General features: G+C 48.8%; 4 protein-coding genes across 12 annotated transcripts in view; 2 read left to right on the forward strand and 2 right to left on the reverse strand.

Moving 5' to 3' along the window:
• Nucleotides 1-15,467, reverse strand: part of MED15 (mediator complex subunit 15) — a 64,869-nt gene extending 49,402 nt beyond the window's left edge. For 2 of the 4 annotated variants that reach the window (XM_053206674.1, XM_053206675.1), the window contains exon 1: nucleotides 15,307-15,467. In XM_053206674.1, coding sequence (XP_053062649.1) covers nucleotides 15,307-15,374 — 68 coding nt within the window. In that variant the 5' untranslated portion in view covers nucleotides 15,375-15,467. Of the gene's footprint in view, nucleotides 1-15,145; nucleotides 15,283-15,306 lie in introns of those variants that run through there. The other 2 variants (XM_053206678.1, XM_053206676.1) reach the window with 2 other exon arrangements.
• Nucleotides 15,468-26,418: 10,951 nt separating this feature from the next.
• On the forward strand, nucleotides 26,419-66,545 carry KLHL22 (kelch like family member 22). Of its 2 annotated transcripts, none has more exons than XM_027049604.2 (7): nucleotides 26,419-26,573; nucleotides 33,025-33,290; nucleotides 42,248-42,413; nucleotides 47,443-48,161; nucleotides 55,248-55,440; nucleotides 62,250-62,483; nucleotides 65,588-66,545. In XM_027049604.2, exons 2-7 carry the CDS (start codon nucleotides 33,064-33,066, stop codon nucleotides 65,951-65,953), a joined length of 1,905 nt encoding a protein of 634 aa, XP_026905405.1. In that variant the 5' UTR covers nucleotides 26,419-26,573; nucleotides 33,025-33,063; the 3' UTR covers nucleotides 65,954-66,545. The 2 variants fall into 2 exon arrangements, with proteins under 2 accessions (XP_026905405.1, XP_026905406.1); XM_027049605.2 differs by having other exon boundaries at nucleotides 26,511-26,652.
• Nucleotides 66,546-70,282: 3,737 nt separating this feature from the next.
• On the forward strand, nucleotides 70,283-82,205 carry SCARF2 (scavenger receptor class F member 2). Of its 4 annotated transcripts, none has more exons than XM_027049614.2 (11): nucleotides 70,283-70,572; nucleotides 75,483-75,541; nucleotides 75,649-75,750; nucleotides 75,943-76,462; nucleotides 76,569-76,787; nucleotides 76,931-77,059; nucleotides 77,676-77,779; nucleotides 77,863-77,980; nucleotides 78,186-78,316; nucleotides 79,439-79,660; nucleotides 80,478-82,205. In XM_027049614.2, exons 1-11 carry the CDS (start codon nucleotides 70,403-70,405, stop codon nucleotides 81,377-81,379), a joined length of 2,676 nt encoding a protein of 891 aa, XP_026905415.1. In that variant the 5' UTR covers nucleotides 70,283-70,402; the 3' UTR covers nucleotides 81,380-82,205. The 4 variants fall into 4 exon arrangements, with proteins under 4 accessions (XP_026905415.1, XP_026905416.1, XP_026905417.1 ...); XM_027049615.2 differs by having other exon boundaries at nucleotides 70,285-70,572; nucleotides 78,201-78,316; XM_027049616.2 differs by having other exon boundaries at nucleotides 70,286-70,572; nucleotides 79,508-79,660.
• A 19,676-nt stretch (nucleotides 82,206-101,881) lies between these two features.
• On the reverse strand, nucleotides 101,882-120,720 carry ZNF74 (zinc finger protein 74). 2 transcript variants are annotated; one of them, XM_015081822.3, is made up of 5 exons: nucleotides 120,212-120,720; nucleotides 119,735-119,820; nucleotides 108,936-109,062; nucleotides 108,393-108,488; nucleotides 101,882-107,664 (listed from the first exon to the last, which is right to left on the reverse strand). In XM_015081822.3, the coding sequence occupies exons 1-5, from the start codon at nucleotides 120,243-120,245 to the stop codon at nucleotides 106,001-106,003; spliced, it is 2,007 nt and encodes a 668-aa protein (XP_014937308.1). In that variant the 5' UTR covers nucleotides 120,246-120,720; the 3' UTR covers nucleotides 101,882-106,000. The 2 variants fall into 2 exon arrangements, with proteins under 2 accessions (XP_014937308.1, XP_053061859.1); XM_053205884.1 differs by lacking the exon at nucleotides 119,735-119,820.
• Between the last annotated feature and the right edge of the window lie 1,176 nt (nucleotides 120,721-121,896).

The following is a 121,896-nucleotide window of genomic DNA, read 5'->3' on the forward strand; positions in this document are numbered from 1 at the left end:
GTTACAAAAAGCAAAGCAAAGAGTTCTTAGAATTAAAAGCATGTTAGCAATGAAAAGTCAGAGATAAAACTGAAATCTCCCACAGAACACAGCAAAAGGACAAAGAGATGGATATAGAAGATAAAAGATAAATTACAAGAGGACCAAAGGGCCAACATTCAGACACAGGGGGGCAGAGGGAACACAGGGAGCAGAAGGAACGTGACACGACATGATTTGGAGGAACTTTCCCTGAAGCACCGGACATGAGTTGTGGCAATGAGACAAGTCGCCTCGAAGCTCACTGGGAGAAGTGCTGGGCCCGCACAAGCAGCAGCACGAGAAACAAGAAAACAGCGGGATGCACTTCTCAATCCTTGAGTTAGTATTTCCAAACCAGGAGCCCATGTGCACCCAAATGGACATGGCCTCCAGAAATTGAGTTCTTTCTCTAGAAGCTAGTGGGATGAGGGAGTGAACCAAAAAGAACACACCACAGGATACAGGAAACAAGAAACCCAACAATGGAGCTGTGCAGCTCAAGAGACTAGCACTGCCTCTGGCCTGTGCCCATGAGAGCTCCAGAGGGAAGTCCAGGGAAAAAGCCAGAGCTGACAGACAGCCTGGCAGCACTGAGCGTGGGGATGACCGTACTGAGCGGTGACTGGAAGATACAGGAAAAGTCAGCCACAGGTACACAGAAAACTGGGCACATTTTTAAGAAGGCAATTTAATTCTGGAGAAAAAAAATAATGGTCATCTGTAGGATATCATTTGTATAGGCATAAAACGTAAGTATTCCTTACGGATTTACCCAGAAGGTAAAATACTGGCAGAACGAGGGAGAAGCACAGTTAATGGCTGTGTAAAGGGAGCTACAGAGAAAGTCAATAGATAATTTATGAAACTCATAAACGTGATGACCTGAGATAGAGGCACATGCACGTTACACGGAATCACAGGCACATGCCAGAAGGAAGAGCAGAGAGTCACAGGGGAGTACTCAGTGAGTGGGGACACGCCACAGTTTCTTGTCTTTTACCACTCCTTGACTTTTAAAACTGAATGTGCATATATTACTTTGATAAAATAAGAATTGAAAGTTCAATGACAAAATCCACATAAAGAGTGTGCCACAGACTCTGCCACAAAGAAATACTTAGTGAACACCAGCTGTTAATAAGGGTCTCCTCGGGCCACCTGCTTGGCTCAGTGGGTACAGCATGTGACTCGAGTTCAAGCTCCATGTGGGGCATAGAGATTACTTAAAAAAAAAAGGGGGGTCTCCACCTTTCTTTTTTTTATTATCATTTATTTATTTTGAGAGAGAGCATGAGCGTTCAGGAGGGGCAGAGAGACAGAATCCCTAGCAAACTGTGTGCTGACATTATAGCAACACAGGGCTCGAACACACGAACTGTGAGATCATGACCTGAGCTGAAAATCAAGAGTTGGACACTTAACCAACTGAGCCACCCAGGCGTCCCTCCTTCACCTTTCTAATCCTTCCAGACTCAGACAACATGGAGACATGATGCTCACACTTCATTGCCAATTTTGACCCCAGGAGCATCCCGAAAAGCCTACCACACATTCCACAGCCCCTCAGTCAGAGAAGTCCTGAGCAAAGCAGTCCCCTGCATCCTCCCATCCAGCTGAAAAAGCCCCTTCCTGTCCATCCCACCCCGCAAAGCGCAGGACTGTTCAGTTGGGTCTTCGACCTTCACCAAGTCCTTAGGAAGCTCCAGAGCAGCCTCCTGTGCCTCTCTTGGTCTCCTCTCCTCTCAGTTCCGTGGCAGTGGTTTACTGCCCCAGGTGGTTTCGTCTAGGAGGCAGGCAATGACTAGACACCAATTGTTCAATCACCAATAGTAACCAATGCAAACACCTGGCCTCAACAGGGAGTGGGCCTTCTTGACCTCACAGGTAGCCGTTAGCAGAATACAACTGCTTCCTTTTCTTTGTTGCCATCCTTCTGCATTCCAGTTCTCTGACTTTTTGAAGAAATATAAAGTGTTTTCTAACTAGATAAAAATCCGTATTTCAGAATTTAGCCAGCCACCTACATGTAAGGAAAGAATATTTTAGTCTTGCAGAAAGAAATTTCTTAATCATACAAACACAAGAGACTGAAAGCACTTTCTTCTCACATTCTTCTTGGTTTGTTTGATCAAGCTCTCCAAATTCTGCCCTCAAGATTTCTCAATCCCCAACGAACTGGATCAACAGAAGAACTACTCCTAGAGAGAATATCATTGCCCTGAAAAGAGCATGTTGTTATTTGAGCTAGTTCAGAAGACTTACAAACTTTGTCATTTACTCCAATCTGCTGGTTTGGCCTCAACAGGTCCAGGAGAGTCCTCGAGATCCCTGTTCAGGCACTGGCCTCTGGGCTCCAGGCCTGCAACCACGTGCTGAGGATTCTCTCTGCCAAGCCAATAATTTATTAAAATGCTTATCTCACATGATTTTGTGGTATTTGGAGAGTAAAGCCCTATCGTCTACAGATCTGCACTCAAGGACTAGCAGTTGACATCATATGGTGTCTGGAATGTGATTGAAAATAGTCCAGGAGTGGGTGGAGAGGGATGGGTGAAACTGGCCATATGTTGCTAACTCTCCAAGTACCTGAGAGAACATTCTTCTATCTCTACTTCTGCAAATATTTGGAAAAGGCCATAATGGAACTTTTAACAAGATAGTAAATAAAAAGCTCGTGTCAAGCATGCAGGATGACTGTGCAGAGGAGCTTGGAGAAGGCTTACTCCCAAGACTGCCTCACTGTGAGGCCATCTTGGCTGTCACACAGGGAGTGACCATGCACTCTGAGTCACCCTGGCTGCACAGTCCCCCTCAGCCTAGGGAAGCATGGCCCTCTGGAAGGCAGCAACCAATAAATGTCTTAAGAAATCTGCTCCCACACCACAGGTCAGTCCAGTTCCTCACAACCCAACCACGGGAAGAGTCCCATTGGCCAGAAGCTTTGCTGTGTCCATGCCTCATATAAACCGGGGCCATAGGCACACAGGTCCCAGCCAGAGTCACCCCCAGGAGAGGAACACAATCTGAGCTGTGAAAAAGCCAAAACTCAAACTGAACTCAAGAGTTCAAGTATAAATTTTAAAAAATTAAAGTTAAAAAAAAAAAAGAGTTCAAGTATAAAAATATACAGGTATAAATAAACAAACAGGTGTGTGTGTGTGTGTGTGTGTGTGTATACACACATATATATTCACATATTTAAAATACATACATATCTTGGCACAAAAACAGACCCTCAGATCAATGGAACAGAATAGAGAACCAGATAGAAATGGACCCACAAATGTATGGCCAACTAATCTTTGACAAAGCATGAAAGAATATCCGATGGAATAAAGACAGTCTCTTCAGCAAGCGGTGCCGGGAAAACTGGACAGCGACATGCAGAAAAATGAACCTGGACCACTTTCTCACACCATACACAAAAATAAACTCAAAATGGATGAAAGACCTAAGACAGAAAGCCATCAAAATCCTCAAGGAGAAAGCAGGCAAAAACCTCTTTGACCTCGGCTGCAGCAACTTCTTATTCAACATATATCCAGAGGCAAGGGAAACAAAAGCAAAAAGGAACTATTCGGACCTCGTCAAAATACAAAGCTTCTGCACAGCAAAGGAAACAATCAGCAAAACTAAAAGGCAACCGAAGGAATGGGAGAAGACATCTGCAAACGACGTATCAGGTAGAGTCAGTATCCAAAGTCTATAAAGAACTTACCAAATTCCACACCCAAAAAACAAATAATCCAGTGAAGAAATGGGCAAAAGACATGCATAGACACTTCTCCAAAGAAGACATCCAGATGGCCAACCGACACATGAAAAAAGGCTCAACATCACTCATCATCAGGGAAATACAAATCAAAACCACAATGAGATACAACCTCACACCTGTCAGAATGGCTCACATTAACAACTCAGGCAACAACAGATGTTGGCGAGAATGCAGAGAAAGATGATCTCTTTTGCATTGTTGGTGGGAATGCAAGCTGGTGCAACCATTCTGGAAAACAGTATGGAGGTTTCTCAAAAAACTAAAATAGAACTACCCTACGACCCAGCAATTGCACTACTAGGTATTTACCCAAAGGATACAAGTATGCTGTTTCAAAGAGACACATGCTCCCCAGTGTTTATAGTAGCACTATCTGTTAACAATAGCCCAAGTATGGAAAGAGCCCAAATGTCCATCGATGGATGAATGGATAAAGAAGATGTGGTATCTATATACAATGGAGTATTACTTGGCAATCACAAAGAATGAAATCTTGCCATTTGCAACTACGTGGATGGAACTGGAGGGTATTATGTTAAGTGAAATGAGTCAGTCAAAGAATGACAAATATCATATGACTTCACTCATAGGAGGGCTTTAAAATACAAAAAAGATGAACATAAAGGAAGGGAAACATAAATAATATAAAAACAGGGAGGGGGACAAAACATAAGAGACCCTTAAATATGGAGAACAAACAGGGTTACTGGAGGTGTTGTGGGAGGGGGAATGGGCTAAATGGGTAAGGGGCATTAAGGGATCTACTCCTGAAACCACTGTTGCACTATATGCTAACTTGGATGTAAATTTAAAAAAATTAAAAAATAAATACATTTTAAAAATAAATAAAATATATACATATCAAAGCATACAGCCACAGAAGCAGGACTGAAGAGAAAAAATTAAACTGTCAGCAATAGCCATCTCTGGGTAGAGAGAGTATGGAAAACATCTTCCTGTTTTGAAATCCTCTACAATGTTATCTGAAAGGGAATTAAGTACTGCACCCATCAGTCCTGAACACAATGACCAAAACAGGAGACAGAGGCAGGCCCAAGCTGCTGGGACTGGCTTCCCATGCCCACACCGCCCCACCCCAGTCTCTCCGCACATCTCCTCTGCCCACCACACCCACCGCCACAGCCTTCTGCCTGGCCTCCTCTGCCACCCCCACCCACTTCACAACTGCAGCTAACTGCTCTTCCAGGTTTGTTCCTTGCATCACCCACTGGCCACTGGACTCTCTGCTTGGAAGGGTTGACACCCCACACACTCCACACACCATCACCTTAAATTTTTTCATTTATTTAATGTTTATTTATTTTTGAGAGAGAGACAGACAGAGCACGAGCAGGGAAGAGGCAGAGAGAGAGGGAGACACAGAATCCCAAGCAGGCTCCAGGCTCTAAGCTGTCAGCACAGAGCCTGACACAGGGCTCGAACCCATGAACAGAGAGATTATGACCTGAGCCGAAGTTGGACACTTAACTGACTGAGCTACCCAGGCATCCCTATACACCATCACCTTGTACCCCACCTGTCAGAAGCAGCACAGAATCAGGGCCCATCTCCCTCAGGGGTGCATATCTGTGTCTTTCTCCTCCCCTTCCTCCTGCACGTACACACAGTTGCCGAATTTCAAAGCTTCCTTACATATAGGATCTCTCCCTCCTAAATCATCCTCCCCTTTCCCACTGTCGTGGCACCTAGTGGGTCTCAAATTTGAGTATGCATTCAAAATCAACAAGGATGCTTATTATAAAGGCAGGTTCCTTGACAATGTCAGATGTTGGTAAGGATGTCTGACAAGGGGAACACCCCACGTGGCTGGTGGGAAAAGTAAATGGATACACACCACCTGGGAAAACTGTCTGGCAGACTGCACCCCAACGTCCATCGAGTGTAGAACAGAACAGAAAAGTGATCTGGGGTAGAGTTGCACAATGGATGACACATGGCATAAGTAAGAATGGCTACCTAAAAGGTTGATCACCCATCACAGACATGCTAATTGAAAGAAGCTGCTGAGTGAAAGAAGCCAGACATGGTGTGACTCCAATGACAGGGAAGTTTAGGAACAAACGTCTCCCTGGCCTGGGAAGCCAGAAGAGTGGGGGCACATTGGCTGAAGCACAGTGGGGAGCCTGCTGGGTGCTGGGCCTGTTCCAGATGCAGGCCTGGGCTGTGGCTAAGGGGGTGTTTTCATGTGTGAACATTCATCTGGTAGTGTCATGCTGAAGATGTGTCCTTTTGTCATTCACTGAAGTAGGTTTGTTATACTTCAATATAGAGAGGCACCATGTGAGACAACCAGAGCCCTGACCCCATCCTCAGGTTGGACTGGATTGGCCTTGAGCCTGAGTTCCTAGTACACAGCACCTGGTGAGGATTTGCTCTGCATTTTCACAGGCCTGAATCCCTCCAGCATGAATCAGAGCAGACCCATGGCTTTTGGAGGGCACAGAGTGTTCCATCAGGGTTTCTCAGAGCAAATCTGGCATTCTTTGTTACAGGTGCTCCATGCCACACACAGTGGCCAGATCACTCAATAAAACATCACCTCTGATGAGGATTGAAAGGGAGTCAGAAAGGGGAGAGGGGGTAGAAAAGAAGGATGAGCCTCTGGAGGTGTGGAGAGGGGGGAGTTCTGGTCCAGGCCCCTTAGTCTGGATGTGCCCACCTGCCTGTCCCTCTCCTGGACTGGATGCGAGTGGGTCAGCTCAAAGGCAGCTGGGTCTCCTATTCCCTACCCACCCCTAGCCCCCCCCCCCCCAGCAGATTCCCAGGTGGGGAACTTAGAGAAGACTGTGGGGCCAAGGGCAAAGAGAAAACAGGGTCCAGAAGGAGGAGGGAGCAAGACGGAACTTGGCTGTCATTCACCAAGCATGAGCTCCAAGATGTGTATAAATGAGAAAATGGGTAAACCTGAGGGAAGGGTGTACCCAAGCACTCTATACTATCCTTACAATTCTGCATGTTTGAAACACTCAAAATAAAAAGCTCAAAGTAAGGAGAACAGGGACTTCAAGAGGTCAAATGTCTTCTCCAAAGGCTCACTGCTCTAAGTAACAGCTATGCCACCTCAAGATACTTACCTCATTCAATCAGTGATCTTTATTAACCCTCACCATGTTAGCAAGTGATTTGTTATTAAAATGGAAGGGAGCATCTCCATCACAGTATAGGTTTCAAGATTATTATGCCTGGGCTTCTAATGTATCTTCTTTGTTCTCCAGGATTGGATACTCATTTGTTTATCTGTTAAACAGAACCACCTACTAACTGCCTGGACTCTCCATCTTTAATTTTTTTTTTTTTTTTTAACGTTTATTATTGAGAGACAGAGACAGACAGAGCATGAGCATAGGAAGGGCAGAGAAAGGGGGAGACACAGAATCTGAAGCAGGCTCCAGGCTCTGAGCTGTCAGCACAGAGCCCGACGCAGGGCCTGAACCCACAAACCAGGAGATCATGACCTGAGCCGAAGTCAGATGCTTAACCAACTGAGCCACCCAGGCGCCCCTGAACTCTCCGTCTTTAAATAAATGTCTTGATTTAAAAAAAAAGGCTCAGAATGCGAAGTGGTTCAATGTTTAGGTAGCACTGACGGAGAGAAAGCCCTGGAAGGCCATCAGAAGAGAAGCCAGCACTGCTTTCCACCATCCTACCTGTGATTATTATGCACCTCTTATCTAAGCCAAGGCATCATGCCAGGAGCTCAATGAGATGCAGAGGTATAAGACCAGATCCTACACTCTAGGAATTCATAATACTGTTGGCAAGGCAAAAAAATAATGAGTGTAAAAATAGCAAAAAAGAGTTAATCTGTTTAGTACATGCCAGGGTGCACCCAGTGCGGGCCCTACAAACTCAAGAGGAAGTAAGAATTGCCACGGTCTGAGCCATCAGGGCTCATGAGAAGGGGATGATGCCAAAGCCAAACCTCCAACAGGGAAGAGAAAGAACAGAGAAGTATGAAACCAGAGGGCCTGGCATGGAGGAGGGAGCATCTGGCTGGGCCTCTCATACCAGCATGGTGGGAAAGCCATCTGGAAGGACAGTTTCAGACTGAAAGGAGAATGCTTCTTAAAAGGGGTGGAAAGAATCATCTTAGGAAGGCTGTGGTGCCACTCAGGGCCCAGATGAGGGAGGACATCCACACTGAAGGCAGAACACATGTGACTTTCCACCTTATGGTAGCTATCTGTGACCATGGCTCCATCTTCCTCATGTGCACACAGGGCACTTCATCTGGACCACATGTTCTGCTTGCTAACCTGTTCTCAGTATCATTGGGTTATGAACATCTCTTGTGTCATTTTTTTAAAAGATTTTTAAGTAATCTCTACACCCCAAAGTGGGACTCAAACTTACAACCCCAAGATCAAGAGTCACGTGTTCTACCGACTGAGCCAGCCAGGTGCCCCTCCCATATCTTTTTTTTTTTTTTAATAAAGTTTATTCATTGGTGGGGAGAGGGAGGGAGTGACCGGAAGAGGGAGAGAAATAAGAGAAAATGAATGAGCAGGAGAGGGACAGAAAGAGAGCGGACAGAGGATCCAAAGTGGCCTCTGCACTTACAGCAGAGAGCTCGAGGCAGAGCTCAAATTCAAACTGTGAGATCATGACCTAAGCTGAAGTCGGATACTCAACCAACTGAGCCACCCAGGCGCCCCGTCTCATATCATTTTTTTTAAGCAATTTTAATGTTTATTTATTTTTGAGAGAGAGCACAAGCGCACAAGTGGAGGAAAGGTGAAGAGAGGGGGACAGAGGATCCGAAGTAGGCCCTGTGCTGACAGCAGAGGCTCGAACCCATAAACCATGAGATCATGACCTGAGCCAAAGTTGACACTTAACTGAGCCACCCAGACACCCTCTCCCATGTCATTTTCTTAAAATTGTTTTCATGTTTATTTATTTTTGAGAGAGAGAGAGAGAGAAACAGAGCATGAGTGGTGAAGGAGCAGAGAGCATGAGACAGAATCTGAAGCAGGCTCCAGGCTCTGAGACGTCATCACAGAGCCCTACACGGGCCTCAAACCCACATGCAGTGAGATCGTGACCTAAGCCCAAGTCGGAGCTTAACTGCCTGAGCCACTCAGGTGCCCTTCCCATGTCATTTTTAACAGCAGCACTGAACCTGCCATCTCCAGCTCCCACAACAAATCTAATCCAGCTCCACTGCTGGCTAATCTCCCCTGTCCCACTCCTGACTTGATGTGGACATGAGCATCCTCACTGCCAACAGATTTTGAATACTCTCCTGCCTATAGCCTTGGAGGAAACGCCTAAGGAAGTAGACATTTTAAGCTTACGGGAATAAACGGTATTGCCAAATGGCCTTCCAGAAAAATGGCCTCATTTATGTGCCTCCAGCAGCAGCTTGTGAGGAATGTCGGTTTGTCTGCGTCTTCCTGTTCATGGTTCACTTTCTCCAACTTGGGGCACCTGGCTGGCTCAATGGGCAGAGCATGTGACTCTTGATCTCAGGGTTTGGTTTTGTTTTTTAATTTATTTTTGAGAGAGAGAGAGAGCACACAAGCTGGGGAGGGGGTAGAGGAGGAGACAGAGAATCTTAAGCAGGCTCCATGCTCAGCGCAGAGCCCGATGTGGGGCTCTATCCCATCACCCTGGGATCATGACCTGAGCCAAATTCAAGAGTCAACATTCAACCGACTGAGCCTGAAGCTGAATGTGGGTACATGGGCATGGGGTCTTTATACTACTTGGTTTCTGGATTTAAACATTCCATTTTGAATTCTTAAAAATTCATTAGAATTCCTTTAAAAATGTGCCCTCTAGTATGGAACCAACATTATTGCCCTGAGGAATGCTTTAAAGGGTACTCCCCGGCCCTGCATGACAGTGGTATGATGATCATGTGACCACTGGGAATGCCAAACATGGAGCCTGGGCTAACCACCCACCTTGTCACAAATGGTAGTAAGAGTCGGAAGACTTCTGGTCAGGAATGGATGTTAAGGGCTGCAGGTGTGGCAGGTGGGTGGGATCTCTTACAAAAGGGAGCTGGTGAGGCTGGGAGGCTGGCTACAGCCTGTGTGGAGGCCAAAGATCATCAGAGGCTTGCTGGCTGGCCCTTCCGCCACTGTTTGGGTCGCACTGACTCACAGGGAGTTGCTAAAACGGATGCCCACTGGCACTTGGCTTGGGTTAATTTCCAGAGCTGCCATCTCCCCTCTACCCCTAAAAAAGGCATGACCTCTTTCAGATTATAAGGCAGTTTGCCTCTCCTGTCCTGCCATGGTTCAGCAAACATTCATTTGTAATATGCAGAGCATAACTATAAGCAGCAGTGACTTCTCCTCTACACCTCAGTTTCTTCCCCTTAAAAACAGGAGTAACAAGTGCATCGAATGACCCTGCAGGCATGAAGTCAATGGGCTAACATAGGTCACCTCCTGCAGCGGGGATTCATGTCAGCTGCTGTGTTGCTGCTGTTGAGGAAGCCCTGGACCCCTGAGCAGATGAGGGCTCACATCCCTTCAGGTTACTGTCACTCCTGGTCTAGAGGCAGTAGGGCCAAGGGTCAAGACTCTTGAAGTCAATGGCTCCACGATCACTTCCTGATTGCTGTCAGGGGCAGCAAGGCTTAAGGTGGTCAGACAGATGGGCCCCTGGCCTCAGGGAATGAACATTTTAGTGGTGGCTTATACACAGAAGCCTGCAAGCCAGCCCAGTTGTTGAGATATGGACCAGGCTATCAAGAAAGCAGAGGAGCTCAGGAACTTCCCCACTGGAAAACAAGGGCCAGAATCGCACCAGGAGGGTACCAGGCTGTTGGGATGCCTGAACATGATAAGCCACAGAAAAAGCTCACCCAAGACTCGCTCACTTCTGCTTGGAGGATAAAACATAACCCACAGGCAGAATCTAGACATGCAAGTTTCAGGGCACTCCCCATCCTTCTTCCCTAAGGCCTCTCCAGGACCTTGGAAGTTGCTATTCAGTTGTTTGTTCTTTGTTCCTTATGTTTTGTTTTGCTTTGTTTTATTACGTTTCTGGCTAAGTAGCACTCAACTTTCTCCTTATGGTGCAGGCAGAAAGCTCTCCATCTCCTAGGTCCCAACTTGGAGCTCAAATCTTTCAGAGGCTGACTTGTCTGCCCTGAGTCTGCTTCATGCTCCCTAATCTCCTGGCACTTGAGTAGAGAGCCCTGATACACGCTGCCCTTCCCCCACCACCCGTATCTCCTCCCCTCTGCAATCTGTTCAACCCAACAGACATTTATTTATTTCATGTCTATATGTGCAACATGCTGTACTAAGAAGTGGGAGGCATAAAAAGTCTCAAGAATAAGATGGAAGAAAAATTTAGAAGAACCGGAAGAAGTGATTGACGAAGTCCTTTCATTCATTCACTGCTTACCTACTCCATTCCAGGCACAGTGCTGGCAACTGCAAATACATGCTTGTTCTCTGGGATCCCACAGACCAGACCCATGGTCAACACTAATCCAACAATTCCCCCAGGAAGGCCCAAGGCCCACAAAGGCCAGCTTGAGAACTCTAAGGGGGGCTTCTCCTGGAGTGCTGCGGGGACGGTAGATGTTCAATGAAGAAATGATCTGAACTCACCAACAACATCACAACTACCCTCCCCACGAGCTCCTTTAAGTGTCATCAACTCCCATAACCAGCCTTGGGGGTTTCACCTTCACCTTCCAGGGCTCCTACTCCTGCAAGAGCCTAAGGAGGAGGCATCTGCTAGGGCTCAGGTGGAGGTCTTTTTATTTTCCCTCCACCTTCCCTGTTAAGACAGACTGGACTCCAGCCATTTCATAGATAAAGATGATGATCCAGAAAGGTTAAGTATCCTGCACATGGTCACTTGGGCTAACAAGTAGAGAAAATGGGGTTTCCAGAGCTTCACAATGCACGCTGGCACAGGTAAAGAAGACCACTGTAGAGAGAGCGGTGCACGCAGCCTCTAGGAAAACACTTACTCTTGCACATCTCAACAAGTGTTTTATTTGCCAGGTGCCATGTTCCATAGGACTGGGGTCCCACCAGAAACTACAAGGGGCTGAGATCCAACACATCGAAGGAGGTGACCCACTTTGGCCAGGTAGGCAGGGAAGGATCTGGAGTATTTGTTATTTAAGCAGACATTTAAAGGAAAGGAAGAGAAACTGGTCATAAGTGGGAGGGGGGGGAGGAGTCTACCCATTGTCAAATACCCTAAATACTTGGTAATAACTTATTTAAAAAGAGAGAAAAAAAAACTTAAGAGTGTTCAAGAAGCTGAAAAACCAGAGAGAATGGAGCAAGCTGGGGGGTTTGAGAAGAGGTGACTAGGCCAGGCCACCTGGAGTCTTATTAATGCTAAGAGAAGTCACAGAAGGTTTTCAGCAGGGCAGCAGAGAGCAAGGGGAGGTGCAGTCCAGAATGGGCCCAAATGAGGTAGAGGCGGTGGAGGGCTAAGAAGAGGCTATACTAGAGAGTCCCTGCAAGGGCTCTCCTAACCAGCCCCAACTCAAAACTGCTTTTTCTCATGATGGACAAGAGACTAGATTATTGGGCCTGTGATCTGAAGCACTGTTCTCTTGGTAGATACTCAAGAGCAGATGGAGAGAGTGAACGAGCTATCAGATGCTTCTCCTTCTGTTGAAACTCCCCAGCTCTTCACTATGCTTTCTTTACTCCCTCACTCATCTATAAACTACTCAGGTTCAAAACATTTCCCAAGATATCCACCTTCAACCAACAGCATGAACACCAGAGGAAGTCAGAATTAAACCCATGAACACAACAAATCAAGGTACCAAGAATCATGATTTTCAAAGTGAACCATAGAGATAAAACAGACAAATCTGCAAACTCAGAACACCACATCATGTTAGGCAGACAACCTCTGAAAACTGCTCATCCCAGCAGTGGTAGCAGAAGGGCTCCCAAAGGTGTCCATGGGAATCCATGAACACGCTACGTTATATTTACAGAGATAATTAAAGTTATGCACTTTAAAATAGGAACATCACCCTGGATTATCTGAGCGGCTCCAATCTAATCTGAGTCTTTACTAGAGAATTTTCTTGGCTGACGTCAGAAAGATGCAGTAGAAGAACCCACACCTAATGGAGGGGGCCAAAATACAAAGTGTGAGACTGAATACAGGCCGCTTCCAGGAACAAAGACTGACCACTGGCTAACAAATAGTAAGGCACAAGAACACCTCAGTCCTACAACTGCATAGACTGAATATGACCAACAACATGAATGAGCCTGAAAAGCAAATTCTACTGCAGAGCCTCTGGGGGAAAAAATGCACACCTAACCAATGTCTTGATTTCAGCTCTGTAAGACCCTAAGCAGAAGACTCAGCTGAGTCCACCTAGATCTCGGATCTACAGAAACTGCCAGGTAATAAATTTGTGTTGTTTTAAGCCACTGTATTTGTGGTATTTTGTTACGGCAACTAGGGAAAAACTAACACACAAGCAGCTATCTGGCAGAAAGGAAAGGAAAGGGAGGGGAGGGGAGGGGAGGGGAGGGGAGGGGAAGGGAGGGGAGCAAAGCGGAGGGAAGCGAAGGGAAGAGAAGGGAAGCGAGGGAAGCGAAGGGAAGGGAGGAAAGGAAAAGAAAAGAAAGAATCCAACTACCCTAGAAGCAGAAGGAAGTTGAATTATGAAGTATACAGTTAGTCCTTGACACCCAGAGACTCTTCAATCGCCCTCCTTAACCTCTGACTCTCCCTCCACCCTCCCCAATTTCCTTTGATGACAACTCATCCTTCAGGTTCTTTGGTCTCCCCAAAGAGAAATCACTGCCCTGGGGGCTTTTCTTGCAGGAGCTCTGAAGTGAACCATCCATCAAGATTTCAGCTATAGACAACTCCAGGGCATCCAAAAAACCCCAAAAGCCAAAAAACAAAAAACCCCAATATTATCAGATTCTGCAATATCTGCAGAATTGTCCCCAGACTATTCCATGGCAGTGCCCAGAGCCACTAACTCTACAGTCCCTATGCCTTCCACTGTACTAAGAGGCTTCCCAGCATTCCATCCCACTTCCTTCCTTCCACACTGCTGCATTCCACCCCCTCCAGTTAGTCATCAAGAACTGTCTATGCTTGCTCTCCCCTATCTCTGGAATGGTCTTCCTCTTTCAGTTTCCACCACTGTCTATAATCTCCTGCCGACTAGGTCATTCCACAACCATTTTATGGAGCAACGTGACAGGCAGTGATCTAGCAGTAAAAACATAGGGATGAAAAATGAAAGGTCCCCAAACCCCAAGAGTTCAAAACTCATAATGGCCTAATTGGCCTCTCTCTCTCGTCTGTTCTTGATCCATCTCCAGGGACTCAGGGAATCTTCCCAACTTTGGCATTTCACTACCTCAAAGCAGGCCACATGCCAAATACAGGCTCAACTCCTTAGCACAGCACTCCCACCACTAACATGTCAGCACCTGCTCACCCTCATTCCATTACCATCTCCTGAACCTCCTTACTCCTCAAACTCCAGAAACCAGCCTACAGCAATGTCCTCCATGCAGTGAGCATTCACACTTCTCCACTCTTCAGCCTGGAACGATGGCCTTTCACACTACTTGTTTTTTTAGGGCTCAGTTTATTCGTTACCTACTCCACAGACTGCTCTTGGTCTGCTCAAGCAAACTGACAATTCCTCCCAGAAGAAAGAAGGCACTGTAACTACTCCTTTGTGGTAGTGCGTTCCCCGAGGGCAGAAGCTGTCTCAGGTAAATTTGTGGCTATCACTACACCAGTAAGCTCAGTAAAAGACTGCTAAATGAAACAAGTAGTCGGTGGTGAAGCCTACGGCGCACTGGCAGCATGGAAGGGTTCAGCAGCTGAAACTGGGGACAAGGCACTAACTAACCCCAGCTCTTCATTCCGTCCTCCCAACCAAAGGTCGCTTCCTGACAACCTCTTCCTGCCACCCCTCGAGAAATCCACACTGGGGCCGGACTGGGGGGGCGGCGGAGGCAGGTTACTTCTAGATTCTCCATCCCCTACCGCCCTCAGCCCCAAGCACCTAGCCTCCGAACCTCATCCTCCAGCCACCCTCTTCCAATTTCTTTCTCTCATTCTGATGCGCTTTTCTTAAAGAGGAATCACAAAACACCCAGATCTGCTAAAGCCGCCACGGGCTGCCCCTTTCCTTTTTCGAATTCAGTGTGATTCAAAGCAGGGGAAAGTCTGCAACCAAAGCACACAAATGACGAATGAGAAAGCTCAGGACGATGACTCATAACCCAGGGCTCGCTGGTTTGCAGAGTTCGGCCCCAGGAAAGCTAACGAACAGTCCGTATCAGCGAAGAACGGAAGGGACAGCCGAAGGCTCGGCCGCGCCCTGTAACTCACGCGAGTCCCTGGCGCCTTCGGCCTCCCGGCACCCCCAAGCCCCCGCGGGTCGGGCCGCCCTAGGTCTCCCACGGGTCCGGCCCGGCCTCGCCCTCCGCGCGCAGGGGGGCTGAGGGGGGAAAGGTCCGGGGATCTCGGCCTCTAGACCGGCCCCTACTCACATTTGACTGACCAACTTCTGCCGGAAGGCGGCGCTCCGCCAGTCGGTCTCCTGCCCCGAAACGTCCATGCCGGTCCCTCCGCTCCCACCGCCCGCGTCCCGCTCTGCCGCCGCTGCCGCCGTCTCTACCGCAGCGCCAGGCCTAAACCCGGAAGCCGTTGGAGGCGCCTCCGCCGCGCCGGAAGCCGAGCGGGGATTGTGGGAAATGGAGTCGCGCGCGAGGGCCTATGGGAAATGGAGTTTCAAGGCCCAGCGGGGTGACTTCTCGGCGCCCGCCCCCTCCCGCGTACCCCAAATCGCCGGCCTCTCTCCCAGCGCTGCTGTCGCGCGGGACGTTGAGCCCACATGCTCTGGCTGACGAGAGCCGGTGGGCGGGAAACATGGCTGCATAGTAGTCCTGATACTGCCCTTGGCAGGCTCACGCTGGCCACCTGCATTTCTTGCGACCCTACTGCGTGCTAGTCTCACCAAATCAATGAGATCCGCACGTTTGGGCAGAGCTGCTAGCAGTCTACAGATGAAATGGAAAGATTGTTTATCTGTCAAATATTTATCAGCGCCTACTGTGAGCCGAGTACTGTGCCAACATGGTCCAGGTTCTGCTTTCCTGCCACTACCTTGCAGCGCCACATGCAAAGCGTGACCAGATAGACTTTTGTTACTGCTTCTGTTAGACTTGCAGAATCTCATATCCCACTGTATTTTGTAAGGGGTGGGGATGTAAGGAACCTAAAGTAAATCACGTTTATTAAGTTTTAGACATGGGAAATCTTGCTTGGCCCAAGAGCCATGTCCTGTTCATGGAGAACACAGCCCAGATCCTCGCTGGTGGCCAGATACCACACAGACTTGTTGGGTGGAGGCAAGTGAGCTGGAGGTAGGATGCAAGGGAGTAAGAGGGCCTGAGGATGCTTTTAGAAGGATAAAAGTTCTGCTGGGTAGGATATATGTGGCCCTTGTCAGTGCCAAAGGGAAGGGAGGATAAGTGGCAAAAATTCTGAGCCAAAATGGTCCACAAGTGCCAAGTGGACAAGCACCAACATGAGCCTCAGAGAGTATGAGCTGGCACCTACTGTTGCCTGTTGAGTGCCTGGCCCAGGCTAGGCTGGGTACACCCCCTGTCTGGGTGTCCCAGGCAGGAGCTTAGGGTGGGGTGGAAATTGAGAGAGGAAATCGTGACAGTTTTCCCAGAAAGGCCCCTCTTGCCTACAGGGTTTCAGGTCTTGAGTCTATAAGAAAGCTTTTCACATCTTCAAGCTTTTTTTGCTCATTCTCCTGAAAATAAGTTTTAAAACTCTGTATTTAGGATGATCAATTTGTTCTGGTTTCTCTAGGACTCTGTGGACTTTAGTTCTGAGATTCCTGCATCTCTGCAACTCCCTGAATCTAGGCCAACTGGCATAGTTGATGACCCTATCTATATCCCTCTTGCACATTTGTTTTCCTCTTGCACATTTTTAAAAAACATATAATTTGGAGCACCTGGGTGGCTCAGTTGGTTAAGCATCCGACTTTGGCACAGGTCATGATCTCACAGTTTGTGGGTTTAGGCCCTGCATGAGGCTCCGTGCTGACAGCTCAGAGCCTGGAGCCTGCTTAGGATTCTGTCTCCCTCTCGCTCTCTGCCCCTCCCCCACTTGTGTGCACGCATGTGCTCTCTCTCTCTCTCTCTTAAAAATAAATAAGCACTTTTTAAAAATTGAGACATAATTCACATACCATATAATTCACCATTTTAAAGTGTATAATTCAGTGTTTTTTAGTATTATTCACACATTCATGAGGTTGGACAACCATCGCCACTCTCTTACACATATTAATTTTTTTAAGTAGGCTTCACACTCAGCATAGGGCTTAAACTTATGACCCTGAAATCAAGAGTCACATGCTCTACCGTTTGAGCCAGCCAGTTACCCCACTCTTGCATATTTTTAAGTTGACATTTAAATACTTTTCTGTGCATCACTGGAAAGGTATGACTGCAGTGTATCCTATATTGTATATGGGCTCCAAATGCATTTTTTTCTTTTTTTTTTTAAGTATGTTTCATGCCCAGTGCAGAACCCAACATAGGGCTTGAACTCATGACCCCAAGATCAAGACCTAAGCTTAGAACAAGAGTTGGACTTGGGGCACCTGGGTGGCTCAATCAGTTAAGCATCCACCTTCAGCTCAGGTCATGATCTCACAGTTCACAAGTTCAAGCCCCGCATGCTGACAGTTCACAGCCTGCAGCCTGCTTTGAATTCTGTGTGTGTGTGTCTCTCTCTGCCCCTCCCCTGCTCACACTCTGTCTGTCTCTCTCTCAAAAATAAACATTAAAAATTAAAAAAAAAAAGAGGTGGACACTTAACTAACTGAACCACCCAAGCACCTCTGTATTTTATTTATTTATTTTGAGAGAGAGAGCAGGGGAGGGGCAGAGAGAGAGAGAGAGAGAGAGAGAGAGAGAGAGAGGAAGAGAATCCCAAGTAGGCTCCACACTGTCAGTGCAGAGCCCAATGTAGGGCTCAATCCCACAAACTGTGAGATCATGACCTGAGCCAAAATCAAGAGTGGGACGTTCAACCGACTGAGCCACCCAGGTGCCTCAACCACCCCTGCATTTGTTCTTCATGTCCTTGGGCCTGCACATTCCATTCATCAATTTATGGAAAACATTGGCCTTATAACCTCATTGGTAAAGCCAGTCCTCACTGGCAAATCCTTGGGCAAATGAGACTGAGACTTCCTAGGGTTCTGAAAGTAGAGAGTGAACTTCCTATCATGTTTAACCAAAATGAGCATTGACATTTCTCCCCCTTCTGCACTCTGTTTTGGGAAGGCTGATAGACACAGAGATTCACAGACAGACAGAGACTGGGAGCTTGTCAAGAGTTTGTCACTGGGATAAAATTAAGTGCTACCCCCTTTGCTGTTTGCTCCAGAGCTCTATTTCTACTTGTCCCTTTGCGGCCCAGAGGTGGTAACTCCTAGGGCAGTGGTCTTTGGTTAGAATCTGGATGGGTGGCCAGGGAAGGAGAGGAGGTAGAGACAACCATAGACTTCCTAGCCTCAGGGAGACAGGAAGTCCATGGGAAGGTGGATCCTGAAATGGACCTGTACTCTCTCAGCACCTGCAGACCCCCCTGGGGACCTCAGTGTGAAAGTGGGTAGTTTAGACCCTGAAAAGGAAATGATGGAGGAAGCTGAAGCCATTCCCAGGCTTGACCAATATCCCACACCACTTGAAGGTAAAGTCTCTGCCCTCCTGGTTCCTGCAGGCTACCTTGCCATTGCTGGATCCTGTCACTGGCCACACATTTTATGAATATGATCCTGGGCCCTGCAGGAACTGGAAGCTGGAAGCTTCTGGGGCAGATGAAACTTCCCTGTAGGGAGCCTTGCACATGATCTTTGAGCATTTGTCTCTGTCTCCCTTCAGCCTCATGTGAGGACCCCTCTGATTCCCCACCTTGTTTTGGTGCTCAATCCATGGAAGGTACTCAGCTGCCCCTCTTTCCACCCTAGCACCCTCTACTGTGTTAACCTGGAGCCTCCAATCACCTCTTTGTGTGTGGATGGGGGTGGGGGGCGGTGGCGGTGATTATTGCTTCTACAAACAATACATGAAAACTTTAGAAAGGACCAAACATAAATCCCATCTATCAAAGGCAGCCATTATTTATATTTTGATAAATTTTCCTTTTCTCTCTTTCTCTCTCCCTCTATTAGTTTAAAAAATACAACAAATCATGGTGTAGCTGCCATTTGATCCTGTGCTGTAAACCTACCATTGTAGAATCAGCATCTCCCAAGGATTAACAAATATTTAGCAATTGGAATTTTAATTATTATTTATTTATTGTTTTTTTCTTTAAAAAAATTTTTTTTAAGTTTATTTACTTTTGGGAGAGAGAGAGAGATACAAAGACAGAGACAGAGTGCAAGTGGGGGAAGGGCAGAGAAAGAGGGAGATACAGAATCTGAAGCAGGCTCCAGGTTCTGTTCTGCCAGCACAGAGCCCGACGTGCGGCTCAAACCCATGAACCATGAGATCATGACCTGAGCCAAAGCTGGACCCAACCAACTGACCCACCCAGGGTCAACCAACTGACCCACCCAGGCGTCCCTAATTATAATTTAGATTATAAAACTACATCATGGGAAAACCTATAAACAATCAACTGTAACCGGTGTAAAATACAATTTTAGTAATAGTATCATATACTGACTATGAAATCTGTCATCTTAGTCATTCCCCTGTTCTTGGACCTTTAGATTGTGGATGTTTCATTTCCTATTACAGATAATGTGTGACAAACATCTTTGTGCACAGATCTCTGTTAGTGTTTCAGAAAATTTCCACAGCCCAGACCTGAGTCCTGGGTCCTGGGGACATACATTTGTAAGTTCTAAATTCATGCATTAAACATATTATAGAATAATTTTTTTAAATAGGTAAAATCATAACTTTCAAGCAGATATTAACTTACTGAAGAGAAAGCTGTTGGGGCACCTGGCTGGCTCAGTTGGTAGAGCATGCAAGTCTTTTTTTTTTTTTTTTTTAATGTTTATTTATTTTTGAGAGAGAGGGAGAGAGGGAGACAGAGGATCTGAAGCAGACTCTTGGATGAATGCAGAGAGCCCGATGCAGGGCTCAAACCCACAAGCCATGAGGTCATGACCTGAGCCGGAGTCGGACTCTCAACAGACTGAGCCACCTAAGCTGCCCAAGCGTACAACTTTTGATCAGGGTCCTGAGTTCAAGCCCCATGTTGGGTGTGGTGGCTACACGAAAGAAAGAAAGAAAGAAAGAAAGAGAGAAAGAAAGAAAGAAAGAAAGAAAGAAAGAAAGAAAGAAGGAAGGAAGGAAGGAAGGAAGGAAGGAAAGAAAGAGGAAGCTGGTAATATATTACCAGCTTTTTAGTATTTGAGAATATTGCACTGAATATGTAAATGAGATAAAACTGGCCTCTTCTGCAGTGGGCGAGAGAAACCATTTGAATCTCCACCTGATATGATTTGCATGTCTACGGACAAGAATTATTTTGCATTGCTATTATCTACATTGGACAGAGTAGTAAATCAGCTAGGGTAAGGAAAGACTAGAATCTGATAGATGAGAAGGGTGTATTCTACACAATGCACAGTACCCCTTGAAGCATGAATTTTCCTTAAGTGCCTATCACATAATTTTTACAATTTTCTACTTTTTTCCAAGAAGAAAGCACTTTGCATGCCCACCAGCGGTTGTCACATTGTAGACTACAAAATTCAGTCTGGGTGAAACTACAGATCAAAGGACCTGGTTTCTTCAACAAGAAGAAAAATACAACATGAAAGGGAACTCAAAGATTAAAGGAGACTTTCGAGGTATCCCAACTATATGAACTATGAGTATGAGATCCTCGTTTGGATCTTGATTCAAATAAACTTCAAAAAGCAACAAAGAAGAACGTGTATAGGATAATAGGGAAATGTGATCCCTTGACTACTTGGTGATATTAAGAAATTATTGTTAATTGTGTGTGTGAGAGAATGGAATTGTGTGGGTGGAAGAGGTCAAAGGCAGGATGTTTACACAGCGGACCCTTGAGCTACTCAGCGGTTAGTGTTGCCAACTCCTGCGAGGCTGAAAATCTGCAAATCGTTTCTAAGTCCTCCAAACTTAACTACTAATAGCCTATTGACTGGGACTCTTACTGATAACATGGCCAGTTAACACCTATTTTATATACTTATTATATGCTGTATTCTTACAACAAAGTAGACTAGAGAAAAGAAACTATTATTAAGAAAATTGTAAGAGGGGGCACCTGGCTGCCTCAGTTAGTAGAGCATGTGTCGTGAGTTCAAGCCCCACGTTGGACATGGAGTCTACTTAAATAAATAAATTATTTATTTATTTATTTATTTATTAAAAAGAAAATCATAAAGGAAAGTACATTTACAGTACTCTACTGTAAAAAGTCCATGTGTAAGTGGACCTGTGCAGTTCCAATCCAAGTTGTTTCAAGGTCAACTGAATTTACAAGGCTTGGTGGGGGCAGGTCTTTTAGTGTTGGAGCCAGAGTAGAATTGGGCAGAACTCTTGATATATAATAGTTTGGGGGTGATGGGCACAGCTAGAGGAGTGTTTGGAAACAGCCCTGAGGAGTAAAAAGTCTTGAAGGCACCCTGTCTTGAGCTATCTGCTACACATTGAGCTATCTGCTGTACTGACATGGGACTATTCCTTCTGATGGTGGCTAGGGCTAGTTGAATAGCCTATTGTTCAGATAGATTCTCAGGAAGTTCCTGAAAGAAACAATACAGTTATTTGCAACCTCATCCTTCTGGATAAAGTCCTGTTCACCCAGTGTGGCATAATAAGAAGTCATCTTGATGGAGACAAGGAGCTAAAGTTTAGGATGGCTTTAATCCTCAAAGCTCTTGTTGTTTTCTGCACAAATGTTAGGATATGAATCTTTTCACAATTTGTCCTTGTCACTTACTGAAAGTTATTGCTACATCACAACCTCTAGATCGCCTGCTATAGGTCATTCCACAGTGCCAATGCACCATAGTTTATTGATGGACATTCACTTTGATTCTGCTTTTTCACAATTGAAAACATCCTCTGCCGTGCTGTCTTACATCCTTCTGGGGATATTTCTCCAATACAGACACCCAGAAGTGGAATCATTGGTTGCAGAGAGCCACTTTACATTTTATTTAAATGGTAATAGCTGCTGCCAATTGTTTTAGGGTATTAGTTATCTAATGCTACTGCATAAAAAATTACTCCACAGCCAAGCAGCTTATGACAGCAGTGATAAACACTTACTATCTTTCACAGGTTTTTAAAAAAAAATTTTAACATTTATTTATTTTTGAGAGACAGAGACAGAGCATGAGCAGGGGAGGGGCAGAGAAAGAGGGAGACACAGAATCCGAAGCAGGCTCCAGGCTCTGAGCTGTCAGCACAGAGCCCCATGTGGGGCTCGAACTCACAAACCACGAGTTCATGACCTGAGCTGAAGTTGGACACTCAACTAATTGAGCCACCCAGGCGCCCTTCACAGTTTTTTTTTTTTTTAATTTTTTTTTTTTTGACGTTTATTTATTTTTGGGACAGAGAGAGACAGAGCATGAACGGGGGAGGGGCAGAGAGAGAGGGAGACACAGAATCGGAAACAGGCTCCAGGCTCTGAGCCATCAGCCCAGAGCTTGACGCAGGGCTCGAACTCCCGGACCGCGAGATCGTGACCTGGCTGAAGTCGGACGCTTAACCGACTGCGCCACCCAGGCGCCCCCACAGTTTTTTTTTTTTTTAACATTTATTTATTTTTGAGAGAGAGAGATGGAGCGCAAGTGAGTGGGGGAGGGGCAGAGAGAGAGGGAGATTCAGAATCCAAAGCAGGATCCAGGCTCTAAGCTCTCAGTATAGAGCCCAACACAGGGCTCGAACTCACAAACCGTGAGATCATGACCTGAGCCGAAGTCAGACGCTTAACTGACTGAGCCACCCAGGTCCCCCTCCTATTTTTCACAGTTTTTAAGGGTCAGGAATTCTGGGGAAGGTTAGCCAGGTCCTGGCTCAGTCTCCCTTGAAGTTCCAGGTAGATGTGGGACTTCAGAAGACTATAGTCTGGCAGAGAGACTGGAGGATTGACCTCCAATACAGTTCACTCATGGCCAGCAAGCTAGTGGCTGGCTTTGACAGAGGTGTTCGTTCTGTGGAGGCCTCTTCTTAGGGCTGCTTGAGTGACTTCAGGACATGGTGGCTCACTTGCTGCAGACTCAACAAGACAGAAGCTGCAAAACCTTATATGACCTGGCCTTGAAAACCACAGGCTTTTTCTTCTGCCTCATTCCATTCTTTGGAAGGCAGTCACTAAGTACCGCCCATATTCAAGGAGAAGAAGATTAGGCTTTACTTTTTGAAGGGAGGAGAGTCAAAGAATTTGCAGATATATTTTAAAAACACCGTTTGCTCCAAACTTGTCATTCTGATTTACATTCTTATCATCAATGTATGTATTCTTACCCACACCAACCAACACTGGATCTCATCCTATTTTATATTTGCCTTGCTGATGTTGACAAAGAGACTCTCCTTGACCGAACTTTAGTCAGGATTCTCTGAGCCCTCTTCTCAACCAGGCCTCAGCCTTGGCCCCCTTGGCCTACCTAGCTCAGCCTTAGCAAAGAATTCTACTAAGTCAGTTTAGGGAGCATCCCCCACCTTTGATATCTAGTCAAGTTCTTCATCCCCAGCTCTGATAACCCTGGTGGGCCAGTTTAGCAAGAATCTCCCTATCTTGATGTCTGATTTTAGTACTCTTACATCTACTGATCCTCTCAGTCTGCTCTTTGGCTATAAATCCCCAGCTCTCTTTGCTGTATTCAGGGTGGAGCCTGATCTCTTTCCCTATTGACATACCCCTATTACAATAGCCTTCCTGAATAGTCTTCCTTACTGTTTTAACAACTGTCAGATTAATTTTTTCATTAACAATGTGTGAAAACGTGGTGTAGTGTTTGCACTTCCTGATTATTAATGAAATTGAACTTGACTTCCTTTGTTTATAGCCACTGGGACTTCTTTTTCTGTGAGTTTCTAGTAAATATCTTTTACTATTTTTCTGGCTGGTTGACTTTCTCATTCTCAATTTTTAGAAGTTCCTTATTTATTCTGGATAATAATCTTTTGTCTGTTATATATGTTGCAAAAAACATTCACTGATATATTTATTGTATCATTTGTGTTTTTGTTTTTTCTTTCACTGATGTGGATGATTCTCTCAGGCATTAAATGATTTGTTTATCCTCTTTTGAGTATTCTCCATTCATGTCCATTTCCACTTAACCGGAAATTCCTAATATCTTTTTGTTTTTAACTTTTAAGTTTTATTTATTTATTTTGACAGAGAGAGAGAGAGAGAGAGAGAGAGAGAGAGGGAGTGTGGAAGGGGCAGAGAGAGGGAGAGAGAAAGAATCCCAAGCAGGCTCCATACTGTCAGTGGAGTACCCGATGTAGGGCTCAAACTCATGAACCACAAGATCATGACCTGAGCCAAAATTAAGAGTTGGACACTTAAGCAACTGAGCCATCCAGGAGTCCCTGATCTGAGTACATTTTGAGATGATGGTCGCTCTAGCTCTGAGAAGACTTGGGAATGTCCTCTCTTCTCAGTCCTGGCCAGCATCCCACTTTGCTCTTGGCCTGCTCCCCTTCACTCATTCTCATTCTCTCTACCCTCCAGCTCCTCCCTCCATCCTGAAGGTGCTGTCTTCAGTCTCTTCTCAAGCTGTGGTCCCATCTGTCCTCATGTCGGAGGCCAGACCCATCCCTGCCATCTTCCGGTCTTCCCCGTCCCCTGTCCTCTCCTCCTTTCACACCTCAGTCACTGAAGGCTGGCTTCTGCCACTCCAAGGGAAGGGCTCCTGTAAACACACCAAAGGCCTCCCCGTAGCAGATCCAGGGGCTTTGCCTCCTGTCCCCTCTGGGGCCACCCTCACACGTGGACCTTTGAGATTACTCTTCCCCTGTCTCCTCTATGGGTTCCTGCTTTCTGGGTGTCCCCTGGAACATCAATGTGCCTCATGCTCTGTCTTCAACTCACTCTCCTTTCATCACACATGTACTAGTTCGGTGTATCACCTCTGGCTAAAGTGCATGATGTCCATGACTTTACCTCTAGGCTGAAAGGTCCTTAGCTGGACATGTGTAGTTTCCTTACTCTGCCTGGGGCCAAAGTGATCCTAGTCTTCCCCCAAACCTGCTCTTGTTCCAATGTCCTTGTGATGTGGGTAGCCTCATTGTTCTGCACCATCTCTTGGGCTCACTCTTCCTCCCACATCATTCATATGCAGTGGAGAACTTGTGTCCTTCCCGGGTTTCCAGCCAGCGCCAACCTGTCTGCACTCCCTGCCCATCTGAGGCTATAGCTTCACTGCTGCCCTTATACTTGGCCTCCTCCCATCCTGTAGTCCAGAGTCTGCAACCCACCTTGGCATCTGCCATCCCTAGCTGAAGGCTGCCCTCCCGGCCACATCCACCTGCACCTCCAGAGGTAGTGTCTGCTTTCGTCTTACCTTCAGGGTCAGAAACTCCTGGTGGCCTCTGGACCATTCATTCCTCTGGATCTCATCTTCGTGCCTCTGCTGACATTCCTCATTCTGGAATGCTTTTCCCACTCCCCCCAAATTCTAATTTGTTGTGTAGCTAGGGGGTCACCTCCTCCAGAAAGCCTTCCCAGAAGTCCACTCCTATTGGGAACCTCTGGTTCTGGAGTCTGGTCCTACTCTCCTGACCCTTGTCTAGACTCTTGGGCAGCTGTGTGAGCTCAGCCAGGACAGTGCCTCTCTTCCTCTTCTACATTCCCCTACACCTTTCTTTTTAACCAGGAGCCATCCCTAGCCACATCCTTCCACCACAGCTCCACCACCCTCCATAACACCTCTCATCAGAAACGGTGTGGAACACCCCAACTTTATCTATCAGGAGGCTCTGCTGGCTGGAACCTCTGGACAGGGCAATTACAAACGAGCCTCGGAGGACAAGATCCTCTTGCAGGTGAGGTGTGGAAAAATGAACGCCAAGAGCCTTCTGGCAGACTGCTGGGGTCTTTGGAATGGGAATTGGACTTACTCCAGAATCTTAGTAAACAGGAAAATACCTGTTCACTCTGACCGTGTTCATCTTTTCTCTCCAAGATCCAGCAGAGGGCAGGCGATCAACAGGGGGCCTAAAGGGACCAGGAGGGAAGGAAGCAATGAGTGAGAGATGGAATGAATGAGAATGAGTGAGAGATAATGAGGAGAAAAGGAATAAAGGAGGGAAGGGATCGAAGGAATGAGTGAGTGAGGGATGAATAAGTGAGAGCGAAGGAGAGATGAAGCGAGAGAAGAAAGGAGGAAATAGATTTACGGGCGCGACCCTCCCCAAAAGGCATTGCTCTATTTATTCACTTATTCATTTATTCAGCCCCACTAGGTGTCAAGAGTTAAATTAAGCCAGATGCAGAGACGCACGTTCACCCGGGCGGCTGTAGCCCTTCTCCACTGAGCCAAGACCGGAGCCGCAACCGCACAAGAGCTGCTTGGGGCGGCGCCCCTCCTCCTGCCCCGGCCGGGCGCCCTTCCCCCAGCCCCCTAGTGAGGCGCCCCCTGGTCTCCGTGCGCACCCTGTCGGCGCCTGCGCAGCGCGGCCATGTGACTCGCTGAGGCCCCGCCCTGCGGCCGCCCGCCCGCCCCGCCCCCGCCTCCCGCGAGTGCGGCCTCGGCTTGCGGCGGCACCAGGTGAGCTGCGAAGCGCGGGTAGGGCGGGCCAGGCGGCAGAGAGCGCGGGTGGTAGGCGGCGGGCGGCCGCTGGGCCTGGGTGAGCAGCTCGGGGGGCGCGGGGACACAGGGGCAGGCGCGGGCCGGAGGCGCGGGAGTGGCGGCCTGAGGCTAGCCCTCGGCCTGACGTGGCGGGGGCGCGGCGGGCGGGACCCCCGGGCGCCGCCTGGGGTGGGGAGCTGGCGCTCGCAGAAGTACCAGGCCTCCGCTTGTAGGCGGGACCCGCCGGCCTTCTAGCTCTCGGGAAGGCCTGTCACCTGCGGCGGGCCTTCCTAGCCGCGACCCTCCGCGCTGCGCGCGGGCGGGTTCTGCAACAGGCTGGCGGGGCGGGGCTGGGCTGCTGCCACCTGGTGTGACCTTGGACCTCGGCCTGCCTGCCTCAGTTTCCTCAGCGGCACACCCAGGCCCAGGGTCGGGGGCCCGCGGGTTGCAGCTGAGGGAGTCCAACCTCGCTGGGTGGCGAGGTTTCCCAAGAAAAGCCGGAGATCGCGCTGTCATTGCAAAATCTCGGGCCCCGAAGCGTTGGCTGCGGGTTCTAATTATTTCCAAGCCTGGGTGGGCTGGAGTCTCGGAGTTGCCATCGCCTGATGCCCAGGGTCCCTTTCGCGCTAGGCGTCCGTGGGGCCGGGCCTGGGCCGTAGGTTTGGCGCGCCAAGATGCCCCAACTCAGCTTTCTGGAAGACTCGTGCCAGAGAGCACCTCAGTTGGCACCTCTGTGATAGCTCCACACTCTGGAAATTGGTACCCACTCCCTCGTCTCCTCTTCCCGACTGTCGTTTTCCCTGTATTGCAGACCTTGTTTCATGCTGCTAAGGATTGGGGTTCATTGAGTGCAGACGCTGTTTTGGGGCTCTACAGAGACCTGAGGGGTGCCTGCGCAGTGAATGGTGTTGAGTTGGGGCACCTGGGTGGCCCAGTCGGTTGAGTATCTGACTTGGGCTTAGGTCATGATCTCACAGTTCTGTGAGTTCGAGCCCAGCGTCGGGCTCTGTGCTGACAACTTGGAGCCTGGACCCTGTTTCCTTCCAATTCTGTCTCCTACTCTCCCTGCCCCTTTCCTGCTCATGTGTGCGGGCGCATGCTGGTGGGCCCGCGCACGCTCTCTCTCTCTCAAAAATAAATAAGCGTTAAAAAAAATTTTTTTTTGAATGGTATTGAGTTGAAAATTCTTTGAAAATGCTTTTGACTCTCATCCATGAGTTCATAAAAAAGCATTTTACATCTTTCAATTTGGGACATAAAGCTTCCTTCCTACTCACCTCAAAAACTTTGAACAACACAAAATGGAGGGGCCTTGCTTGTGATGAGTAGAATCAGAAATGCTATGGAGCCAGAGGGAACTTAATCTAGGGAAGAGCTTCATGATAGAATAACTTCTGTAAAATGAATCAAGAAAGAAGGTGACACCAAGTGAGCGCCCAAGAACATTTCAAATAAAGAATGACATGGGAAAGGAATCCCAAAAGAAGTGTTGCATTTGACCTAATTTTTTATTTTTTGAAGCTTTGTCAATTACTGAAGTGTAATTACATTGTGGAATGCTGTTTTTCTTTGTCTTTTTTTTAATGTTTTTTTTTGAGAGAGTGAGAGCGCCTGTGGGCTTACACAAGTGGGGGAGGGGCAGAGGGGGAAGAGAGGACAGCAGAGAGCCTGACGGGGGGCTCAAACACACAAACTGCTAGATCATCTGAGCCAAAGTTGGGTGCTTAACCTACAGAGCCACCCCAGGCACCCCTGATATGCTGTTTTCATCTAAGTCAACGAAGAGTGAGAAGAAATGCTATTGGTGGGCAAGACAGTGGTTGGAATCAGGTTCTCATACTTTGCTGGTGGGAGAATAAGTTAGTACAACCTCTACAGAGGGCAATTTGGCCATATGCCTTACAATGACAAATATACATTAAAATTAATATGATCCAACAGTTCTGTATCTAGAACATTTTCCTCAGATCACTGCTACATGTGTGGCACATACATCTAAAGGATTTTCAGTATGTAACTGCAAAAGCAGACAATTGGAGGAAACCCAGATGTCTCCCTGAAAAGAACTGGTTAAATATGCTTTATCCATACAATAGACTGTGGGAGGGATATTAAGTTTTCATATGCAAAAGTTAATAAAGGGTGAAATGGTGTAGATTTACAGATTTGCCTTCGAATCTAGATGCCCCCTGAAGGGAAGGTAGAATAGTAGTTTTCTTCCGGGAGAGGATCTGGTTGGGGCATAAGTTGGAGGGAGACTTAAGTTTCACAATATGCCTTTCTGTGCCTTTTGAATTTGAATCATGTGAACATATTAAAAATAAGTTTGAGAATGTAATTTTTATTTTTATTATTATTTTTTTTACCATTTGTTTATTATTGAGAGACAGAGACAGACCGTGAGCAGGGGAGGGGCAGAGAGAGGGAGACACAGAATCCAAAGCAGGCTCCAGGCTCAGAGCTGTCAGCACAGAGCCCGATGCGGGGCTCGAACTCACAAACCGTGAGATCATGACCTGAGCCGAAGTCGGACGCCCAACGGACTGAGCCACCCAGGCGCCCCAGAGAATGTAATTTTTAAATATTTCATACTGACAGAAAAGTTACTCACCGCCTCTCCCTATCAGATCCTGATGTTTTGTCTTATTTGTTTTTTGTTTGTTTTAAAGAAAGAAAACATTCCCTTTTTCCGTGCTGGAGATAATCCTGATCCTGAATTCCTTTAATGTGTCTATACTATCTTATACCATAACACCTATCTATAAGTAAAATTGAACAGCATTTTGTTGGGTGTTTTCAAACTTTCTGTACTATATTCTGTGGTGTGCTTGTTCCTCTGTGCAGCTTTGAGATTTCTCCATGGTCATGACTATAGCATGAGTTCTAGTTTGCTCATTTTAACTGATATCTAGTGTTCTGTCAGCTCACTGTGTGCAGCATCCGTTCCTCTGAGGATCGACATTTTGGTCGTGGCCAATGCTTGCTTTATGAACAAGGCTGTGAATGTGTTGTGCTCCAAGCTTTGCTCCTTCGGAGCAGGAAGTCGGTTCATTTTTCTTCACACTGCACTCAGCACCTAGCTTAGTTCCTTAATTGTGCTTGGTGAATGTGCTTGGCTTACCCAAGGAGGCAGTCTTCTCATTGTACTGTATTCTGGACTTGTAGTAAGTGTAGCTACCATTGATCCCTTCCCAAAGGGGCAGAAGTACTGATGTGCTCACAGAGTGTGGGGACTCACTGGGGACTGATGTCTGTTGGAGTAGTCAGTCGCCATTGCCACCACTAGAGACGGAGGCCCTCTTGACTCCCTAATGGTCATGGTAGTGAGGAAGAAGCTGAGGCTTGGAGATGAGCTAAGTGCCCAGAGTCCTGTGATTAGCAGGACTGTGATTAGACAGCCATGGGGTTCTGCGATGTGGGGGAGGTAAAGCCTTAGCTGGTGAGTAGCTAGAACAGCTGCATTGATGGAGCATGCCTGTCATGTTCTTGATACGGTGACAGAGGGAGAAGTGATTGAGCTAGACCTTGACCAATATGGGGTTATAAAGAAACGGGCCTAGGTGGGAGTCTGAAGGTGTTCAGAGGATGACTCATGTCCCTTTTGGTCTTAGGGCTAGTGACGGTATAGGGGAAGGAACATTTTGAGCCAGATAGCGGGGAGATCTAAGCAGAAGGCAGTAGGGAGCTAGTGCTTGAAAAGCCAGGTGGTATACTCATTGGGCATTTGGGGACTCCCTGCAGCCTGAGCAGGGGAACTCAGGAGGATGGGACAGGAGGAAGCAAACCAGTTGGAGTGTCACTACTGTGGTCTCTGACCCAGAGTGGTGGCCATGGAGGACTAAGTGGATGGGCGTCTGAGATGGGAGAGAATGAATCAGAACTAGAGGGTCTGATAGGACACAAGGTATAAAAAGGAAAAGAGATCAGAGAACATTGAAACCATGAGGTTTCTGACATGGAAATGGTGGCTGTGTGAATAAGAAAACTAGACCAATGGAGAGGGCTGCTGGCTGGATTAGGCATTGAGCTGGAGGTGCATTTGCTAAAAGGCAAAAGATTTATATGATCTGAAGAGAAACTGGAGTATTGCATTTGGGAATATAGGGGAGATTCTTGGGAAAGAGGGGGAGGGCTGGGACAGAGTGTGTTGGCTGAAGGGAAGAGATCAGAAAAGAGGGCATTGCCATGCAGCAGCATATCAGGTCAGAAGTGGTTAGTGGGGGATATCCTTTGGCCTCAGCTGTCTGTGTATGAGCCAGTCTGGGGTGGGAAGGAAGAAGTGGATGGGTGAAGGTCCCAAATCCAGGAGGTACATTGAGGGGGCCAGCACAGAGGGAAATTGAATATGTTGGATGGGAAACAACAATGAGTCCAAAGCAATCAGGTGGAGTGAGGAAGAGGGGGAGGGAAAGGGGGAGGCAGTAGCAAGGGGTGCTCTTGAGCTCTAGTAGTGAGGAGGGAGGCCTCTTCCTTTTGGCAAGTTTTATAGTAGAATCTATTTTTCTTTTTTATTCTCTCTGTCTCTCTCTTTTTAACTTTAAGTAGACTCCATGCCCAATGTGGAGCTTGAACTGAAAACCGTGAGATTAAAAGTTGCATGCTCTGCCCACTGAGTCAGCCAAGCACCCCTATAATTTTTTCTCCTAAAGATACAGTCCAAGGGAATTGGAGAAGAAACTAATTTGGGGGAGGGGATAGTGGAATGGTGGTAGGTGGGGGAGGCAGATGTTCACAGGCAGTGAGGCAGGTGCCCCTTGGGCTATTGCCTGCTGGCTGGGTGTGACAGTGTTGTGGCCTGGAGAGTGCGTAGCTCAGTCCCACAGTGCAGTGCAGGACTGGGTAATCCCCTAACTCAGAGTGAGTGACCCAAGTGTGTTTGAGGTAGGTTTGTTTTACTGACTGGGTTTCTGAGGCTCCAACTCATATTGTGTGCATGTTTTGAACATGCTGACTCAATTATTACAAAGTAACCTTGAATTAAAAACATGATGCAGATATCTTGAATGCAGCAGGTCTAGTTGAAGTTACTGTGCTTGACTCAGAATCTTGGTAAAAGAAGACAAGTCCTGGACCCTTCTCTGGGTCTCCTGGTCACCACTGAGGTCTCTTGTCATTTTTATGCATCCATTCTACATGATGGAACCCAATTTTGTTCTTTCTCTTTCTCTCTCTTTTTTAAGTAAACTCTGTACCCAATGTGGGGCTTGAACTCACAACCCCGAGATTAAAGAGTTGCATGCTCTACTGACTGAGCCAGCCAGGCGCCCCAGTTTTGTTCTTTTATTTACCTATTCAATTGTTTAATTTTATTTTAAATGTTTATTTATTTTTGAGAGAGAGAGAGGGTGCACACCTGCGGGAGGGGCAGAGAGACCAGGAGATGGAGGATCTTAAACGGGCTCTGCAGCAGAGAGCCTGAAGCAAGGCCCAAACTCACGAACCTTGAGATCATGATCTGAACTGAAGTCAGATGCTTAGCTGACTGTGATACTCAGGCTCTTTTTTTTTTTTTTTTTAATGTTTATTATTTTTGAAAGAGAGAGAGCATACCCACAGGAGGGGCAGACAGAGAGGGAGACAGAGGATCCAGGCAGGCTCCTCACTGTGAGTACAGAGCCTGATGTGGAGCTCAAACTTACGAACTTTGAAATCAAGACCTGAGCTAAAGTTGAACGCTTAACCAACTGAGCCACCAGGCACCCAGGGTTTGTTCTTTCTTAATGGCAGAGAGGGAGAGCTCTTGAGAACCTGTTCTGTGCTGATGCTTTATATTGATTGTTTACCAGTTTTAGACTTCTGAACAGGAGGGGTGATTTTATTTCCCTTTTTTCATTTGAGGATCCTGAACTCAGGTTGGTCATGCAGTGAATCTGTGGTAGGGCCAGGGCCTCAACCAAGGTCAGTCTGTTTCCAGAACCTTTTGTTTCCCAGAGATGCTAAAGGAGATAAAATTTAATGAAGAATCTTAGAGATGAAGGGACACACAGGTCATCAGGAAGGAGGCTCCAGGTTCAGATGAGCAGTGGGAGGGAAGAGGAAATTCAGGGGTTTAAGACCACAGGGGCAGGGCACCTGTGTGGCTCATTCAGTTAAATGGCCGACTTGGGCTCAGGTCACAATCTCAACTGTCGGTGAGTTCTAGCCCAGCTTGAGTCGGGCTCTGTGCTGACAGCTCAGAGCCTGGAGCCTGCTCCAGATTCTGTGTCTCCCTCTGTATCTGCCCCTCCCCCACTTGCACTCTCTCTATCTCTCAAAACTGAATAAATGTTTAAAAAGAAAAAAAAAAAACCACAGGGGAAGCACAGGTGTGCTGGTGGGAGGAACAAAAGTGCCAGGAGCAGCAGGTGCCACTTGGGAGGAGAGCTGGCCAGTCTGCGTATTGTGTGGTGTTACCTCCCTGGCTTATTCTGTGTCCCCTCTGTCTTGCCAGCTGACAGCCGCAGTGGTGAGGTCTGGTGTGGTGGTCAGGATGGCAGAGGAGCAGGAGTTCACTCAGCTGTGCAAGTTGCCTGTGCAGCCCTCACACCCTCATTGTGTCAACAACACTTACCGGAGTGCACAGCACTCCCAGGCTCTGCTCCGGGGGCTGCTGGCTCTCCGGGACAGTGGCATCCTCTTTGATGTGGTCCTGGTGGTGGAGGGGAGACACATCGAGGCCCATCGAATCCTGCTGGCTGCGTCCTGCGATTACTTCAGGTGAGTTACGTCACGTGTTCTGTTCTTACGAGTAAGGTAACAGGTAGTCCTGGCTCCACTAGGTATTGTGTTGGCACCCACAGTGATCTGGTGGGAGGGACCAGCCAGAAGCTGCCAAGTCCCTTGCTTCTCCCCGAGCTTCTCCCACTGCTTGTTGTGATGACTTCCCAACAGTGAGTGGGACAGAGGGGTTTTTGAATCTGTTTTTCTTCCAGCTGTCTTGTTTTTGGGGCACCTTCTCTTTTTTCCTATTTCTCTTTTATTTATTTATTTTTAAGTAATCTCTATACCCAACAAGGGGCTCGAACTCACAACCCCAAGGTCAAGAGTCGCATGCTTTTCTGACTGAACCAGCCAAGCGCCCCCCTTTCTTCCTGTTTTTTTTAAAAAGCCAATGCTAGACTTTGTTGTGTTTTATAAAATGAATTTTCTATATCTTGGTATAAAACACATTTTTGTTTTATACTGGTTTTTACTCTGGTTTCCCCAATATTTCATTTTGAAAAATTTCAGATCTGTGGAAAAGTTGAAAGAATATTACGAACATCTTAATACCAGTTGTTGACATTTTGTCATGTTTCCTTTCTCTTCACACACACAGACACACACACATACATGCCTCCCCCTTTTGTTTGGGAGAGTACACTCATGTGCATGCCAGTAGGGAGGGATGGGTGAGGGGGGAGAGAGGGAGAGAGGGAGAAAGAGAGAGGGAGAGGGAGAGAATCTTAAGCAGGCTCCACACACAGTGCAGAGCCTGACAACAGGGCCCCATCTAATGACCCTGGGATCATGACCTAAGCCGAAATCAAGAGTCAGGTGCTTAACTGACTGAGCCACCCAGGCGCCCCCATACACGCCTTTTTTAAGACATTGTGGCACTTTATACCTTAGTCTTTTAGTGCCCCCCTCCCCCAGTGGTGTTCTTGTAAGGCTGGTTAGAAGCCCACCCGAGCAGGTGCCAAGACCAAGGCTGAGTGGTCAGTCCTGTATATGTAGTGTCCACATAGCCATGTGATGTGAGGAATTGTGCCTTTTGTGCCCCTTCCCTGGCTGTCGACCTTCTGGCCCACACCTTCTCATCTTGAGGGCCTAAGTCTCTGACCTTCTTCCTTCCTCCCTGGATTCTTTGTCCCTTGGGGTTTCTCATGGCTTCCTGCATGACCCCATCCCAGCCATTGGCACATTGGGAAGAATTGGTGCCACTGCCCTCATTGCATGCTTGTGAGAGGAGGCTCAGGAGTGAGCCCCAGCCATGGCTACCTGATTCCCATTCCAGTTCTGATTCTGATTGTTTCGTCTTCAAGTATTGGTTATAGTTCTTGGGTTTTTTTGTTTGTTTTTTAAGTAATCTCTATTCCAATGTGAGGCTTGAACTCATGACCCTGAGATCAAGAGTCACATGCTCCTCCAACTGATCTAGCCGGGCGCCCCAGATTGAGTGAAATATTTTTTCATGGTATAAGTATTGGCCTCCTGTTTTCCCGAAAGTTTATACAGAACATGACCAGTGGTGGCCTAGGGCAGACATGGGCAGGCTCTCTTGCCCCTGTTTTTGCTGTTACTCAGCAGTGCTGCCCTTCTCTGCCTTTCCTGCCCTGCAGTGATATCTTCCAGGCCCAGCTGAGGTGCATCTTCCTCTGGGGAGCTTGCTCTTGTCTTGCACCTTTTCCCAGCCCCTGCCTCTCAGGGCTAGCTCCTCCCTGCAGGCGGCTGCTGACCTCTTGGGGCTAAAGAGCTGGATGGCACTTTTCTTAAGAGGCGCCCCCTACAGGAAACCTCCTTTGGTATGCACTCTGTGCAGGGTTTAGGGATTGACTAAACCGTGATCTAGGGTCTTGGTTTTTTGGCTTGTGGTAAGAACTGTCCACTGTACTAATCTTTTGGCTCCTGTAACCCTCTCCTGCTTTGCCCTGTCTACTCCTGGGCTGTGTGTCAGATGGCTCAAGTGTTCTGTATTGTATGTGGCCTCTCTGGGTCATGTATCCCTCCCTGTTTTCATACTGTGAATTGTAAGACAGTCAACTTAACTCAATGTCTGTGATTTTGAAAATTTGAATAAAACTGATGATTTTCTACAAAGTGTGTATTGATAAAACTTCATACCTGAAACAGAAAGTTCTATTTTCCACGAAAGCATGAAGCCCAGACACATCCTGGGGAGTTATCCCTTTTATGAACAAACTCTAATGCCATTTAAGCTTTTTCATAGCAGATAAAGAGAAAGGAAGTTTCCAAATTATTATTATTTTTTAAAAATTTTTTAACGTTTATTTATTTTTGAGAGAAAGAGAGTGTGAGCAGGGGAGGGGCAGAGAGTGAGGGAGACACAGAACCCAAAGCAGACTCTAGGTTCTGAGCTGTCGGCACAGAGCCTGACACGGGGCTCGAACTCAGAAACTGCGAGATCATGACCTGAGCCGAAGTTGGATGCTCAACCATCTGAGCCACCCAGGCGCCCCAGAAGTTTCCAAATTTTTAAAAAAGAGAGTTATATAACACAGGTATCAAAATTGGAGAGATTAGCCAACACACAAGAAAACTTCAGCTTGTTTGTGAATGACAGCATGACGTGTTCAGTGAGACCTCAGTACAGAGCTCCAGAACACCACTGTCCCTAATGTTACTTGCAAAGCAACAGACCATAGCCCAGGGAGGCTTTGTTTCCATGTCAGAGAATCTTTTTTATAATGCAAGTCGTCCTTAATCGCTCAAAGAGGACCTTGTCTGTAGCCCTCCACAGACATCAGCATCCATTCCCACAGCTAAAATACTTTTTGAATATGTGGGAAAAAAGTTGAAAGCACCACTTTACCCCTGCCCTTCCTTCCATATCATCTCCCCACCTCCCCCTCACCCCCCATGGTAACTATTTTCAAAAATTCCTATTCATCCGTACACTGTTTATTTTTGCAAATACTGGTCCTGAAATTGACAAATTGTTTTGTTTTTTTGTTGTTGTACCACATTGCCAAAATGTCATAAATGTGTTCAGGGGGTCTCTTTAGAGCTATTTTTGTTAGTTGGTAGCTGTGTAGTGGTTGATTTTGTGGGGGATAGGGAAAGGTGGGTTCTCCCACATTGCCATTTTTTCTATGAGGTTTTTGTTTTTGTTTTTTTTTTTAATTTTGGTACAAATTTACTGAACCACAAAACCTACCCTAAACTCATAGGAGGCTTATTTTTATTTTATTTTATTTTATTTTATGAAATTTATTGTCAAATTGGTTTCCATACAACACCCAGTGCTCATCCCAACAGGTGCTCTCCTCAATGACCATCACCTCCTTTCCCTTCCCTCCCACCCCCCATCAACCCTCAGTTTATTCTCAGTTTTTAAGAGTCTCTTATGGTTTGGCTCCCTCCCTAATTTTATTTTATTTTTATCCCACTCAGTATACTTGGAAATATTAAGGAGTTTGGATATGAGATACTGACCTAGGCCCTTCAGGGGTGTGACATCATACATGGCATGGGTGCAGTGTTTTTCCAGTTGAAGCCTTTTGAACTCTGAAACACACTTGGGCCTCTAGGGTTTGGACCAGGGATTGGGGGCCTGAACAAGCTCATGTAGGGAATGTTCCTCACTGGACATCAGAGGGAGCTTACTGGACATCTGGTTATGGTATCCTAGCAGTAGAGGCAGCCCTCATTATGATTCTGCAGTGTTCTGTGGTGGTCATGCCCTGCATTTATTTTGTTGGTCCCCTGCTGTGATTTTAAGCATATACGATAAGATTTACCATCTTAACCATTTTTTTCATGTTTATTTTTGAGAGAGAGAGAGAGTATGCACGTGTGTGTGCAAGCAGGGGAGGGGCAGAGAGAGGGAGACTGTCTGAAGCAGGTTCTGAGCTGACAGCAGAGAGCCCAACGCGGGGCTTGAACCCATGAACTGAGAGATCATGACCTGAGCTGAAGTCAGACGCTTAACCAACTGAGCCACCCAGTTTTTAAGAGTACAGCTGAATAGTGTTAAGTGTATTCACACTGTTGTGGAAGGGGTCTCTAGAACTTTATCATCTCGCAAAACTGAAATTCTGCACCCACTAAACAACAGCTTTCCATACCCTCCTCCCAGCCCTACCATTTCACTTTCTGTTTCTAGGAACTTTTTTTTTTTTAACATTTATTTTGAGAGCTCATGTGTGCATGTGCATACACATGCAAGCAAGGAGAGGGGCAGAGAGCAAGGGAGAGAGAGAAACCCAAGCAGGCTCCGCACTGAGCGTGGAGCCCCATGAACCTTGAGACCATGACCTGAGCCAAAATCAAGAGTTGATGCTTAACTTACTGAACCACCCAGGCACCCCTCTAGAACTTTTTATAAGTGGAATCATGTGTATTTGTCCTTTTGTGACTGGTTTCTTTCACTTAGCATAATCTCAAGTTTCATTCACGTTGTAGCATGTGTCAGAATTTCCTTCCTCTTTAAGGCTGAACAATGTCTCATTGTATGAATATACCATTTTGTTAATCCATTCATTTCTCAATGGATACTTGGGTTGTTTTGCCTCTTGGCTATTGTGAATGATGCTGTTATGAATGTGGATGTACAAATACCTTCTTAACACCTTCCTTTCAGTTCTTTTGGGTATGTACCCAAAAGTGGAATTGCTGGGTCATATGTTAATTCTATGTTTAATTTTTTGAGGAATTGCCATGCTGTTTTCCACAGCAGCTGCCATCAGTTTAACATTCCCTCCAACAATGCAGAAGGGTTCCATTTTCTCTGTATTCTCACCAACACTTGTTACTTTGTTTTTGGTTCTTTTGTTTTTGTTTTTGGGTTTTTTTTTTTGGTAGTGGGCCATCCTAATAGGTATGAGGTATGGACATCATTTTAAAAGTTTTTCCCCTTTTAAAGTTTTTATTTTGACATAATTTCAGTGTTACAGAAAAGGGGTAAGACTATGATAAAGAATTAAGCACCCATTTTTGGTTAAAAACAACAAAACCAGAAGGAGTGCCTGCATATTTTATTTTTCTTTTGGCCTTTTTTTTCCCTCCCTAACTCTTGTTTTGAAAGATATCAATCCTATAGAAAAGCTGCAAGATCAGTGGAGTGAACACACCTGTGACCTTTGCTTAGCTTCATTGGTTAACATTTTGCATATTCACTTCAGAGTAAGTTGCAGCTATGACAGTTTTACTGGAAATACTTTATTGCACTTCTAAGAATAAGGGCCTTCTCTGGTATATCTTTAGTACCATTATAAATCTAAGAACATTTACAGTCATTCCATAATTTTATCTGATGTTCATATTTAGATTTCCCTAGTTTTCCTCAAAATGTTTTCCGTCTCCTCCCACCCCTCTCCATTCAGGATCTAGTCAAGGTCCATGCAATGCTTGGATACCCCAAAGAGTGAGTCAGGGTACCACAGAGTGGGAAAGCACCCCCTGAGAGTGTATGCATGGAGTAAAATATCTAGGAATTAGACATAACGTGCAAGTGTCAGGTCTGTGAGCAGGTGACCTATAAGACCTGCAAAGAGACCCAGAGGCTGGCTTGTGAGATAGAGTCCATTGTGTCCATCACAAAGATGCTAGCTCTCTCTGTATGAGTCTGGATGTGTAATGCATTCCCTATAAAAACATCAAGAGACTTGAGGCACCTGGTGGCTCAGTTGGTTGGGCATCTGACTTCAGCTCAGGTTATGATCTCAGTTTGTGAGTTCATGCCCGGCCTCAGGTTCTCTGCTATCAGCACAGAGCCTGTTTCAGATCCCCTGTTCCTCTCTCTATCTGCCCCTCCCTCCCCCCCAAAGTAAATAAACATTAAAAATTTTTTATTTTATTTTTTTTAATGTTTATTTTTGAGAAAGAGCACGAGTAGGGGAGGGGCAGAGAGGGAGACACAGAATCTGAAGCAGGCTCCAGGCTCTGAGCTATCAGCACAGAGCCCAACGCCGGACTCCAACTCACAAACCATAAGATCTTGACCTGAGCTGAAGACAGACATTCAGCCGACTGAACCAACCAGGCGCCCCAACATAAAAAAATTTTTTTTTTAAATCAAGAGACTTTATGGGGGCGGGAATTGCACATACTGATTCTAAAGTCCAATTTTTCAAAAGCAAGCAAGGCCAGGAAATTGTTGAGAAGGTAATGAAAGGAGACTGGCCCTACCCTACGTTAGTTAATGCATGTAACAGAGCTGCAGTAATCCAGGCTCCTGGTGCCTGAAGAAATGTTGGAATGTTACTGGGAAAGATGAGAGGTTTGAACACAGACACAAGCCTACCACGAACTTTGTGTGTGGTAGAGATGGCATCCCAAGTGGGGGAAGGTGATGATGGGGTAGTCCTCTTGAAAAACATAAAGTTGGACTGTTTTTAAAATTTTTTTTATGTTTATTTATTTTTGAGAGGGAGACACAGAGTGTGAGCAGGGGAGGGGCAGAGAGAGAGGGAGACACAGAATCGGAAGCAGGCTCCAGGCTCCGAGCTGTTAGCACAGAGCCTGATGTGGGGCTCAAAGTTAGGAGCCCTAAGATCATGACCTGAGCAGAAGTTGGACGCTTAACCGATTGAGCCACCCAGGTGCCCCTGGTTTTTTTTGTTTTTTGTTTTTAAATGTTTGTTTGTTTGTTTGTTTGTTTCAGAAAGAGAGGGAGCACAAATGGGAGAGGGGCAGTGAGGGAGACACAGAATCGGAAGCAGGCTCCAGGCTCCCAGCTGTCAGCTCAGAGCACAACGCGGGGCCCAAACCCACAAACTGTAGATCATAACTTGAGCCAAAGTCAGATGTTTAATTGACTGAGCTACCCAGGTGCCCCCTGGATAAATGTTTTTGATGTTTTTCCCTCATAGGGAAGAGCTGTTTTAAGTTTGGCATAAAACTCACAGGCAAAAAAAAGAAAATGAGAAATTTGTATTCAAAACAGACAGACTTCTCCATGACAAAAGGCATCATAAAATCAAAAGATCTGAGGTAGAAGAAAAAATTTCAACTCATCCAAAAAAGGGCAGATTTTTCAAATTAACAAGACAGAGTCTAATAGAAAATGGACAAAGAATCTGGACTGTTCAGAAAGAATATAGAAATGACACTTTAAGGAGCACCTGGCTGTCTCAGTCAGAAGAGCACGTGACTCTTGATCTCGAGGTCGTGAGTTCAAGCCCTATATTGGGTGTAGAGCTTATTAAAGAAGAAGAAGAAGAAGGAGGAGGAGGAGGAGGAGGAGGAGGAGGAGGAGGAGGAGAAGGAGAAGAAGAAGAAGAAGAAGAAGAAGAAGAAGAAGAAGAAGAAGAAGAAGAAGAAGAAATAATAATAATGGCACTTAAACACTTGACAAGATTATCTGTCTGGTTCATTATAAGATTTCTCCCTTAGAAGATTGTTAGTATGTAAGCAGTACTATCAAAGTATAAATATATATAAACCCTGTGTCCCAGCAATTGCTTTCATAAGAATCCTGGCAAGCACTTAAGCAAAATGTAAGACCATCCGTCTGGTGAAATAATGGGAGATTAGAAGTAACCCAGGTGTATCCCAGCAGCAGGGGGTTAAATCAACCATGATAGCCTTTACAGGAAGAGGGGCAGCCCTATGTATACCAGTAAGGAGCCATTTCCAAGATGCATTGCTAAATCAAAACGTGATGTAGAATACAAGGTGCATACATGGAGTGCCTCTGGGTATAGTGCTGCCCTGGGAAGAGGAACTGATGGCCTGGAGCAGAGGAGGAAGGGCTGCTAGAGGGAGACTTTCACCCTGTTGTATATTTTAAGTCATGTACTGCACATATAATTTACCTAGTCGAAAAATAAACAAAAGGTAAAAAATAGCTACTCTGTCCTCTGTATGTTGCTGACTGTCATATTTCAGCCCTGCTGCCTCCCCTTTCTCCCCCAACCTTCTTCCCTCTGAACAACTAATTAAGTGGCTCCCCACTGGGATGCCTCAGAGGCATCTCACTGATGGTAACTGTGCTCTCTGGCCCCATTCCTCCCAAGTCCCCATCAGCCCAGCTAACCCAGCCAAGGGCCCTGATTCCTCCAGTGCTCTCCTAGATTCGGTTCTTCAGCATATTCTCCCTGCCACTGGGCCCTCCCCAGGCCTGCAGGAACCCTCCCTCCTGCAAAGTCTACTCATACCACTCTCCTGTGTAAAGTTCCCTGACAGTGCCTGGATTTTAATCCTGGCTCAGTCTTGACCTGGGGGAAGCAGGACCTGGCCCTGTCTTACCTGTTCACTTCTTCCTTGCCCTTACCTGGCTGCCTTGTTTACTGAACTCATCCTTGCCCCAGGACTTTGGCACCCGTCTCCTCTACCTGGAATGCTGTCTGCTGGCTGGTGAGGTGCCACCCAGCCCCATCTTGGTTCCTGAGAGCTAGCCTGTCTCTGCTCCTCATCACTCTCCACCGCTCCCCTCTCCCAGCTGGGTACTCCTAGATCAGATGCCCAGTTGTGTTTCTTCCTAGCATTTCCTCACTCAGAAATGCCTTGTTCTTTACTTGCTGTTCTCTCTAGCATCAAACTCCATGTAAGTAGGAATCTTACACTTTACTTGACTGTTACACCTTTGACTCTGATTGGTATAGTTAGGCGCTCAGTTAATATATTTTGAATGGAATGAGTTTTATTGTTTCCCATTCATCCATTCTTTCATGACATGCCCCGGGCTGCTGCTGTGATCCAGGAAGTATATCATGGATACAGCAGAAAGCAAGCTGGACATTGTCCCTGTCCCTAAGAGGCTCATTCATGACACCTTGCAGCCCATGATGGTGATTTCTAGGATGGCTGTCCAAATTTGGTCAGGAGTTTGTGGGCACCTTCTGTGACAAGCATCAGCGCCCAGAGCACAGAGTGAGCTGATACTCTATTGCACGTCACTGCTGGGTCAGCCTGCCTCCTGTTCTGGATGCTCTCACTCTTTGCGGCCTGGGCTGGCATTCTGATTGATAATACATTGATACGACAACACTGTTTCATGTTTTTCTTTGCAGAGGGATGTTTGCTGGAGGATTGAAGGAGATGGAGCAGGAAGAGGTCCTGATCCACGGCGTGTCCTACAATGCCATGTGCCAAATCCTGCATTTCATTTATACCTCTGAGTTGGAGCTCAGCCTGAGCAATGTTCAGGAGACGCTGGTTGCTGCCTGCCAGCTGCAGGTGAGGCTGCCCTCGCTCCAGCAAGGCAGTCCCAAACCCAGGGGTGTTCTGCAGGTGTCTGCAGGGCAGTGGTATGAGGAGGATCAGCAGGCGAAGATGCCAGGCAGCAAAAGAGACTACAGGTCGGGCAGAGGCTCTTGGGTGGTACATGGCTCAGCCAGTTCTGGGCGCTGAAGCATAGCTGCTCCAAATGCCTCCAGGTCCAGGCTCCTTCTCTGCCTTTGCCCTCTGCTCTTCTGCTGGTTCCTTTCCTTCTACCTGGCCTCTCTGTCACTCAGAAGATCCTGCATGTAAACACGGGGGCCGACCCTGAGGTGGGTATGTGATGTCCTTCGTGCCCCAGCGTCCGACAAAGCTGAGCTCCCAGACCCTTTCTGCTCGTCCCCCCACTTGGCTTTGTCAGTCTGTTTGAAACCACTTTCCTTTTTGTCATTGAACTTTGAATAGTTGTTTTCCTACAGAACGCCAAAAGTTTTCTGAGGCTTTGACAGTGTGACTTACATTTTAGAAGGCTGTATTAGCTCGGCAGTGTGGGTACAGTCACTCAGGGCTGGGCCTGCCTGTGCCTTTGCTCTCAGGAGCCATCATCAGATGGTTTCCTCTGGCTGGAGAGACTTCTCGCCTTCCATTTGTTGAAAGTGAAAATGAAATGCTATGGTGAGTTTATTATCCTGACCTTTTCTCAGGTCAGAGCATGTTTGGGGCCATCAGAAAGAATGCAGGTCCGGAAAACCAACCTGTTTAGGGGTGTCAGGAGGCCCCACCCTGCGTGGCAGGGCCCCGGCAGTTCCCTGCACATTCACTCACACATGGGCGGGTGGGGGGCACTTGGCCCGTACTTGTTGGGTTGGTTTGACCACAGCTCTTCCTATGCCACAAGTGGGTAGAGCCAGTGCTCCTGAGCACTTTAGTGTCTCTGAGGTCATTGTGAGGGGTAGCATGGGATGGGCATCCCTGCTTTACCTTGAGCAGCCTGGCTTTTGGGGATTTGATTTTTAACATATTGGGATTCTATGCAATGTTCCTTTTTTTTTTTTTTTTTAATGCTTATTTATTTTGAGAGAGAACAAGCACGTGGGAGGGGAAGAGAGAGAGGAAAGAGAATCCCAAACAGGCACTGTAAATGTGGAGCCCAATGAGGGGCTTGATCCCACAACCCTGGGATCATGACCTGAGCCGAAATCAAGAGTCAGATGCTCAACCAACTGAGCACCCCTGGTGCCCCTGCAGTTTTGTTTTTTGTTTTTTATTTGTGTGTTTTTGGGTTTTTTTGTTTTTTGTTTTGTTTTTAATTTTATTCAAATCCCAGCCAGTTAACATACAGCGTGGTAATGGTTTCAGGAGTAGAATTTAGTGATTCATCACTTACATATAACACCCAGTGCTCATCCCAACAAGTGCCTTGCAATGTGGTTTTTAAAGCAAGTTTGACTTGGCATAAGAGTTCCAAGTCCATAGGCCCACCAGGGTCCTGTTTGTTCATGTAGCCAGTGACCACATTCTCCCCTTGCTCTGTGCCTTGCACTAATTCAGGATCACACTGTTCGTGGTGTCCCCAGAGACTTGGATCTGAATCCCAGTGAGACTGTCACCACTGGGTAACCTCTAGCAATGATTCCTTTCTCCGAGCCTCTTGTGGGCTCCTGCACTGGGCAGGCCTGGGGTGATTCCTCTGTGAGCTTCCCCAGCAGAGGGTCCACTGCTGTGACCATGAGGATGGAAAGGAGACAATGACATGGCCCCTGGATTCTTCAGGAGCTGCTTCTCCGACCCACTGAGAGCTGTTTGCTCTCACTTTCTATCCAGAAACTGGTCCTCAGTGTCCTGGCCCGTGACAGATCAGAAGTAGTATTTTAGGAAGACAAGGCAAAGCAGAAGTGCCTGCCAAGGGAGAAAACAGGTGGTCAAGTGAACTTTTAGGGCTTAACAAAACACAGTGGGAATGGTCCATGTGGGGCAGACGCATTCCTGGCACTTGGCAGGTTTTCCTTCAGCTCTCATCTTGTGACCTGGCAAGCACTGAGTAGCTTGTGAAATGTGAAAAAAATAAAGGTAAAAAGATTTTAAACGTTTATTAATAAGCTTCACATACCAGCAGAATTATTGTATGTGCAATGGTTAATTTGTTGATGATAAGTGAGATATTCACATTAAAAATTTTTTTAATGTTTATTTTTGAAAGAGAGAAAGAGAGAGAAACAGTGTGAGTGGGGGTGGGGGAGGGGCAGAGAGAGAGGGAGACACAAAACTCAAAGCGGGCTCTAGGCTCCACACTGTCAGCACAGAGCCCCATGTGGGGCTCGTACTCAGGAACTGTGAGATCATGACCTGAGCCAAAGTCGGATGCTTACCGACTAAGCAACCCAGCACCTCAAGGCATTTCCGCTTTTAGGGCTATTCTAAAATCCTGTTTTCCTAAAGAACATAGCAATGCTTGGGCAGCTTTCCCCAGAGCCCTCCCCTCTGTCTCCGCCCTGCCGTGCTCTGGTTGTTTAATCACCAGGTGGCCTCTAAGCCTGTGGCTCACTTCTCAGCTCCCACCTCAGCAGTGTTGTCTCTCGCTTTCCTTCCATCTCATTCGTTTCTGCATGATTGGACACGGGCAAGTGGCAGCCACCTGTGACCCCTGTGCTAGCTGGAGTCATGCGGGCCTCTGCCCAGGCAGGGTGGCTCCCAGCCTTTTAAGAACCTAGTGGGATTCCCAGGATGGGTGCTAGGCAAGCGTCTGGAACGCTCTGCTGGCAGTTCTTAGCGCGTGGGTGCTTCAGGGCCATCTCCTGGGGAAGGGGGTGGGTTCCCTGGGCCTGCATCTTTGGCTGAGCCTGCAGTTGTGGGGGTTGTGGCAGGACAAGAGAGCTGGATGTTTCTAGAGAGCCTGGGTGGGGGGGGGGCATGAGTCCTAGGTGCCTTCCAAACCAGGGGTAATTGATACAGTGGCCACTGTGCTGCTTCCTGATTCTCTGGAGATTCAATACTTCTGATCTGAAAGGTTTTACTCTGTGCCAGGTAGTTCCTGGGTACCATCTCATCTTCAACTTACTGTTCTCCACTTTATTTTATTTTTTTTCATTTTTATTTTTTTGAGTTAATTATTTTTTTTGGTTTTCTTATTTTTTTAATATAATTTATTGTCAAATTGGCTTAAATACAACACCCAGTGCTGATCCCAGCAAGTGCCCTCCTCAATGCCCATCACCCATTTTCCCCTCTCCCCCACCCCCCCATCCACCCTCAGTTTGTTCTCAGTATTTAAGAGTCTTTTGCAGTTTGCCTCCCTCCCTCTCTGTTTGTAACTATTTTTTTCCCCTTCCCTTCCCCCATGGTCTTCTGTTAAGTTTCTTAAGATCCACATATGAGTGAAAACATATGATATCTGTCCTTTTCTGACTGACTTTTTCACTCAGCATAATACCTTCCTGTTCCATCCATGTTGCTGCAAATAACATGATTTCATTCTTTCTCATTGCCAAGTAGTATTCCATTATATATATAAACCACATCTTTATCCATTCATCAGTTGATGAACATTTAGGCTCTTTCCATAATTTGGCCAATGTTGAAAGCACTGCTATAAACATTGGGGTACATGTGCCCCTATAAATCAGCACCCCTGTATCCCTTGGGTAAATTCCTAGTAGTGCCATTTCTGGGTCATAGGGTAGTTCTATTTTTAATTTTTTCAGGAACCTCCACACTTTTCCAGAGCAGCTGCACCAGTTTGCATTCCCACCAACCGTGCAAGAGGGTTCCTGTTTCTCCATTTCCTCGCTAGCATCTATTGTTTCCTGAGTTGTTAATTTTAGCCACTCTGGTGTGAGGTGGTATCTCAGTGTGCCTTTGATTTGTGTTTCCCTGATGATGAGTGACATTGAGCATCTTTTCATGTGTCTGTTGGCCATCTGGATGTCTTCTTTGGAAAAGTGTCTATTCATGTCTTCTGCTCATTTCTTTACTGGATTATTTGTTTTTTGGGTGTTGAGGTTGGTAAGTTCTTTATAGATTTTGGATACTAGTCCTTTATCCGATATGTTATTTGCAAAATATCTTTTCCCATTCTGTTGGTTGCCTTTTAGTTTTGTTGATTGTTTCCTTTGCAGTGCAGAAGCTTTTTATCTTGATGAGGTCCCAATAGTTCATTTTTGCTTTTAATTCCCTTGCCTTTGGAGATGTGTCAAGTAAGAAATTGCTGCAGCTGAGGTCAAAGAGGTTGTTGCCTGCTTTCTCCTCTAGGGTTTTGAAGGTTTCCTGTCTCACATTTAGGTCTTTCATCCGTTTTGAGTTTATTTTTGTATATGGTGTAAGAAAGTGATCTAGTTTCATTCTTCTACATGTCCAGTTCTCCCAGCACCATTTGCTAAAGAGACTTTTTTCCATTGGATGCTATTTCCTGCTTTGTCAAAGATTAGTTGGCCATACATTTGTGAGTCTAATTCTGGGTTCTCTATTCTATTCCATTGGTGTATGTGTCTGTTTTTGTACCAATACCATACTGTCTTGATGTTTACAGCTTTGTAGTAGAGGGTAAAGTCTGGGCTTGTGATGCCTCCTGCTTTGGTTTTCTTTTTCAGTATCACTTTGGCTATTCGGGATCTTCTTGTGGTTCCATACAAACTTTAGGATTGTTCTAGCTTTGAGAAGAATGCCAGCGCGTTTTGATTGGGATCGATTGAATGTGTAGATTGCTTTGGGTAGTATTGATGTTTTAACAATATTTATTCTTCTAATCCAGGACTGCTCTCTACTTTAATCGCTGCTCTTATAAATGAGGAAACTGAGGCTCAGAGAGGTTAAGAATGTGCTACAGATCTCTTTGAAGCCCAGGTTTAAACCCAGTCAGTCTGCAGTGAGCCCCAATCATCTCTACTATTGGGGGAGAGCAGCTGCGCCAGGCCTCCATTTCAGGAAAGGTCAGGGGCGGTGGAAGGGGGCCAGCTGTAAACAATAGCTTCGCGTCCCCTGTTATCCTCTGTCTCCCTCACTCAGACACTGTTCCCAGCCCAGGCTTGAATGGGGCTTGTTCTTTTCACAGATCCCAGAAATCATCCATTTCTGCTGTGATTTCCTCATGTCCTGGGTGGATGAAGAGAACATCCTTGATGTCTACCGGCTGGCGGAGCTGTTTGACTTGAGCCGTCTGACTGAGCAGCTGGACACCTACATCCTCAAAAACTTTGTGGCCTTCTCTCGGACTGACAAGTACCGCCAGCTTCCCCTGGAGAAGGTCTACTCCCTGCTTAGCAGCAACCGCCTGGAGGTCTCCTGTGAGACCGAAGTGTATGAGGGTGCCCTGCTCTACCATTACACCCTGGAGCAGGTGCAGGCCGACCAGATCTCACTGCACGAGCCCCCCAAGCTCCTTGAGACCGTGCGTTTCCCCCTGATGGAAGCTGAGGTCCTCCAGCGGCTGCACGATAAGCTGGACCCCAGCCCACTGAGGGACACGGTGGCCAATGCCCTCATGTACCACCGCAATGAGAGCCTGCAGCCCAGCTTGCAGGGCCCTCAGACAGAGCTGCGGTCGGACTTCCAGTGTGTTGTGGGCTTTGGGGGCATTCATTCCACGCCATCCACTGTCCTGAGTGACCAGGCCAAGTACCTGAACCCCCTGCTGGGAGAGTGGAAGCACTTTACCGCCTCCCTGGCTCCCCGCATGTCCAACCAGGGCATTGCGGTGCTCAACAACTTTGTGTACCTGATCGGAGGGGACAACAATGTCCAGGGCTTTCGTGCCGAGTCCCGGTGCTGGAGGTAGGCATGGGTGCTTGGCTGAGACTTGGTCTGTGGGTGACGCTGTGGTGCAGGAGTTGTGGGCCTAGGAGGCTGCTTATGGAGTGGGGTCTGCGAGGGCCGAGGCTGTAGCCTTTTAAATTAATCTTGTGGCTCATCGGGTAGGTCTGTTTTGTGGAGTAAAGTCCAGGTTAATTTGAAGAGTGAGGGCTGTGGTGAGGCAAGGAAGAGGGGACCCAGCATGCTTCCTTTCGCTGTTCTTTTCCTCTCAAACCCACTCCCACTGTCTTGTTGGTGAGGGTCTAGGTTGTGATTGTGCACTTGGACTGGCCAAACACAGGGAGGGGCCTAGTTGCCAGGAACACTGGGCAGGGCAGCTTCTCCTTCCATCTCACCCTCTCCGGCTTTGACATGTATTGTCCAGGGCTCCCTCTGCTAGGCAGCTCTGCCCTCTGAAGCACAGGCGTTGGTGGAGGATGGCTTCCGGTCCTCCCTCCCTCTTCTGCAGTGTACAGTTCTCAGCCTACGGGACCCAAAAGACAGGCATCGCTGAACCTCGTGCTAGGTTTCACCACCCTTGCCTGCCCTGTCGTCAGTGGTGTTGCTGGACATGGGGTCCCCCGAGGTCCTCTGAGGAGGCAGTTTTTCAAGAAGGAGTGGGATATTGTGATGTACTATATATGTTTTTGCTATATGTTAGGTCTATATCCACAGTTTCTGGTTCACAGCTCCCAGAACTCAGAATTTCCCAAGGGAGGAGAGTGCTAATTTTGTCTTGTGTTATGTTAATGAGGTGACTTTGGAAGACCCCAAGTGTAAGGGGGTGCTGGTTACTGGGAGAACCAGCCCTGTGGTTAGAGGGTTGGAATTTCAGGCCTACCCGCTGACCTTGGGGAGGGCAGAAGGGCTGGTGGCTGAGTCAGTCGCCAGTGGCCAGTGATTTAATCAATCATGCCTATATCGTGAAGCCTCCATAAAAACCCAAAAGAGGGGGTTGGGAGAGCTTCGGGATTGGTGAACACCGAGTTGGAGGTGCTGGGAGATTGGCACACCTGGAGGGGGCAAGGAAGCTCCCTACTCTTTCCCCAGACCTTGCTCTATCTATCTCTTCCTGTCTGGCTATGGCTGTTCCTGATTTATATCCTTTTATAACAAACAGGTAATCTAGTAAATATGTTTTTCTGAGTTCTGTGAGCCGCTCCAGCAGGTTAATTGAAACCCAAGTAGGGGGGTTCATGGGAACCTCTGATTTATAGCCAGTTGGTCACAGGTACAACCTGGTGCTTCAGAGTGATATTCTGAGCCAGAGGGGGTTATTGGAACCTCCAGTTGGTAGCTGGTAGGTCAGAAGCATAGTAAACAGCCTGAGCTTGTGAGTAGTGTCTGAAATGGGGACAGGTGGGGTGGGGAGGCATCTTATAGACTGAGCCCTTAACCTGTGGGATCTGATGCTTTCTCCAGATAGATAGTGTTAGAATTGAGTTGAATTGTAGGACTCAGTTGGTGTTCTAAGAATTGCTTATTAATGTGCAGAAAGTGTTGTGGTCCCCCCACCCCACCCCCCGCCACTGCCCTGCCCCAACACACATTGGAACTGAGTACAGAAACCCAAAAGAGGGGGTTTTGTGGACTGTCATGGTCTGTAGGATGCTTCCAGCTCTGTCAGTCTATGGAGCTATGATCTCACAAATCCATTTTTGAGGGCAGAGCAAAGAAACCAACGCAGATCCCCATAGCCTCAGCTACCATTAGGTGTCTAGGGCCCCTCCACTGTGCTTTGGCTTGATATCGTGGGATTTGGTGCATGTGGGAAGTCTCCATCTTCTGTAGGCTGAAGGAAAGCTGGCATTGCAGAGAGAGAGATTGCCAGCTGCTTCCATGGCTGTGAGGTACTGACCAAGTTCATGTTCATGTTTCCATCTTTGGGGGTGGAGGTGGGATCTGGCCTGGCCATGCCCCATGAGGGCCCCAGCACTTCTGGGAAGAAATCACCTTTGTTAAACTGATGAGACGCAAAGCTTGGCAGCTCAGTTAAGGTTAAACAGGAGGACATGCTGAGTACAGAAAGGAGGAAACAATACTTTGATTTTCTCTCTAACAGAATACCCTCCAGAGTGGGTGTGGCAGCACCAGGTTCAGCCTTCCCTTGAAAAGCCTCAAAGCTTCCTTTTTAAAGGGGCCTGTTTCTTTCACAGTGGGAGGGCCAAAGCCACATCTCCCTGCTGAGGCAACCCACAGACCTACAAAACAGACCTCTCCAGGGTGTTACGGTCACCAGCCATTAGCATACAACGGGGTGGTTGTGTGCCCACTGGGAGGCCATCCCTGGGGCTTTCCCAGAGGGCCATGCCCCAGGGCAACAGTTGGGTCCACTGCCTGCCCTTAGTCTGCCCTTTTACTGCTTTGATGTCCGTTGCACTCAAGACTAGTCTAAATTTCCCATTGGTGAACATGTGCTCTGAGTCCCAAGCCAAACTCTGGAAAATGCTAGTATCAGCACCAGTGTTTGATAACCATGGCCTCAAACTCCAGTGAGAAGGTTAGGTCACTGTGGCAGGTAGGGTTGGTGAGGCCTACCTGGCAAGGGGAGGTACCTCAGAAGGGTTGGGGTGCAGTATCTGCCTGGGGTGATGGGGTGGTGGTGAGGGCCCTGGTGTCTGTTCTCTCTATAGGGTGAGAGTTCCTTTAATCTCTTCATAGACTTTTAAAACTGCCAGATGGGTCTTAATTTGAATGGTCTAAGAGTTAGGTTCTCTTCCCTCTCCCCTTCCTTAATTTACCAGTCTTAGGGTCTACAGACTCTCAGAATATGAAAAGACAAAATTTGCAGTTAGTTAGAGTTTGCATTTTGAGGCTTGAGGACTTAACAGATTATATCAGAACACTGGTATAGGAGCTTCATATAGGAAGTTAACTCTCTTGGAGCAAATTTTATTTGTACTCCTCCCCCACCCCACTTTCAAAAGTCCACATTATTCCACTTTGCTTTCATGAAAGACCTACGTTAGTGCCTATTTTCACTAACCAGTAGAATTCCAAAGAGGATTTTCACTTTTACAAAAACAAGACGAAAAGAGAAGATCATGTTCAGCATTGGTTTAGCAGTGAGCCTTTGTAGAGGAGCTTGCACCCTTAGCGAGATGGCCCTTCCAAGTGCCTTCCCCAGGAATGACACCCAGCATCTCAGCATCAAGTGACCATAGCTTTGAACTCTATTTGTAAGCATCTGTGCTTTATCTCCATTTATTTTGTGCATTCATTAGCAAGGTGTGACTTCAGTTATCAGAAAAGCCCTGAGAACGGTTATTTTTTGGGCCTGGGAATGCTCAAATTTTTTTCCATGTAAACTAATTGCAATTGCTCTGTTTTATGCCATTTCAACTTCTGAAAGGTTTCCAAGAACACCCTACTTTCGGATGGGAGAGGGCAGAGCCTGTACTGATATGCCTTACCTGGGAGTGGCCTTTTGCCCTCTGACCTTACTTAGAATAGCCAGTTGTTTTTAACGTGGGGCATTCCCATGTCTGTTTGGAATTTAAAATATATTTTAAACATTTCTTTGATTGTAATGGACTTCATTAATAGTCATAGGAATGTTGGAGCGCCTGGGTGGCTCAGTTGGTTAAGCATCTGACTTCGGCTCAGGTCATGATCTCACGGTTTGTGAGTTTGAGCCCTGCATCAGTCTCTGTGCTGCCAGCTCAGAGCCTGGAGCAGCTTCAGATTCTGTGTCTCCCTCTCTCTGCCCCTCCCCTGCTCATGCTCGTGCTCTCTCTCTCTCTCTCTCTCTCTCTCTCTCTCTCAAAGAATAAATAAACATTAAAAAAAAAAGTCATGGGAATGTTGGGGCACCTGGGTGGGTCAGTCGATTGAGTGTCCGACTTCAGCTCAGGTCATGATCTCACAGTTTGTAAGTTTTGAGCCCTTCATTGGGCTCACTGCTGTCAACATAGAGCCCACTTCGGATCCTCTGTTCCCCTTTCTCTCTGCCCCTCCCTGCTCTTGCACATGCTTTCTCTCAGAAGTAAATAAACATTAAAAAAAAAAATAGCCATGGGAATGCTTAAGTTGTGGAAATACAGAAGAAAAACGGTCTGCTCAATTTAACAAGGACTCCAGAGTGTTTTGTATCCACTATAGCTTGAGCTTCCGAGTTTGCAGTAGGGTGATCTAAATTCTGCCTTAAAGTGACTAGAACTGTTTATATCCTTCTGTAGCTAGTTTTTATTAGAAAAAATATTACTTGAGAACTTATTCTGACAAAGTAGAAAATCAAGAAAGAAATGTGGAATACAGGACACAGTGGGGAGATAAGAAACGAGTGCAACTGTGATTGTGTCTAAATTACTGATGTATGGTGTGTGTATGTATTGCGTGTGTGTGTGTGCGCACGCACACGCACGCACGCACGCACACGTGCGTGTGTTAAATCTGAAACTGCAAATCCAAATGAATGTATCTGAGGAAGCTGTGAGGGCCGGAAGGAAGCAAGTGGAAGCATCGGGTGGGTCTTGCTTGTCTCACTCTGGTGGATGATGCCGACTTGCACTTAACTAACCCGTTTGGGGTTGGGGGAACATGTACATGAATGAGTGTTGTACACAGGAAAGGCAGTGGGAAGCGCCATCCCAATCAGTTGGCAGGGCCTCACGACTGCCGAGCCCTGGACTGGCTTGGGCTCCGGTCCCCAGCTGGACCTTCAACTGGCTGGGCCTCTTGTCATTGAGTTCTTAACCGCCACCTCCTTGGGAGGCCCTTCCTGGTCCCCGTGAGAGAGCTCTGACCTCCCGGCCCCCTCTGCCCAATAGATTATGATCTCTGAGTAGATCATCCTCTCTCTACCTCTGTTCTTGTCCTTTGTGGCGTTTGTCATTATATGGAGTGCTTGCTTACGTGTTCTCTTTAGCTTGCTTCCCATCTACAATGGAAAGAAGGGTCCTGGTCTGGAGTTTGCCTCTGGATTCGCAGCACTGAGCACCATGCCTGATCCATGTTGGGTCGCCGGTGAATATTTGCAGAGTGACTGAATGATTTCACCTATGGTAATCTTTGTTCAATTCACTGAGCCCTGAGTTACAGCGAAGTCTAGGAATACAGACTTGAGTCAGTCTTAACGAAGTCCCTTTCTGAGCCCTCACGATAGCTTTTGGAGGCAGGTGGCATCCCCCTGTTGGCCAGGTGCAGAAACTGAGTGAATGTCAAGGGAGGGAAATCAATGCCTAGACACACCCAGCTGGATGGGGCAGACCAGCTGTCCATCCTGGGTCTGTGTGACCCACATGCGTGTTCTTTCTCTCCTGTTGGCCCCAACCCCTGAGCACCTTGTTTCCTGTCATTCCTGTCTGGCAGGGAAGAGCTGGCCAAAAGGTGCAGGCAGGAAGAAGCAGCTGCCTAGCGCATCTGGATGAAACTTGTCTCTTCACCAACCAGTGTGGGGCACAGACCCAGACCAAAGCAAACTTTGCTCACTCTCTAATGAGCCAGTTGAAGTTCAGCTTGTCTTCTTGGGGTTGGTCTTTCTATGGAGAAATAACCACTTACCTGAAAGCGGCTGTAATTATGCATGAGCTATTGAGCAAGGAGGCTTCAGAAGCAGGCACTCAAGATGCTGGTGCCTGAGTGGATGTCCAAGGGAAGGGGCCAGATGCAGGTCAGGGGAATAGTGGGCTTGGCCCTTGGGCTCTCAGGGTCCTGGTCCCTCAAGGTTCTGTAATTGTCTGTATTGACCCAAGTAGCATACTTGCCTGTGTGCCCCACGGAGTGCCAGGCCTGGGGCATGGAGTGCGGCAGGGCTGAGTGCTGGCAAGGTTGGTGTGGACTGGGCTGTAAGGGCCTCCTCAGCTGCTAGGCTAGTGAGGATTTTGGTGTGAGTGGGGGCTTTGCTGCTGAGGGTAGGATCGGTGGGCAGAGGGAGCGTGGGGTTCCGTTCAGGACCGGTGAGCAGCCAGCTGGAGATGGTTAGGAGGCCTTTGCAGTGTGGGTCTGACATGCAGGAGGAGGAAGTGAGGGGTGATAGCTTGTCTCCTGGGGTGATTGAGATCCTGTGGGTTGGGCATGTGAGGCCCCTCAAAGGCAAATGAGGAGCAGCACGACCTCAGGGGGGCTATGGGAGGGGGGCAGCCACACAAAGCTCAGAATGAAGTTGCTTGGGGATATGACTTTTTAAAAAAATGTTTATTTTTGAGAGAGAGAGTGGGGGATGGGCAGAGAGGGGTACAGAGGATCCAAAGCAGGCTCTGCGGTGACAGCAGAGAGCCCAGTGCAGAGCTTGATCTCCATGATTTGAGCTGAAGTCAGACACTTAACCGACTGAGCCATCCAGGCACCCCTCTCCATCAGCCTTTTAAAAAATCATATCCCCGGGGTGCCTGCGTGGCTTAGTTGGTTAAGCATCAGACTTGGCCCAGGTCATGATCTCGTGGTTTATGAGTCCCACGTTGGACTCTGCACTGACGGTGTGGAGCCTGCTTGAGATTCCCCCGCCCAATCTCACTCTCTCTCTCTCTCCCTCTCTACTCCTCCCCCATTTGTGCTTTCTCTTGCTCTCTCATGATAAATAAACCTTTAAAAAAAAGGTTGATGGAGAAAGAAGGAGATGTGGGAGATGGCTCTCATTCCACCAGCTGGCAACAGGACAGCTTAGGAGAGGTACCTGAAGTGATGGAGGTGTGGTCTATGACAGGATGCTGGCAGACGACTCTGGAGGGAGTGTTGGCATTGGCCATAGGCCGGGAGGCTGTTGTACCTGTCCAGGGATGGGCATTCTTCAATGGGGATGGGACTGTGGGGACCATGGATCTGGATAGGTGAGATGGGGCAGCCTGGGGTGGACAGATAGGTGGGCTAGAAACCCCCCATGAGGTCACCCCTAGAATATGATGGCATCATGGGCAGAAACCCGAGTTCCTGGTCATGCTTTCCAGGCTCCATGCTGGGGACATATCCGTGTTCAGGCATGTAGCAGCCTGCTGGTGTGGCTGTGGGTAGGCCTGTGCTGGTGTGAGGGTACAGTGGTGCTGGGGTACAGTGATGGAGCAGGAGGTGTGGGCCTGCTGGGCAGGCTTTCTGGCCTATCAATGATGCACTGCCTTCATGTTCCCTCAAAAGGTATGACCCAAGGCACAACCGCTGGTTCCAGATCCAGTCCCTGCAGCAGGAACACGCCGACCTGTGTGTGTGTGTTGTGGGCAGGTACATCTATGCGGTGGCGGGTCGCGACTACCATAACGATCTGAATGCTGTGGAACGTTATGATCCCACCACCAACTCCTGGGCTTACGTGGCTCCGCTCAAGAGGGAGGTAAGGAAGCCCCTCCAAGTGGGGCCTTCTCCTGTCTGCTTTCCTTAGACGGTGTGCAGAGTGAATGTGTGGCCAGGCCAGGGAACTAGGCCCAGTGGGTACCTCCAAAGACTCTGCACTGTGATTGGACGGGGGACCCCTGAGGTTCAGCCACCCCCTGGGGAGATCCTCCCGAAGCACGCAGCAGACTCCATTCCCCAGAATTTCACCCCTATCTCGCCCATCAAAGGTCTCGCCACCTTGTCCCAGGAAGCTGCCTTAACCCTGCAGTTCAAATGCAGACAGAACCCTTCACCTTGTCTGTCCTTCAGGACAGTGGAGCTGAGCTGGGACGTGTCCAAAAATGTTAAACAGAAGGGACACTACCATAGAGGAGGTCTCAGGAGCCTCAGGCCTACACAGGCTTCCTGGAGGGTGGGGCCTTTGAAAAGCCAGAAAACCAGTTTAGAAGTCGTATTTCATATTTATTCATTTGTTTTTTAAAATCATGTGCATCCTGCATAGTACTTTGGATCTGATTTGAAGATGTTTAAAATATGGTCATTGTGCAAAGGTGGTGCTTTAGGGATGTGCCTGTCTTATCTTATGGACTTGGGATATTAGGACCCTGGCTGTAAAAGCAGGCACAAGATCCTAGGGCAAGGAAGAGGCCTCAGTGATCCAGGTCCCATGTTTTGGGTCCTACCTCAGAGCAGGGTAGGCACCCTTCCCGTATTGGCATTATAATTCGGGGAGCACCTTCTATGGCTCAGGCTACCTTTGGGCATCTCTGAGCCCTCTAGTGGCAGAGGATGGTGTGGGGACACACATGGGGCTATTTCCCAGGCTCTGCCATAAGAGCTCCTGCCTTTCTGAACCTCTTTCCAAACCTCCCCTCTTTATCTCTCACCTCTCTCACAATTCCCTCAGGGGTGTAGATTTTGACCTCAGGGGGCTGAGGGTCTTCCTGATGGGCCCAGCTCTTTTCCAGGGCCCATGAGGCCTCTGAGACTGGGGTCTCCCACTGTAGTTCTCCCAGGTAGGAAGCTAGCCTGCTCCTTGCTCTTCAGCTTTGGGGAAGGAAGCCCCCTTTGGTGGGGTACTCACTACCCTCATTCTGGAAAAAGGAAAAGATTTTGTATGGGAAAGATCAGGGGGTCATTGAGACCTGATGGACACCTGAATTCTGTTCTGGAAAGGAGTGGGAATGGGGGGCTCCAGGGGTTCTTTGTCTGGGGCTGCCTGGTGAAGCTGTAGTTCTCCGATGTGGCCACAGAGGGGCAGCCTCGATCTTCAACCTGCTTCTCCCCAGAATGTCAGTGTTCCTTCCTTCCTTCCTTCCTTTGTACTGTTTGTTCATTTCAGCTACTTTTTATTAAGCACCTACCATATACCGTGTTCTGGGGATCCAGTGGTGATAAAAAATGAGAAAGGATTTCGCACGCGCGCACACACACAGGTCATGGCGCTCACAGCCCATGTTAAGAGAGACTGCTTTTAACCTCTAAACAAATCATTAAAGTAACTGTCTATTGTGCTAAGTGTGTTGAAGGAAATTGAGAGAGTTGAGCTCAGCATTGCTCAGAGAGGGGTCTTTGGCAGGACTAACCCGAAAAGACTGTTTGGGGAAGGCCCAAGCAAGATGTTGATTAGACCAGGGTCTAAAGGAAGCAGCTGTTGGGAGAGGGAAAAGAAGCTCCCAGGCCAGGAGGGGGACTTCCCAGTTCTGAATAAAGAGGGTTGGCATGAGGAGGGATTGTGAAGAGATGAGGGTAGAGGGGAGCAGCTCCTGAGCCATCAGGTGGTCCAGGTAGGGGCCATTGTGGCTTGTGCTAGGGTGGAGGCTATGGGGAAGGAGGGAGATGGGCAGGTTCGAGGTGTAGTTTGGAAGTAAACTGACCAGACTTGCTGATGGATCAGATGTTAGAGAATGAAAGGGGATAGATCATGGACGATGCCCAGGTGCCAGGTTTGAGCACCTGTGCTGATGACCAGGCCACTGACCAAGAAGACAAATGAGTTTGGGAATGAAAAAGAAAAGGAAAGGTTTCATCTAGGACATGATAAATATTGCAATTGGAAATGTCAGTTTGGCATTAAAAGTGAGCTCAGGGGAAATAGAAATGTGGAGGGTTTGTCAGGACATGATGGTGTGCACATGAATAGCTGTGATGAGCTCAGAGGAGCAGGGATGAAGAGAAGGTTGTGGAGGGGCAGCCAAGGAGGTAGACGAGAAGCCTGCCAGAGAACAGGGGATTTTCTCCTGTGAGCAAAGGGGGCCCACAGGTCCCAGAGAAGGCATCTATGCAGTCCACATTGCCAACTCAGAACCCACATTCAGACATAGCAAATGGCCGAGAGGAAAAAGCTGTCACACAGCCCCATCCATTTGTCATGTCCTCTCACCTGTTTCTTAGGGACCCTCATAATGCTGAGTCCCACCAACGTGGCATCATTAAGAACTGGTTGCTGACATCCCCCAACAGACCATGAACTCTCTGCCCCAGCAGCAGGCAGAGTGTTGCCTTCCTGTGTTCCAGAGGAGAAAAAGGGGATCTCTGCAGGGATCTCTACTCACTTAAAAAACCCCTCCAAGAGAATTCACACTTCTAGGAAGATAGAGTAGATACATTCTTCTTGATTCCTCTGTGCTAAGTACAACTCAAAACTCTTGGCATTATACATAAACTTAAGACTCGGAATGGTTGAAAGAAGGCAGTTCAGCTAGGGATCTCAAGGACTGAGGACAACACCACACACTAATGTGTTTCCTGGGTTTTCTTTTTGCCTCATATATCTCAGACTTGTAAGTAAAGACGCTGACAGCTGGTAACACCGATGGGAAGCAAACTTCAATGAATGTATAAAAATTGAAATCCTACAGTGTGTTCTCCTACTCAAATAGACTCAAACTAGCAATCACCAACAGAAATCTCCAAATCATTGGAAACTGAACAACACACTTCTAAATAATCCATGGGTCAGAGGGAAATAATAAAAATACCTTGAAGTGAATGAAAATGGAAAGGCAGCATGTCAAAATTTGTGGCATCCAGCTAAAGCTGTGCTGAGAGGGGAATTTGTGGCACTGAAAGCATATGTTAGAGAAGAAGTAAATCTCAAATCATTTATACAAACTCCTATCTTAAGAATTTGGGTGGGGGGGAGCAAAATAAAGCCAAACCAAGCAGAAGAAAAGAAATATCAAAGAGCAGAAATTAGAAGTTAAAAGCAGTAAAATCGTAGAGAAAATCAACAAAACAAACAACTGGCATCTTATTAACAAGATCAACAAAATTGACAAACCTCTAGTAAGTTTGAGAAAGAAGAAAGAGAAGACACAATTTAAAATATCAAGAATAAAACGGGACATAATTACAACCCCTGCAAACTTCAAAAGGATGATAAGGGGGATGATACTATGAACAACTCTACACATGTAAACTTGATTACAGATGAAATGGACTAATTCCCCCAAAACACAACCTAACACAACTGACTCAAAAGTAAATAGGTAACTTGAATAGCCCTGTACCTGGTAAGAAAATTAAACTTCGCAGAAAGAAATGTCCAGGCCTAGTAGTATTGAGGAATTCTAAACATTGAAAGAAAAGCTAATACCAAATGTGCATGAATTTTTTTTTCTAGAAAATGGAAAAGGAGGGAATACTTCCAATTTATGTTACGGGGTTAATATTGATAGCAAAACCAGACAAAGATGGTACCAAAAAAAGACAAATCTCTCAAATCTCTCATATGTATATCTCTCATATACATATAATATCCTTCACTGAATGTTAGCTAATAGAATTAACCCCCTTCAATAAATACATGACAAAATGGAATTGATTACAGAGATGGGAGGCTAGTTCCGTATTTGAAATTTAATCAGCGCATACTTGACCATGCTAAAAAATCACACGTCAGTCAAAGCAGAAAAAGGATTTGACAGTATGTTGCATCCATTCGTGATTAAACTCAGGAACTTAGAATAGAGATGCTTTTCTTCGACTTGCTGAAGAACATCTACAAAAATCCTACTGCTAGTAGTGTGTTTAATGGTGACAGACTGAATTGAATGCTTTTTTCTTAAGTTGGGGAGCAGGGCAAGGATGTCTGTTCTCACCACTCTTATTCATCATAGTTCTGGAGGGTCTAGCCAGGGAAACATGGCAAGAAAAGAAAATAAACGCATGCAGCTTGAAAAGAAAGAAAGAAAACTGACCCTACAAATCAATAAATTGTCAAAAATCTAAAGGAATATACAAAAAAAAAAATCCTAGCACTAATAAGTGAGATCAGTAAAATTGCAAGATATAAGATAAAAGCATGTAAGATATAAGCATAAAAAAATCAATTGCACAGTGCCTGGGTGGCTTAGTCAGTTAGGCATCCATCTTTGGCTCAGGTCATGATCTCGCAGTCCGTGAGTTCAAGCGCTGTGTCAGGCTCTGTGTTCACAGCTCGGAGCCTGGAGCCTGCTTCAGATTCTGTGTCTCCCCCTCTCTCTGCCCCTCTCCTGCTCATGCTCGCTCGCTCCCTCTGTCTCTCTCTCTCTTTGTCTCTCAAAAATAAATAAAGATTAAAAAATTTTTTTAAATCAATTGCATTTTTGTGTACTAGCAACAAACATGTGGATACTTACAGGATTGATATGCTGAAAATTATAAAATACTAATGAAAGTTATAAAAGAAGATGTAAATGAGTGGGGAGACATACCATGTACATGGATTGGAGGACTCAAATAATAAAGATGTCAGTTCTTCCCATATCAATATATGGGACCTAGAATACCTCCATTGTGTAAAAGAATAAAGTGGGAAGAATCAATCTGCCTGATTTCAAGACTTAACTACATAGTTATGGTAGTCACAACCATGATATTGGCAGAGGGATAGACACATAGATCAGTGGAACAGAATGGAAAACCCACAATAGACCCACACAAAATGCCCATCTGAATTTTGACAAAGATGCAGAAGCAATTGAATGGAGGAAAGATAATCTTCCAACAAATTATGCTGGAACAGTTGGACATCCATAGGCAAAGAAAGTGGACATCAACCCAAGTCTCATACTTTATATAAAAATTAACTCAAATGCCTTATGGGCTTATATGTAAAACATAGAGCTATATTTATTGGGGGGAAAGTAGAGAAGTAGAAGAAAATCTTTGGGATCTAGGGCTAGGCAACAAGGACTTGGACTTGACCTTTCCCAAAGGATGAGCCGTAAAAAGAAAAATTGATAAAATGGACTTCAGCAAAAGTACAGAGGGGATGTACAGAGGGCAGACGAGCACATGAGAAGATTTGCAACATCATTAGCCATTAGGGAAGCTCAAATTAAATTCATAGTGAGAAAACCACCTATCAGAGAAACTAAAAAAAAAGGACTAAAAAATGGCAACACCCAGTGCTGGCAAGGATGCTGAGAAGCTAGGTTTCTCATACGTTGCTGGTGGGAATGTAAAATGGCACAGCTACACTGGGAAAGAACTTCACAGTGTCTTTAAAAAGTTGACTTCCAATATCTTGGGTATTTTTCCCAGAGAAATGAAAATTTTGTACACAAATATTTATATCGGTTTATTGGTAACAACCAGAAATCGGGGCAAGGGACATAGGTGTGATTACAAATCGGTAACAGGATTACAAATTGGCAAATCCTAGTGGAAGTGGCAATGTCCTGTGTCTTGACTATGTGAACATAAGTGTCCTGGTTGTGTTTATTGTGCTACAGTTATACTAGCTCTTACTACTGGGGAGTCTGGGTAAAGGGTACATATGGTCTGTATTATTTCTTACAATTACATGTGAATCTACGCTTCAAAATGAAAAGTTTAATTTAAAAAAGCACCAAAACCTCCCAGCCCCTACCATTGATGGGAGAAGACTCAGACCCTTGGTATATGTCCTGCCCAGTGCTCTCTCCCCTGTTCTCCACCCTGTCCACCTCTCCAGCCCTTTACTGTGTCCCCACACAACCTGAATGTTAGTTACTGGCTCTGTAACACAACTCTGGAGCTTCCACACCCCATGGGGCTCCTCTACCCCTAAAACACACAGTGCTCTGCCTTGGGGCCCATGGGCCCAGCATGAAGGGCCTTGCTCAGGGTGGGTGGAGTGAGTGGGTAGGAGAGAGGAGGATGTGGTAGGGACCAGTGTGAGGAGTCCAGCTGGCGGGGCAGGGAGGAGATCCTCTGCCAGGGTGCATGCATAAGGCTGAAGACCAAAATCAAAAGCAGGGTGGTGTATTTTCCTCCTCCACACATAAGGGTCACTAAAATGGCATTATTCTTGGTGTTGATTTTGCATCTCACTTTTTTCCTCATCATGTCATTATATATTATTTGTGAACAGATTTTGAAAGTGGGGTCAGCAGTCCTGGAGGATTGGCTGGCCATTGGGAGAGGGGGTGTGGGGTTGTGGGGGGAGGTGGAGGGCACTGAGCGTGGGTCAGGCAGTCCCAGAAGTGCTATCTATTCTCCTGTGTCTGGCTCTGAAAGCTGTGCTTTGATTGCTTTGGGCCCCCCATGCAGACATCTCCTTTAGGGGCAAGGGAAAGAGAGATTCCATTCTCCACCTTGTAGAAACTCAGAGTTACCTCTGGGTCCACAGACTGTCTCCTGTTGGAGTAAGGTTGGGGTGGATGACTTGGACTGTATCAGGGAATATGCTTGCAGAACGTGAGGTGGAAGTTGGGATGCCATGAGGCTTGGGGCAGCTTTGGGGTTATGAGTGGCCTTGGCAAGGGCTCCTGGTTGCCCTCCCTCATGGCCCTCTTGCCCCCTTCCCGCTGTCCCGGTTCTCTTGGTGGCCCTGAGCAGGTGTATGCCCACGCGGGCGCCTCGCTGGAGGGGAAGATGTACATTACCTGCGGCCGCAGAGGGGAGGACTACCTAAAGGAGACACACTGCTATGACCCAGACAGCAACACCTGGCACAGCCTGGCGGACGGACCTGTGCGGCGGGCCTGGCACGGCATGGCCACCCTCTTGGACAAGCTGTACGTGATTGGGGGCAGCAACAATGATGCTGGCTACAGGAGGGACGTGCATCAGGTGAGCAGAGCTGGGCTGCCCACCTACACATTATTCCCATCCCTTTTATTTATTTTTTTTTTAATTTTTTTTTTTAACGTTTATTTATTTTTGAGATAGAGAGACAGAGCATGAACGGGGGAGGGTCAGAGAGAGGGAGACACAGAATCTGAAACAGGCTCCAGGCTCTGAGCTGTCAGCACAGAGCCCGACGCGGGGCTCGAACTCACGGACCGCGAGATCATGACCTGAGCCGAAGTCGGCCGCCCAACCAACTAAGCCACCCAGGCACCCCTATCCCTTTTAATTGTTATGGATGAAAAATTAATTGTAATGTGTATGCCTTTTTTTAAAATAGACTTTATTTACTAAAGTTTATGTATTTTGAGAGAGAGAGTGGACGTGGGGAAGGGGTGGTGAGAGGGAGAGACAGAATCCCAAGCAGGCTCTCTGCTATTAGTGCAGAGCCAGACTCAGGGCTCGAATTCATGAACTGTGAGATCATACCTGAGCTGAGATCAAGAGTCGGACACTTAAAACCACCCAGGTGCCCAATAGACTTTTTTTTTTTTATGTTTACTTATTTTTGAGAGAGAGACAGAGTTTGAGCAGGGGAGGGGCAGAGAGAGAGGGAGACACAGAACTCAAAGCGGGCTCCAGGCTCTAAGCTGTGAGCACAGAGCCCGACGCGGGGCTTGAACCCACGAACTGTGAGATCATGACCTGAGCCAGTCAGACACTTAACGACTGAGCCGCCCTGGCGCCCCTAGACTTTATTTTTTATAGCAGTTTTAGATTCTTGGCAAAATTGAACAGAAGGTACAGAGATTTCCCATATACCCCCACCCCCACACACATGGTCTCCTCATTGTCAACATCCCCCACCAGAGTGAGACCTTTGTTACAGTCAGTGAACCTACGGTGACGTGTTGTTACCCCAAGTCCAAAGTTTACATTAAGGCTCACTCTTGGTGGTGTACATTCTATGGGTTTGGAAGAATGACATGTATCCACCATTATAGTATCGTACAGGATACTTTCATTTGTTTTTATTATTAAAAACATTAATTATAAAATTAATATAACCACCTTGCAAAATGTTTGAATAATGGATAAGGGTGAGGAAAAGCACCCATAATCCAGCTCAGTGCCACTATTTTTTAGTCCTACCCGTGCATAGTTTCCACCTAATTGTAGGTAAAGAGCATTCCATTCTGCTTCTGGCTAAAGTTTGTTATGGCTGTTTTCCAGTTTAATTCTTGATCTCCATAGCCACCTCTTCTACCTCAGTGGCTCTGCAGAATTCTGTCACGTTGATGCATCATTTGGATTGGTTCAAGTTTTAACTATTTCAAGTAACATAAGTAATATTTGCTTTGTAGAACTTTTCAGGTATTTTGGATTATTTCCTTAGGTGAGAGCCATTCTTCTCAAAGCATGGTCCCAGACTACCAGCATCCAATCACCTGGGAACTTGTTAGCAATGTAGGTTCTCAGGACCCACGCCGGGCCCATGCCCGACCCACTGAATTGGAAACTCTGGGGGCAGGGCTCAGCAAATCTGTTTTTATTTACTTATTTATTTATTTATTTTTAATGTTTGTTTGTTTATTTATTGGAGAGACACAGAGTGCAAGCCGGGGAGGGGAAGAGAGAGAGGGAGACACAGAATCCAAAGCAGGCTCCAGGCTCTGAGCCGTTAGCACAGAGCCCGACACAGGGCTCGAACTCACAAGCTGTGAGATCATGACCTGAACCAAAGTCAGATGCTTAACTGACTGAGCCACTCAGGTGCCCCTCAGCAAATCTGTTTTAATAGGTCTTGAGTGGTAAGAACCCCTGGGCTATAGTGGATTAGTTTCCTATTGCTGCCATGACAGATCACCACCAACTTAATCACTTAAAACAACATAAGCAAGTGTATTCTTACAGTTTGTAGGTCCTAAGTCTGATGCGGTCTCACTGGGCTAAAATCCAGGTGTCATCAGGGTGTCTGTCCTTTATAGAGGCCCTTGGGAAGAATCTGCTCCTTGCTCACTCAGGTTATCAGAATTCAGTTACCCGCGTTTGTAGAACTGAGGTCCCTGTTTCTTTTCTGGCTGTCGGCTAAAGGTCCTTCTTGGCTTCTGGTGGCCTCTGCATTACCTGGCATGGGACCGCTTCATCCTCAGCCAGCAATGGCAGGTTGTCCTTTGACTTCTCTCCTGTTAGACTTTCTCCCCTCTCCTTTCAAGGACTTGTGCAATTAGGTGGGTCCACCCACAATATCCAGGATAACCTCCCCATGTCTAGATCCAAACCCTTAAGCACGTTGGCAAAGTCCCTTTTGCCATGTAAAGTAACACTCACAGATTTTAGAGATTTAGGGCATGGACATCTTTGGAGGGTCACTTTTCTGCCGACCACAGCTGGAGAACCAAGTGTGATTATTAAGTCAAAAAGTAAGATTTTTGTGGCTCTTAGTACACATTGCCAAATAGCTGTCGTGGAGTGTCAAATGCACAGTAGTATGGCTTCATTACACATTTGCCAGCACTGGATCTTGTGATTTTTCTTCCCCCAGTGGCTGCCTGTTGTCAGGGACAAATTTAACTCCTATTTTACATTTTTTGGATTATTAATAGGTTGAACATTTTCCCATGTATTTGTTTACTGTTTGGGGTAATTTTGGAGACATGAGAACGTTGATGGTCATCTCTAGTCAGCAAGTTAACTATTTCCACATTTTATCTGCACTTGCCTCTGTGTTGGGTACTTTGTGGGGCAGTTACTTGGGGTCCTTGTCCTCAGTCAGTTTCAGTCTTATGGAGGGGAGAGAACCCAAGACCTTGGAGAAGAACAGCATGCCAGTGTGCCAACTGGGAGATGCCCACACACCTGGGGCCACAGGCTGGCTGAGGGCCCCGGAGGCAGGGCAGAGCCTGGTCCATGGACAGGACATTTTGACGCTGGCCCCAAACTCTTCCTCCAGGGGAGCCGGGTTTACACATAGCCTGGCTGCATCCCTCAACCTTGGTCTGAATCCAGGGCCTGGCTGAGAGTGCCGCCCTGCCCAGCTGGCCCAGGACGGGCTGGCAGCTCTGTCCCAGCAGGTGTCCAGCTTTACTCTGACCTTGGCTTTGCAGGTGGCCTGCTACAGCTGCACATCTGGGCAGTGGTCGTCCGTCTGCCCGCTCCCAGCTGGACACGGTGAGCCTGGCATCGCTGTGCTGGACACCAGGATCTATGTGCTGGGTGGCCGCTCGCACAACCGTGGCAGCCGCACAGGCTATGTGCACATCTACGACGTGGAGAAAGACTGCTGGGAGGAGGGGCCGCAGCTGGACAACTCCATCTCGGGCCTGGCAGCCTGTGTGCTCACCCTGCCCCGCTCCCTGCTCCTCGAGCCACCTCGTGGGACCCCTGACCGCAGCCAGGCCGACCCGGACTTTGCTTCCGAGGTGATGAGTGTGTCTGACTGGGAGGAGTTTGACAACTCGAGTGAGGACTAGGGCTCCGGCACCTGGTGTCAGAGGGAAGGTGGCAGGAGCTCTGAGGGCAGCAGGTCCTCAAGTGGTCCTTCCTGTTGGCACCGCCTGCTTGCTGGCTCCTGCCACCTATCCTTCACACTAGCCTGCCTGCCGGCCCATAGCAGTTATTTGGGGAGCTCTGCAGATCTGTGGCTGTAATTACCCTACGTTGGGGAATGCTTACAGAGGGCTCTGGTTCTCTGGAGGAGTTGACTGGGCCCACTCCTCCTCAGCTCGGACAGGGTGTGGCGTCACCAGCTGTCTTGGCCTCCCCAGTCCCTGGTTCTAGTCCCTGCTGGGCTGAGAAGGCACCCTTCTCCAAATGGACCTGGGAACTGGCCTCACGGATGAGGGGGCCCGGGCATATTGCGCCCCCTTCCGTGGGCAGGGAGGGGGTGGAGTGAGCCCGTTGCCTGCCTGGCATCTAGGGGTTTGAGCTATTACAAGCTCCCTGGAGAGAGAACAGAGATACATAGAATTGCCCGAGACTGGTTCTAGTAATAAAAAAGATCCCCTACAGCTGGGCTTTTCTGACCCTATGTTGTTGACAAATGAAATAAATCCTCTTACAAAAGGTGTGAATTGTTTTTCTATGGCCATGGCCACACTCCTTTCATAGCCCGTGCAAGCCTGCCCCACCGGGCTTCCCAGGGTCAGAGCTGCTGAGTGGCAGTGGGAAGCCAGGAGCTCCCCTCTGAGGGAGAAGCACAGTACACCCCCAGCTAGTGAGGCTGTTACTGGGAAACCTGGAAACCTACCCTGGTCTGCTGACAAGTGGTCGCTTGGCCTGCTGGAGCACCTTCTCTGGTGAGGTGCTCTTCTCTGAACCTGGGTCCACCTCGATTAGCAATCTCTTGGCCCCAAGTAAAGCCCAGCCTGACATTGAGAAAACTGCCCCATGCCTGGGGAGGGAAGCCCAGTCACGATAGGCTTCCCCCAGCTTGCTGGATCTGAGTGTGGCCGGGATAGGAAGGGGAGAGCTGCATTTCCTGTAGGTTCACTAGCTAGCTGAGTTCTTAGCACACATCTCAAGGGTTATGCTGCTACAGTGGATGGGAACCTCTATGGGCCACCAGCGAATGGGCTGAGCTTCCAGCACCAACCTGGCTTCTCCACAGCTGAGCTTCTACCTGAACATCCTTCCCTCCTGCTGTAGTTTCTGTACTTGCAAACTCCCAACGGCAGGCCTCCCTGCCAGCAACACCCTGCTGGTGATCTGTGACTTCCCAAGTCTCCCGGGCAGAGCATGGGGACAACTGGGGCTTCTTTCTGTACCCCAGTGCCTTGCCCAGAGCCTGAGGCAGCTGGCACCCTGTCGTGGATGGAAGAGAGCAGAGAGGCAGTGTGTGCTACTTGATGGAAGAGGGTAGGATCCAAGTACCCTAAAGACTTTGGGGTGTGGGGTGAGGCCAGTGGGAATTGCTGTGCTGCTCAACACCATATGTATGATCTTCATAGCTGTCTCTTGGGGCTCGGGTACCCCTGTGCAAATATGCCCCCAATCCCTGACCACAACATGATCTCATGCCCTTACACTTCGGGTGGCAATCCTAGTGTTGACCCTAATGGGTCACTTCTAATGGGACAGGATGGCCACATCCTTCAGTGTCCTCTCCCCTGCTCCTTGAGGGGCTCACAGTAGGAACCCAGCATTTCCTGTCTCTGCCACTACCTTGCAGGCCAGGGAGGCAGTTCCTACAGACCCCAGAGTTTCTGGGAAGGAGAAACCAGAAATGCCTACCCCCCTCTGCTGTGCCCCGGGCTTGCTGGTTCCATCCCCCTACCCAGAGCCATCAAGGTGCGGCCACAGCTTTATAAGAGACCTCTGCTCTTCAGGGGAGGAAAGGATCTGTGAGGCCCTGTGGAGCATGGGATGGGGTAGACGCAAGCCCTGAAAGGAGTCTCGCCACTGTCCCATGTGGAGGCATTCATGGCTATCCACCACCGCCCTCCCCCCCCCCCCCCTCCTGTCTCAGGACCTAGGCAGCCTGGGCGCTCCAGCTTGGCAGGCTCTCAGGCCCAGCATTCATACCTTCACTCAGCTCAATCATCCCTCTCTGCAAAATCCTCACCCTCTCAAGTACCCCAGGGAAGCCATCCTGGCTGGAACAGGTAGGCCCAGGCTCTGGACACCATGGTGTGTCTTCTGTGGTTGTTAGTCTGTGGGTGCCTGTGAACCCACAGCTTCCACAGGGCACCAGGCCAGCCATAGGGATGATCACTCACCTGCATTTCTCCATCTCCTGATAGGGATGTGGTGGCTGGGACAGACATGGGCCTTGCACTTGACACCTGAACTTGGCATCGACTAGGAGGTGGCCATGATGGGACACATGTAGGGGACTGTGGGTCTTGAGTGAGGTGAGGCTAGGGACAGTTCTGCAGGCAGTGGGGGGGCAGTCAGATGTGATTAGGAAGACTATTCTGGGTGATACACTGATGGGTGGGTAGAGATTTGAAACATTCATGAAGTCTTGCTGATGGCATGGATTGGGGGCATCATCCAGCTGGTGCCCTTCCCAGAGGTGGGAATTTGGGGGTGGCAAGCAGTTCTGAGGGAAGGGAAAGAAGAGGATGGAGTTTGAGATATCTGTACGTGAACTCAGCCCAGCTGGGGTGAGTGCCCAAAGCCCTGGGGCCTGTGCCTCTAAAGCCAGGAGCTGGGCTACCACAAGCTGCTGGGCAGACCCTGCAGCCACATGGGCCTCTTTTGGCCTCTGTTGCTGGCAGGCTACAGGGGCCTCCATGGGAAGGGCCCCAGCACTGGGAGGGTGCTGCTGAGGTCAGGGCCGTGCCCAGGCGGAGCTGCCCTCAAGTGGCCAGCCTGTTTACTTGTCTCCAAGAAGTGTTTGTGATCTCAGGGGTGCAACTTCCCCTCCCCCCTCCCCTTTCCCTTCCCCCCAGCTCACCTGCCTCTGGCTTCCCTCCTTCACCAGCAAGGCTGAGGGAAGGGCCCCAACCCCTGAAGCTCCCTACCCTGCTCTTCCCATCTCACCCTCCTCTGACCTCCCCTGGACAGGTCTCCCTTCCAGCCAGCCTGGTGATGCCCACAGTCTTGGGCCTTCCAATGGCCATGTTTCCAAGTCCCTCCTTTGGGCCACCTTCTACTCGGATCACCTCCACATAAGTGAGGAAGGACACTGCCTCTCCCTCCTCAGGGAGTCTGTATTCAGCCTGCTCTTCAAGAGAAGACAGGTGCCCCCTCCTGCACAGGTCCTCCCACCAACTCCCAAGTCTGCAAAAGACAAGCTCATCTTTGCTGGGACCAGGATGCCCCCTTTTGTTCCACCCCCAGGCCTGTCTACCTTTCCTGTTCCATGGGTCCTGGGATTGGGTCTGTGCCCCAGAGCACTGGCCACCCCTCTGCTTCCTGGGCCCAGATTTCCTCTTCCTCCCTGTCCCCCTAGGCCCTGTTCCTCTCAACTCACCCCCTCCACCCAACTGCCCCTGCTCCGTTCTATACTGTCACCCCCATTCTTCCTGATGCAGGAACCCCCAGGCCTCCACCCTTGACTCCATCTTTTGGAGTTTTCCGCTGGTGATCCAATAGCCTTCTCAACTAGAATTCTTCAACCAGGCTCACCTTTCACCCCTGGACGGGATTACAGGGTCTCAGTCCTGGAATACTCCCGTCTCCTCCCTCTGCCTTTGCCCCCACCTGCATTTACCTCCACCTTCTATCCGAGCCCACTCTTGGGCCATGCTACCGTCTGGGTACGTGTGCAGTCCGTACCTACGAAGACACCCGTTGCCCAGGCCTCAAGTCCAGACCGAGTTGACCCATAGGCCTCAAGCATCCTGTTCGGGTGTCCTCTGCAAGGTTTGCACGAAGTGAGCAGAAGGAGCCGACAGAACAACCCAGCTCTACAAGGTCTTTGCGTCGGGGAGCAGAGGCCGGCTTGCGGCCTTGACCCGGGCACTCTTTGGGCCGCCCTCCCCCGGCCGGTTCCGACGTCCTGGGGGCCGAGGGAGCTTCCATGAGTTGCGTCCTCATCTCCACCCCCTTTCCCACCCCGGGCCTGGCTGCGCATTGAACGCGCAGGGGCAGCTTCTCTGGTGGGTGGTTGGAGAGGGAGTGGAAAGGCTCGCGGACAGGGGATTCCTTGGGCGCCCCCCCCTCCCCCGCGCTGGACCCTCCCTCTTTCAAAGTTCCGCGGGCCTCCTCCAAGTTCGCCCCCAAGTTTGCTAGCGGCCGCGTGGGGGCGGGGGCCGCGCGGAGGGGCGGTGGCGCGGCCGGAGGGTGGGGTCTGGCGCGCGGGGCGGGCGCTGCCGCCTGGCCGGCCGCGGCTGGCCCGGGATCAGGGAGCCGATGTGGAATTTCCTGCCCGGCCCGGCGCCCCTCCTGCCGCCCCCCGCCCGGCCGCGCACTCCGCTTCCGGCCGCTCTCGCTGCGGCCGCACCCGCGCCCGCCCCGCGCCTGCCCCGCGCCGCATGGAGGGCGCAGGGCCCCGGGGGGCCGGGCCGGCGCGGCGCCGGGGAGCCGGGGGGCTGCCGTCGCCGCTGCTGCCACCGCTGCTGCTGCTGCTGCTCTGGCTGCTGCCCGGCCCCGCGGCGTCCCAGGAGCTGAACCCGCGCGGCCGCAACGTGTGCCGTGCTCCCGGGTAGGAGCCCGGCCTGGCTGGGGGAGGGGGTCGAGGGGGACGCTAGGGGCCGAGGGGAGGGGGCACCCGGGACCTTCCTAAGCTAAACGCTCTAGACCTTTTCGCCGCCCTCGCCGACGCAGACTCCTCTCCAGGCCGAGCCTGGGCACCCGGCCACAACGGTGCATCCGAGGATACCCCAGACGAGAAGTCAGCCGATGGGAGAACGGAGTGCAGTAGGCGCCCCGAAGGGTGACAGACGGTGTCTGAGATTTCAGACCTTGAAAAAGGAACCCTTGGGCCGGGTTGTGAAGGCCATAGGGAGAAGTCGGGGAAGGGCATTCCAAGCAGATGGAAGAGTATGTGCAAAGTGCAAAGGCCCCGGGCACGAGTGTGGCTCGAGGCGGGAGGGAGGGTGAAGGTCGAGTGGAGATGGAGCAGCGCTCCTGAGAGGTGGGAGCCGACGCATCTTGAGGCTGGCAGGACTCCGAAGGACAGATTTGTATCTTAGAGGCAGGCGCGGGTGGGAGGAGGATGGTGATGGAGCTCGCACTGAGGAGCCTGCGCTCAGAGTGGACCAGAAGCGGGATTCAAAAAGACAATGACGTGCACCACAGTCGGAAAGATGTGGAAATCCCGGTGGGGATTCTGGGTGCGCGGAAGGGCCGCGCAGACGGGACGCCACGGGGTGTCGGTTGGGGAAGCCAGCGTGGGACAGGCAATGGGCAGGCCCCGCGGAAAAGTGGCGGGCCGAAGATCTTGCGCGGAGGGAAAAGAGCGGAGGACAGACGCTAGGAGTGGGCGCAGAGGTCAGAGGACTTGGTCGGCGGGTCAGGGGCCACAGCGAGGTCAAGAACAACTCCGCTCTCGGGATCAAGGAGCTGGCGTATGGGGGTGCCTTGGTGCAAGTTGGGGGGCGCCGCGCGGGTGGGAAGCTGGAGAGGCGGCCTCGGGACTCCGGTCTGGGTTCCGTCGGGGGGCCCTGAGCCGCAGGGCTATGGGAGGCCGCGTCCGGGGGCTTGGCAGTCGCCGCAGACAAGGGGCTGCAAGGGGGCCGCGCGGGGTTTCCGAGCTCGGATCCCGCGGCGCACAGACCCCTCCCCACTGTGAGCCCCGCCTCCGGGGCGGGGGCCGGCCTGGCCCGCCATCTGCTTCACATCGACGCCGCCGCCGCCGCCGCCTCCCGGGCCTCCCCGGCCCCAGGAATGCAGTGGCAGTGGCGGGCGGGGCCGTGCCTGGAGAGGGGGAGGGCGCGATCGCTGACGGCCTTGTCTCTCCGCCTCAGTCCTCCTTCCCCGATGGGGCTCCGTGCTGGGGGATCCGGTGGCAGGCTCAAGCTGTCGGGAGCCTGAGCCCTTCGCTCCATGTCCGGTTGCCTGGACGCCTCCCCATGAGGCGGCCTGTTTCAGTAGCCCAGAGCCCGGAGTTGAATTTCGGAGCCAGATGCCACCTCTCCCCACCTGTGTGGACTGGGAACAAATCGCTTAACCTCTCTGAGCCTGACTCTGACCCTGTCAAATGGGGTTAGTGGTGGTGTCCCCCTCATGGGGTGGAGAGGGGAAGACTGATTTTGTGTGGAGCTGGTTAATGGGAAGGACGGCCACTCTGGGCACTGTCCACTCAGGGTCTGGGCCATCTCTTTCAATACCCTTCCAAGGCTCCCACACGCGGTTCCTTTTCCCCAGAGGCAGGAGAACCTGAAGAGGGGAGCGGATGGGCAGCCAGTAAAATCCCATGCACCTACTGTGATTGGAGCAGCGATACAGCGGCCAGGACAAATGTCACTGTCCTCGCAGTGGAGGAGACTTACAGAAAGTCATCTGATATTTAGCAAGTGCTGGGTAGGAAGTGTTCAGTTGGGGAGCGCTGTATTCTTTAAGGTGATCTGGGGAGACCCACGGGGAGGTGATGAGTAGTCAGAGGTTTGCAGGAGAGGAGGTGGAGCCCTGCAGTGCCTGGGGCAAGGCTCTAAGTGCAAAGGGCTTGTTGGAAGTACAGAAAAGAGCCATGGGGGCGGGGCAGAGCCTGGGAGGAGGATGGTGGAGGAGAAGTGGAGGAAGAATGAGGATGGGCAGGCCACAGTGGGTCTTTTTCTCTGAGGGACACGAGAACCCCCAGGGGCTTTACACCCAGGAGGGGTGGGATCTGACCATGTTCAGCTGCCAGGTGGCAGATGAACAGGGCTTACTTAGGCGGGTAAAAGGGAGAACCAGTTAGGAAGTCATCCAGGAGAAACCAGGGAGAGCGAGGTGGGCTCTCACAAGGCTTGGGCAGAGCAGGGAGAAGTGGCTCATCCCTTCTTAGATCCAGTTTGGAGAATAGAGCGGCATGGTTCCCTATGAATCAGGTGTGTGCTGTGAGTGGAGTCTCAGTCACCACAGAGTGGGTGCTCTGGGGTTTCAGCCTCCCCACCTGCAAGGATGGAGCTACCTGAGATGGGGAAGGCTCCTCTGGGGGGAGGCTAGGAGTTCAGTCTGGGGAGGTGGGCCCCACTAGAGAGAGGGCTCTGAGCATTTGCAGTGCCTCATCTAGATGTGACCCAGGGGAGCATCCTGAGGGAGTGGACAGAGGAGAGGTGAGGACAGAGCCAAGGAGGGGGACAGAAACCAGAGGAGGGGTGTCCACGGGGCAGGTGGAAAGCAGGGAAGTATGGGATTCCAGGTGATGGTGGGCAGAGGAGCCTCCAGGCTGGATTGGAGAGAGAATGAGGACAGACATTGGCACAGTGAGCAAGCAGTTCAGTTCTTTGAAACGGGTGCTTTGCTGTAGGTTCAAGATCACACGGTTTGAATCATGGCAGTTTTGTTTACAGTGACTGTGATCTCTAGAGGGGGCAGCCCGAAGCAAGGCGTGCTTGCTAAGGGGCCTGGCCCGACCTGCAGCCTGGCTCCTGAGGGTCTCACCAACTTACAGTTTGAGTGTGGGAACTGTCCCCTGCACCAGGCCATTTTTCTCATCTCAGTTTTGTAAGTTCTTGAGAGGGTGGGCTTGCCACCTGTCTTGTCTGCCAACCCGTCCCAGAAGGAAAAGCAGCTATCCCATAGGCTCCTCCTCATGCTCTTGCTGAATTCCCATGGGGCTCCCTCCTTGCTGGGGGTAGAGGGTGTTAGCTCTGCTGGGGTGGGACCTGGGTGCCTCCCATGCTGGGGGTGAACTTAGGTGAACTCAGGGGGCTTCCTGGAGCCTGCACAGCATGGACTGGAGAGCAGACTACAGCCTTGGCTGAGCTCTTAGTTTGTGCTTTCTGAATACTCCAGCCAGATCCATGGGCCCCTTTCTATAAATAAGGAGTCTGAAGGTCAGAGAGGTTAAGTTCTGTGCCCAAAGTCACACAGTCATCAAATCCAGCTTAATGTGGCCCTGACACCAGACTCCTAGCCACAGAGCCATGTGGCCAGGACAGAAAGTGGTCAGTGCTTCCAGGGCCATCACCATCCCAGCTGGCCAGCTGGCAAGGCCGCCTACACAAGGGACACCTACAGAGGCTCCCCACCCAGAAACCTGGGCTCAGAACTGGCAGAAAAGGCAGGAGGGTGATAGGCTGGAAGACCTGGCTCTCCCCTGAAGATGGGCATGTATGCATCCTGTGGCCAGGCTGGGTGGGTGGAAAAGCCTGGTGAGGGGTGTGGGAAAGCCAAGCCTGCTTTGTGTTTCTGGGTCTGGTTTCCAGTTTCTTTGTGGAAAATAAGCTGGGCCCATCCCTTGCAGGCTGGGATTTTATGATTCCTGTTCCCAAGGTTCCTCATCTTTGGACTGAGGGAGAATCAAACCGTTTGTGGGGGGGGGGGGTGGCATCCCAGGTGTGGCATTGTTCTCTGCTGGGGAGGGGATAGGGGGCATTTTGACGGGCACGATATGGACACCTGCAGCCTTTCCCTTCCCAGCTGGTCCCACCCACCAGGGTCTCACGCCTCCTCCTTACTGCCTCCCAACACCACATCCTGGTTCTAGATCAGACTCCTGAAGGGGCATACTCCTTTTCTCAAATAGCAATGGCTGCTCTGTGACTTCAGGATCTGGGTGAAGTTCTAGGTCTGCTGGGACCCACGAACCTGCAGCCTGAGTGTCCATTCCTTCTTCTCAGCCTCCTTTGTTCCCCAAATGTGGACACATCCCCTGTGAACCCCCACTCGCCCTCTCGAGTGGCACCTTTCACTCTGGCAGGGCCTCCAAACTTTTGTGCCCAGGGGTTTGGGAGGCTGTACTATCCTGAAATGCAACAGTTCTGTTATTTACTTCCTACTGAGCTAACGTCATGTACCTTGTAAAACCAAATAAAATTACAATAAGATGTTTAAAACACATAAGTAGATGCTCTAATATCTCCTCCCTCCATTCTAAGTCTTGCCCTGGTGCTCTGGAGCCCTCACTGTTTTGCTTTCCTTGCTGTCATGAAGGACTCCCAGGGTGTGCCCTGCCCCTCCACCGAGTGGACACCAACCGGGTATCCAGGTGTGCCTGTCAGGCCCCACCAGTCCCAGCTGTCCAGGTCACAGCTAGATTCTGACACCCATCTGGCTGGACCCCCACCTCCAGTGATGTCACTTTAAGCAGGTCCTGGAGACTCAAGGACCTCTCTCACCAGCCCATTCTGGGACACCTGGGGTTCTTTTCTCAGGCCTAGTTGGAGTGGGGGTGGATCACAGAGGAGTTAGGTGGAATGGGGAGGGGAGGGAAGACCCTTTATAGAAGGGACTGAGAAGTTCTTGGAGGTTAGATCTCTTGGTGGTCTGCCCTCTGCGGCCTCCCATTGTCTGCTCCCCAGGGCTGGAGTGTGTGTCTTATTTGCTGGAAATCTGAACCTACAGCAGTACCTGGCATATGGCAAGGCCTCCATAACCACCTCCCCAGGGCAGGGTGGATGTTGCTGGGGAGCCCTAGCAAGGACAGGGGTTGGGGCTCAGGCTCAGGAGCTCTTTCTTTGCCTGCAGCTCTCAGGAGCCCACGTGCTGCACCGGCTGGAAGCAGCAGGGGGACGAGTGTGGGGTCGGTGAGTGGGGCACACTGGGGACCTGGGCAGGGGGTGGGGGCACGGAGAGGAAGAGGGGATAGTGTGGGGGCATCACACGCGGCAGCTGAGACCCGTTTTGTCCGCAGCGGTGTGCGAAGGCAACTCCACGTGTTCGGAGAATGAGGTGTGCGTGCGGCCTGGCGAGTGCCGCTGCCGCCATGGCTACTTCGGTGCCAACTGCGACACCAGTGAGCTAGGATCCGGGTGGGCGCTGGGTAGTGGGGCAGAGCCTGTGAGTGGGAGCGGTCTGATCCGGGAAAGGGATCCAGCATGGGGGGAGGGTCCCCAAAGGCGGAGGGCGGGACGCGGGTAGGTTCTGGCTGGATCTGGGCTCCCTCGAGAGCACCCTGGCCTCACACCCTTTCCGTCCGCTCCTGCAGAGTGCCCGCGCCAGTTCTGGGGCCCCGACTGCAAGGAGCTGTGTATCTGCCACCCGCATGGGCAGTGCGAGGATGTGACAGGCCAGTGTACGTGTCACGCGCGGCGCTGGGGCGCACGCTGCGAGCATGCGTGCCAGTGCCAACACGGCGTGTGCCACCCGCGGAGCGGCGCGTGTCGCTGCGAGCCTGGCTGGTGGGGCGCTCAGTGCGCCAGCGCGTGCTACTGCAGCGCCACGTCGCGCTGCGACCCACAGACGGGCGCGTGCCTGTGCCACGCAGGCTGGTGGGGCCGCAGCTGCAACAATCAGTGCGCCTGCAACACATCGCCGTGCGAGCAACAGAGCGGCCGCTGCCAGTGCCGCGAGCGTACATTCGGCGCGCGCTGCGAGCGCTACTGCCAATGCTTTCGCGGCCGCTGCCACCCTGTGGACGGCACGTGCGCCTGCGAGCCTGGCTACCGTGGCAAGTACTGCCGGGAGCCGTGCCCTGCCGGCTTCTACGGCCTGGGCTGCCGCCGCCGGTAAGCTCGGGCCCCTGGCTGGGGAGGGGAGGAGGGGGGCGGAGCGCCGAAGGGGACCGGGGTGAGGTGGCTCTGGGCCCCGCCTAGCCTCCCGCCCCTTCCCCAGATGCGGCCAGTGCAAGGGCCAGCAGCCTTGCACGGTGGCCGAGGGCCGCTGCCTGACATGCGAGCCAGGCTGGAACGGCACCAAGTGTGACCAGCCATGCGCCACCGGCTTCTACGGCGAGGGCTGCGGCCACCGCTGCCCGCCGTGCCGCGACGGGCATGCCTGCAACCACGTCACCGGCAAGTGCACGCGCTGCAACGCGGGCTGGATCGGCGACCGGTGAGCAAGCAGCCCATGCCCGAACGTATCCCAGGCACGCAGCCCCAGCCCCGCCAATCCCCGAATGCTCTCCGCGGAGCGCACTATGGGCTTTCGGTTTGTTTGCTTCCGTTTCCACTGACTCCCTGTCCCCGCGTTCCGAGGTGCGAGACCAAGTGCAGCAATGGCACTTACGGCGAGGACTGTGCATTCGTGTGCGCCGATTGCGGCAGCGGCCACTGCGACTTCCAGTCGGGGCGTTGCCTGTGCAGCCCCGGAGTCCATGGGCCCCAGTGAGTGCCCAGGGACCCAAAGGGGGTTAGGGGATATGTACTCCTCACAGGGCTCCAGCTACACCCCAGGTGCTGCTATGGTGACCGACTAAATGAGACCCGACTAGACTAGGCCCTTCAGCCTAGATCCGCTTACCGCAGCTAGGGAGTCCTGTCAGACTCTTTGGGGCCATTTCCTGCTCTGGTGTGCAGCCGGTGCTCAGAGAAGGGGTTGGCAACCAGTTCGGCCTGTGGTCAGTGGGCTCCTGAGGACTGCACGACTGAGGTGACCCCAAGCTGGTGCAGACAGAGCAGAGACCTCCACTTATAGCCAAGGGCCTGGTCTGGCAGCCCCTCTTCTCACCCACCCAAGAGTCAGCCCCAGAAGTGGACACTGAGTCTGGGTGACCACAGGCCCTGTCTCCCAGACCCCATCCCGCTGGTTGTGCAACGTATCATTTCCAAAACATTGATCGTTCAGTGTGTGCCTGGCGGTGGTGGTGGGCGTCAAACCCCAGAGAATAGAGCTAGAGAACCTGGCTCTGGAACCCGGGCTGGCTCGCGGCAGGGGCGAGGGCAGGTGGCATCACGGGGTGGGGGGGCTGCTGTGGCCCTCCCTGATCCCGTGTCCCCGTAGCTGTAACCTGACGTGTCCGCCTGGGCTCCATGGCGTGGACTGCGCCCAGGCCTGCAGTTGCCACGAGGACTCGTGCGACCCGGTCACTGGTGCCTGCCGCCTGGGTGAGTGGTCGAGGGGGACATCGTATTGAGGGGGACGCAAGGAGTAGCGGCACCCACGCTGACCCCGGTGCCCTCCCATACAGAGACCAACCAGCGCAAGGGCGTGATGGGCGCGGGCGCGTTGCTTGCCCTGCTCCTCGGCCTGCTGCTCTCGCTGCTCGGCTGCTGCTGCGCCTGCCGCGGCAAGGACCCGGCGCGCCGGTGAGGCCCGACGTCGTCCCGCTGTCTCGGGTTCAGGCCGAACTCTCAGTGGCACTGCGCGCCCTTCCCTAGGCCGCTCCAGGCCCCTGCTCCGCCCGGGGATGTGGCACTGCCTATCTTTAGCTCAGGCCCCGCCCTTCCTGTGTCTGGGCTCCAGCAGAGATCAAACTGTCCCATCCAGGCCCCGCCCCACCCCTTTACTCAGGCCCCGCCCCCGCAGGGAGCTCACGCTCGGGAGGAAAAAGGCGCCGCAGCGACTGTGCGGGCGCTTCAGCCGCATCAGCATGAAGCTGCCCCGGATCCCGCTCCGCAGGCAGAAGCTGCCGAAGGTTGTAGGTAAGATATCCGCACGGGGTCTCTGGGGGAACACTTCCCGATGCAGGAGGCTGTTGGGAAATGGGTGTGAAGGAGTCGGTGTAGGAAATGCGGGCCTCGAGTGTTGGTGTGGGTGGGCTGGGGAGGGATGGAAAGAGGGTCTCCTGAGGTAGGCGAGCCCGGGGAGGAAGGACGGAGTGCTTGGTGTGCAGGCAAATGTGGGAGGTTTGGGCCCTGTCTGGGTGAGTGATGGTGATTGCATCTGGAGTGTGTGGACATGCCGGTGGGCAGAACCCCTACAATCTGTAGCAGTGCACTAGAAGTCTTGGTGGGTAGCTGCAGGTGAACGGGGGTTGGGGCAGGGGAAACTTGTGCATGGAAATGCCCTGTCACAGGGAGGACTCCTCGCCCCCCCCCCGCCCCGCCCCCTGCCCACCTAGATCCCCTGCAGTGCTCTGGGTCCTTCCTGGAAAGTGGGCAGGCTGGTCTCCCGACTCTCAACCCTAAGTCAGGACTCCACGTGCAGACTCTCTCCGTCTGCACTGACACACCAGGAGTGGACTCCCTTTTTGCTATTTGTTTCTGAAGATGAAGGGAGATAAAGATGGAGACAGCTGAGAAAACCCCTTGGTCCACTCAGCAGAGTGCGATCTGTGGACACAGGTGTGGGGCTGGACCCCACATCTCAACTGTGAAAGGCAGATAGGCCAGCTGGCCTCTGAGATTCCCCCACTTGTTGGGGCTAGGCCCCGGGGGTTCAGTCTGCTGAAATGGGCTGAGCCAAAGGGTGGTCTCACCACTGCACATTTGAGCTGGGAAAAAAACCAAAAAACCTCATGTCTTTCTGGGTCCTACAGGGCAGGGTCCAAACATGGCTTGGAGGCCCTGATGGCCTGTCCCAGCCAGGTGTTCTCTCCAGCCCTCTCTTTCCAATGCTTCAGCCCATCCTTGTTCAGCTCCCTAGCAGCACACACTAACCCTGCACCTTTGACTACGTTGTTTCCCCTTATTTCTTTTTACTAGTTCACCTCTACCCATTCTCCCATCTTGTTTTGGTCTAGTGTCATTCTGCCTGGTGAATTGCCTGCTCCACCCACAGTCTTAGGATAGGACTGTTCTTGGTTACTCTGTCATTTGTTGCAGGAGGGCTAGTGAGGGCACAGGCTGGAACAGGGCAGGGCCCCTGGCAGCTGTGCCTCCCTCCTTCCCCAGTGGCCCACCACGACCTGGATAACACACTCAACTGCAGCTTCCTGGAGCCACCCTCAGGGCTGGAGCAGCCCTCTCCATCATGGTCCTCCCGGGCCTCCTTCTCTTCCTTTGACACCACTGATGAAGGCCCTGTGTACTGTGTACCCCATGAAGGTGAGCACTGCCCTGCTTGGGCCTCCCTCCAGCCCAGTGAAATGTTTCAGCTGAAAAGGTTTCTGTGCTCTGAGGCACGGGCAGCACGGGAGGAAGGGCGTGGTGATACTCCTAGCTAGGGGTTGGACACAGAGCTGAGGCTGCAGAATGGGGTTCTGTGCTGCTCAGCGCTGGACTGGGGTAGGGTCTGGGGAGGTGGGTGGGCTCTTCTGTCTCTAGCCACAGCCCAGATTCACTTCTTTGGGAGACCGTTCATAGAGAAGGTTCTGGGCCTAGGTAGAAGATGGCAGAGGAGAGAGGAGCAGGGGTCTATGGGATATGGGGGCACACTTTTGCCTGAAGCTTTGGCCCACAAACACCTGGAAGGAGCTTGACTAGCTGTGGCCTTGGCCTCTCTCCTTTCCTATCCTCCTGGGTGACCTTGAGCAGGCAACTAACCTCTCTGAGCCTTAGAAGCCTTATCTCTTTATGAGGAATAATGAATCACCTAACAGGTGTTCCAGAATCATATCTGATGATCCGACTTCCCCTCCCACTCGGGTTTGGGGATGTGGTGGGAAGGGATGCAAGGCCAGGCCCAGGTTGGGGCTTCAGCCTCAGGAACGTGCCCTTCATCCCCCAGGACCAGGCTTCACACCCTGGGTCTCAGAACGAAATTTGTGGTTGGTGCTATGATTTCGCCAGGCATGTCTGGATACCAGGGCGACTGAGCATCAGCTGGGGTGGGGAAGAGGAGGAAAGGCAGGGTTTTGCTTGAAGGCTGGATGGCCCAGCTCTCTGTGGAGGCCGTGACTGTCAGCTCTTCTTCCCTTGTCAGAGACCGCAACGGACAGCAGGGACGCGGAGCCCCCCACAGCCCCTTCGGAGGCACTGGCGTCATCCCCCGCTCTGGTGACCACGCTGGCTTCCGCAGAGGAGGCGACGCCCCTCCCCCCGTCCTCTGACAGCGAGCGGTCGGCATCGAGCGTGGAGGGGCCCGGCGGGGCGCTGTATGCGCGCGTGGCCCGGCGCGAGGCCCGGCCGGCCCGGGCCCGGGGCGAGGCTGGAGGCCTGTCGCTTTCGCCATCTCCCGAGCGCAGGAAGCCGCCTCCACCCGACCCTGCCACCAAGCCCAAGGTGTCCTGGATCCACGGCAAGCACGGCGCCGCTGCCGGTGCGCCTTCTCCGCCACTCTCGGGACCCGAGGCTGCGCCCAGCCCCACCAAGAGGAAACGGACGCCCAGCGACACGTCGGCGCGGCCGGATGAGCCCAGCAGCCCCCGGGCCCGTGACCCGACGCCTCGGCCCCCGGGGCTGGCGGAGGAGGGGCCTGCCCTCGCCTCCCCCTCGCCGCCTAGGGCTCGGGCGCGGGGCCGCGGCCCTGGCCTCTCAGAGCCCACGGACGCTGGCGGTCCCCCGCGCGGAGCGCCCGAGGTCGCCTCCATGCTGGCCGCGGAGCTGCGCGACAAGACTCGCAGCCTGGGCCGCGCCGAAGGGGCTACGGTCGCGCAGGGTCCCCGAGAGAAGCCGGCGCCGCCGCAGAAGGCCAAGCGATCGGTGCTGCCTGCCTCGCCTGCCCGCGCGTCCCCCGCGCCGGAGGCCCCGGGGCCCGAGAAGGCGGCAGCCGGCGCGCCCGCGCCAGACACCCCCAGGAAGAAGACCCCCATCCAGAAGCCGCCGCGCAAGAAGAGCCGGGAAGCGGCGGGCGACCCGGGCAGGGCGGGCGCGCCCACCCTGTAGCAGGCGGCAGCCCGGCCGTGCCCGCAGATTCCCCAGGCTTAGAAGCGCTGCTTGCCACCCCGCGTAATGCGCCAGCCCCGCGCGCCCCGCGGCGGCCGGGGCACGGCGGCCTCCCGGGGCTTCGTACCGGAGCAGCCAGGCGGGAGGCTGGGTCTCATTGGCTCAGGCTCCAGCGGCGGCTCCTGGATTGGAGCACTGCTCTCGGGCGGGAAGGTCCCATTCCATTGGTCGAGGCCTGACAGGGGCTTAGCTGGCGATTTCCTTCCCATTGGCCGAGGGCTCCGACCAGTCAGGGTCTCAAAGGTCGAAGACAGGAGGGTTCGGCCTGGAGATCACCTCTTACGGGCCCAGAGTGCACTCGGCCGGGGCTACCTTCTCATTGGTCGAGGCCAGAAGCATTTCTGTCTCGACTGCCTCATTGGCCAAGGCCTGGCGCCTCTGGCTGGAGGGCTTTTTCCTTGATCGTAGCCGAGGGCTACTTCCCTGGCCAGGCCTCAGGGCATCTGTCTGGAGCCTGGGGAGGAGAGCTGGTCTCTGCTCCCCAAAGGGCTCAGCGTCCCCGGGGCCCGGCCTGGCCCCCCACTTCCCCTTCCTGCGCCCCCAGCCTCCCTAGCCCCGGCCCCTCAGCTGTCGAGCTGGTTTTGATGGCCTCCCACCACCCCATATGCCGCGGGAATCCGAAGGGCAACTCCAGTAGCCCGAGGAGATGTATTTATAGGCCCCCGGCAGGGCTGCTCCCACCCCATCCGGGTGCCCCAGGATGGGCTCCTCCCGGCAGGGGCTTGGCCAAAGCTTTCTTAATAAAGTGCCTTTTTTTTCTCCTGTGCTTTGCCTGCTTCCTATCTAACCTTCCTCCTGCAAGGTTCCTTCCTCAGAGAATTTGTGTGACCTTTTCTAGCCTGCACTCACCCACAAGACTCCTCTACCTAAGCAGAACCTGGAAGCCCAGGTGTGGCTCTCCAGGGGCTAAGCTGGATGTGGGTTGTGTCCATCCGCCCATCATTTCTTTATCAAGTTTATTGGGCACCCACCTTGGGCCACTCCATTCTCAACTAGCAGCCTGGGAGTCCCTTGGCTACAGGGAGCTTGTACGTGGGGCTGACCTGTGCTGCTCCCAGTGGCCAGTGCTGTTACACTTGGGGGCACCGAGCTGTTTGGTGTGGCTGGTACAGGTCAGAGGCTGGGGCCAGGGGCAGTGGGCCACAGGCACAGCTCCAGCAGGGCCTCACCAGGCACAAACAAGATGGTCTGGCCCTGCACAGAGCCCTGCTGTCTGCCTCAATGGGCTCCTTGTCCTCAGCCGGAAACTCTCACCCTCCCGCCCTCCCCACCAGGCTGAGGGAGGTGGGGGAGAGGGAAGGGAGTGTGCCTGGCCCAGAGCCCTGGCTGGCCTCGCAGGCAGTCCCTGCTCTGGCCTGGCCTTTTATCTGTGAGCATTTGCCGCCCACCCCCCCCCCCCCCCAATGTCTTCACTGCTTCTGGCCCTCAGGCAGGCCTCCCAAGTGACCTTCCTTGGCCACAGACCCCTTACCTTTCTATGGCACCCACTGGCCTCTGTCCATCTTGGCTCCTCCCACCCCCCTGCCTCTGCCCAGCAGGTCTCTTTTCATTGTGATGCCCAGCTCTTTTGATCAGGAGATTCTGCCAAGATTCTCCAATCTTCTCCCCAACCCCACCCTACAGCTCCCAGTGTGGCATGAGGTCTGACCAATGCTGGCAGCTCAGAGATCTCACCTGGCAAGTCTCCTGCCCTCTGGCCAGATACCACATTGAGGTCAACTTTAGTGACCCATATGGGGGCTCAGCCACCTGAGTGGAGATGGCCTCATGCCACAGGCGGGACATCTGATGTGGTTTGCATGGACATAGTCCCAGCATTTGGCCTGGTCGGGCAGCACGTGGAATGCAGGCTTCCCTCTGGCCAGCCAGGCACCCTCCCAGCCATGGCCCTGTGGCTGGCCGCCTCTGATATATTCGGGCACCGGGCCATGCTGGCTGCTGGGGTTGAGAACACAGGCTTAAAGTTGGCCAGGAAGGGCAGCTGCCCAGCTGGGCCCAGCAAGGGTAGAATAATGACAGGATGGTGGGGGAGGGCAGCGCAGCAGTTCAGGCTACAGTCTTGCCCTGCACCCCTCCCCCCACACAGCGAGACCCACATTGCCACTCCCTGATCCCCAAACCTTACCAGCTCTCCCTCTCCCTGCAGTCTGAGTCAGCATGGTGTGGGGCAACCAGAGTGGTCACATAGACCCGGCTTTCCTGGGGCCCCTCCTCTCTCTGCCCTGGGAACCCTCCAGGTGTCCAAGACCCTGACCTTCAGGAGCCCCTTTGTGTGAACGCCTCACAGAGCAGGGGCACCTCCCGTACTTCCAGCAGCCAGCCTCTGCTGCCTGCCCCCACTCTGGGCGGGATGCTGTGGCCTGGAGGCCGGGCAGGAACCAGGCCAAGAAAGCCCCCCAGGATGATTGGGGTAGCTGCCCCGGGAGGGAGCTGCCAAGGCCCCTCAGCCACCCCCTGCCTGACACCCTCTTCCTCCCCACCCCCTCGGGCCTGCGGCAGTGCCAGCTTCCAGGGAAGGCGCCACAGAAGGGAACCGCGGCGGCTGGAACCTCTGTTGCCATGGGGATGGGGACCACAGGACCCACATCTGGTAGCGATTGAGGAGGAAAAATTATGAGTCGTGGAAAACGCAAATATTTTTTGTAGCACAGAGCACAAAGGAGCGGGAGGAATGTGGGTCTGGAAAAGGCCTGAGCCAGGCTGGGTTTCAAACGGGGACGCAGCTCACATCACAGAGGTCCACACGCACGCACCGCTGCACACGCAGAAACACGGAGACAACCATCCTACGATACACGTACTGCCACGCACATCACACACAGCTCCACACACACTTCACACAAAGCTACCCCCGTGTACACTGCCACACACACAGACACAGACACACAAAGACAGTCATCTGGAACAACACACACTCCGCCAGACACACGGAAACGCTGAGACAGACGCACACACTGTAACATACGATCACAGACAACCAGACCTGAAGACGCATTCGTGTGCCAGTACCCACACACGCACTCTAGCTGACAGAGAAAGACACTGTCTCTCCAAGACGAACATACACCTCGACACACACCGAAACACGGACGGGGAAACATACGCAGCAAAACTGCACACACATCCCGAAAGAGCCCCAGAAACACCGGAAGAGACACACACGCTGCAACAAACATACGTGCACAGCTAACACACAGGGCGACGGGGAAGAACACTCACCCTGGAAGTCACACCCCCAAAACCCAGCCACCTCACAGAAGCCGAAAGAGACTGTTCCACAGTATACACCACTACACACGGGAACACTGGGACAGACACTCCCTGGGACCCGCGTGCACGTCACGGGCCACAGAGACACCATGAGACAGACGCAACCCTGCAACACAAAAACACACACCACCCGTTACGGAAGCCTCAAGACAGACCCATACCCTACAACACACAGACCGCCAGGCCCACGGAAGCCCCGAGAAACCCTCCTTCTGCCGTCACACACAACCTCTACCAGAGACGCCCACATGGACACACGCTAAGACACAAACACACACGCCACGGTACAGACGGAAACACGGCGGCACAAACTGCAACACACACACATTCCATCAGACCCACAGAAACCGTGAGACACGCGCCTTCTAAACACACACACAGCACTTGACACGGGCACACACAGACGCTCCGAGAAACACACCCTGCAGTGAACAGAAATAGGAACAGATAGCCTGTAACAGCTGCACATAGCCCACCAGGCCCAACTAAACTCTGAGGCAGTGCCTCACGCTAACACGCACGCACGTGCACACGCAAACACACTCCCCTAGAAACATAGATATGATCCCTGCTCGTGCCCTGCAAACACACAAGCATACCACCAGACCCACGGAGCATCCAGACCGGCTGACAAAATGTATTTGAGCCTGTGCTCCAGACAAGCGCTGGCCAGTTGAGAAATCCTACCCTTCTGTGCTCCAAGAAGTGGCTGGCTCCAAAGGATCACTTTGCCCTCATGCGTGCAAGACCCTCCCACTCTTCCTCATGACTCCTTGTCTACCTGCCTCTAGAAAAACCCAAGCCCTGTCCTTTCCGTGTGGACATTCCTCATCAGCAAACTTTCTTGTCGCTGCAGCGTGAGTGAAATCGTCTCCCTGTCTGATGAATTCCCCGCCCCCCCCCCCCCCCCCCCCCACGGCTCTGGTGCCCTGACTCAGTGGATCGGACCTGATCTTAGGATCCCTGTCCACTCTCTCTAGGTAATGACGCCTCTCAGAACCCTCGGGTGCCACTCCTGACTAGCAGCCTGGGCCCCACAGGGACTCCCACTCTGGTCCTGGGCTCTCTGGGCTCCTGTCCATTGGAAGCATGCTATAAAAATTTGATTTTGATTCTTTTTGAGGACTTCATCGATTTTTGGTGCCAGATTCTTTTGGTTTCATGGTCTGACCAGTTGGTCTTGTTTCTGTTAGGCTTTCCCCTTTGTCTATTTGTTTTGAGCTTAACTCAATTAAGAGTTTGTACCCTCTGAGGGGCACGTGGGTAGCTCTCTCGGTTAAGCTTCGCTTAACTTCGGCTCAGGTCATGATCTCCAGGTTTGTGAGTTCGAGCCCTGCCTCAGGCTCTGTGCTGACAGCTTGGAGCCTGGAGCTCGCTTCAGATTCTGTGTCTCCCCGTCTCTCAGCCCCTCCCCTGCTCATGCTCTGTCTCTCTCTGTCTCTCAATAATGAATAAATGTTAAAAAAATGTTTTTAAAGAGTTTGTACCCTCTGGGAAGATGGTTTAGAGATGTGGCCAATAATAGATGGAAGGAGTTGTCCTGAAGGTTTCCTTAAGAATGGTCAGAGAAGCTGCCACAGAAACAGGTAAGCAAGCAGGTGCTTGTGACACACCCAGCAGTCAGCTTGCTTTCGTGAGGTTCACTCACCCACATGCTGGGGAATGCCTCCCGAGAGGGTGGTGGTCTACGGGGAGGGGTTAGGAGAGGAGAGGCTGGGAGCAGAGCGAGAGTTGAAAAACAGGTGAAGGTATCCATGGAGTTCAGGGCCCCTGCAGAGGAGGAGGAGGAGGCCACAGGGGGAGGAGGATACCTCTGATGGGGCGCAGTGGGGCGTGGATTGGAGCATGACTGCACCTGCGGTCGTCATCAGAGACAGTCCATCTTTGGGTGATGTCCGTGTAGGATGAGTCCAGCTGCAGGGTTGAGGTCACCTGGTTTGGTCAAGAAGTTGGCTAGTTTTACTATAGCTAATATGTGGAAACAACCCGGGTGTCCACCAATGGATGAATGGATAAACACACCGTGTCCCATTCACACAATGGAACATTATTCAGCCTTAAAAAAGGAAGTTCTGACACCTGCTACAACATGGATGAACCTTATAAGACATTAGAAGAACTGAAGTAAGCCAATCTCAAAAAGACAATTACTGCATGAGTTCATATATATGAGGCACCATGAGTAGTCAAATTCATATAAATAGAAAGAATATGGTAGTACCAGGGGCTGGGGGAGGGAAGAATCAGGAATTTTTGTTTCACAAGGACAGAGTTTCAGTTTTACAAGATGCAGACAGTTCTAGTGATGGACAGTGGTGTTGGCTGCACCATGATATGAATGTATTTCATACCATTGACCTTTCCATTTAAAAATGGTTAAGATGGTAAATTTTATGTTCTGTATCTTTCAACCCAACAGGAAAAAAAAAAAAAAAAAAGAAGTTGGTTACAACCAGGTCAAGGAGCTCACTGGGTTGATAATGACCTTGAGCCGAACACTGGGATCGAGAGGCAGCTGTTAGTCTGGAAGTCATGGGTCTGTGTCTGTAGCTGGGGTGGTGATTGCAGTGGGAAACAGAGGGGCCGCTACTGGGAATGATGTCATCCCAAAGGCAAAGGCACCTTTGCCCCATGTGAGAGATTCCAGTGGCTTTTCATTCCACTTTATTTTTTTTAAATGTTTATTTTTGAGAGAGAGAGAAAGAGAATGAGAGAGAGAGAGAGAACAAGCAGGGGAGGGGTAGAGAGGGAACAGAGAATCTGAAGCAGGTTCCTTGTTGACAGCAGAGAGGCTCGAACTCATGAACCACAAGATCATGACCTGAGCCGAAGTCAGACACTTAACCGACTGGCCCTCATTCCACTTCAAATTAAAACTGTAATGTTAATCTATTTGTGAATATGCAGGTATTAAACAAAAAATCCAGTTGATTTGCCTAAGAGTATTATTGACAGAGTTCAGCTGATTAGATTTAATGATAATTTCTTATAGCCACGGAACTTTCATTCAGTCAGGAATTCACGGATGCCAGAAATTATGTTGAATCAAACGTTCAGCTTTTGTCCTTCCAACACCAAGGTCAGAGCTAAGTGGTAGAATATGATTTAGCAGAAAGACAAAGTACAAACTTAGTTGTTCAGTTTTCATTATACCATAACAGACTAAAGTTCGTATTTTCTTGGTCAATTTTTTTTCCAGAGTTTTTCCTTTCCACTTTGATTTGCTTTGTTTTAAAAAATAAATTCTGGAGGGACGCCTGGGTGGCTCAGTCGGTTAAGCTTCCGACTTCGGCTCAGGTCATGATCTAACGGTTTGTGAGTTCCAGCCCCGCATCAGGCTGTGTTCTGACAGCTCAGAGATTGGAACCTGCTTCGGATTCTGTGTCTCCCTCTCTCTCTGCCCCTCCCCCACTCATGCTGTCTCCCTCTCTCTCTCTCTCTCTCAAAAAGAAATGAACATTAAAAAAAGTAAAAACAAAAAAAGATTCTGGGGTGCCTGGGTGGCTGGCTTAGTGGGTTGAGCGTCTGACTTCAGCTCAGGTTGATTTTGAGGTTGGTGAGTTTGAGCCCCACGTTAGGCCCTGTGCTGACAGCTCAGAGCCTGGAGCCTGCTTCAGATTCTGTGTCTCCCCCTCTCTCTCTACCCCTCCCCCGCTCATGCTTTCTTTGACTCTCAAAAAATAAGTAAATGTTAAAAATTTTTTAAATAGGTTTTATTTTTTAGAGCAGTTTTAGGTTCACAGCAAAATTGAACAGAGGTACAGAGAGTTCCCATGTATTCCCTGCCCACCCAGCCTCCCCCACTATCAACATCCCCCACTAAGAGGGACAGCTTTTACAATGATAGACCCACACTGACACATCATTATCACCCAGAGCCCACAGTTTACATTAGGGCTCATTGTTTTTGTTTTGTTTTTTTAAGATTTTATTTTTAAATCATCTCTACACCCAAAGTGGGGCTTGAACCCACAACCCCAAGATTAAGACTTACGCAGTCTACCGACTGAGTCAGCCAGGTGTCCCAGTGGCTCGCTCTTGGTGTTGTACATTCTAATGGTATGGACAAATGTATAACATGACATATATTTGCCATTATAGAGAAATAATATCATATAGATGATATGGAATATTTTACACTGACTTAAAAATCTTCTGGGCTCCAGCCATTTATCCTCCCTCCCCCTAGCCCCTGGCAACCGCCGATCTTTTTATTGTCTCCATAGTTTTGCCCTTTCCAGGATGTCTTACACTTGGAATCATATAGTGTGTAGCCTTTTCAGATTGGCTTATTTCATTTATTATTATATAATATAATTGCATATTTAGTAATATGCAATTTAATGTGCTTCCATGTCTTTTCATGGCTTGGTAGCTCCTTTTTTTTTTTTTTTGCACTGAATAATATTCCATTGTTTGGATGGACCACAGTTTATTTATCCATTCACCTACTGAAGGACATCTTGGTTGCTTCTCGTGGTTTTTTATTAATGGTCTGACATGCATTTTGAGAGGCGAGGTGTGAGCATGGGGCATTCATTCAAGAGACAATTACAGGCAGTTGGACAAATGCACGTGCTCCCTTTTCTCAGGGCAACTCCCTAGTGAATTTAGAACAACCAGTAGGCCTGCCTACAAACTGCAAAGACTAGGATGTGCAAATGGAACGATGGTGCCATCTAGTGTTTGGTTGTGGCAGCAGAGCGAAGAGCCCAAATAAGCGAGGGTGACAGAGCCCAGCTGCTCTGGTGTTGTCAGATGGGGCCCACCCAATGAGATTCAGTGTCCCAGGCCCAGATTATTCCCCAAAGTAGACATAGCCAGGTGAGAAAAGCCAGAAGGCCTGGTGATAGCTTTACACCATGTGGGTTCTGGATAGCTTGAGACATTGGCCAGACTGATCTATATGGGTATAGTGGGGACCAGTTGATGTGTAAGAATTTTACTGAGACACAGGGCCCTGACCCTTATTTGGGATAATATCCCATCTTCCCTCCCTGTTCTATGTAATAGTGTCCACTGAATCTCCCTTCAAGGTTCTGCAAACACAGGAGTGGCTACCCCATAGGTAGTCAGATAATGGAGTGCTGTGTCCCTTCAAAAGTCAATGTGCGCTTGGGTGGCTTAGTTGAACGTCTGTCTCTTGATTTTGGCTCAGGTCATGATCCCAGGGTTGTGCGCATCGAGCCCTGAGCTGGGCGTGGAGCCTGCTTAAGGTTCTCTCTCTCTCTCTCTCTCTCTCTCTCCCTCTACTCCTTCCCTCCACCTCTAAAAAAAAAAAAGTGAATGTGCACAATCATAAGAAGGAGGGAAACTTTGACTTGTGCTACAATGTGGATGAACCCCAAAGACATTATGCTAAATGAGAGAAGCCAGACACAAAAGGGGCAAATTCAGAGATAGAAAGTCGAACAGAGGTTGCCAGAGCCTGGGGGCAGTGGTGTTTAATGTGCACAGACTTTCAATTGTGCAAGATGAAAAAGTTCTGGAAGCATTAGTGGTGATGGTTTTTACAACAATATGAATGTACTTAATCCCGCTGAATTGTACACTTAAAAATGGTTAAAATTTAAACTTTATATTATCTGTATTTTGTCACAATTTTTAAAAAGTATATAATATGTAAAGGAACTAAAGAAACAAGTGAATGTGAGTAGTATCTAAGAGCCTATTGGAAAAAGGGCTGTATTGACTAAATTCGGTAGGTGATAACAACAGAGTACTGGCCAGGGGAAGAATAGCTGTGTTAGGGATAAGATCTTACTTGGCCACTACTTAGGGTCTCAGCAATTCACCATGAGGTACCATTTGTCCTTTTTGGGTTGAAAAACAGGCTAAATTGGGCTGTTAAATGGAGAAAGAGTGGGTATAATCACCTCTCCTCTTAATACACCTTGTGTAGTGGGTCTCATCCTTGAAGTGTCTGTTTTGATGGGTGTTGGGCCATATTAACAATTTTAGTGGCCCAGGCAAGACCTCAAGGTCCAATCTGGCAAGGCCAACAATAAGGGGCAATTTTTAAATTTTATTGCAATTAGACGATCCATCCCATAATGGGAAATCCTGAAGGAAAGGAAGCCAGAACCACTGGAATAAGGTAGCTTGTTTGCCTTCTATTTTATGCGCAATCATGCCTAAGCAGACACAGGGAGTTCCGCCTTAGCCAGGTCTTTTTGTCACTGAATAATGTTCCACTTTAGGGATGTACCACGGCTTGTTTATCCATTTATGTATTTAAAAATTTTTTTATGTGTTTCATTTATTTTGAGAGAGAGTGAGAAAAAGAGCATGAGTGGGTGAGGGGCAGAGAGAGGGAGAGAGAGAGAATCCTACTCCACACAGGCTCCACACAGTCAGTGAAGAGCCCAGTGTGGGGCTTGATTTCACAAACCATGAGATCATGACCTAGACAAAATCAAGAGTTGGATGCTTAACCCACTGAGACACCAAGATGCCCCTCCCCAAATGTATATTTATTTATTATTTTTTGGAGGGGAGGGGCAGAGAGAGAGAGGGAGAGAGAGAATCCATGCATGCTCCACACTGTCAGCACAGAGCCAAATGTGGGGCTTGACGTCATGACTATGAGATGAAGATCTGAGCCATAATCAAGAGTCAGACACTTAACCGACTGAGCTACTCAGGTGTCCCAATCAGTTTGGCAGTTTGTTTATTTGTTTTAAGTTCATTTATTCTGAGAGAGAGAGAGAGAGAGAGAGAGAGAGAGAATCCCAAGCAGGCTCTGTGCTGTCAGTGCAGAGCCTGATGAGGGACTCGATCTCACAAACTGTGAGATCATGACCCGAGCTGAAACCTAGAGTCAGACACTTAACTGACTGAGCCAACAAGGCACTGAGAGTCCCACCTTTAAATTCAGTGGGGCCTTCAGGGATCCAGTATCAATTAAGACCAAGAAGGTAGCTTGGTGTGTGCAGACCAATGGGCCACCATATTTGTATAGTACAATTGTCCCTGGTGGTGGTCAGAACTCAGGGGCTTGTCAAGACTGGAGGGATTGCCTGAGTTCAGGGGCTACAATGAGGGTACTACATCTTGAAAATTTGGGTTTGGAGAGAAAAGGTTGGATGTTCTTTATAACTTGTTTTAGGAGAGCTTGGAGCTCCTGGAGTCTATATGTATATATATATATATATATATATATATATATATATATATATAAATTCTTTTTTTTTTTAATTTTTAAGTGATCTCTACACCTAACATGGGGCTGGAACTCATAACCCTGAGATCAAAAGTCACATACTCCACTGACTGGCCAGCCAGGCACCCCATCTTGGGGTCTTGCCCGAAATCTGATTATTGAGGAAGCCTAGGTCGCAAATTGGTCAATACCAAGGGTGGTAGGGGGCAGTCATGGAAATTCTGAAATGTGGTCTTTCTTTGGTTGAGAGGTTTGGTGCTATGGGATGAGAAGGCCAGGTCTTGGGCCTTCTTCAATAACTTGAGCTGCCTAGGGCCTCTTAAGAGTGGTCACTAACTTGACAACAGTTGCTCTGAGGCCTTAGAAACTATAGACCCTCTTCTGAGAAATAAGTGCCAGGTGTCTGTCTTGAGAATCTTTCTTCTCCAGCATCTTTGGGATTGGTTCCCATTCCATTTTACCTGCCATACTTTTCCATCTCTACCTCCAACTGTAAACCATGGGTCCAGAGGAAATGTTTGCAGGCTATGGCCCAGGGGCCAAATCTGGCTTGTTACATGTTTTCATAAATAAAGTTGGACTGAAGCACGCGTGCGTGCGCGCGCGCACACACACACACACACATACACACACACACACACACACACACAGTGTCTGCTCAGGCCCTGCTAGAACTTCCAGTCCCTGGAGTCCTCACTAAAGTGTCCACTGAACTATGCCAGGTTGCTTCAGTAATTGACACTCCTCCCCTAAAGTACCCATTGAGTGAGAGCATATACATCAATGTCTGTGGCAGTGGGGCAGACCATTTTCCAGGCCACAATCATCTGATGAAACAAGGGAAGTTCCAGGGTCATGGCCACAAACACTGGGGAGGGTGGACGGGTTTGGGGGGTGGTGTGTCATGAGATATTATGGACAATCAGGACATCTTGGCAGTGTTTATAGTTAATTCAGAGCCAGTATAATGCAGGCACAAAAGCCAGTCAGTGCATCTTTCATGACCTAAATCCAAAATTGTTTATTAAATGTTGAAATTCAGATGGAGCCAAATCACAGACCTCTGTTTCAGTTTCTCCTGTGGCAGGGAAACTGAAGGACTCCACAAAACCCAGCTTTTTGCTCCTTTTCCTGTTTCTATTCTTGCTGGGACCTGCACCCCCACTTGACACATGCCTCACAATGCAAATACTGTATGTCCTTGTAAGGGACAAGAAGTTAATGATTTCTTTCGAACAGATAACATCTAAGGAAGTACCAGGTAAGAATGACCAAAGCCATCCTATGCTCATTCCAGACCACTGGCCCTACACATCTCATCACCAAGAACCTCTGGATCCAAGAAATAACACCTGGCCCTGGTCTTTGTTCTAATTGGTTCCTGGATGCTTGAGAGGACATGTGCATTGGACTATGATCCTCAACAAAAAAACCCAGACCCCCCAAAAATACAAAACTCGTGCTCCTTTCCTTTCCTAGTCTCCCAGACGCTCTGTTTGTATCTCACCTCTTGCTGGCTTGTGTTTGATTTGCAACCTGCGTAAAGCCAAGGACCCTCTTGGCTGGTCTTGCAGGACACCTTCTGGGTCCCCAGACCCAGCCCACCGGCATCACTCCTCCCCTGTGGAGTGTGTGTGTGCAGTCTTAGGATATACTTCAGAGATATCCTGTATCTTTTATATTCCTTAAGGATGTGCTCATGGTTGTGGGTTCCCTCTTCCAGTGAATATCATCAGTATTAGGGCACTCCCTCCACCAACAGTGAATACTATCTTGTTGACTTTAGGGGCCCATGCCTAAGTTAGGAGTGGAGATGCCCTTTAGCATAATTACTAAATGTTGGTCCATTTTACAATTATCCGCATTGGGTTATGGTGTCCTCAGGCCCTTTAGAAATGCCCCAGGGTAAAACATTCAGGTCAAGTTTTGGTTTTTTTAGTAGAATTTTTTTTTAAGCAGTTTTAGGTTCACAGCAAAAATGAGCAGAAAGTAGATTCCCATCTACCCCTGCCCCCCCCAAAACAGCCTCCCCCACTATTAACATCCCCCACCAGAGTGGGACATTAGTTACAATTGCTAAATCTATAGTGGTACATCATTATCATGCAAAGTCCAGAGTTTACAGCAGGATTCACCGTTGGAGGTGTGTACATTCTATGGATTTGGATAAATGTATAATGACAAGTATTCACCATTATAATACCATACAGAGTATTTTCACTCCCCTAAGTATCTTCTGTGTTCTGTCTGTTCATCCCCTACTCCCTGCTAATCCCTGGCAACCATTGATAATTATTCTGTTCCCATAGTTTTGCCTTTTCTAGAATGTCATGTGGTTGAAATCATACAGTAGTCTTTTCAGATTGGCTCTTTTCACTTAGTAATATGCATGTAAGTTTCCTCCGTGTTTTTAAAAATGATTTTAATAGCTTATTTCTTTTTATTGCTGAGTAGTGTTCCATTGTCTGAATGAACCACCGTTTATTTATCCATTCACCTACTGAAGGGCATCTTGGTTTCTTCCAAGTTTTAGCAATTATGAATAAAGGTGCCATAAACATCTGTGTGCACACTTTGGTTTGGACATAAGTTTTCAACTCCTTTGGGTAAATATCAAGGAAAGGAATGGGATTTTTGGATTGCAGAGTAAGAGTATGTTAAATTTTGTAAGAAACTGCCAAATTGTCTTCTAAAGTGGTTGAGCCATTTTGCAACACCTCCTCACCAGCATTTGGTATTATCAGAGTTTTGGGTTTTAGACATTTTGACAGGTGTGTAGTTGTGTCTTACTGTTTTAATTTTCATTTCCCTGATAACGTCATGTGGAGTGTCTTTTTATATGCTTATTTGCCATTTGTATATCTTCTTTGGGGCAGAGAGGGAGGGAGACCCAGAATCCAAAGCAGGCTTCAGGCTCTGAGCTGTCAGTGCAGAGCCCAACATGGGGCTTGAACCCATGAACTATGAGATCATGACATGAGCTGAAGTCGGATGCATAACCGGCTGAGCCACCCAGGTGCCCCAGTCTTTGGCCCATTTTTACATCCAATTATTTGTGTTCTTACTGTTAAGTTTGAAGGGTTCATTATCTATTTGGTACAACAATTTTTTTATCAGATGTGTCCTTTGCATATGTTTTCTTCCAGTCTGTGACTTGCCTTCTCATTCTCTTGAGAATGTCTTTCACAGAGCAGAAGTTTTCATTTAAATGAAATCCAGCTTATTACTTCTTTCTTTCATGGATGGTGCCTTGGGTGTTGAATCTAAAAAAAAGTCATTGCCAAATCCAAGTTCATCTAGGCTTTCATTGTTGTTTTCTTCCATGATTTTTGTAAGTTTTACATTTAAGTTTATAATCCATTTGAGTTAATTTTTGTGAAAGGTGTAAGTTCTGTGTCTATATTTTTGTTTGTTTGTTTTTGTATGTGGATGTCCAGTTGTCCAGTTGTTCCAGCACTGTTTGTTGAAAAGACTATCTTTGCTCCATTGTGTTGCCTTTGCTCCTTTGATCAGGTTGCTGTATTTATATGGGTTTATTTCTGAGCTTTTTTTTCTGTTCCACTGATCTACTTGTGTATTCTTTTGCTAGTACCACATTGTCTTGATTACTGTAGCTTTATGATAAGTCTTGAAGTTGAGTAGTGTGAGTCCTCTGACTATTCTTCAATATTGTGTTGGGTATTCTAGGTTTTTGCCTTTCTGTATAAATATCATAATCAACTTGTCAGTATTCACAAAATAACTTGCTGGGACTATGATTGGGATTGCATTGAATCTATAGATCAAGTTAGGAAGAACTGACATGTTGACAATATTGCATTTTCCTATCCATGAACATGGAATATCTCTCCATTAATTTTATTCTTCTTCGATCTCTTTATCAGAATTTTTTGTTTTCCTCATATATATCTTGCACCTATTTTGTTAGATTTATGCCAACTATCTCATTTGGGGGACACTGATGTAAATAGTACTGTGCTTTCAATGTTATATTTCATTTTTTTCAATGCTGTGATGTAGGAAAGGGACCCACTTTTGTATATTAACCTAATATCCTGCAACCTTGCTTATCAGTTCCAGAACTTCCAGTACAATGTTGAAAAGGAGTGGTGAGAGGGGACATATGCTCCTAACTCTTCAGGATGGTCCCCTGTTACATCCTGATCAAAAGGCTCACTGGAAACATCATGTCCTGCTTTCCCTACAAAATGCTAAGTCTAGTGGCGCCTGAGTGGCTCAGTTGGTTAAGCGTCCGACTTTAGCTTAGGTCATGTTCTCATGGTCTGTGGTTTCAAGTCCCGCATCGGGCTCTGTGCTGGTTGCTCAGAGCCTGGAGCCTGCTTCGGATTCTGTGTCCCCCCTTCTCTCTCTGCCCCTGCCCTGCTTGTGCTCTATCTCTATCTCTCAAAAACAAGTAAATGTTAAAAAAAAAATTTTTTTTTAAATGCTAAGTCTAAGATTTAGAGATTATTTGTTTTATGCCTCTAAACTCCCCCTCTGTTACTCCCACACTTCCTCTCTTATTTTGACTTGCACTTTCTGCATTTGGAGCTTAAATAAAACCTTTGAGTTCCTGTCTCTAGACAATTCACACCAATATTGCTCCCATATACCCAGCATACTCCATTCTTGCCAATTGCCTTTATTCTAATGACCACATTGGGGGTTATTGGTATTATCTTAGGGGCCAAAAGGCTAGACAACAAAATACAGCATTGATGCCAACCAGGAAGTGTCAAAAAATAATATCCAAATAAGATTAAAACTTCTGTGGCCATTGAAGCCCTAAAAGGGTCATCATTTTGTGGTGGCCATGGTGGCTGAAACTTACCCAGAACTAGACCATCGACTGACCATCCCAAGGGTGTTTGCTCCCTTGGGGGCACTTCTTGCTTCACCTGTATAAGCAATTCAGGTAATTTTCTCAGTGTGCCAGCAAGAGAGACAAGATATTGAGGATGTTAATAACATCACTCAGATATTTGAGCAAATGCCAAGAACACCCACTGACATTTCTCCTGGCTGTGAATACACATACTCTTCCCAGGCCTTCTCATTCTCACCATAGTTTTCTGCATAATGTTATGGATCTTAATATTTATATTCAAGCAAATTCAGCCTCAATAAATGAGAAATTACATGTGTAGTCATCAACAGTCACAACAGTTCACTGTGTGTTTTTTCTAATACCACCAATATATGAACTCAATTCTGATACTATCTACCTGGAAATAGTGTCAGATCCCACAGGTTAAGGACTTGGTCCTATGAGGGGGCTCAGTCTCAGCCCCCACCCTTATTTCAGATGCCAATCACAAGTCCAGTTATTACCTAGGCTTCTAACCAAGATTGCCACAACCTGTTCCCTGGGTTGGATTAATTTGCTGGAGTGGCTTATAAGACTCAGAAAAATAGCTTATTTACTAGATCACTGGTTTGTTATATGGGATTCCATTGTATAATAGCACTCTGGACTCTGATTACTGGTTTATTATAGAAGGATATAACTCAGGACCTGCAAGATGGAAGAGATACATAAGGCAAGGTCTAGGGCAAGGGCATGGAGCCTCCATGTTCTCTGAATGTGCCATTCTCCCTGAATCCCCATGTCTTCACCAACTGGAAACTCTCTGAATCCTGTACTTTTAGGTTTTTATGGAAGCTTTATTATTTAGGCATGATTGATTAAATCATTGGCCACTGGGGATTGAACACAATCTCCAGGCCCTCTCCCCTCTCTGGAGGTTGGGAGCTGGGACTGAAAGTCCCAACCCTGTAGTCATATGGTTGGTCCCCTTGGCAACCAGCTCCCATCTTTAGATGCTTCTAAAAGTCATCTCAAAAACATAACAAAAGACACCTTTATGGTTTTCGTCTCGGGAAATTCCTAAAAACCCAGTTTTAGGAGGCTTGTACCTGGAATGGGGACAAAGACCAAATATGTATTTCTTATTACAAATCAGAGTATTACAGGGGCACCTGGGTGGCTCAGTTGGTTAAGCGTCCGCTGCGACTCAGGTCATGATCTCGTGGCTTGTGACTTCTAGCCCTGCGTTGGGGCTCTGTGCTGACAGCTCAGAGCCTGAAGCCTACTTCGGATTCTGTGTCTTCATCTCTCTCTGCCCCTCCCCTGCTTGCATATGCATGCTCTCTCTCTCTCTCTCTGAAAAATGAATAAACATTAAAAACAATAAAAAAAACAAATCACAGTATTACAATCAAGGGTGAATTGAAAGAGTCTGACTCTCATTTTTGATGTTTTACTGCTGACAGCAATCAAGACTAACCTTCCCTCTGTCCTACATCAGGGCAGCCGATACAAAAGCCCACTTGTTCCCTGTTGCACCTGTGGAACATTAAACCTTGCGAGCATTCAGCCTTCACTTGGGAACTTGCCCTACTTCCACCCCAGGCCAATATGAAGGCCCTATGCACCCTTGGTGGGAACTGCTTGTGCTTATCTGCTCTTAAACTTTCTTTCAAGTGTTCCTGTTGTAATGTCATCAGTATCCGTATCTGGCCTGTTGATTAGAGGTGAGTCCATCACGTTTTTGTGGGTGACCACAAAATAAATGCCTCGTAGTTGGAATGGTTTGGGCCGGGACCACCACCTTCTTAGATCTTTCTTCTCATGTTCATGTTCATGGAGTACAAACCCTATGTGGGATCCTCCCACTGAGTCTTTCTTTTAATAGATTTATGACCTTAGTCGCATTTGGGTAAAGAGTACAGATTGGGGCCCTTCTTATCAGATTGTATTGAGGGGGGTTTCAATTCTAGTATAAGGGGTCAAGGGAAGATCTCTTAATCTGTTGAGCATTGTTTGTATGTCTCAACCAGGCAGTGACTCCCATCCTACAGGGCAATGAAGAGAAAACTGATACCCTGTGCAATACAGGACCATTAGGATGAGGACCAGCAGTCACCAGGTGATGTGCTAAGGGCCACAGTCTTAAGAGCAGATGGCTCACTGGGACCTTTTGAGGCCTAAATGTCTTTGCACCTACTATCCTGAGATCTTGATTTTTAGCATAATAGGTGAAAATGTGCAAGGTGTTCCATGGCACATGCTCTTTGGAAAAAGGCCCCAAATGTTTTACCCTGACTCTCCTAAAGGCCAGAGGATACCTGGGCAGGAAAGGATTCACTCAGCTGGCCTGGGTTGCTCAAACCCTGCACATTCCAAAGAAAGGCCTGTCTTTAGATCACCTCTGAGCCCATAGACTATTCTGTGGGTAAGAGTGTTTGTGTAGGCCTGAGGCCTTGAGCTTTGTTTCCCAATTTGACCAGAAAAGTCTATCCCAAGAATGTGATTTATTGTGAAAGTGTGTTTTTGCTCTACACTGGGAGGGGAAGGTGGGAGCTGGAGTCAGAGAGGCTGGAGTCAGTCATGTGAGTGCTATGTGCCCATGTGACTACCCCCCAGTAAAAACCCTTGACAGCAAGGCTTGCTGCGCTTCCCTATTTGGCAGCCTTTGCCCCTGTTGTCACATGTTGCTGGGAGATAAGAATGTTCCATGCAATTCTACTGCAAGAGGACACCAGGGAGCACGTGCCTGGTATCTCCTGGATGTGGCCCCTGTGTGCATTTTTCCTTTGCGTGGATTTGAATCTGTATACTTTCATGGTAATAAATTGCAATCGGCTATGAGTCTTGTGAGTCCTTCTTTTGTATCAAGACTGTGGGTGGTCTTGGGGTCCCTGACACAACACCGTAACTTGATGGAGATCATTGCAAATGGACCCACAGTGATTATGAGTCTTCTGCAGTACAGCTACAGATAAACACGCTAAAGGGCATCTCTGCTCCCAGATTCAACCCAGGGACAATAAAGCCAGTAAGGTGGTAATCACCATTGAGTGTGCCCTAATACTGATACTATTGATTGGACTTCCTGCAGGAAGATGTAACCTACCAAGGGCAGTGGAGAGGAGCCCCCTGAGCACACTCCATAACCACCCCCAAAATGATTCCACCATGGGAGGAAACAAATGGAAACAGACATCTCCAACTTGACTCAATTGGAAATTTAAAATTTTATTGAAAGAATTTACACAATTAGAATATGCAAAGTGCACCAGTTGGCTTTTGTGCCTAAGTGATACTGGCTTGGAATTAATTTTAACTTCTGCTGAGATGTGCAGATTGTCCTGCAAATCTATTGTCCTCCAATGAGTAATTATGGGCCCACTGACTTATGGAAATGGATGTGAAATTTCAGTCTGCCCCAGCACTCATAGGCATGAGAAAGGCATCCTTTTCTTGCTCCAGCAGGTATTCATGGCATGAAAAATAACTCACCCTAATTCTAACCCTAAATTCTATCCCAACCTATCCTAACCCTCACCCTATACCCAACCCCTCAAGCACAACCTGCACTGTAACCCTAACTGGGGTCTCACATAACTTTGTACTGCCCCTATCCTACCACAACTGCTTTGACTTCTGGGCTAGGCAAGGTGCCAAGAATCCTGACTCTGCCCTCTGCCCTGCTGCCCTCCTCTCAGCTTGCAGTCTCTTTGGCTCCTGCTGGCACTGCCTACCTGGGGGCAAACTGGCAAGGAGCGAGGCTTGCTGCCAGCCCCAGGTTAGAGGCGGTGGGCTTGGCTGGGACAGTGTGTACGCTCTTGGGCTCTCCCTATTTCTATTGGTCACGTCACAGCTTTTGTCAGGATAGGAACAACAGTGTCATTCTGGAGTAGTGCTAGAGGAAGAGCTATGGACCCTATATTTTACTGTTCAAAGTGGAAATTGCTCACTGTATTAATTACAGAAGTAGTGTCTGTCCTTTTAACAATTCAGAAGATTAAAAGTGAGTCCCGACTCAACATCTAGAAATTGGCAGCATCTGGTACATCTTGCAGACACCCTGTAAATTAGGGGATCTTCCATGGGCTCCATCTCAGCCACCATGTCATGTTCTTGGGGAGGCCCCACATCTACTTCATCTTTTCCTTTTTCTTTTGAGCAAGTGGGAGAATGATCCGAGTAGTGGTATCTAGCCACTGCAAGGAGTGGGGTTTGGGGCAACCCTTCCTGCTGAGTGCGGGAGGAACTCCTGTAACAGGTTGTTCACCACCAGGCAAAACCTGAATGAAATCTTGGGTTCACTGTGGGACAATTCTGCTTGTTGCACCCAAAGCTCTAGGAAAGTGAGTTCATATGTAGTAAATGTTAATGCACCCTTGGTGAACAGGGTTTATTTTAGTAACACAGAGATGGATATAATGTTAAAAGATCTTTTTGTAAACCCAGTGGTATCTCCAGAACAAGATAGGAAACCCATATAATGATTTTTGAGGTATGCCAAGATGGTGTTTGGTAAAAATCAACATCCAGTCCTGATTTTTTGAAGTCTTAGCGAGCTAGGCTTATAAAGACAGTTCATTAAAATGTGATAAACAAGCAGTCATGGCCATTTCACTATTAGGTGAAATGCCAGATCTGTCTCCCTTCAAGTCAAGATAAAGACCCAGATGCTGTGCCAGTAAGGAATGAAAACAACTGTGAGGAAGGACAGATGGACTAAATTGTTTATTCTTACACAACAAGAACTCAGGAAGTTGAATGTTGTTGGGGGCTGAAACAGCTGCTGAAAAATTTCATTCAAGGCCTAGGATCCTTCTATTTTTCCATTCCATTATGTGTGACTTTTGTCCTCAATTGTCTCATGGTCCCAAGATGGCTACTACACCTCCAAGCATTGCATCTAATTTCCAGACAGGAAGAAGGGGAGGAGGAAGGAATACTTCTCCTATCAGGAAAGCAAAGACTTTCCCCAAATTTCTAGATTTCCATTTGAGCCTTGTTGTTCAGAATTGGGCCATGGGGTCACTGCAGCTATAACACAGTCTTTAGAGGCCAAAGTGTTTTGAGGTGAGACACATTGGTCTCCCAACCCAAACAGAATCTGTCACAGATGACCACTGCCACCAACACTGACTGCTGCTCTAGAAGTGCTAGCCACATGGGTTTTAAAAAGAAACGAAATAAAAGGCTATACGAAAAGTAGAGGCAAGTTTTTTATTTCCAAGTTAAATGACAATTTACCTAGAAAGCCCAATACAAGTTGTTAGAGAACTAGAATAATTCAGTAAAGTTTCTAGATATAAAATAAATATACAAAAAGATATATATATATATTATATATATATAATCAATAGTTGTCCTACATATAACACAAAGGATTGATCTAGAAACCCCACAAAATTAGAATGAATTTAAGAATAAACATACGTATTGAACATATATGTACGAATACCTATGAAGAAAACTATACAACTTTTCTGATGCTTAGAGGCAGATTTGAATGACTGCTGCTTTGATGTGAAGATTATATATATAAAATCTATAGTAATTTTTCACAAACTAGTCAATTATAATCAAAATCCCAATGAGATGTGAAGGGGCAAGAACACGTTGAGCTCTGAGAAGAAGAATCCTGGGTTATCTCAAAGAATAGATTAAAAAAAAAACTTAAAAAAACACCTATTGAAAATAGTCCTGGTCCTACTACGCATTAAAGTGAATTATGAAGCTACAAACAGAAAAGTCTAAGGAACAGTGAAGAATGCCATTCTAGAATGATTCAGGGACCTTGGAATTTACATCCCAAATAGATGGACTTCAGAGTTCTTGTTTTTTTGACTTAAGAGTTTAATGCAAAATATGGAACCAAAAAAGGATTTAAAGAAGGAGCTTCCTAAGGACTAAGGAAAAATTTAAACAGCAAAACCAAAAAGATCCAGTTACACAGAATTTGAATATCTCTGTACATTAAAGATTCTGTTAACAAAGATAAAAATGTATGTGCCAAGGTGCTTTCTGCATGTCTGTGTGTATAAAAAACAAAGAATGGAATAGACAATTGATATGAAAAAAAGGTAAAAAAACATGAGCCAGTAACATTCGCGATGTATCAAAATGGTAAATGTAAAAAGTGAAGCTGATGCCAAGTGTGTGCGAGGAAGGGTGCACGCAGGGAAAGGGATGCTCCTGGTGCCCACGTGGGAGAATTAAGAATGTTGTGCTGGGTTTGACCTAGAAACAGTTGTGCAATGTTTGTGACTTCTGCCTGTGAACTCCACTTCTCACAATTTATTCTGGGGAAATAACCAAAGGGCAAAACAGGTTTATTTCCAGAATTATTTACAGGTACAGGTAATGTCAATGTTCAACAATAAAGGAACAGATCGATCATGACACAATGATAAAACAGAGAAAGACACAGCCATCAATGTTTCTGAAAAATAATTTTGTAATGTGGAAAATGTTCATCATAAAACATTAAATGGAAAAGGATAAAAATAACATGCAAAATATGAATCCAGTTTTGTTCTAAAAGAAAAAGCATATTATATGTGCCCAGAAAAAAAAAAAAAAAAAAAACAGAAGTAAATGCACCTCCAGCAATGGCTGATGAACTGATACTGAATGTATTTTTAGTCTTACAATTTTTTGACTTGTTCCCCAAATGTCTTCAGTATGTACGTATTGCTCATATAATCAGGAAAAAAAGTTTATATGCAAATAAAAGAAAAACATCAAGTCTCCAATGAAAAGAGGTAGAAAGGGCATATTCAAATCATTGTCAAGACAAAAGACCAAGATTCCAAACGTGTTCAATATTCGGCCTCTTTAGTTACAGAAGGCGCCAAGTAAAGGGATAATAAGGTACCAGTCGGCTGAGTCCACAGGCGCACTGCAGGGCCGCCAGCAGGCACAGTGTGCGGGGCCCCAAAGAGATTTTTTCATTTGAAGTTCTTTTGAAATAAGGAGAAAAAATGGGTATAATGATGAATCAAGCACAGATTGTATTTGTCTTTTACAAATGCGGCTGTAAAATAGAAGTCTTCCTATTTGTCACAGAAGGGTCCATAACTGCCACAATGTGGCCCTGGGGACTGCATAATGGGAGGCTGGCTTGACCACACTCTGGAGGGATGTGGTGAAGCAGCAGGCGCCCAGGAGCATCGCTGTGTTGTCACTGTGCCTGAACGAAGACCGTGTGGACACCCAGTTTTGAAAAGGGAGTCCCGTCCCTGGAGATGGCTGGGCAGGGGACATTCCTACTTGACCACTACTGCTGATGGACTTCTTCATAATGAAATGGTCTTACTTTACACACCACCAAAAACATACAAAAATGGTGATTCTTGAGGCTGTTCCTTTATCTCAAAAATTTCACTTTTAGAAATCTTTCTTAGATTTTTCTTAATGCTAAAAGAACTATAATGCAAAAAAATGCTCTAAGGGGAGCCTGGCTGACTCAGTCAGTGGAGCATGTGACTCCTGATCTCAGGGTTGTGAGTTCAAGCCCCACATTAGCTGTAGAGATCACTTAAAAATAAAATCTTTTTTTTTCCTTAAGTTTATTTTATTTATTTATTTATTTATTTATTTATTTATTTATTTATAAATGTTTATTCATTTTTGAGAGAGAGAGAGAGGCAGAGCATGAGTGGGGAGGGGACAGAGAGAGAGAGGGAGACACAGAATCTGAGCAGGCTCCAGACTCTGAGCTGTCAGCATACAGCCCAATGCAGGGCTTGAACCCCACAAACTGTGAGATCATGACCTGAGCCGAAGTCAGATGCTTAACTGACTGAGCCACCCAGGTGCCCCTTAAGTTTATTTTGAGAGAGAGAGGGAGAGAGGGAGAGCATGGGTGTGCACGGGGGAGGGGCAGAGAGAGAAGGAGAGACAGAATCTCAAGCAGGCTCTGTGCTGTCAGTGCAGAGCCTGATGCAGAGCTCAGTCCCACGACCATGAGATCATGATCTGAGCCAAAATCAGGAGTCAGACACTTAACTGAGCCACCTAGGCACCCCAAAAATAAAATCTTAAAAAACAAAACCAAACAAAACCCAAAAAGATGCTCTATGAAGAATAGTTTATAACTGTGAAATGATTTATAATAGTGAAAACATGGAAATAACTTCAACATCCAATAAAAGAATATTTAATAGAACATTATGCCTCCATTTAAAACACATGTAACTCCAAGGACAGTGCAGTTACTTGGGAAAAAATTCTGCTATGCAGTAGGTGGGAAAAAAAGATTAAAGTGATATATACACTATGTTTGCAGTAACGTAAAAATCCACTCTGAAACAAGCAGAAGGTAATGTATCAAAGTGCGAAATGCAGTTTTATTAGCAATTATGGGAGTCTTTTCCTTAATTCCACATTTCCCGAAATGTGGTCACTTTGCTGCCATAATTTAAAAAGTATACTAAAAAGCATTTCATAAACTATAGCTCTCTCTATAAACATAAAGTATTATCACTGAGAAAGCAGCTTGGATTTGCTTAGGACTGTGCGGAATAAACATTAATTCCAGATGAACGCCGTCCACCTCTGAAGACAGCAGGGGGACAGGTCCCCTCAGAGGGGCTCCTCCCACAGGGCTGAACCGGTGAGCAGAGGGAGGCCCTGCGGGCAGACTGGCCAGCCTGGGTGAAGGCGTGCTTCTAGACACATCTATCCCCAACACCACACCCTGGATGAACGCCGGGCACCCGCCTGTGTGCTCACCATTTCCCACCAGGACGAAGCTGGTGTGTCAGGACCTGGCTACGCTAATGCTGGGCTTCTGAGACGGAGGTGCTGTCACCAGCAGTACAGCTGCTTCAACGAAGCCAGGCCAGGAAATTTGCCTTTTCCCAAACCCCCACCAGTGAAGATTATTCCCCTCTCCCAGAACAGAATAATGTTCACTTGGAAAGAATAGCGTTCATACTTAGTCTGTTTCTATTATTACCATTATTATTATTCTAAACATAACAGCATACAAAGGAAATTCCTGATCGAAATCATGCCAGGAGCCGGTCCCAAGGACACAATGATCAATATACCTTGTTTTTGTCCTCAGGTAAGACCTACTCCCCAGGTCGGTGACTTGCAAGCCCAAGGAAAGCAGGACGACAGGACATCCTCAAATGGCCCTCACGTCTTCCCTCCTATAGGGCAGCCCTTCCCAGGGTGGTGCCGACCGCTCAGAGAGGTGTCCCAGCGCGTGGGGAGATGGGCACAGGCAGCAGGGCCAGTCTTGTATCTGAGGCACGTGGATCTGAGCCGCAGTGCTTTCTGGGGAAGCAGCGAGGCTGATGACAACCAGCACGCCATGCTAATTTCCAGGTTTGCTGCCCAGCGGGAAAGTCCTGCTGGCTGAGGGCTGCACCACGCACAAGAGCTCTGCCACGTCCAGGGCGTTGAGTGGGTCCACGCCGCTCACGCCCGTGCCCCCCGTGCCCAGCAGGCTGCCCGGCACGTAGTAGGTGCTCAGTAAGTGCTTGTTGAACTGAATGGCAAAGGGCTTCTCCTCGCTGTGTCGTCTCTGGTGTTCGGCAAGGTGGGCGCTCCAGCCGAACATTTCCCCACACTCGTTACATCTGAACGACTTCTCCCCGGCGTGGACCTTCTGATGTTTGATGAGACAGTGATTCTGGCTGAAGGCCTTGCCACACTCGCCACACTTGTAGGGCTTCTCCCCGGTGTGGATGCGCTGGTGCACGATGAGGGACGAGTGGCAGCTGAAGGCCTTCCAGCAGCGGCTGCAGTCGAAGGGCTTCTCCCCGGTGTGGATGCGCTGGTGCACGATGAGGTAGGAGTGGGAGCTGAAGGCCTTGCCGCACTCATTGCACTTGAAGGGCTTCTCCCCACTGTGGATGCGCTGGTGCACCACCAGGTACGAGTGGCAGCTGAATGCCTTGCCGCATGCGCCACACTTGAAGGGCTTCTCCCCCGTGTGGATGCGCTGGTGCAGCGTGAGGCGCGAGCGGCTGTTGAAGGCCTTGTCGCAGTCACCGCATTTGAACGGCTTGTCCCCGTTGTGGATCTTCTCGTGCACAGTCAGGGACGAGTGGCAGGTGAAGGCCTTCCCACAGGCGCTGCACTTGTAGGGCTTCTCGCCCGTGTGGATGCGCTGATGGCGCGTCAGGTGCGTCCTCTGGTTGAAAGCCTTCCCGCACGCGCCACACTGGTAGGGCTTCTCGCCTGTGTGCACGCGCAAGTGCATGTTGAGCAGCGAGCTGCAGCTGAAGGCCTTCTCGCAGGCGCTGCACTTGTAGGGCCGCTCGCCTGTGTGGATCCTGTGATGCACGTTCAGCGATGAGTGGCAGCTGAAGGCCTTGCCGCACTCGCCGCAGAAGAAGGGCTTCTCACCGGTGTGGATGCGCTGATGCTCGATGAGGTTGGTGCTCCAGGTGAAGGCCTTGCCGCACTCGTGGCATTTGTAGGCTTTCTCTCGGGCGTGCCACCGCCGGTGCAGGGTCAAGGACGAGCTCTGGCGGAAGGCTTTTCCGCATTCGCTGCACACGAAGAGGCCATCCCCAGAGGCCGCCACCCGCCTCCTGCTTGGGGCCAGATGGTCACCGTGATCACCGGACTTGCACGGGCCTCTCCCTGCGCCTGCTCTCCGATGCTTCGTGGCCACCTCACCAGACTGGAAGCCCTCGGTGGACCCATCAGGAGGGTCTGCTTCTTCAGGAATGTTCTGGGGGGTGAAGAGGGTACGCCCAGAGGGGAAATCCTTCTCAGACACCTCATGGCCCTGCTGGTGCCTCTCCAGGGAAATGTCCCAGGAGCTGGTGGGCGCTGGCCTCTGCAGTGTGGCCTCACCCCTCACCAGAGAGGCTGCCGGATGCTCTCGGGCCCACCCATTGCCCAGACCGGGGCTGTGGATGCTAGACTTCACCAGTGGCTCAGTGATGGGCTCCTGGTAAGGCTCTTCCTTGTGAACACCCTGTTGTTGACACGACTCGTCCTTCACCTCATGCCCAGGCTCCCCTTCTGTAAGAAACAGAAAATGCAATCTTCCATAAGCATGTGGAGAGCTGGCACTAGAACTCAGGCTGTGGTCTGCCGGGGGTTCGGGTGAGCACAGAGAAGAGAGGGGAGGCCAACAGCCAGAGCACGCCAAGGCTCGGGGCATGCATCTCGGGTGAGATGGGTGCAAGCCCACAAGAGACGGGGCAGAGGAAGATGGAGATGGGAAATTCCAAATAGAGCCAGGGACCCAGGAAAGGGGCAGGGCTCACGGGGTCTGGCGGTTGGACATGATTCACTTATCGAAACATCGACTGCTGTGTGTATGTAAATCTCTGATGTATGTACATCTCTTTAAGAGCTAAATCAGTCTCCTGTCAGCCTCACATGCCAGGGGGATGATCTCCATTGGAGCCGCCTCTGCGAACCTTGATCCCCCTCCCTTCCCAACCCAAGGCTGACTCTGCCTTCTTCTTGGTGAGTGAAGCCCTCGTTCCACACACTCCCTGCCCCCTGTCCATTTGCCACTTGTTGAATGCTTCCAGAGATGTGGACATTATTTCTGTCTCTCGCCAGTAGAAGGCAGAGGTTTTTGCCTTTTTTGCTTACCACTGAATTTCTAGCACAGTTGCCCACACACAGTTGGTGTTCAACGTATGTGTTGAAGGAAGGAAGCAGGACCACACGGGGGCGGGGGTGTGAGCACTGAGAGGCAAGGGTCTGTACATCCTTCCATTGTGTTCCCTGCTCACCTGGCCAAGCCCCTCCAGGGGCTTCTCTGGGCATCCACCACGGCTCCTCACCTCGTTCCAAGTGGGAGATCACATCTGGCTTGCAGACTGGGGGTCCTGTTTGTAGGGAGGAAGTGGTGTGTGTGGTTCTGAGTGCTGTGGCTCCCCACAGCAGGACAGCGCCAGGAAACAGCCCAGCCCAGCACTAAGAGGTGTGCGCCATCCCCAGGGACGGGGGTCTCACATGCAGAACCTCAAATGAAGCACGTACTCTGAGGACCCTGTGGGTACTAATGTTCCCCTCTGTATCTCCCTTGGAAAGCTCCAGGGCAGGCTGGGCTCCCAGGCCCCTGTCCATCTCCTCCCTCTCTTCTGGCCCCCACCCTGGGACCAGCCCCACCTCCAGGCAAGGATGTTGGCAGTTACCATGCACTGCCCAGGCCCAGCATCAGTGCAGAGACCACATCTCCTGCATCTGGGCCCAGCACCGAAGGGAGGCTTGGGAATACCTATTGGCATGGCAGAATGCCCAGACTGCAGGCTGAGCTTGAGGAGCTATCTTACCCAGGGCAAGAAGGTTCTGGTAGTTCTCCAGCATCACGTCACGGTACAAGGCCCTCTGAGGGGAGTCTAGCTGGCCCCACTCCTCCTGTGTGAAGTCCACAGCCACATCCTTGAAAGTCACCGATTCCTGGAATGACACACACATTCTCATTCACTCAGGACAGGAGTGATTCAGACTGTGTTCATGGTTCCGAGGGAGCCACATGTCGACTTAGGACCTTAGGAATGAAGGGTTAACCTTGGGTGACCTTCTCCTGAGTATGGAAGATTGTGCTGTAGATGCCATCTATCTACAGCCCAACATACATAACACGTCTGAATCAGGAATGGCCATGCAGACCCTGGCCTTCTGGACTGGGAGGGCCAAGCTAACTGGCCAGCCCTGGTGCAGGTGCCTCAGTGGGCTGGAGGCTGCTGTAAGTTCTGGGTAAGATGCTATGCTTCCCAGGCTTAAGAATGTCAAGCTTAAGAACTTGAAAGACTAGTACAAAGAACCCAGAAGCCCTATTCAAATCTCACCATTGCAAAAGGACCCTACTTTGGGCAGGAAGCCATTATTACACCCTAAGGAAGTAAACTCTACTTATCAGCACAGGCCCAAAGGACCAAGGGAGCCACTTTGTGTTCTGCCTGCCTGCCTCCCACACCTTCCCACCAGACCCCTGTTCCCCTGCCCTCCCTCAGCTCATGTCCTGACCTGTTCCCACTCTCCCCAACAGTGGTCACTGACACGTGCAGGCACTCCTGTTCTAGAACCCCAGGCTCCTCTGCTGCCTGGGGCTCCTCACCGGCTCTGGAGCCTCCAGGCTGGCATCCCCAATGTTCCTCTAGCTCTTCACGCTCCAATTCCACTCTGCATCCCCCTTGATAGCAGCATATAAGCTCTCCAGGCCCATCAGGGCACTGACCTAAGGTGGCAAGGGTGTGTCTTTCTTCAAAGATACGGGTACTGTGGGATCTTGGCTTAAATCATAGACAGGGCATTACATTAGACATAACATAGAAGAACAAACCAAGCAGGGGAGGCCTGGCTCCCATCTTGTAAGTGTTTTCTGGGAGTGACTGGCATGCAACCAAGCTCCCAGGGGTCATCAGGTTTCTCTGGAAACCCTGGACCTGCATCAGCACCCATGGTCAGGCACCGTGGTGCACAATGTCAGGCCCTGAGATGAGGCCTTCTGCCTACCAGGAGGTCAGGAAGAGTGGGGGCATCCTTAGGGACCACCAGAGCTTTGACCAACAGCTCTAAAAGTGGCTTATGCTTGGGGTGCCAGGGTGGCTCAGTCGGTTAAGCCTCTGACTTCGGCTCAGGTCATGATCTCACGGTCTATGAGTTTGAGCCCTGCTTTGGGCCCTGTGCTGTCAGTACAGAGCATGGAGCCTACTTTGGATTCTGTGTCTCCCTTTCTCTGCCCCTCATCCATTCATGTTCTGTCTCTCAAAAAATGAATAAATGTTAAAAAAATTAAAAAAAAAAGTGGTTTATACTTTTAGACAGTTTTCACCATTGCTGTGGACAGAACTGTGTCCACCTGAAATCATATGTGGACACCCTCACTTCCAACATGACTGTATTTGGAGCCAGGGTCTCTTTAGTAGGTATCCGAGGTTACAAGGGGCCATAAGGGTGGGCCCTGATCTGACAAGCTTGGTGGCTGCATTTGAAGAGGACAAGAGATCTCTCTCCCTGCTGCGCATCCCGAGAAGCAAGAGCCAGGAAGAGAGCCTCAGCAAACCGGACCCTGCTGGCACCCTGATCTCAGACTTGCCGCCTCCAGAACTGTGTGAAAATACATTTCTGTTGTTTAAGCCGCCAAGTCAGTGGTATTTTGTTACGGCAGCCCGACCGCAGACAAACACCAACATAACGCAGTAGGAAAGATAAAGCCACTCTTTATAACACACACAAAATGCAAGTCTCGGTGGGACAAGGATCTAAATGTGGGCGCTGCTGGGAGATAGTTCCCTAAATCCCTGGCTAGCATGACAGGAAACCCAGAAACCAGGAGGGGGCGATTTACGTTTCTTCCATGAAAGTTTACATTTTCTGCATGCAACACTGGCAAATCACTAAGAAGAAAGAAAAAAGAAAATGGGCATAGGGTTTAAGCAGACAATTCACAGAACACTGACAAATGACTAATAAGCACATGAGGCGATGCTCAGCTACACTAGATACACAGAAATGATTAATAAAATACCATTTCACACACAGCAGAGAGGCACAGTGTTTAAAGCCTGAAAGTAAGTAGTGGGGGCTGGTCCGTGGGGAAACAGATGGTCTTACACCATTGGATAGGTATCAGGGGGACATCCATTTTGGAGGGCAAAACCTGCTCCACTTTCTCTAGTGAAGCCAAGAGTGTGTGTTCCCTGTGCCTCAGAAGTTCACTCTGAGATTCCTATCCAGCCCGAGTAACTGAGAAAACACTGGAAACATGCTGAACGCCCATCAACCGGTAGGGATGAATATACCACAGAAAACTGTGCAGCACTGAAAATGAACATGGTGGAGTAACTCGTCCTGTGGGGAGCTCTTCAGAGCAGTGTGGTGGGCACAAAAGCAGGCTGAGGGAAACCATGCCCAGTGTGATGCCTGACACGGTACCATCTAGAACCACACATGGCACCGCGTGGAGTTTACAGATACTCAGATGTGCATCTAGCTCTACTGTCTGGCGGATGAGAGCACAGGCTCTAAGCCCAATGGCCTGGGTGGGCTACCCACTCTTGCCCTTCCTGGCTCTATGAATTGGGGGTGCCTCAGTTTCTTTGTCTGTTAACAGTACCTATGTCATTAATCACAGAGAGGACTGAATGAATTACTACTGTGTGTGAAGCACACACTCGAGTGCCTGGCAGATGGCAGGTGCCCTTTGGTGTTTGCCGTTCATCACCATCCTCTGATACTGTCACAGACTGAGGAGGGCAGGGGAAGAAGAAGATGGGGGGCCAGGAAGGATGCAAAAAAACCTCTTGCCTTTACCTGCAATATTTTACTTTTTTAAAGGATTTGGAACAAATATGACACAATTTAGTCATTAATTTTGCAAAGTAGGTACACAGAGGGTTGTTATTACTCTGCTTAAAGGTTTCAAAATTTTAAAAATAAGAAAAAGCCATTCAAGGAGGAAGACTGCACATTTCCAATGGACATATAAAAAGAGTAATGATTTTTTTTTTTTTTTTTTTTTTTTGGTCAGGAAAACGTAGATTGAAACAAAATAACGTAACACTTTTTACCTATCAGGGGAGCACTAATTAAAACCTGGCATCCTGGCAATGAGGAAGCATTTTTGGTGGGAGTGGGAATTGTTCTACTCTTCTGGGTATTCACACTGTAGAAACAAAGTTTCTGCACGTAAGGAAGCAAATGCAAGGCTGAGTATTGCCAGCACTGTACTTACCAGAAACCAACCAACCAAATCATCAGGATGGTTGACTAAATTAGGGTAGGCGCCTACAGGCAGACCACGGAAAATAATGCAGCTATCCAAAGGTATGCGTTGTACATTATGCTAAGTGAAGGAAGCCAAAAAAGGCCACATATGGTATGATCCCACTTATATGAAATGCCCAGAATAAGCAAATACAGAGAGATGAAAAGCAAATTAGTGGTTGCTGAGGGCTAGAGTGATAGCTAATGGATATAGGGTTTCTTTTGGGGGTGATAGAAATGTTCTAAAACTGACTACGGTTGACAGTTGCACTGCCTTGTGAATACACTCAAAACCACTGAATTGTACGCTTGAAAAGGACGGATTTTATGGTATGTGAATTATACGTCCATAAAAACAAAGGGAAGCACTGGAATGTGTACAGTCTGATCCCATTTTTAAAACAATATGGTTAAGCCCCATGTCTACATACGCTGGAAGCTGCTCATGTGAACAAGGAAAGAGATGTGGAAGAATAAGTATCAAAACTGAGGACACTGGCTGTCTTAAGGAAATGTGATTGTAGATACAGGGAAAGGAGATTATTAACTTTGTTACACAGCAAACATTGGTTTTTTAAATTAAAAAAAAATTACTTTTCAAAGAAGAAGGAAAAGCAAAGCAGGGCAGGGATTAGCAGTATGATTTTGGTCTGGCCACCCAGTTTCCTTGAGCCTGTTTTCCTGCAGCTAAGGAAAAGACTGGGAGCAGTGGGACCACCTATGGTTGAAGAGAAAATAAAGCAGGGTGAAAGTATCCCAGTCTCAGGTACCAAGGAAAGGACGCAGCGTCTGTCAGTCCCCGCTTGGCCATCTCTGGCCTCTCTGGCTGGGCACACCAAGAGGCTGGAGACCCTGCCCTGGCTCTATGAGAAGAGAACAAACAGCAGTACGTGCCACGTCCAGAATCGTGTCAGGGATGTCTTCTGTCTCAAGCATTAGAGAAGGGGCAGGCCACAGCAGAGCACGCTGGCGCCCAGAAATGGGGTGAGTTAGGCTCTGGCAGGGGGCGTGTCCTGATACTTCACGCTCACGGAGCTCTGTCGTCGTGGATGAGGAGCAGTGGGAGGTGCCGCTGTGGCCAGAGGATGAAGACACGTGCTCTGAGGTGCTGATGCCTGTGTTCTGCAGCAGGATGGACAGAGGGAAGGCAGGAGAGAGGGACAAGAACAGATTCTGCGTGTGGGCTGGCAGAGTGAAGAAGAAGCAGCCTGGTAAAAACTGCGTTTCATGTTCTGCTTCCAGACACAAAAAAGTAACAAGGACCAGGTTTGCCCTGTTCCCTCAGACAACTGCTAAACTGGGCAAAATGTATGAAACAATGATTGAATTCAAGACACTAGACGAGTCGCAGCTCAGAACAGACCTCTGACAGAAGGGAAACAAAATGAGCCCCACAGCCACCCGATCTTCCCACCTGGAAGCAGTTTCCAGACTATAGTGTGGGGAGTGGTGACCCAGACAGAACCTGTGGTCTCACCAACTTGAAGGAGAACAGAGTTTAGGGTGTCCAGGTGATTAAAATTTCTAGGGCTACATGCCAGAGCAGAGGACCCAGAACTCTGGATCCACTTGAGACTGACTGAGGACCAACAGGCATGTGCCTGGGAGGAAACAATCCCAAACCAGGAAAAGAAACACCAGAAAGAAGTAGGTAGAACAATTATTAAAACTCACACAAGGTTGAGGGTAGTTTATGGTCTCACCAGCCAGAGTGGAATGCCCTCCTGCTGAATGGGCACTGAGAAAAGTCCATAGAAGAGAAGAGCTTCAGTGGTCTGACAAAATTAGCGCAAGACTAAAGCCTTCTCTGGCTCCACCTTAGCAAAACCTAAAGAGCAAGCCTTGAAAGATCCAACTAATACTAAGCAATGCCCACCCAGAACAAATTCCAGAAATATTTAAGAATTCCAAAAAAAAGCCAACACTCAACAAAGTCAAATTCACTCTAGCATCTAGTAAAGCAACTAAAAGGAAAAAATAAGTTAACAAAATCAGAGAAATTAAGAGTATATTAAAACAGTATTTGTTTACCTCATAAGAATGCATAAAGGAGAAACAAAAAAGACACAAGACCTATAGAAAACAAATAACAAAATGGCAGATGTAAATCCAGTCATAGCCATAATTATATTAAATATGAATGGTCTTTGGGGCACCTGGGTGGCTCAGTCGGTTGAGCATCCGACTTCGGCTCAGGTCATGATCTCACAGTCTGTGAGTTCGAGTCCCGCGTTGGGCTCTGTGCTGACAGCTCAGAGCCTGCAGCCTGCTTCAGATTCTGTGTCTCCCTCTCTCTGACCCTCCCCCGTTCATGCTCTGTCTCTGTCTCAAAAATAAATAAACATTAAAAAAAATTAAAAAAAAAGAAATGTGAATGGTCTTAGGGTGCTTGGGTGGCTCATTCAGTTGTGTCTAACTCTTAATTTCAGCTCAGGTCATGATCTCATGGTTCGTGAAACTGAGCCACCACTCTGCACTGCAGGTGTGGAGCCTCCTTGGGATTCTCTCTCTCCTTCTCTCTCTGCCCTTCCCCTGCTTGCATATACACACTCTTTTCCTCTCAAAATAAATAAATAAACTTAAAGTAAACAAATAAATAAATGTGAATGGTCTTAATACTCCAATTGAAAATTAAAGATTGTCAAATCGAATTAAAAAATTAAGACCCAACTATATGTCAGCCACAGAAACCCACTTTAAAAATGAAGACAAGGGCACGTGGGTGGCTTAGTCGGCTAAATGTCCGACTCTTGATTTCAGGTCAGGTCATGATTTCACGGTTCGGTTGGTGAGATCATACCCCGTGCTGGGCTTTATGCTGACAGTGTGGAGCCTGCTTGGGATTCTCTCTCCCTCTCTTTCTTCCCCTTCCTGGCTTGTGCATGATCCTTCTCTCTCAAAACAAATAAATAAACATTAAAAAAACAAAGACAAATACACCACACATACACAATAAATAAAAATAAACATCAAATAAGAAAAAAAGAAAAACAAAGACAAAGGTAGTTTAAAAGTAGAAGAATGGGAAAAGATATATCCTGCAAATACTAATCAAAAGAAAGCTGATGTGGCTACATTAACATTAGACAAAGCAGATTTCAGAGCAAAGGACATCATCAGAGATAAAGAGAGATGTTACATAATAATCACTATGTGATTATGTAATGGTCATCATCACAACAGCAATTCATTAAAAGCTCACAACATTATAGATGTACCTACCAAAAGAGCTTCAAAATACATAAAGCAAAAACCTGATAGAACTGAAAAGACAAATCCACAATTATACTTGGTAATTTCAACAATAATCTCTCTCAATAATTGATAGAACACATAAGCAAAAAATATGTAAGGACATAAAACAATTGATTAACACATCATTCAACTTAATTAACATTCACATAACACTCTAGCTGACAAAAGCAGAAGACACATTCTTTTCAAGTGCATATAGAACATTTATCATGGTAAACCACATTCTGAGCAATAAAATAAATCTTAGTAAATTTGAAAAAATTCAAATCATACAAAAGTTCCTTCTCTAACTACAACAGAATTAAACTAGAAATCAATAATAGAAAGATATCTGGAAAATCCTCTAAATATTGGGAAATTAAACAACACATTCCTAAATACCACATGGTTGAAGAAGAAATCACAATGGAAACTGGAACTATTTTAAACTGAATACAAATGAAAATACAACATAAAGTTTGTGGGATGTAGCTAAGGTAGTGCTAAGAGGGAAATTTATAGCATCGGATGGTATATGAGAAAAGAAGGAAGGTGCCAAATCAATATCTGAGTTTCAACTTTAAGAAACCAAAATAAGTAGGGGCACCTGGGTGGCTCAGTCGGTTAAGCAACTGACTTTGGCTCAGGTCATGATCTCATGGTTCGTGAGTTCGAGCCCCACATTGGGCTCTGTACAGACAGCTCAGAGCCTGGAGCCTGCTTCAGATTCTGTGTCTCCCTCTCTCTCTGCCCCTCCCCCATTCACTCTCTGTCTCTGTTTCTCTCTCTCAAAAATAAATATTTTTTTAAAATTTTAAAAAAAGAAACCAAAATAAGTAAAGGAAGGAAATAATATGGATCTAAAATCAATGAAATAGGAAACAGAAATTCAATAGAGAAAATCAAATCAAAAGATGGCTCTTGGAAATGATCGATAAAATTGATAATTAAACATATATTTACTATTTGACTCAGCAATTCCACTTAGGTATTTATTCTAGAGAATTTAAAACAATTTATTCTAGAGAATTTAAAACAGAGTACAAATATCTATATTTGTACTCAAATATTGATAGCAGGTTTACTTGTAATAGACAAAACTTGGAAACAACCTAATATCTCTCAGCTAGTAGATGGATGAACAAATTGTAAATATCCATACAGTTTTTTGGGCTGAGTTGTGACCCCTCCAAATTTACATGTTGAAGTCCCAGCCCCTAGTACCTCAGAAAAATGACCATGCTTGGAGAGAGGGTCCTTAAAGAGATAATAAAGGCAAAATGAGGTCATTATAGTGAGCCATCATCCAATAGGACTGGTGTCCTGATAATAAAATGAACTTTGGACCCAGACATGTACAGAGAAAGACCATGTGAAGTCACTGGGAGAAGGTACCTTTACAAACCAAGAAGAGCAGCTTCAGAAGAAACCAATCCTGCTGAAATCTGGATCTTGAACATCCAGAACTGCGACAATAAATTTGTTGTTTAAGCCATCTGTAGCACTTTGCTATGGCAGCCCTTGTAAACTAATACAAATGGTATATTACTCAGCAATAAAAAGGAACAAACTATTGATTCACATAACGATATGAACTCAAAGCATTACGCTAAATGAAATTAGAAACTAAAAACTATGTGGGGCAGTTGGCAGACCCAACTCTTGATCTCAGGGTTATGGGTTTGAGCCCCATGTTGGGTATAGAAATTACTTAAAAATAAAATATTTAGGGACGCCTGGGTGGCTCAGTTGGTTGAGCGTCCAACTCTTGGTTTTGGCTCAGGTCATGATCCCAGGGTCATGGGACTGCAACCCACGTTGGGCTCCGTGCTGAGAGTGGAGCCTGCTTAAGATTTCTCTCTGTTCCCCTCTACCTACTCACGGGTCTCCCTCTTAAAAAAAAATAAAATAAAATCTTTAAAAAACAAAACTAGGGGCGCTTGGGTGGCTCAGTTGGTTAAGAGTCCAACTTCAGCTGTCATGATCTCACGGTTCATGGGTTCAAGCCCTGTATTGGGCTCTGTGCTGACAACTCAGAGTCTGGAGCCTGCTTCGGATTCTTTGTCTCCCTCTCCCTCTTCCCTCACTCATGCTCTGTCTCTGTCTCTGTTTCTCTCTCAAAAATAAATAAACATTAAAAAAATCTTTTTAAAAAGAAACCAAACACTACATACTATGTATTTCCATACACAATTCTTAAAAAATGCAAAACTGTGGCTGCCACAGGATTGGGGGAGAGGACTGACTGTAAAGGGGTATGAAGGAACTTTCTGGGTGATGGAAATGTTCTATGTTATGATTGTGGTGCTGGTTACATTTAACAAAACTCATCAAATCCTGTACTTAAAATTGGAGAACTTTATATAAATTATACCTCAATAAATGTGATTCAGAAAACCCAATGGATTTCATGGAGATGAGAAAGTGGGGGTGAGGACACATGCTGAGAACATGCCCATAACTGAGGCAGGCAGGGATGAAGCATAATGGTCATGGCATTAGCAGAAGAAAGGAGAAACATAGGCAGACACAAGCTCCAGAGACAACAGAATGTGGTGTTGGAGAAAGGGGGCTATCAGAGACTACAAGGCTTCTGTGTGAGGGTGTCAAAAGGTAAGGGCAAGATAGGATCTGAGCCTTGTGAAGGCCCATCAGGGGGTATTCCCAACCCACTGGGAGAAGCCCATGTCTGGTGTGCATTCATTCTGTAGAATAGGAAACAAATCCCAGGGGGAAGATGTGGGAATCAAATGTGTGGTACTGAAACTGGCAAGGAAGTCAGAAAAGACTATGGGGGTGGGGGGGATGTCCCAGGAGAGCAAAACACTTGACTGTGAGTCTGAGTGGGACTGCTGGGAGAGAAGAGTACTCAGGAGAGGAGGACCAGTTACTCAAGGATCTAACAAGCTGATCCTTTAGGAATAACACCTATGAACAAGAAAGGTACTACCTTGAGGGAGTCACTCACAAGTGCATGCACACTTCCTATTGAACCATTCGAAGGTAAGTTGCAAACATCATATCTTACCCCACATGCTTCACCTTGTATATTCTAAGGATACTCTCTTACCCAATCACAGTGTTATCATCACACCCAAGAAATTTAATGTTGATACTATATGATCTAAGATAAATCCATTTGCAAATGTCCTCAATTGTCCCAAACTTCCTTTGATTGAATTTTTTGGATCTCTGACCCATCAAAGATCACATACAGCATTTGACAGTCATTTCAATCTTGAGTGTTTTATAGAACAAAAGAGCATTCTAACACATTACAGAAGCTAGGCACATCTCATAATATGGTTTTTATAGTTACTTCCATTTTTTTGTAATCAGACCCCTTTCAAGTGGGAGGTTAACAGAATCACAAAACCCTAAAAAAGTCAAAGGACCCTCCATCCTCCAGCCCTTCTCACTACTGAACACTCTCTTTATCAACTGTACCCTTTTAAATACTGTGAAGGATGGGGGTGGTTTAGGTGGTAGAACAAAATGAGAAACAAAACCCAAAGTCTGTGAAAGGAGGGATTTGGGCCCTACTTAGCTGCAGAAGTGGCCCCAGGACCAATTCCTCGCTGAGCTCCCAAATCTGCTAAAACTCCAGGTTTTTCCTTGACAACCCCATTTCAGGGTCCGTACAGTGGAAATGCAGACAGGGACGCACCCCCTTACCAACACTCTTACCCTGGTGCTGCAATGCAGCCTTTCCTTCAACTGTTCCACACCCCCCTACCTGATTCCATCCCAGAAAATTCTCCCCAAGGAGGGCCATCCCCCAGGTCTGCATGTGAAGGTGACTGAAGTGATTGGGTGAGCTGTCATCTACGTGCTTAGGTTCCACTAAAACCACTCCTCTGAGCTCCTGCTATAATGCTGGGCAAATGACCCACCCACTGGGCTGAATCAGGCTGGAAGGGACACTCATTTCAAGGGCACACTTGGACTCTTCTACCAGAGCTGTTCCCTTGCCCAGAGCTTCCTAAGGACGGGAGAGCAGGCACCCCAGATTGGGAGAGGGAGAGAGGTGGTCCTTGAATGACTTGAAGATCCTGGGCAGAAGAAAAGTGCCAACCCCCTTTATAAAGAGCGAGATGTTCAGAAGGAAAAAAAGACAACCACTCACCTCGGACCTGGCTTCCAGGACACCCTGACCCAATTTATCCTCTGGATTCTTTCTGAGGGTAAGAGCAGGCTCCTGGGAGGGCAGAGCTGAGGAGGAGAAATGAGTCAAAGGGGCTGTTCTGCCCATAGCCACCAGGCGCATGGCTGAACTAAATAGAGCCCACTCCACCCCTGGCATGGGGGAGGATCAGAGAGAAGTCAGGAACAGCCCATATAGATGGGGTAGGGAGGGAGCCCTAATATCCAACACAATCCGACAGGCATCAGGGATTAATTCTGCCAGTGTCTCAGGCACTCCAATCAAGAAGGAAGAATACTGCCATTCCCTTCCTCTTCAGCATGCTTGAGACGTGGAAGTAAACGGGTGCGCACGGTGGCCTGATTCTGCTAGGTGCTTCTGGGAAACTAGGCTGACATCTCTGGGTGTCAGTCTCAAGCGCAAGGCCACAGACCCAGTGACTAGAAGAGCCAACTGTACCTGTCTCCTGGGGCTTCGGGGCAGGGGTCTCCATGGCGCCCCTCGGCAGTGTTCCCCGGAGGCGTGGGCAGCTCTGCAGCCTCCTGGGCCCCAGGCCAGGCCCAGAGGCGCGGGTCCTGCTCCTGGGGCTCAGGGACAGCCTGCAGGGGAGCCCCGTGGGGTTGCACGCGCACTCCCGACTGCACGGTCACGCACGCGGAGACTCCTGAGTTCCCCTCAAGGTCGGGGTCAAGCTGGCTCGGCAAGCGCTACACACCCGAGGCTGCGCTCACGCCCCATCACCCGCGACCTGGGGCACTGCTTCGGGGGACCAGGGCCGGCCTCAAGCTCAGCCGTCCGGAGGCAGCGGGCGTAGAACGCGGCCCCTCCGCGGACTGACAGACCGACTGACGCTCGGACAGATGCGCGAGCAAGCGGGCCGGCCTCCCACAAAAGCGGTCCCACGACCACAAAGGAGCAGTTCAGCGACCGCCGCGGGAAAGTACGCCTGCGCGGACCGGACGCGAACTACAACTTCCGGTAGCCTTTGCGTCGCGCTGGCGCGGACTCCATTGAGAGAATGCAGTCGGGGTCCCGGAGCTGCCTGGCACCTCGACGCGAACCGGCTTTGTAAGCACAGGCTTCTGGGAAATGTAGTTCCCAGCGCAGCAACTAAACTCTCTGGCCCCGCCCCACTCTTCCTCCCACTCTTTGCTGCATAAGGCTCTTGTGTCTCGGTGGGTGGGTGCGTGAGTGAATGAGTGGAGTGAGTGTCTCTCTCTCTCTCTCTCATTGGGGATATGAGAGGACGGTACCCAGAAACGTGGAAATATCCTATCAGTTCGTCCATGCCTCCAGATGGCGTCGGGTGGGCTCCGACCCACATTCATTTTTGCGAATCCTCAGGCCTCTGGTCTTAGGGACCCTAGAGGTGGTGGCCTGCACCCTGGACCCCGAAGAAGGGAGAGCCCGAGCCCTGGTGGGACTGCCCACCCTTAGGAGCTTGGAAAGGAGGATCTGGGCTGTGGCACAGCTCTGGCACAGTCCCGTAACTTTATCACAGTGATGATGTCGATATTTATTGAGGACCAACAGCATGCCAGGCACCTTTCTTGCCTGGAAAGAGCTTGACATCTTTTTCTGGCAGAACATTCACAACAGCTCAGTGAGGTTTGGTAAATATTATTACCTTCGTTTTAGAGATGAGGAAAATTGGGCACAGCGTGGTGGGGTAACTTGTCGCAGGTCACACAGCCAGGAGGATGAAGAGCCAGGCTTTGAACCCAGGCCGAGTAACTCCAGAAAGAAGTTTATTACCAGGTTCCTGAGAGCTAGTTTGGGGTGAGGCAGACTGGAAACTTTTCAGACCCCTACCTTGACTACAGGTAGGCTTGGCCACATACAGGGTTTCATTTGACACCAGCGAGCTGTGCTCAGTGCAGACAGTGTTCAATAGCAACCCCAGGGCAAAGGCTGGGTGGGTGTGAGACTGTGTGTATCTGAATCTCACAAGTCTGGTTGTGAATCTGTGAGTGTGGTGGTGAGTGGTTGTTGTATTATAGGGCTGGTTATCGTGTGAGTCCTTGTGTATAGGTGAACCTGTGTATATATATTTGTGTCTCTGTGGGTCTTACAGATCTTGTTTCTTTGTATCTGTTGCACAATCACCCTATGTTCATTTTGACTCTGTGTGTTTCTTGCCTCAT

Source organism: Acinonyx jubatus, chromosome D3 (genome assembly GCF_027475565.1).
Source record: "Acinonyx jubatus isolate Ajub_Pintada_27869175 chromosome D3, VMU_Ajub_asm_v1.0, whole genome shotgun sequence".
Lineage (NCBI taxonomy): Eukaryota > Metazoa > Chordata > Mammalia > Carnivora > Felidae > Acinonyx > Acinonyx jubatus.

Excerpts from the sequence above, each read along its gene's own strand:
- KLHL22 (XM_027049604.2), top strand. The coding sequence starts at position 33,064 with ATGGCAGAGGAGCAGGAGTTCACTCAGCTGTGCAAGTTGCCTGTGCAG. Across the intron at positions 42,414-47,442 it reads TTGCTGCCTGCCAGCTGCAG|ATCCCAGAAATCATCCATTT; the intron begins GTGAGGCTGCCC and ends TTCTTTTCACAG. Across the intron at positions 48,162-55,247 it reads GCCGAGTCCCGGTGCTGGAG|GTATGACCCAAGGCACAACC; the intron begins GTAGGCATGGGT and ends TTCCCTCAAAAG.
- SCARF2 (XM_027049614.2), top strand. The coding sequence starts at position 70,403 with ATGGAGGGCGCAGGGCCCCGGGGGGCCGGGCCGGCGCGGCGCCGGGGA. Across the intron at positions 75,542-75,648 it reads GGGGGACGAGTGTGGGGTCG|CGGTGTGCGAAGGCAACTCC; the intron begins GTGAGTGGGGCA and ends TTTTGTCCGCAG. Across the intron at positions 76,788-76,930 it reads GCGGGCTGGATCGGCGACCG|GTGCGAGACCAAGTGCAGCA; the intron begins GTGAGCAAGCAG and ends CCGCGTTCCGAG.
- ZNF74 (XM_015081822.3), bottom strand. The coding sequence starts at position 120,245 with ATGGAGACCCCTGCCCCGAAGCCCCAGGAGACAG. Across the intron at positions 119,821-120,211 it reads CCCGAAGCCCCAGGAGACAG|CTCTGCCCTCCCAGGAGCCT; the intron begins GTACAGTTGGCT and ends TCTCCTCCTCAG. Across the intron at positions 107,665-108,392 it reads CCCTGGAGGGGCTTGGCCAG|AAGGGGAGCCTGGGCATGAG; the intron begins GTGAGCAGGGAA and ends TGTTTCTTACAG.